At 42.1% G+C, this 144,179-nt stretch overlaps 4 protein-coding genes across 11 annotated transcripts; 2 read left to right on the top strand and 2 right to left on the bottom strand.

The window, feature by feature from the left end:
- Positions 1–10,978: 10,978 nt before the first annotated feature.
- ubald1a (UBA-like domain containing 1a) lies at positions 10,979–36,212 on the bottom strand. Of its 2 annotated transcripts, XM_047377342.1 has the most exons (4): positions 36,124–36,212; positions 35,714–36,017; positions 29,157–29,216; positions 10,979–12,979 (listed from the first exon to the last, which is right to left on the bottom strand). In XM_047377342.1, the coding sequence occupies exons 2-4, from the start codon at positions 35,735–35,737 to the stop codon at positions 12,659–12,661; spliced, it is 405 nt and encodes a 134-aa protein (XP_047233298.1). In that variant the 5' UTR covers positions 35,738–36,017; positions 36,124–36,212; the 3' UTR covers positions 10,979–12,658. The 2 variants fall into 2 exon arrangements, with proteins under 2 accessions (XP_047233298.1, XP_047233297.1); XM_047377341.1 differs by lacking the exons at positions 35,714–36,017; positions 36,124–36,212 and adding an exon at positions 29,735–30,025.
- Positions 36,213–42,281: 6,069 nt separating this feature from the next.
- On the top strand, positions 42,282–47,657 carry foxj1b (forkhead box J1b). Its single transcript, XM_047377464.1, has 2 exons — positions 42,282–43,075; positions 44,354–47,657. Exons 1-2 carry the CDS (start codon positions 42,437–42,439, stop codon positions 45,215–45,217), a joined length of 1,503 nt encoding a protein of 500 aa, XP_047233420.1. The 5' UTR covers positions 42,282–42,436; the 3' UTR covers positions 45,218–47,657.
- A 33,194-nt stretch (positions 47,658–80,851) lies between these two features.
- On the bottom strand, positions 80,852–129,148 carry rhbdf1b (rhomboid 5 homolog 1b (Drosophila)). Of its 7 annotated transcripts, none has more exons than XM_047377587.1 (20): positions 128,770–129,148; positions 102,909–103,050; positions 102,680–102,810; positions 102,283–102,429; positions 93,112–93,343; positions 91,471–91,677; positions 89,257–89,379; positions 88,868–89,010; positions 88,497–88,751; positions 88,299–88,410; positions 88,134–88,208; positions 86,423–86,584; positions 86,189–86,289; positions 83,999–84,062; positions 83,769–83,863; positions 83,554–83,629; positions 83,261–83,361; positions 82,965–83,168; positions 81,855–82,078; positions 80,852–81,765 (listed from the first exon to the last, which is right to left on the bottom strand). In XM_047377587.1, exons 2-20 carry the CDS (start codon positions 103,035–103,037, stop codon positions 81,656–81,658), a joined length of 2,691 nt encoding a protein of 896 aa, XP_047233543.1. In that variant the 5' UTR covers positions 103,038–103,050; positions 128,770–129,148; the 3' UTR covers positions 80,852–81,655. The 7 variants fall into 7 exon arrangements, with proteins under 7 accessions (XP_047233543.1, XP_047233541.1, XP_047233544.1 ...); XM_047377585.1 differs by having other exon boundaries at positions 83,015–83,168; positions 128,770–129,146; XM_047377588.1 differs by having other exon boundaries at positions 83,015–83,168; positions 93,235–93,343; positions 128,770–129,146.
- Positions 129,149–136,919: 7,771 nt separating this feature from the next.
- Positions 136,920–142,388, top strand: zgc:163057 (Hemoglobin subunit alpha-D-like). The gene is made up of 3 exons (XM_047376475.1): positions 136,920–137,216; positions 137,680–137,884; positions 142,156–142,388. Exons 1-3 carry the CDS (start codon positions 137,125–137,127, stop codon positions 142,282–142,284), a joined length of 426 nt encoding a protein of 141 aa, XP_047232431.1. The 5' UTR covers positions 136,920–137,124; the 3' UTR covers positions 142,285–142,388.
- Positions 142,389–144,179: the final 1,791 nt, after the last annotated feature.

The raw sequence follows: 144,179 nt of genomic DNA, 5'->3' as shown, positions 1-144,179 counted from the left end.
CTTAATATTTTGTTGCACAACCTTTTGAGGCAATCGCTGCAATCAGATGAATCCTATAAATGTCAATGAGACTTCTGCACCTCTCAGCAGGTATTCTGGCCCCGTCCTCATGAGCAAACTGCTCCAGTTGTCTCAGGTTTGAAGGGTGACTTTTCCAGACGGCATGTTTCAGCTCCTTCCAAAGATGCTCAATAGGATTTAGGTCAGGGGTCATAGAAGGTCACTTCAGAATAGTCCAATATTTTCCTCTTAGCCATTCTTGGTGTTTTTAGCTGTGTGTTTTGGGTCATTATCCTGTTCCTGCGACTGACACCAAGCTTTATGACACTAGGCAGCACATTTCTCTCTAGAATCCCTTGATAGTCTTGAGATTTCATTATATCTTCACAGATTCAAGACCCCCTGTACCAGATGCAGCAAAGCAGCCCCAGAACAAAACAGAACCTCCTCCATGTTTCACAGTAGGGACAGTATTCTTCTCTTCATATGCTTCATTTCTCTGTCTGTGAACATAGAGCTGATGTGCCTTGCTGAAAAGTTAAATTTTTGTCTCATCTGTCCATAGGACATTCTCCCAGAAGCTTTGTGGCTTGTCAACATGTAGTTTGGCAAATTCCAGTCTGGCTTTTTATGATTTGTTTTCAACAATGGTCTCCTTGGTCGTCTCCCATTAAGTCCACTTAAACGCCTCAAACAATGTCGGATGGTGCGATCTGACACCGATGTTCCTAGAACTTGAAGTTCACCTTTAACCTCTGTAGAAGTTTCTCTGGGCTCTTTTGTTACCGTTCGTTTTATCCGTCTCTTTGTTTTGTCGTCAATTTTCCTCCTGTAGCCACGTCCAGTGAGGTTGGCTACAGTCCCATGGATCTTAAATTTCAGAAAAATATGTGCAACTGTAGTCATAGGAACATGAAGCTGCTTGGAGATGATCTTATAACCTTTACCTTTAACATGCTTGTCTATAATTTTATTTCTAACCTCCTGAGGCTCTTTCCTTCTCTTCCTCTGGTCCATGTTGATTGTGGTACCATGTCACCAAACAGCACAGTAACTACCTGTAGCTCTATATACAGGTCCTTCTCAAAATATTAGCATATTGTGATAAAGTTCATTATTTTCCATAATGTCATGATGAAAATTTAACATTCATATATTTTAGATTCATTGCACACTAACTGAAATATTTCAGGTCTTTTATTGTCTTAATACGGATGATTTTGGCATACAGCTCATGAAAACCCAAAATTCCTATCTCACAAAATTAGCATATTTCATCCGACCAATAAAAGAAAAGTGTTTTTAATACAAAAAACGTCAACCTTCAAATAATCATGTACAGTTATGCACTCAATACTTGGTCGGGAATCCTTTTGCAGAAATGACTGCTTCAATGCGGCGTGGCATGGAGGCAATCAGCCTGTGGCACTGCTGAGGTCTTATGGAGGCCCAGGATGCTTCGATAGCGGCCTTTAGCTCATCCAGAGTGTTGGGTCTTGAGTCTCTCAACGTTCTCTTCACAATATCCCACAGATTCTCTATGGGGTTCAGGTCAGGAGAGTTGGCAGGCCAATTGAGCACAGTGATACCATGGTCAGTAAACCATTTACCAGTGGTTTTGGCACTGTGAGCAGGTGCCAGGTCGTGCTGAAAAAGGAAATCTTCATCTCCATAAAGCTTTTCAGCAGATGGAAGCATGAAGTGCTCCAAAATCTCCTGATAGCTAGCTGCATTGACCCTGCCCTTGATAAAACACAGTGGACCAACACCAGCAGCTGACACGGCACCCCAGACCATCACTGACTGTGGGTACTTGACACTGGACTTCTGGCATTTATGGCAATTCCTTCTCCCCAGTCTTCCTCCAGACTCTGGCACCTTGATTTCCGAATGACATGCAGAATTTGCTTTCATCCGAAAAAAGTACTTTGGACCACTGAGCAACAGTCCAGTGCTGCTTCTCTGTAGCCCAGGTCAGGTGCTTCTGCCGCTGTTTCTGGTTCAAAAGTGGCTTGACCTGGGGAATGCGGCACCTGTAGCCCATTTCCTGCACACGCCTGTGCACGGTGGCTCTGGATGTTTCTACTCCAGACTCAGTCCACTGCTTCCGCAGGTCCCCCAAGGTCTGGAATCGGCCCTTCTCCACAATCTTCCTCAGGGTCCGGTCACCTCTTCTCGTTGTGCAGCGTTTTCTGCCACACTTTTTCCTTCCCACAGACTTCCCACTGAGGTGCCTTGATACAGCACTCTGGGAACAGCCTATTCGTTCAGAAATGTCTTTCTGTGTCTTACCCTCTTGCTTGAGGGTGTCAATAGTGGCCTTCTGGACAGCAGTCAGGTCGGCAGTCTTACCCATGATTGGGGTTTTGAGTGATGAACCAGGCTGGGAGTTTTAAAGGCCTCAGGAATCTTTTGCAGGTGTTTATAGTTAACTCGTTGATTCAGATGATTAAGTTCATAGCTCGTTTAGAGACCCTTTTAATGATATGCTAATTTTGTGAGATAGGAATTTTGGGTTTTCATGAGCTGTATGCCAAAATCATCCGTATTAAGACAATAAAAGACCTGAAATATTTCAGTTAGTGTGCAATGAATCTAAAATATATGAATGTTACATTTTCATCATGACATTATGGAAAATAATGAACTTTATCACAATATGCTAATATTTTGAGAAGGACCTGTATAGGCCCACTGACTGATTACAAGAATGTAGACACCTGTGATGCTAATTAATGGACACACCTTGATTTAACATGTCCCTTTGGTCACATTATTTTCAGGGCTACCATCATTTTTGTCCAGGTCTGTTTCATGAATTCATTTTTTGAAATAATTCTGTTGAAGCATGTTTGAAAAGCAATGTCTGACTTTTATTTGTTCATTTTCATATAATTTTTATTTATTATTACCTTTGTCAGATTCAGGTTATTTCTGTGACCATTGTGGGTTTTTCTTTCATAAACTGAGGGGTACCAACAATTTTGTCCACGTGTGTATTTACTTTTCCTGGAAATATGCTGTTGTTGCATGTGAACACTAGATGTCACTAAAGGTCATGATTGAAGACGAAAAAGTCCCTAATTTATATGGTTGATGTAACTGCAATGGCAGTTCCCCATCCATCCATCCATCCATCCATCCATCTATCCATCCATCCATCCATCCATCCATCCATCCATCCATCCATCCATCCATCCCTCCCTCCCTCCCTCCCTCCCATCCATCCATCCATCCATCCATCCATCCATCCATCCATCCATCCATCCATCCATCCATCCATCCATCTATCGCTGTGTGTGTGTGTTTGTAATGAGTGTGTCTGAGAGAAGCACAAACAGATCAGGTAACAGTAGTGTGTGTCTACCACCTGCCCAGGTATTAGTCACCCAGGGAGATTAAACACAGTCAGTGATGGCCAATGAGATTCATTTACCAACAGACGGTTGTCATGTATCTTTAAACAATAGTGTTACTGTAAAACACGCAGAGACCTTCAACTACCAACAAGCCAAGACTCAGACGTCGGTGAAACTGTGGTTTTGAGGGAGCAAAATGTGAAAGCAAAGCTTCTCTGCAAGTTTCATTTTTTAATTTCTGTGGATGTTGGGCTGTATGGTAGCACTGTTGCCTTGCAGCAAGAAGGTCCTGGGTTCAACTCCTAGCCGTGGGTGTTTCTGCATGGAGTTTGTATGTTCTCCCTGTGCATGTGTGGGTTCTCACCAGGTACTCCAGCTTCCCACAGTCCAAACCATGACTGTTAGGTAAATTGGTCTCTCTCAGTGTCCTTAGGTGTGACTGAGTGTGTTGACTGTGTTGCCCTGTGATGGACTGGTGACTGTCCAGGGTGTACCCTGCCTCCTGCCTGTAGACTGCTGGAGAAAGACACCAACTTACCTGTGACCCACAATGGAAGAAGATGAATGGTTGTTTTTTGTTCCTTTGGATAAACATAAAGGTAAACGATTGAAAGTGTGATTCTATCCTTTTTCCTTCATCTTTGTTGTAATAAAGTTTGTTTAAAGGAAAAAAAATACTGGAACTGCTCTAATGAAAAAGCAACACAAAGTTTCCAATCAATGTTGAAATATTAATTAATACAGGACTAAATACATACTGATATAAAAAGCATCACAAGAAGGGAATTTTAACCACTAAAAAGCTCCACTAGGCCTTTAGCACCTAAAGTAAAAGCTAGCATTAGCACCACATAGCTGGTCAAGGAAAGGTTCTGAACCTTCCCAGGAGACACCGACCTACCACAATTAGGGTCAAAGTTCATGATTCAACAATAAGAAAGAGAGATTGGGCAATAATGGCCTTCATGGGAGAATTCCAAGGCCAGAACCGCTCCTGACCCAAAAGAACACAAAGACCGATCTTACATTTACCAAAAACTTCTTGATGATCCACAATACTTTTTGGGAAATATTCTGAGGCCTGAGGAGAGAAAAATGTATCTTTCTGGAAGCTGTGCATCACAATAAATCTGGAGTGATGGTCTGAGGCCAGTTTGCTGTTTCTGGACCTGGACAACTTACTGTAAATGATGGAACCATGAAAATCCTGCAGGAGAATATCCGACCATCAGTCTGTGACCTGAAGCTCAAGCTCTTCTGGGATATGCAGCCGAACAATGATCCAAAGAAGATCAAGAAGTCTTCACACGAATGGGTCAAAAACCAAACTGTTAAAGATGGCGTCCAGCTGGTCAGAGTTGCATCATGCCTGGATTAGTGTGTCTGTGTGTAAATACCAATGTATTTTTATACTTGTCAGGTCCAACCTAGATTCCACTTGTTAGTTGTTCTGAATCATATTGCATCACCATAGCAGTCATTTCTAAAACCACTTCCTGTGTTGCAGCTGGACTTTCATTCTGACTAATACTTTTCGGAGCAGGCAGCTCAAAGGTTCCTGGCTGGGTCCTGCACATGTTGGCTGCAGTGAAACAATAGAAAATGAGAGCAGATCAAGCTGTGCATCAGAGACACTAGATCACCACACTCCCTGCAGATGTTCACACACATATCGCTGCGGCTGTCAACAACAAGGTTAAGCAACAGTTTCAATCTCTTGAAACCATTGTTGAACAGAGAAGATCTCTGCAGCACCAGAATTTATCTTTATCAACAAGGGTAAATCCTGGTGAAACACAGCAGGAGTTTGCTGATTGCTGGGAGTCAACTCCTCCCAGGGTCCAGACCCCACCATCCCAGGCAGAATATCTGCAGCCCAAACGGTGTAAATCACCTGGATTAGTGTGAGAATTAGTGTGAGGTGACGGGTCAGACAAAGAGCGGTTCAAGAATCCCTCATGAGGACAAAAATATCGAGGCACGTGACGTCGCCCGGTACGGCAGAGCCGGGGTCCCACCCTGGAGCCAGGCCTGAGGTCGGGACTCGCTGGAGAGCGCCTGGTGGCCGGGTTGCTCCTTGCGGGACTCGGCCGGGCCAAGCGCGAACGAGAGACGCGAGGCCATCCCCCAGTGGGCCCACCACCTGCAGGGGGAACCGTGAGGGACCGGTGCAAAGAGGATTGGGTGGCGGACGAAGGTGGAGACCTCAGCGGAATGTCACCTCGCTGGGGGGGGAAAGAGCCTGAGTTTGTGCGGGAGGACGAGAGATATCGACTACAAATAGTCGGGCTCACCTCTACGCACAGCGTGGGCTCTGGAACCCATTTCCTTGAGACTCTCTTCTACTCTGGAGTGGCCCACGGGGAGAGGCGGCGGGCTGGTGTGGGTTTGCTTGTTGCCCCCCAGCTCAGCCGTCTCGTGTTGGGGTTTACCCCAGTGGATGAGAGGGTCGTATCCCTGCGCCTTCGGGTTGGGGAGAGGTCTCTGACTATCATTTCAGCCTACGGGCCGAGCCGTAGTGCGGAGTACCCGGCCTTCTTGGGGTCCCTGTTGGGGGTGCTGGATAGTGCCCCTCCCGGGGACTCCATTATTCTGCTGGGGGACTTCAACGCCCACATGGGAAACAACAGTGACACCTGGAGAGGCGTGATCGGGAGGAATGGCCTTCCCGATTTGAATCCGAGTGGTGTTTTGTTATTGGACTTCTGTGCTAGTCACGGATTGTCCATAATGAACACCATGTTCAAACATAAGGGTGTCCATCAGTGCACTTGGCACCAGGACACCCTAGGCAGGAGGTTAATGATGGACTTTGTTGTCGTATCATCAGACCTTCTGCTGCATGTTTTGGACACTCGGGTGAAGAGAGGGGCTGAGCTGTCCACTGATCACCACCTGGTGGTGAGTTGGATCCGCTGGAGGAGAAGAAAGCCGGACAGACTTGGCAGGCCCAAGCGTATAGTGAGGGTCTGCTGGGAACGCCTGGCGGAGCCCTTGGCCAGGGATGTATTCAACTCCCACCTCCGGGAGAGCTTTGACCAGATCCCGGGAGATGTTGGAGACATAGAGTCCGAGTGGACCATGTTCTCTGCATCTATTGTCGATGCCGCTGCACGTAGCTGCGGCCGTAAGGTCTGCGGTGCCTGTTGCGGCGGCAATCTCAGAACCCGGTGGTGGACACCGGCAGTAAGGGATGCTGTCAAGCTGAAGAAGGAGTCCTATTGGCTGTGGTTGGCTTGTGGGACTCCTGAGGTGGTTGACGGGTACTGTGAGGCCAAGCGTGCCGCGGCCCGGGCGGTGGCAGAGGCAAAAACTTGGGCCTGGGAGGAGTTTGGTGAGGCCATGGAGAAGGACTACTGGTTGGCCTCGAAGCGATTCTGGCTAAATGTCCGGCGCTTCAGGAGGGGGAAGCAGTGCTTCGCCAACACTGTTTACAGAGGGGGTGGGGAGCTGCTGATCTCGACTGGGGACATTATCGGGCGGTCGAAGGAGTACTTCGAGGATCTCCTCAATCCTGCCATCATGCATTCCCTGGTGGAAACAGAGGCTGGGGACTCGGGGTTGGACTCTTTCATCACCCAGGCTGAAGTCACCGAGGTGGTTAAAAAGCTCCGCGGTGGCAGGGCTTCAGGGGTGGATGAGATCCGCCCTGAGTACCTCGGGTCTCTGGATGTTGTGGGGCTGTCATGGTTGACGCGCCTCTTCAACATTGCGTGGCGGTCGGGGACAGTGCCTCTGGACTGGCAGACTGGGGTGGTGGTCCCCCTTCATAAGAAGGGGGACCGGAGGTTGTGTTCCAACTACAGGGGGGTCACACTCCTCAGCCTCCCTGGTAAGGCCTACGCCAGGGTATTGGAGAGGAGAGTCCGGCCGATAGTCAAACCTCGGCTTCAGGAGGAGCAGTGTGGTTTTCGTCCCGGCCGTGGAACACTGGACCAGCTCTATACCCTCTACAGGGTACTCGAGGGTTCATGGGAGTTTGCCCAACCGGTCCACATGTGTTTTGTGGACCTGGAGAAGGCATTCGACTGTGTCCTTCATGATGCCCTGTGGGGGGTGCTCCAGGAGTATGGAGTCAGGGGCCCTTTATTAGGGGCCATCCGGTCCCTGTACGAGCGGAGCAGGAGTTTGGTCCGCATTGCCGGCACTAAGTCGGACCTGTTCCCAGTGCATGTTGGACTCCGGCCGGGTCTGCCCTTTGTCACCGGTTCTGTTCATAACTTTTATGGAGAGGATTTCTAGACGCAGCCAAGGGCCGGAGGGGGTCTGGTTTGGGGACCAGTGGATTTCGTCTCTTCTTTTTGCAGATGACCTGGTCCTGCTGGCCCCCTCTAGCCAAGACCTACAGCATGCACTGTAGCGGTTCGCAGCCGAGTGTGAAGCGGCTGGGATGAGGATCAGCTCCTCCAAGTCCGAGGCCAGACAGGTCCTGTTTAGGTGATTTCTTGATGCTACAGGTCTGAAAGTTATCAGGCCTGGGTGTGGACGGTGAAAACAAACAAAAAAAATGTTAATTTATAATTTAACAGCAGTTGTTTTTCGGTTGATTTTATAAATAAAATCATTGTGAAAACAGATTTTTGAATTAACTCAGGTTATTTTGTTTGTATCTGTAACCTGTTGTCATGCCCCGTGTTGTTCATATGTTTAATAATGTCCTTTTAACCAAACTGAACCTGGATCAGATATAAAATGCTGGTGACATCAGCAGCTCTGTTGAACAGAAGGTTGTGGTGGACAGCAGACAGGAGGACAGTAAGGTCTCCAGTGTGGTCATGTGTTCGGAGATGGATCTGCTGGGCTTGAAGGGGTCGGAATGAAGGAAGTGAGGAGTGATTTGGTTTCTGATCCAGGATTAACGTAGGAACAGAAACGGTTCTCCACTGGCCACTTTATTAGGCACACCTTGATGCTGTCAGATTGTGGCTGAATATTTTAGATGATGGGTTGTGTGCTGGGAGGGGGAGGGGGTGTAATAATAAGGAAGTGAAAATAAAAACTAGAAATGGAGATTTTTATTGCATGGTGTGATTTGTGACATGAGAACACAAACAATGTGGTTCTGTCACACTTCCTTTAGTGATCACTGGTCTCTTTATTCACACATGTACAACTTCCCCTGCTTCCAGTCTGAGTGCTGTGTATTGTTTTAAAGCTTGTGTGTGTGTGTGTGTGTGTGTGCTAAGTCTGGTGCTAATCCATGCAGCCAGGCAGCATTGATACAACACGGAGACCCGGGATAAAGCCGGCTTTGTGTCCGACTCAGAATCTCGGGCACAGAGTGGCCAGAGTGGCACACTGCCATTGTCCCAGGTTCACTGCGGTCATTCACACGGAAACAAACACTGAGGAACAGACATGGGAACATCAGCGTCCAGTAGAACAAACAGCAGAATCATCCCCAAATGATGAGCAGGACCGTTTACACTCTGTGCTGCTGGAGCTGGATCAGAACACACTACGCCTACAAGGCTATTCTGATGAAGTTCTGTTTACACTGATGCATGTTTAGATGTAAGCTGAGGCAAAACAAACTCAAAACGGATTATTTATTGTTCAACTACTGACGTCCTGATTATTTGCGGTGGGCTTCTGTGGAGCGGTTATGAGGAGTCAGTGTCTTCCCTGCAAAAGATCGCTCTCTAAACTGAACCAGAAACATGTTGGACTACGGAGGTGAGCTGATGGCCTGGAGAAACTTGTGAAAGAAGACTTGACCCCACCTGCTCAGCCTCTGGTTCAGTTTCTTTGGTTTGTTTAGTTGTTTCTCACTTCTTCTTGGGTCTATGTCAGGAAACAAGTCACCGTATCAAGTTGGTAGCTATTTCAGGCTGAATGGAACAATATGCAGGACAGAAGAAAGCATACTTCATGTCTTTGCAGCCCAAACCTGATAAAGATGTAGAAAAAAGCCGAAAATGAATCGTTTTGATGGAGACTTGGAGGTCAACACATCTGATTGGATGTTCTCTTGACTTTCCCATTTTGAAGAGTGGCTAAGAGAAATGGGCCTTTGTGTCACATCATAAGTTTACCCCAGGAAACAGGAAGTCATAGATGACTAATTATGTTCCTTTAAACTGTGACAAACGTCTATGGAGGGAACTGAATAATCACTTAATATAAAGTAGTAGAAAAATAATTTAGCTGGAGGAGGAGAGGAGAAGGCTGTGATGGCAGCTGTCCACCAACAAACTCATAGTTAAATGCTGAGTCTATGATTATTATTAATACGATTAGGAGTCATTTACATCCATGTCTGCAGATAATTAAACAGGATTCATGCTGTTGTTCCTTGAATAAAACCAAGAAACAAATAAAACTCTGAGTTCTCTGGGTGGAAACTATCTGTTTACAGACGTTGTTAAATCTCACTTCAGTCAAAGATGATCTGGATCTGTGCTCCATGCTGTGTGTGTGTGTGTGTGTGTCCTGCTGGCTTCAGCCTATCACTCCAACCAGACTCTCCACCAGAACAAAGAACTATTGAAGGTGAGGTGCCATGTTACAAATGCACCCGGAGTCACTGTGTCCGCCCTGCTCCCCTCCACACAGAACCCACATTCCTCCATCTACAGAACAGTTCTGGACCAGGAGAACTCCTGCACATAACTAAAAGCAACATGTTTTATTAAAAAGTGTTTTTCTGTAAGATTATTACTATTGTTCTGGATAATCTGCAAACATTAAAGGGTGAACCTGAACCAACACTGGTCCTGGAGCGGGGGCCAGTCCAAACCTCACCAGAATAGACCAGTTCTCGTTGGGTTCCTTGTTTCAACATGTGGAGGTTGTCCATCATTCTACGACGCTGCAGGTCATCTCATACTCTTCTACACTTAGGATATTTCTGCTGAAGCTGGTTGAGAAGGTGGATCTTCTGTGGATCGCAGTACACTTCCTGCTAGACGATGATAAAAATTACACCTGCACCGGTTCTGGTAAAACCCAGTTGTATACGAGCTTAAACAAGTGTGACGTACATTAGTTCTGTAATATACAGGAAGAGCTGTGCACAGTAGTTCTCCAGTAGTTAGGATTCTCAGAGCAGAACCTGGAGCCCACTTACATTTAAAGCCGCTGAAAGACTGGAACGCACAACCAGGCGGGTCGGTCCACTTTACTTCCTGATGGGAGGAGTCAGGAGGCGAGATAAGGACATGGTAAACTCTGTGACCCCCCCACCACTGGCATGCGTGGGTGTGTGTGCACAGCTGGTATTCGTTCATATCCAAGACGCTGTGGCTGAGGGAGGTGAGGACCGCAGAGGCTGATGCTTCAGTTTCTTTCCATCTCCTGCCTTTTCTAGGTTCCTCTGCAACCGTGGTCACCAGACAGAAGAAGCAGCTGAAAGACGAGGCCTGGCAGAGAGGCTGTACCTGCTTCCTCTTTATTTAACACGACAGCGATGTTACTTTCATTCACAAAGTGTGTCTGCACATCATGAGTATGAACCAAGGCTTCTTTATCCATCCAACAAACAATTTTCTGGCACTTGGTTAAATAAAGCTTAAAATATTAATAGTAAGGAAATTCAATTTTCAAACAGGAAGTGGGGGTATTTTTTTGTCATCGGAAATGCAACTTTTGTTGGTCAAGCACAACATTCACACTCCAGAGGAGGTTGACATACAATATTTATTTAGGTTCACAAAAATGATAAGTTATTTATCAGGTAGTCCACAAATATTGTGGGAATGGTCTCATACAGTCATACGGGGGGGGGGGGACATACATGAGAAACCATTAGGAACAGGCCCCACACAAACTCTCTGATTTCACCAAATAAAGAACCAAGCTTTGGGAAAATGGGTGAACTCAAACTTCAGCCTAAATAAACAGGATGTTGGTTATTCCTCATCAATGGTCCAAAGAAATGAGCCGAAGTCTCTGGAGGAAAAATGAAGGGTCTCAAACCTGCTTTCAACATATTGTGATTTTACGAGGGTCTTCCCCAAACTGTCCTTCGAAGATATCTGCTCGTTTTTAAAAACCTCGTCCGCAGCTCGGTGTCTGCGGGGAGTCATCCTGTATGCTGGATCCCTGAAAGTCGTCTGTAGTGTCCCCGAACTCCCCCTGCTGGGTGTCCTCAGTCCGTCTTTATCCATAAAGTTCCATTTCTGTTCAATTTAAACTTTTTACAGCAAAAAAAATCTACTGCTGCTCTATTAAGGTAGGAAACAACACCCCCCCTCCTGAACCACGCCTCCACCTCACGTATGCTTGCTACAAAAGATGTTACACGTTGTGAACACGTCATGCAAAAGTGGCATTTCTGTTTAAAAAGATGGAGTAGTCTCATTTTTAATCTCTAGTCATTTTAGCTGCAACTGATTCACTTTTACAAAAAGAAAAGATCAAACCTCAAGCCCCGCCCACTTTCTAAGCCTCCTCCCTTCACCTTCAACAAATAAAAACAACATCAGAAACAATATCAGAGGAAACAATGATTTCTTTCTCCTCCTGAAGTCCAGGTTTGAAACGGTGTCAGAAGAGCCGCTGCAGTGAGGATCAGTTAGAATAAACCAAACACGGCCGTCGCCTTTAAGAAAAACACTAATGAAAACATATCGCCGCCGGCAACAGCTGGTTTCAGAAGAATCCCTGATTGGTTGAAAGAAGTCAGGTGACCACCAGGTGAGGTAAGAGAAGGTCCCATCTTCTTATGATGGGATGACAGTTATGTTTTCTGTTAAACCCTAAATGATGTGAGTGTTTACATTAATATATATAGTGGACATTTGCGTGTATACGTTTCTGATTACAAGCCGCCATCTCGCTCACATGCGTCCCAAACTCCACAAGGTGGCGCTGAAATCTGAATCAATCTTAAAGAAACAGAAATAATAAATCACTGTGTCCCCTTTACTTTTCCTCATGCAGCACAGACTGTCGCAGAAACACAGAACACCAGTGGGTAAAAAACACCGGCTGAAAAAAACTCATGTTTGCTGCCTTGAAAGTCCTTGAATGTCCTTGAAGATGGTAGAGAATCCTTGGGCATGACATTTTTTTTTATTTCCACTGTTTTACTTCAATGTTTCTTGTATCTAAGCGTTTACTTAGGAAAACTAACAAAGGTTTCGGCTGCTCTCTTATTACTAGGTGTTTGCATTGGTTTTCTTCTTCTTTTATTATCCAGAATCAGTTTTTCTTGGTTTGCGTAGATTTTTTCCCACATCTTCCAATCTAAACCCATTTCTACCCATTATTGCCTCCCACCCAGTCCCACTTTCTGTACCCCCCTCCCCCATGACGAAGGTGGGGGGGAGGGGGCTTTTTCAGTCCCGTGTGGCCCTTCATCTCTCTGCCTCCATCGCTACACTAGCCTTCTGCTCAGCGCCTGTGTGCGGGTTGACACCCATGGGCCAGGGTGGGCAGGGCTGCGTGGGGGGCTGCCCCTGAGTCCAGAGTCCCTGCTGAGGTTGCGGCACATTAGGTACATTTGGTGAGATCCCCCAGCCGCCGACCTGCGAGGGAGGCGGTGAGGTGGCCATGGAGGCGGTCATGGGGCTGCCGGCGCTGCTGTTGAAGCTCTCGGAGGCTTTCAGCCGGGAGAACATGGTCAACGCATCGGGAAAGTTGGGGGGCGTCGCTGGTGTGTTGGCTGGGGTGCACATCTGAGGAAGAGGAGAGAAAGACAGCGATTAGAGTTTCACAGATCTAACAAAAGACCACATGAGACACGGGTCGGTTCTGGGTTCCAGGAGACACCAGGGTCAAAAATTCTAAAAGGATCCTTCAAACCGTTCTTGCGGGTTTGAGATTGTTCCAGGAGCAAGTAACACAGCACCACCCCTCCCCAACCTGTTGCTATAACTGCTGGTCAGCAGGCTGAATGTAAAAGCAACTAGACATTTCCCACACTTACAAGTGAGATTTTTTCACAATATTTAGTTTAAATCCCGACACACACCGATTAAAACCAAACTGTAGAGGAGTTGAACGTGTCACACTGTGAAGGCTCGAATATTTACAGGAAGTCATAACACTTTAAAATAGAATGCAGTGTTAATAACTATAAATATCCTCCATCCAGTCATATTGTTGGAGATGGTTGTTGTTGAAGACAGCAGAGTGTTTTTAGGAGAACATTTAGATGTTCTGATCGGTGGAGATATACCCCCCTCCAGATGTTTTAGTGTTTCCTCTGTATAACATATGGCTCCCCCCGGATTTATTCTCGTTGAAAAGTTGAACCATTAAAATGATATTTAAGCACAGCTGAAGCCTGAGAAATGAATGAGCGCTGGTGGACTAAAGTAATGATTATATAAATAAAACGCAGTTTTCAGTATTTATAGACAGAACCTCCGTAAAAGGAGCCGTTCTGTTGGGAAGGGAAGTTTAGGGGAATCCCAGCCCCTCGCTGCTTGTTGCAGAGGGTCCTGGTGATGGCGTAACACTATTTAAATGCACTTCCTGTTTCACATGTAGAAAAAGCTTCAACCTGATTGAGCAGAGCGGTCAAAAACGTAACCTTAGTTTGTGAATAAGAAGAAAAGAAAAGTTGAAAGAACTTTCTGTTAAACCCGTTTGGAGCCATGCCGTCTCCCTTTAGGAGGAATGACTTCAACTGCCATCCACACAGGGCCCACCTGTGAGCTAAAAACAATACCAGGACCTATGACCTTACAGCCAGCAGGCTCTGTAAACATGTTTGGCTGCTCAGAAATAGTAAAATCATCATCATCATCATCCTCCTCCTCGTAACCGACACTGCTTCTGCTGCTCTGCTCCGTGACCCATTTCCTCCTTCCACGAGCCTGTCCAGGAAAACAACAAGCTACTATATCCCACAGGGAAGCAGAAACAACCACCTTGGTCTAAAATAAGATGCTGGGCAGAGAGGGCAGGGCAGGCAGTAATGTGACTAAATAACCAGAAATCATCAGGTCTGAACAATTAAAGAAAACAGCACATCTTCTACCATCAGGATTATGTCAGATGAATCAAACGTACATCTAACTGCAGCAACTGTTCATCTTATTGCTACTTTCATGCTACAGTCTGTTCATTTATCAATAATTAAAGCCATATTACGCCATTAAGCTGCGCTGTATCAAGTATGAATAGCACAGATGAGTCCCTGCTGAAGATGAGCTTTCCTGCAGCATGATGCTGCCACCACAATGTTTAACTACTGCGATAATGTATTCAGGGTGATGTGTAGTGTTGTACAACCTAACCCTGCTTTAAATGTCTCCACAACTTTCTCCCCGACATGTCTGCTGGGTTCCTTGGTCTTCATGATGCTGGTTGTTCTATAAAGAACCTCTGGGACCAGGAACAGAACAGCCCCAGTATCCACTACTTTGTGTTCAACTATCACATTATGTTCTGGTCGCAACAATAAAATGTGGAAAAAGTTCAAGGGTCATGAAAGCTTGAACCATGAAGATGAGAGGACAGGAATCTGGAAAACAACATTGCTTTTGCAGGGAGCCAGAACCGAAGCTGACCCGTGCCATCTAATCCCCTGTTGGCTCGTGACCCAGGATGCTGCAGGTTCTGATGGGCAGTCTAAGCACAGAAGCTGCCTTCAGGAAAAGAACAGTGACAGGAATACTATGCCTCAGACAGGAGGGGTTGTAATCAAACCACCTTACCCCCTAAAAGTGCTGCAGCGAACAGGTTATTCCTGCAGATACACAGCCTGGAGCCGGGTCAAACCGAGCCGCAGGTTCTGAAAGAGCCAGGCTGTTGTGAAATGTGAGTCCACTCGGACAGGAAAGGTTGGCTCATGTCTCTGGAGCCACTTCCTGCAGCATAGACACCCTGGAATGCAGAAATGACCTCTACCTTCCTTCCTGCTCTTCAGCGATGCAGATGCTGCTTGGTTTCCTTCACCACTGGGATGAGTTGATGGACTCTCCCTGAAGATTACACATGAACTTCTCGTCTTGTGACCACAAATAAATGAGGGCAGAACTGCTGACACGTGGCCTTTCAGCTCGTCTGCTGAGACCTTCAGATCTTACTTACTCATCCATAAAAACATACACAGATAAGCATGTATGGACAATACACCTGGAGTCAGCCAGGTCTAACATCTCACCTTCACCCAAACCTAACCATGAAACAGAGGCTGACGGTGGATAAAACCAGTTTTTATCCCTGCAGAGACAAAATAACACGTGACATGTTTATGTCTGAGTGTCTGAGCGCCGTCTGGGCAGAGGACCTTGAACAAAGTCAGAGTCACATGGTATCGATCCACAGGGATGAAGATCTGCTTCATAAACACACCAGCTGTCTCCACTTTTACAAGGATGTCTGAGTTTGGGTCGGACAGTTTATGCAACCTTCAGCAGGTCCGGGCGGGTCAGCACCAACACGTATAGCTACTGAACTTACGTTAAACATTTATAAAGTGGTCCTGGCTTCTGTTCTGATAGAAGCGGTACCACCAAGCCGACTCTGGTCTGGGTTTACTAAAATCAGACTCCATTCCAGCCTCATGTTGCCAGTGTGCCGGGGCTGAAAACCAGTAAAAATAACATTTCTGTTCGTTTCTGCTGGTGTGAACAAGATAACAATGTATTAAAATGTGAGTTTTAGTGACTTGCTCCTTAAATATGAGACGTTTAGATCCAAATCAGGATAGAAATCAGTTTAAGGTAGTTTATAACGGCTGAGTTTATCACACATAAAAAAAATCACTAAATATGATTTATGGTAAAACAGTGAGATCCTTAAACATAACTACAAGAAGAGAAAGAGCAGAGCAGCACAAAGGTCCAGTAAATGTGTTGAACACACAGATGGAGAGACAGGGGAACCAACAGAGAGCGAGGAGCAGTTTGTGATCAAAACACAGCCAACAGAGACCAGTTTCCATGGGGACGGTTGTTATGAGGAAGGAGAGCAGATCTCCTGTTGATGCGACGTGGCTGAGGCATGACTCAGTGCGGTCGTAAGTAGCGACCCGGTTCAGTCCACTTCTCCAAGTGTGAACATCTTCTTCAACATGGTTTGGTTTGTTGAGGCAGATCTTCTGGTGTCTGTTTGTCCATAAACACAGAAGATCTAAACTTATTCCCAGCATAACCAGTGATATTCCATGGAAACATGGAGGTATGCGTATGTGGCAGCCACACACACACACACACACACACACACACACACACACACACACACACACACACACACACACACACACACACAGTACCAGAAATCAGTTTTATTCACCAGGTTTGACACAAACAAGGACTTTGACTTCAGCTCCACTTTGGTCTCAATTCAGACAGTTTAAATATAAAAATATTAGAATGGAAATAAAATAAAAGCATAAACATTCATATATTTGATGTTTATCCGGACATGACGGAATTAGTGCAAAAGGTTCTGATGAAAATAGAGTTTTCCATCAGAACCTTTGAGTAAAATGAGTTCTGCTGGATTCCATCGCTGAAGCTGCAGGGACTAGGAGGACTTCCTCTGCTGTTAATCTAAGCACTGCTTCATGCATCCAACCAGATCTGAACAGCTAATAAATTCGCTGACAGAAACACTTAAGTATGAGAGCTATTGTGAAATCACCGTTCCAGCCAGTCTGAACATTTTTAAAAGAAATAATAACATTTAGAGGTTAACCAAACAATTTCTCTCCAGTTAAGCTCCATGAAATCCCACGACTGTTTTCTCCCCCTTCTCTTTCTCTCACTTCCCTCTTCCTGTCTGCCTCACCGCCTCCCATCTGTCTGCGACTTCTTCACATGCCGTATATCAGCTCCAGCAAGCAAACTGTGCTGAGAGCTCTGGTAGACGCGGCGCTGAAACGTGAGGGCTCGGGTCTCGATCTAACGAGGTTCTGTGAGGGAGCGGTGTTCGTTAGAGCGAGTCTTTACAGTAACTGAAATATGAAGCCCTACAGGTGACCTTTGACACAGAAACATCACTGCAGGCTCTTGACTTTAACGGCCTAATATTAGTCATTTTCATCAGGTCAGATCCTCTCATCTGTCATTTACAACATTTTCTTCCATCAACTATAACATAAAATAGACATAAATCAACTTTTAAATAACGAAAACATATACAGGAGCCTTGCATCAGACTGTCTGCCTTTTGTTAATGCAATCTGGTTACTTCTTCCTTTGGCTTATAGTGAACTATGTTGAAACTCAACAAGCCCCACCTTTGCGACAGTTTATTCAGTGTTTTTAGCTTCCCTCTGTGTTATCCAACAAAGTAATGAGAAGAAAAGACCCTTGAATATTCAAAATATTGAAGCTTTGGTGGGACACTGAGTAACATATGTGCTTCTAATGTAAGACCAGGTGAACTCCACTGATCAGACGAAGCCGGATCAACCCTTATGAACTAGATATTACCACAGATTCTCTGAGAACTAGGAACGTCAGAATCAGATCATTCATCGACAAACCAGTGTTAAGTGAAAACACACCAGTCTATTTTCATGTTCACCGCTTGCAAAACTGCAGAACAGCGCATCACAAATGTATCAAGTTATTAATATTGTAAAGGCAATAATATATTCAGCCTTACTCAGATTTAGTGTTTAGATGTTCACTCCTGACAGACACAATGAGGCCCAAGATGCTAAATATGACAGTGAGAGTTAAAAGCTTCATAACAACAGATGGGAAAGAAGAAGGTGGACATGAGGATTTTCTGCAAATATTGTCATCAAAAAAAAGCAACAAATATTGCATTCGCCCGATTTTGAAAGATTGTAGAGTCCCAACCTGCACATTATTTTATTAATCTCAGGATTCGTGGACAGGATTTCTAGGCACAGCCAAGGGCCAGAGGACGTATGGTTTGGAGACCAGTGGATTTTGTCTCTTCTTTTTGCAGATGATGTGGTCCTGCTGGCCCCCTCTAGCCAAGACCTACAGCATGCGCTGTGGCGGTTTGCAGCCAAGTCTGAAGCTGCTCGGATGAGGATCAGCTCCTCCAGGTCCGAGGCCATAGTACTTGACTGGAAAAGGGTGGCTTGCCCTCTTCAGGTTGGAGGGGAGCTCTTGCCTCAAGGAGGAGTTACAGGTCGGTCTACGTTCCTACCCTCACCTATGGCCATGAGCTTTGGGTCATGACTGGAAGAACGAGATTCCAGATACAAGCGGCTGGAATGAGCTTCCCCTGCAGGGTGGCCGGAGGAGCTCGGAGTAGAACCGCTGCTCCTCCACATCGAGAGGAGCCAGTTGAGGTGGCTCGGGCAGCTGTTGCATACACCTCTCCCGGGAGGTGTTCCAGGCACATCCCACTGGGAGGAGGCCCAAGGGACGGGCCAGGACACGCTGGAGCGCCCGGGAACACCTCGGGCTTCCCCTAAAGGAGCTGGAGGAGATGTCTGGGGAGAAGGAAGCCGGGGCGTCTCTGCTGAGACTGCTGCCACCACGACCCGGTCCGTGATAAGCAGAAGATGATGAGTACGGGTATTTTGGGTTTAAATGAGTCTCATTGTTTTCAGCCTTTATAGTGACGGTAAAAGAGAGACTGTGTTGGCTGCGGTTGCTCATCGTCTATCATGTGACAAGCTCAGTGAGCTTTCCAGCTGAGCTGCACAGAAAGCAGCTAAAACCCTGTAATTAATTAGTATGATTTTCAACACAAATCGTCAGGTTTAAGAATCAGGGGAGGTTTGCTCCACACATGCATAACTGAAACTGAGCCATTATCAACGAGTCATATCAAAACGTAGGGAAAACATGCTGGCGTTAGCCTAGCACTTCAGAAAAGTACTCCATGAAAACCACCAGCAGGAGCAAGACAATTTATTGATGACTGTAGTGGGATGTGTTCAGTTAAATGCATGTTTGGAAATAAATGATAAAGCTAGTTGTGTCTTAGGACACGCATCTTCACAGAGTTAGCCCAGCGAGGCTGACCTGTAGAGACAAAATATCTGGTGCTGTCAAGAACATCAGAAAGGACAAACTGCAGGGAAGCGAGGGAGACTGGGGAGTGAATGAAGTGGGACTTTTTAAAACTGTTTTAGGTTTTATACGCTTATAAATATCAGCTGAACCTTGAAGAAAATATTAACTTTTATTTAAATTTCCTTTATTTATCTAATATGTAAAATAATGTTGAAGGTTTATGGGACCGGACTTTAACAAGTAAGATGACCACAATAATTAATAGTTTATTAATGGACATAAGGAACAATGTAAATCAAGAGATTCCATGAATGTGAAAGGGAAAAATAATGGTACATTCAATAAATAGTAGAACATTTAATTTCAAGTTCTTGTTATTAGGACTAGACAGAAGCGTTGACTGCAGCTTCCAGTGTCTGTACCCTGAAAAGATAATAATTTACCAACACTGTGCTCAACAAATGATTGATTTATGACCTTTTCTCTTTTAATCTTGCAGTAAAAACATGAAAAACAGAGGCAAAAATTGCCTTTAATGAGTTAAACAAAAATGATGAGAAAAAAAAGTTTAACTGCAGAAGGAGATGATTTCTAAAACAGAAACTAAAGTGAAACACAAAGCAAACAGAAGCAGAAGAAAAAGGAAAAACCCAGAGGTGCTGAGTGTGACGGTTGGTGCACTAAGAGCACATGATTGTTCCTGTGTGTTAAATGTTTAAACAGGGAGTGTTCTCCTAGTGTGTCTGTGACCAAACTGCTTTCTGTGTGCAGATTCAACATTAACATTTTACCTGCAAAATGTCAAACTAAAACAATTAAATGAATACATTAAATTACTTTAAGTATTCAAACAACCTGATCATTTTAAATGATGTAAAACATATTAAACCTTTATACTAATTAAGGAATTATTTCAAAACAAATTGAGTAAAAATCCAAGAGTTTCAACAACAGATTTGGTCATTTGGAAGGAATACTTTTACATTTCTTGCTAACATAAATAAAGAGAGAAGCCCGTTGGTGAACATGTGGACACACTGATTCTCCCTCCACTAAAAGGTAGAAATACTTTTTAAAGAAACCCGGCTCTAAACCTTCGTTGCTGCACAGCGACGATCAGGTCTGAGACTCTGAAGAAGCTGCTCGTCACAATTAAACACAATAAGGAAGTAAACACGCCCTCCTCCTTTGACCCGAAGGTCAGCTTGAACGTAGCATTTACTGAACATGTAGAAGGAGCGTGCTCAGCAGTTGACAACTGCTGAGCACGCTGAGCCAACTGTGGCTTTGTTTTCAAGTGTGCTGTGACCCAAGACAGACTGTCAGGTTGCAACAGACTGGTACAGAAACATGTAGGTTAAAGGTCATTGTGAGATGACTGGACCAGGTTACGCTTGGCAACAGATATCTTTAAGGCTGTGTGTACACACATGCTGGAGGAAGCAAGAGGCATTTTTACTTTCACTTCTTCTACTCTGCTTCCAGTTTCACGGTAAACACCAGCAGCTCAAATCAGAGTCGTGTCTTCGGCTGCATATGCGGCGACAACTTACAAACAGAGACGCACGAGAAATCAGCTGTCAGGAACCTGATGAATTTCTGATTGATCAGACCTCACCAGAGATCAGATGGTAGAAACAATCGTGTTTTTCAGATTAGTGAATGCACCATTCCCATCTGCTACCAGGCTGAGGAAGATACAACACACTTCAGAGTGGGTGCTGTTACTGAGGGAAGTTTCGGCTATTAGGGGGTTAAAGCCCACCCATCTACCCCCATATATAACTGCATTGCAGACAGTTAATGCATGACAATTAAAACATATTGTCCAACCAAATACTGCGTCCAAGCAGTCCTTTGTGATTGCAGTATTATTACACACACCGATACTGTGATTCACTGGCTTATTCGCCCTAATTTAAAACATGGCATAAGGAAAATTATTGAGACCCATGTCGGTAGGAAATGCAAAAGGCTTTATTGGCATCCTATAATCGCTGGAAATTGTTTTGGTGGTGTCAACTGGTAGTTTTGACCTTTCATATTTTAAAATGAACCCCAAGCCTTTGAGCTTGGAAGGCCTCCTTGCCATCACTCTAATCTTTAGCTCCCTTTACAGAGTCAGGACTCTGGTTGGAGCGCTCCAAAACAGTATATCCAGTCAGAAGAAACATGTTGGTCAAATTAAAAGTTTATTTTAACCCTAAATCTGCCAGGGGTGTGAATAATTTGAACCTAAATGATGTTTCTCTAGAATATACCGTGGAGACTTATGTTTACAATTAGCCGTGCTGATATGAAATGTCCATAATGATCTAGTCTTTGTTAGAAAACATCAGTAAACAGCTGTATGAGGAAAAGTCAGAGTTGGGTAAAAGTTTGTGTCAGCAGGTTAACCCTTTATTAAAACCAAGAGCCTGAATATCATCTCTGCTCTGTGCTTCAATAAAAAAAATAAAAAATATATATATGTGCGCAGAGAATATTTGATATTTGACAACAATATTAAATGTATAAAACAAAACCAAATCTGTTATTTATATTTCTTTCAAACTAAGAAGGCGATGGACCTGTCAGTGAGTGTTTGGTGAGAGGTGGAGGAGCAGCAGGACTCTGTATGAATGGGACAGAATACAGAAGAAGCTGACCTGTGAGAACCAGCCGAGATGTCTTCATACAACACACAAGTGCTGCTTGTGTGTGTGTTCTGTGACCCGAGGAATCAGCGTGAAACCCAATCTGACTCCTTCACTCAAACACATCTGGTCTGTGCAGTCATCCCACATGGAGGCTTGTTCCCTGAAACAATTCAGCCAAAGTTTCTCTAGCTGCCTGCGCGCGCGCGTGTGTGTGTGTGTGTGTGTGTGTGTGTGTGTGTGTGTGTGTGTGTGTGTGTGTGTGTGTTTGCGCACTCCCCTTGGTGTGTGGTTAGGGTTCTGGGAAGCCGTGCTCCTGGAAACATGCAGAGCAACATGCTGGAACATGCAGGGAGTGCAGGCCAAGCCTCTTCAGATGTGGTTGAATGCTTGGCATGGCTGAATGACACACACACACACACACACACACACACACAGAGCAGCTGCATGCTCATCCATTTACAACATCAACAGATCCAGACATGATTTAGTCAGAAATCTGTGACATTTATGGACACAAACAGCAGAGACAAATAAGAACGTCTGTAGATCACATCTGAGCTGAAATGATCTTATTTCTACCATAGCTGAGGAACATAAAACCTGTGTTCTCACACATTACTGTGTCTTCTGGTTGAATATGCAACATAAAGGAATAAAAGATGCACAGACAATTGTCTGTCATACCATTGGGATTCATGAAGGTAATTACAGCCCTGCTCTGCTGCTTGAACACACCACACATTTCTCAGCAAGATGAGAAAAGTCTGGATTTCTAGAAATCCTTTTCAGAAGCCACGCCTGGACACCCAGACCCAGAGTTTGCAGTTACCAAAAACACCCCGTCAAACAGAAACAAACAGACTGAACCTTTCTCCTCCTCGTTCTTCTTCTTCTTCTCTCCTCCTGTGTGTCAACAGTGCCAGGAAACGGCTTCACACCTACTGTTATCCCCACCCAACAGCAGCGCTGCCTCATGCTTTGTTTCTACCAAACTTTGCCCCGGCAGTCGGAGCTGAATATTGGCCTTGCTTTAGGTTTCATTACCCACGTGTGTAATGCTTGTGACAAAAGGCTACTGCAGCACAAATAGGTGATTACTTCAACTTTCAAGGCTTTTTCTTTGCCTTCATAGTTTGTGTTGTAACATATGGATCATTGTTAAAAGGAAGCAGGAGTAATAAACTTTACCAACATTTATCCCTAATAGATGCAAATGTTTAGAGATTTTGACAGAGAGCAGACCACAGCTACAGAGTATCAAGTCAAAACAAAGTTATGTTGGTATAACACTTCAAATGATAATGTCACTGGCACAGATGTAAAGTATAGCAAATAAAAGCAGCTGGGGTAAAACAGTACTGAGGTATATGGGGGGATCAGAAAATAACAAATATAGGTTTTTAAATCATTCAAAAATGCTGATGTCCTGAGGAACTTAAACAGGATGTATGTATGAATAAACTAGCTGTGAATACTCTTCTTCTGCTTCTTCCTGTGTTGGTATTAGTTTTTAAACTGAAACAGTTTAGGAGGAGTACTGCAGGTGTCAGGGGTCACTCTGTCATGTTCAGGCCACAGCCTCGCTTGCTCCGTCACTAAAACATCATCATATTCTGGTATTAAGCTGTGAAGCTCTGAACCGTTTAGTTGGAGCCCTTATTGACAGAGACAAACACACATGGTGTGACGTCGCCTCTGCTAACCGCTAATATAAATAACTGCTTATGGCAGGAAGGCTAAAAAACTAAATTTTCTCAAGTGATTTCATTGGGATGAAAAGTTGTGAAACTTTAAAAATAGGCTAAAATCAGAGTAGAAAGCCTTTCTATGCAGATGATCGTACTGTATATCACAGTATCTTCTAAGACAGTTTTAACTGTATTAGACATGGATATCACTCAACCCTACGTCACAATATTTCACAGATAAACTTTAGTGTTTGCTAAATTAGTGACTAATCTAGGAAGCCAGATAAGCTAAAGGAAGAGAGTCGTGGTTGCAGAGGCCTTCCTTAGCTGTGCAGGAGTGTATTTTGGACGGGAGCGAGCGTCGCATCCTGAAGGAATGTGTTGCGGCTGCAGTGTTGGTATGGGCAGTGTGTGTGTGTGTGTGTGTGTGTGGGTGTGTGTGTGTGTGTGTGGGTGTGTGTGTAGGAAAATAACCTGGGAGTTGACAGGGTGGGCCTACAGAAAACAGAGAAGGTTGGGCGTCTATCATGGGACTAAAACACAAAGATAACCAAACATTCTGCTGGACACGGTTTAGACGTTTATCTCCACTGTCCACATGTGGCGTTCAGACCAACTGAAACACACGCCGTGTCCATGTTGGCAACAACAAACAGAAATGTCAGCAGAGAAACTGCAGCAAAAACACAGGCACTCCCTTCAGTCTGAGACAGTTGGTGACAGGAAATTATATAATTATTGAGCTAAATCCTTCAGTATTATACAAGCCTGTACTGGTGAGCAATGTCACCGACTCTAATATGTCATAATAGAAACAAATAATGAAGATTATTTGTCCTCCGTGACAAATATAAGGTCTAGATTCTGTTAACATAATCGATATGCATTTAAACACTGATTCTGTTCAGATAGAAGAGAAAAAACACCACAGCGCTTCTGATGCCAAATATAGACAAAAAAAAACCACTCAGGCTCTCAGAGGATCTTTGGTCTCCCAAAAACAAAAGGATAAAGCGTCTCTCTGAACAGCAACTACAAACTAACTGACCTACATGACATCGAAACCTGACGCGCTGCCAAAAACTGCCGGGGCCACCGGGTTTGGATCCGAGGCTTCCAGCCAAAACACCAGATCTCAAGGATGGGTTTGGTTTGTTGTGACACTAAACACTGATGCAACAGTCATTTACAACAGAAATATTGCTTCATGTTTAGACTGAGGAGAGGATGGCTTGGGGGAAGGGAGAGATAGAGAGGGATGGAGGGAGGGGTGAAAGCAAGTAGATTAGGTTCGTATACTGAAGCATAGCGAGGTCCGTTAAGCTGCAGGAGGGCTGGTAAACGCGGCCCTGCTGCAGAACCACTAGTACTCATTGGACATTATGCATATGCATGTGCTGGTGAACTAATACACAAACATTCAGAGTAACAAGAGGAATGTGATTGTAGTTATGCAAGATGATATCAATAACAACACGCAGATGTTCTGCTTTGTGACTCATTATTGGAGCTCTGGAGATAACTCAGCCCTATCTGGTGGACAGAGCCAGGGAGCTCTTAGCAAGCTGTTTATGCTCCAAATAAAAGCGAGACGTATCAGGAGCTGAATGGAAGCCCAGCGATCTCATTCACCGATGAGACGGTAAAGAAGGACCGACAGAAACGCTTCAGGCCAGCAGGACCATCTCTGCTGTACCAGAACTACAAACCCTATAATTACAGATGCATCAATAAAATTAACCAGACTGGAATCGGCCATTTTTCCAGTGATCTGCAGATCAGAAACTGAAAACTCTCCCAGTGTTTTTGGCCAATAAACACATCACCAACTGCAATCACACCGATTCGCCTTGTTTGAGTTTAGTAAAGATCAGATAAAGGTTGGGGACATATGCTTTCATGCGTAAATGGGAGATAATATTATAAATCATTTTTAGGAATGCACTGATGTGAACATTTTGGCCAATAATGAGACTGGATATCAATATTGCTGTAACCAATGTTAACAGATATTACATATATTTTGCTTCCCTTTTGACAATGAAAAAAATGACCACACCGCTGACATTGTTTCTCTGTTTCAGTTAAACTACCCACAATCCTGTGCTGCATCACTGTCACATGACCAAACAGATACCACATGGCCAAGCCCCTCCCCTTCCCTGCAGAAACACAAACACAACAAGATGGAAACAAATACTGGTTGCTAATATCGGCCCAGTTTAACTTTTTGGACCGATACCGATATGCTAAACAACGACTAATATTGGGCCGATACCGATGTTAATTCAGACGCTATATCGTGCAGCCTTATTTATTTTCTATTGGATTTAAAACCCTGAACTCTATCAACAAACCTACATTTTCTTTTTATGATTTATTAAAGAATATAAACAAATAAAAATTGGAAAATGACAAATCGGTTTACCTCAGACATTCAGTCCAACCTGCAGACATGGAAACGAACTGTTTACACCATAACCAGATCCTTCAACTAGATCATTCAGAAGAGTGTGAATAGTTCTCAACATGCTATTTTTGATGGCTTGATAATTTGGTGGCCGAGACACTAAAATCCACACGGTGATGGCAAAAAGAGGCTTAATCACAATCTATGTCTTCATTGCGATTTTCCACATTAATTTTTTCACTGTGCTTTTTCCTCATTTGGAGTTGCTCTATTTGTCTGAGCTGCCACAACAGAGAACGTCCAGAAATAAACGATTAAACAAATAAAGAAGATTCTCCTCGATAGATGTCATGACTGTTCTTTTAAGGCAGCTGGAGCCAGATGTTTCAATGCATGCTGCAGATAGAAGCTGCTGTTAGAAGATCGAATGATGCTGGTGTTTCATAATGTTCGTAACCCAGAAACTTTCACCCTCAATCTCTCTCACTCCTAATTTTCCCCAAATGTAATCAGAAGGATATTCTTTAGAAATTACTCATTTCATTTGTAATAAAATGCCAGCACAATGTTTTAGAAATTAATTTGTATGTAAATAAGTTTCCGAACTGTTAAACTTGTCTACATGTTTTCTCCATGTTTTTAAAGGTCCGACTGTTCCTTTAACATTCGTAGGATTGTTCTTTTATTGCCTTCTTTTTATTTGCCTCTTTTAACCGTCAGCATGGACCGTGTTGTTAACGGCTGGTTTACCTGAAGTAGCCTGAAAAATTCATACTTATCAAAATATCTTCAACAACCAACACAAATACATATCCATTAGTTATTCCTCGTGCTTTTTCTCATTCTGTTTGGATTTTTAGCTGCAGAACTCTAATAATTTACATATTTCACTCACTAACAACTCTAAATTTCAAGGTAACATGAAATAGTTTAACCTACGACACCTTTGCTTGTTCCCAGCATGTTTTTGTGTTTTCTGCCTGTTTTATTGTGCTCTATTTGTGACGTTTTGCGCCTTGGAGAATGAAAGTCAGGGGCCCCAGGAAATAACACAATGTACTATGTAGAAACAAGTTGGCTGCTATTTCTAATGTGAGAACCCGCTAACTGGAGGAACACAGAAAAATACACAAAAGGCCTTAAATAGCAGAAAACAGACAAATCTTCTGAATCTTAGTCAAGTTCCTCAGATGATCGACACATTAAAGCTCTCCAGCGACGTCTGAAGGAACAGTTCACCTTGACAACAGCTTCATGTAAGGATGGGTGATCATCAGCGCTCGGTCCACCGAAGTAAGTAGGCCAACAAATGTTGTAATTTAACATTCAGCTTTCAGTCTAGTTTTAAAAACAGAATAATTGTTGTTATTTATTTAACCGTGAAGTTACTGGAGAATAAATATGTCTTTTTTTCAAGAGCACCAAGCAGACCCAAAGTACATAAAACACTAAAACAACTCTGAGTTGACATAATACAGTTATAGGATAGACTCTTCTGGACTCTTCAGAACCAGAGGGTTCAAAGAGCTTGAACCTGTCCTAGAGAGCCAAAAGCATCAGGTTTTACTGTTGAGACCAAAGTCCAAAACAAGAGTTCTGCACTGTTCTACAAAAAATCTGGCAGGTCCATCCACTGAGAAGCCAACTTAAGGACTGCAAATCCTATCCGGTGTTTGAAGGTGTTAAGGATGTCGCCAACTAAATGAGGAGTTTAACCTACATAGCTTTACACATAAAAACATAGAATTTTAGCAGGAGGAGCCTATAACTTCCCTCATGTAGGAAACGCAGACAGAAAGGTGGAATTCGACGGTTAGGATCCAGTTACATAGTTTGTAGGCATTTAGACTCGTTTAGCTGAAAAACATGAAATTCAGAAAAACAAATGGGTGAAAAATAGAACTTGAGATCAAATAAAACTGTATTTAAAAATAATGAAACCTGCACTGGTGCCGTTGTCCCTTTACGCTTGAAAAGGACCAAGACACCACATTAAAAACTACAAAATGATGCTTTCTATACAATGAATGTGTCATAAAACTTAAAAAGCAGCTCTGGACCTGGTATTAAAACGTTCCTGGAAGCTCCTACAGAACAACTTGTATTTCACACACTTTACAAACATAACCCAAGAGTTGAGCTGGTGATCAGAGACAGCTTGATCGGCCGCTAAGAAAATTAAAAATACAATATTTTCAGCAACAACCAAATGCACCATAATAAGCACTACCAGGTGGAGCAAATCATAGCACTCGTTGGTGTTGCTGAGTCTCACAGTTAGCCAATTTCAGTATGAAAAAGATGTTGAAAACAAAATGAGAAGATTATTTTCTACATGTGGAGACAACAGTTAACAGTTTATTCAGCCAGAGAGAAAGAATAGGACTTTCAGTAGATAACAGGAAGGCTGAATGAAATAAAGCAAAGACGCTATGTTTTATCTTTTCTAACTTTCCACCACTCTTTGTCGTGAAACATCCTAGATCTGGAACTCCTGGGAGCTTTCAGTAGCCTGAGTTAAAGGTAGCAGTCTATATTGTACATTAATAGACTATTTTCTTTTACAGCTAGTGATGCTAATAGAACTGATGCCAAATATAAGGCTTAAAATATTAGTCCGTAATCATTTTGTCTTTGTTTTTACAGAGAATGTTCCCACACACAGGGCTTGATGTGGTCTGTTCCAAATATAAAAAATGAATTAATGTTTAGGGCAGAAAAGCTGAATAAAAATATTTTCTTGTATTTTGTTACTTAACAGTATTTAAAGAGAAATTACAGTCAGCTGAAAGCAGCATCAGCAGCTCAAAGATGGAACATCAACCACAAACTTGTGATTGGTGAATCTCAACCAATCATTTAATCTTTATTTCCATACAATTAAAAACAGTTCCAGTAACCTCTGTTCATCTAAGAACAGATTTTATGTAAGTATTGCCTTCTGCCTATTTTCCTTGTAGTAACTGTTGGTGTAAAATAATCTGTCAGTCTTGACACCTGAATGCACACAGTGTCTCTCTCTCTGTGCAGTGGAGCTGCTGCTGGAGCTGCATGCCTGCTGTGTTTATTTCTGGAAGCTCACAACATGGCCGACATGTGCTTTGTTATTGTTAGTACAATATCTTCTCCCTCTTCCTCCACGGCTGGGTTACAAGACACCTTATCTCGGTAAAACAAATAGGTTTGATACGATTAGACGAATCATCACTCACCATTTGATGATGATGGCCATATGGAATATTTGTTTCTTGAAAGAAGGCACTGAGGGCAGTCTAAAAAAAGGAAACAGAAAATACACAACGTTAAATCTGGATTTATTCATTTAACATACAGTGTAAGTAAATTAATAATCCCGAGGCGATGAAATGATAGAAAATGATATCTTAAAATGCATCAGTGTTCATTTGTAGGGCAGTGTGTACAACACGACGGTCATCTTTATTGCGTAATAGTGCTGCGGCCTCGCCTGTGCGCTGCTGTCATGTGTCGGATTATAGTAATTAATCCCGAACTAAGTCTAATTGGATGTGTTTTATATTATTGTACTCCACGCAGATTTATTCTGCCTTAACGAAGCAATGATGACGGCGGCAGAAGTTCTGAATGCGGCTGAAGGAACAAACAGTGAAGAGTCGCTTTGTGTTGAAGTACAAAATGTTTTAAGAAATTGTCGCCAGAGGAAAGCAGGACAGAGTCGTTAGGAAACTAGCAGAAACATTAGCTCAGTGGCTAATGCTAACCCAGCCGCTCGAAGCCGCGTCGCTTCCCGTCTTTTTTCACCCCCTTTTACCTCAAACTGCCAGTGTGCCGCTTGCAGGAGCTGCTTGGCTTGGTCTGCCGCACAACCCGCCGTCAGGACGAACTGGTTGATCATGACTTGATGTTTGAGTTCATCCATTTTTCGTTTCCTCCTAAAACTCGCGGCTACTGGGCTCTGAGGCAGACTTTCCAACCCTCTGTGTTTATATCCTGTCTTTCTTCGCTTTTCTTGTATTCCGGCTCACTCTGCCTCACTCGTCCACCATTACAGCCGGTTGAGCAAACACAAATATTTACTGTAGGAGCGGTAGAGGAAGGAACGGTGTCTGAGTGACAGGATGCCGCAGCCAATCGAGTGAGAGTATCCGCCAGTGGGAGTTGTATGCCGTAATCCATCGGCCTCTATTCAGCGGTGTGTTGTGAGATATAATTCTGTGCTTAAACATACATTAAACCAAACTAAGTCATAAAACTAAAGTATTTTTAAAACATCATATTTATGTGGGTCCGAAATCACCGCGAAAGTAACACACTCCGGGTGGATCGGCGTTTGTTTTGGACTACAACTCCCATGAGCGTGCGCTTTGTTTGTAAAAGCTCCAGAAGGTTGACTTTTATGAATGACGGTCTCGCTCCTCCAATTCCTACGCGCACTGGTTCACTCGCTTGCCAAATATGGTAAAAAAAAAAGTCCACCATCACCAATTACATGGGCCGGAGTTAAATTAGGGAACAGCCACAGCAGTGAGCGTGTCGTGTCTGCTCCTCTACTCCCCCGGAGCAGCGTGGATCCACTGAATGCTGCAGAGGTTCTGATGCACACATCAGTGTGGACCGCATTTTGTTGTAAATCCGCCGGTCTAAAATGGTCTGACAGGGGGTTAAACATCATTATAAACACCTCTTGTTGATTGTCCAAATGCTCATTAAAGGTTTTTTTTTATTTATTAACAACAATGCAGTAGATGGTATAATAATAATAATTTGTTACTCTGAAAAAGACTTTTGATATATGGTTCAGAATATTTGTGTTGTGTTTCTTCTTATATATTAGTTGTAAAACAATAAATGAAGCACTGTTACAGAAGTGAGGTTATATAATTCTTAGAGTACTATGATGTAACGTCCATTAACGTGGTTTAACTTTAATATCTTAGATTTTTACCAACACTGATGTTGACAGTTTGGAGACAGCAAACACTTCCGCTTCTGTAGCGGTATTTTCTTGTGCGGGCTGTTTATCACACTGTGAAGAAAGGGAAAAAGTGAGCCGCTCAGAATTGTGGGTAAGTGTAAATTGTAAACATTGTGGTTTCTAGCAGCTTGGAGACCAAGGGTGGGATCGAGGAGGGAAGCAGAGACATCTGCTGGCGGTAAGAAGAATAGCACGAAGACATAAAATAATAGGTGAAGCTCATCGAACTTCTGCAGTTTTGGTCGTTTCGTACTCTACTTTCTTGGTACGAAAGGGAGGAACGATTCGTATCACTTTATGCTGAGAATTTAAGGATTTTTTTATAAACTAGTTCGTCGTAACAAAACGTTAACGTAAACCAGGTTTAACCAGGGTTTAATTTAATAGAAAAATGTTTTACACAAACATGTAAGACTACATTTTTCCTGCTTTATAACAATGAGGATCACACTTTGTACATACACCACAATTAGTTTGCCTTTAAACGATATGTGAAAGCCCAAAGAAATGAAGTGGTGGCTTTCTAAGCTTCAGGTTAATTCCTAGCATTTGAGTTAAATGGAAGCTAAATTGTTGATGTATATTAAGGTAGCGCCTCAAACACATCGCTTCCTTGTGTGACATAATGGAAAAATCAAATGAAATCAAGCTAAAACTTGATTGTATGGCCAAAATGATCAGCTGAGGAGAAAAGGGGGCACTTGCCAATGTGACATCTCCACATCCCTCCTCAATGCTGAAAAGAGAAAGCCCTTCTTGGTGTCTGGACTCAAAAATTATAATGTCCCTGCACATTTTCCTGCATCCTGTCGCTCTCATGCATTATGGTCCAACATCTGCTTAAATAATCATGTTTCTCTCATAGCACAGCATGGCTTCCATAGAGCAATCCATCTCCTGCCTGGAACACTTCCTGAGAGAGGCGTCCAGGGGGGATCTGAAACAGATGCCTGAGCCTCTTTAGCCGACTGAGCTCCTCTCTGATGGTTGAGCTCCTTACCCTGTGGAAGAAGCTCATTTCAGCCACAAATCACTCTCTCCTTCCCAAAAATGCTGAAAGTGCAGAATCTGAGACCAAAGACACCCATGGTATGCATGAAAGAAAATACATTACTAGAACTGGTGATTGTAAAAGCTTCTCTATTCAAAAAAATAAAATAAATCTACAGAGTCCCAAATACATTTGGATATGTTGACTTCTTGAAGGATCTGACTGTCAGTGACAACCAGACCATATAAATAAACTGGGAGAGGAGAAAACTTCCCATAGCTCCTTTTAACAAGACCGTTTTTGAAGGTGCTTGTATTAAGTATTGCATTTAAATATTTGATAGCTTTAAAAACATAAGCCATTCAATGATGTACATATGAAAACTGATTGATGTGGGCTAAAATGAGCTTAGAAAAGGAAAACAAATTCCCTAAATGACATCTAAAGTCATTAAAATACATTTTTATTTCAGTGTTCAGTTACTGAGTTGATATAACCATCATATTATCTCTTTGTAAAAGAGTTTTAACTTGTCATGATGCAATGTCCTGTATAGTTTCAGTGTCACATAACACTGTTCATACATCCTTTCAATCTGAGAGCCTAACATTTAGCCATTTTAAAAGCAAACGTCTGAGAAAGCAATTAGAATTTTTATGGAAACTAAAGCATTGTGCAAAATTTTCCAGCCTCTCAAATATAAATATATTAGCCATTTTCTTTTGTTTAAGAAGTTTTACACCAGTTTGAAATCCAAATAATTGCAAATATGACAAAATTAAAAGTCTTAACTGATTTAAAATACAACCCTCAAAAATCTGCCGTCCCACAGTCAGTAATAGTGTTCGATCGATTAAAGTATCAGTTGCAATCAGTCTTAGTCATTGACTGCAACTATACCCCATATGGACATCTAGAGGGAACCATGGTGGGAGCAAAAAAAGGGAAAACACAGAAACTATTAAAATTGTGTAAAGGTACCAAAATTTAAAGAAAAAAAAAGTTATAGCCTGTTTAACAGGAAGAGTTTAGTGTACAATTTGCATTGTTGATCTGAGACAGAGTCCCTCCAGCGTGTCCTGGGCCTCCTTCCGGTGGGACGTGCCTGGAACACCTCCCGAGGAAGGCGTCCAGGAGGCATCCGGTATAGATGCCCGAGCCACCTCAACTGGCTCCTCTCGATGTGGAGGAGCAGCAGCTCTACTCCGAGCCCCTCCCGGATGGCCGAGCTCCTCACCCTATCTCTAAGGGAGTGCCCGGCCACCCTACGGAGGAAGCTCATTTCAGCCGCTTGTATCCGGGATCTCGTTCTTTCGGTCATGACCCAAAGTTCATGGCCATAGGTGAGGGTAGGAACGTAGACCGACCTGTAACTCCTGCTCGAGGCAGGAGCTCCCCTCCAACCTGAAGAGGACAAGCCACCCTTTTCCGGTCGAGTGCTATGGCCTCGGACTTGGAGGAGCTGATCCTCATCCCAGCCGTTTCACACTCGGCTGCGAACCGCCCCAGTGCATGCAGTAGGTCTTGGCTAGAGGGGGCCAGCAGGACCACGTCATCCGCAAAAAGAAGAAATCCTCTGGTCCCCAAACCAGACCCCCTCCAGCCCTTGGCTGCGCCTAGAAATCCTGTCCATAAAAGTTATGAACAGGACCGGTGACAAAGGGCAGCCCCGCTGGAGTCCAACATGCACCGGGAACAGGTCTGACTTAGTGCCGGCAATGCGGACCAAACTCCTGCTCCGCTCGTACAGAAACCGGATGGCCCCTAGTAAAAGGCCCCGATTCCATACTCCTGGAGCACCCCCCACAGGGCATCACGAGGGACACAGTTGAATGCCTTCTCCAGGTCCACAAAACACATGTGGACCGGTTGGGCAAACTCCCATGAACCCTCGAGTACCCTGTAGAGGGTATAGAGCTGGTCCAGTGTTCCACGGCCGGGACGAAAACCACACTGCTCCTCCTGAAGCCGAGGTTCGACTATCGGTCGGACTCTCCTCTCCAATACCCTGGCGTAGGCCTTACCAGGGAGGCTGAGGAGTGTGATCCCCCTGTAGTTGGAACACACCCTCCAGTCACCCTTCTTATGAAGGGGGACCACCACCCCAGTCTGCCAGTCCAGAGGCACTGTCCCCGACCGCCACGCAATGTTGAAGAGGCGTGTCAACCATGGCAGCCCCACAACATCCAGAGACTTGAGGTACTCAGGGCGGATCTCATCCACCCCCGAAGCCTTGCCACCGCGGAGCTTTTTAACCACCTCAGTGACTTCAGCCTGGGTGATGAAAGAGTCCAACCCCGAGTCCCCAGCCTCTGTTTCCACCACGGAATGCGTGATGGCAGGATTGAGGAGATCCTCGAAGTACTCCTTCCACCGCCCAATAATGTCCCCAGTCAAGGTCAGCAGCCTCCCACCCCGACTGCTTCCCCCTCCTGAGGCGCCGGACGGTTTGCCAGAATCGCTTCGAGGCCAACCGGTAGTCCTTCTCCATGGCCTCACCAAACTCCTCCCAGGTCCAAGGTTTTGCCTCTGCCACCGCCCGGGCCGCAGCACGCTTGGCCTCACAGTACCCGTCAGCCACCTCAGGAGTCCCACAAGCCAACCACAGCCGATAGGACTCCTTCTTTAGCTTGACAGCATCCCTTACTGCCGGTGTCCACCACCGGGTTCGGGGATTGCCGCATCGACAATAGATGCGGAGAACATGGTCCACTCTGACTCTATGTCTCCAACATCCCCCGGAATCTGGTCAAAGCTCTCCCGGAGGTGGGAGTTGAATACATCCCTGGCCAAGGGCTCCGCCAGGCGTTCCCAGCAGACCCTCACTATACGCTTGGGCCTGCCAAGTCTGTCAGGCTTTCTTCTCCTCCAGCGGATCCAACTCACCACCAGGTGGTGATCAGTGGACAGCTCAGCCACTCTCGTCACCCGAGTGTCCAAAACATGCAGCAGAAGGTCTGATGATACGACAACAAAGTCCATCATTAACCTCCTGCCTAGGGTGTCCTGGTGCCAAGTGCACTGATGGACACCCTTATGTTTGAACATGGTGTTCATTATGGACAATCCGTGACTAGCACAGAAGTCCAATAACAAAACACCACTCGGATTCAGATCAGGGAGGCCATTCCTCCCGATCACGCCTCTCCAGGTGTCACTGTTGTTTCCCACGTGGGCGTTGAAGTCCCCCAGCAGAATAATGGAGTCCCCGGGGGGGCACTATCCAGCACCCCCAACAGGGACGCCAAGAAGGCCGGGTACTCCGCACTACGACTCGGCCCGTAGGCCTAAACGACAGTCAGAGACCTCTCCCCAACCCGAAGGCACAAGGATGCAACCCTCTTATCCACTGGGGTAAACCCCAACACGAGACGGCTGAGCTGGGGGGCAACAAGCAAACCCACACCAGCCCGCCGCCTCTCCCCGTGGGCCACTCCAGAGTAGAAGAGAGTCCAGCCCCTCTCGAGGAGATGGGTTCCAGAGCCCACGCTGTGCGTGGAGGCGAGCCCGACTATTTCTAGTCGATATCTCTCGACCTCCCGCACAAGCTCAGGCTCCTTCCCCCCCAGCAAGGTGACATTCCACGTCCCTAGAGCCAGCCTAAGCATCCGGGGATCGGGCCGCCAAGGTCTCCACCTTCGTCGGCTGGAGCAACCCAGCCACCAGGCGCTCTCCGACGAGTCCCTACCCCAGACCTGGCTCCGGAGTGGGACCCCGGCTCTGCCGTACCGGGCGACGTCACTTTCCTCGATTTAGTAGTTGTCATGAGGGGTTCTTGGAAAAAAAAAAATAAAGACATTTAAAATATAGATTCACCACTTTACTTGTCTTATGTTTATCCAGGACATGGGGGCAGCAGACTGAGCAGAGATGCCAGACTTCCCACTTTTCAAACACTTCCAGTTCCAGGGTGATGGGGTGTCCAGGCCAGCCAAGACACAGTCCTCACAGCAAGTCCTCAGCCGTCCAGCGGGACTCCTTCTGATGGGAGGTGCCTGGTACACCTCCTGAAGGAGGCATCCAGGGGGCGTCCGAAACAGATGGCTGAGATGAGCCACAAGTCACTGACTCGCCTTCCCAGACATACTGAAAGTGGAGAATCTGAGACCAAAATCAACCATAATCTGCCTGAAAAAAAATACATTACTAGAACTGGTCATTGTAACAATTTGTCCTCAAATAAGCCAGTGTATCATTCACATAGTTGTAAATACATTTGGAAATGTTGACTTACTTCTTGAAGGATCTGACTCCTCTTTTGGTCAGTGACCAGCAGACCATTACAGATACACTGGGAGGAGTGGAGAAAAGTAGGAAAAACAGGTGGGAGTAATCAGGGGCAGATGAGACACAGCTGAGACAAATGAAGGGGGGAGAGAACATGGGCAGGAGCAGACAGAAAGAAACACTGGAAGGAATCGAAAGATGCAGGAAGACAAGAAGAAGTGGAGAACATCAACAGATCAAACAAGAAACTCCAACACACAATACTACTAGACACATGGAAATACCTGAAGAAAACAACATCTAAGAACCTAAAGCTAGGTTTATACTTGACGCACTGAACTTGGGGCCATGGTGCGCGCGCTAACAGTGACGTAATCACGCCATCCCCGCCCCTGCGCGCAGGTTAGTTGACCTCCCACCCCATAGATGCCCACATGAAACCTTCAGGCAGAAGGGCGGAGCGGTTGGTGCTCTGTCTGTGCTGCTATAGTTTCTGACACATTATTAGTTCTAATCTGGCCAGTGACATTATTAGTTATTATAAAATAGGCGGCTGTGGCTCAGTGAGAACACGTTGGACTGGAAAAAGTAGCTTTGGGCTGGTTGCCAAAATTTGGCTGTATGTGGCGCTGTTTGTAAAGTTACACAGTTAAAAAATGACAGCAATATCTTGCTTCTTGGACGCTAAAGGGCTGGTAGGCATTAAAAATGAATTAGCAAAATATCAGAATCACATCAGGTGGCTGAATCAGTTGTGCTTACACTTATAGCTTCTGCAAGACTTCTCACTGGTGTTTGGAGATGTTCCAAGAAGGTTTTTGCAAAAATGGAACAACGTTTTTAGAGTCATCAAGGAGGAGATAAACCTAAATGATTTCTAGTATTTTGATTCCCAAATGTGTGGTTCTCAACTTTATGTTGTGATATCTGATGTTTCTCAATGGGATTTCACTGAATCGTTTGCAGTATGTTATTGACTTTGACAGAATAAGGTGCTCCAATATGTTGAAGGTTTAAAAGTAAATGATTCATTCCAGATAAAGATGATGTTAACTAAACACTGTGCAGCAGTGACTTTTATTTCTTCACATTAAATGCATGAATAACATAGAACTGTTCTAAGAGTTAAGATTAGTTAGCAATAACTGATGTGAAAAATTAAAATATTATATTCCAGATGGTATGTAATATATTTAGTATGGTACCTAACTGCAGCAGTTAGGGAAAACATTTTGTCTTTAGAGATGTAAAGCAGCTGATTAACAGAAATGTGACTGACGACCAGAGGACTGCTGAGCTGGACCTGAGAGCAGCTGTGAGGAGGATCAACAGTGCTGTTGGGTGCAGATTAAACAGCTTTACAATTAAAGAGACAAAACCATTATTTTTTTAACCAGATGTTAAATGCATGAAAGCAACAGGATGTGGGAAAATGTCATTTACATTTAGTTTAGTTATGCAGTGTCTATTCTAGACCTCTAGAAATAGTCACCAGATATTGAATATTGAGGCTGACCAAGGAGACACTCCCACAAAATAAAGATAACACAAAAGCACTGGTCCAGGGGTACTTTCTATGTTAAAAACATGACATAGTCAGACTTCATGACAGCAGCACTTATTGTAGGGACATCTGCTATGAGAGAAACACAGCTAACCTGACAATTTTAAAGCCATCAGTACACTCCAAGTAGTGGAGAGAGAGTATACTTTGTTGCAGCAGCATTTTGCCATGTCCTTGTAAAGGATAGAGACATGGTTGAACACAGCAATAGAGAGCAAAGTGTTAAAAAAAACGAATTTATTACCATAAAGTAACGCAGTCGCTCATTGACGGATCCTTTCAGGAAGGGCACATGTTCTGACATTATACACGAGGACAGGTGTTACTTCTATGGAGACAAAACCTATAAAGTGAAGGACACAATTACCACAGAAAGTAGCAGTTGGTCCTCCAGCAGACTAAGCCTATAGCAGCATAACTACAGAGATAGTTCAGGATAAACTAAGCCACTCTAACTATAAGCTTTATCAAAAAGGAAAGTTTTAAGCCTAGCCTTAAAAGTAGACAGGGTGTCTGCCTCACGGACTAAAACTGGGAGCTGGTTCCACAGGAGAGGAGCCTGATAACTAAAGGATCTGCCTCCCATTCTACTTCTAGAGACTCTAGGAACCACCAGTAAACCTGCAGTCTGAGAACAAAGTGCTCTGTTAGGAACATATGGACCAATCAGATCTCTGATGTATGATGGAGCTAGATCATTAAGGCCTAAATGTTTTTTTTACACTCTGAAATTATAATGTCCCCATTAGGTGGAGCAATAAATTCAACCTGAAAAACACAGAGATGGGAGTTGGAGGAGTTTATTAGCTAATGTTTGTTTTGTTTTGGCACTCGGACCCTGGTGGAAAACATGGATGCTGATAATAACATGAGCTTCAATTAACATCTTAGGGTTAGAGTTAAAGAAGTCTTCCCTCCGGGATCCTGATACTGGTGGTGGAGTGGAGGCCTGAGGAGATAAGGGAGTCGGAAGGAGCTTGAAGCCTGATGGTGGAGATGGGTTGGAGGAGGGACGAAGCTCAGCAGCAGATTCTGCATATGAAGGTCTTTTAAAGCGAAGCCTTGAGGGATGATTGGCTGAAGAGGAATGCGGACCAGAAGCTGATTGGTTGGAGCAGAGAATGTAGAGAAATAGTTAGACAGAGCCAGAAGTAGAGGTGAGTCTTCCAAGTTGATTTCGTCTAAACTCCATAACTGTTAAATGGGGGGAAGGTGACTAACATTGGATAAACTATTACACAGTTTAAAAGTTTAGTTAAGCTCTAAAAACGAGGTGAACTTCTGCTGACTACTTATTATTAGTGTCATAGTTGTGTTTTAAATCATTGTTTCTCTGGTAATTCTAGACTGAGATCATCAGATCAATGACAGAGGAGGGCAATGCATAGTGAAACTTACCATACAGGAACTTTTGCACACTTTTGATCGACTATTGGAAACAGAAAAACTGCATCCATTATGAATCTCCATCCATCTGTGGAGATGATGGTGGACCTTCGGAGAACACCACTCCCACATACCCCCCTCACTATTCTCAATACTGTGTCTGCTGTGGACCACTTCTGGTTCTTAGGAACCACCATTCCTTGAAACCTGAGCTGGTCCTCACATAGAGACACTGTTCAAAAGAAGGTCCAGCAGAGACTGTACTTCCTGAAGTAACTCAAGAAGTCCAACCTTCCCCAGGAGCTGCTGGTCATCTTCTACACTGTCATCATTCAGTCTGTCCTGTCTTCATCCATCTCAGTGTGGTTTGGATCATCCAAAGAACAAGACAGGTCCAGACTGCAACGAATAATCAGGAATGCAGAGAGAATAATCAGAGCTGACCTTCCCTCCATCCAGGACTTATACAGGTCAAGGGTCAGGAAAAGAGCTGCAAAAATCTCTGCAGACCCCACACACCCTGCACATAAACTGTTTAGGCTTTGACCTTCAGGTGGCGCTACAGAGCACTGTTTACTAAAACCAGCCACAGAGAAACAGTTTCTTGCCCCAGGCTGATTCTCTGATGAACTGCACACACTTCTAAATTTAGCTCTGGTTTGCCTGCAGTGCAGAACTGATCCACATGATGGCAGTGTTCACATGTTTTAAAGTGGCTCTGCTGCCACAAAGATCAGTACCAGTTTTTATAAATGAGACTGTGTTTTAGAACACTTAGTAAATCAATATGATAATTAATACACTCCCTTCATCATTATTCTCATTATTATTATTATTATTATTATTATGATCAGTTGTACAATTAAAACAAATTATCAAGGTACGAGGTGAAACAAGAAGACTTGCTGCTTGACGCTTTGAGAAACAGTTTGTGTCAGGTATGAACTGCCAGATAATTGACAGGTAGACTTCACTAAGGTGTCACATTTGCTGTTTTATCATCAGTTTTCTTGCACTTAACATTATAGTATGTCTGTTTACTGTTGATTTTATTTGATTGAATGATTTTATTTAACTCACCTAAACTGATGTGCATCTACTGCACCATTAGATCACAAATGCTTTAAAAGCCAAACAATATTCAAAAAAACACATTTATTTGATCAAAATACACCATTTTGAGAAAAAAAACAACCAAAACATTATGAACTATAAAGTGAAATATTTAAAAAAGGTAAAAAACTAAGAATAGCTTCATTAAAAAATAATAAAATCACAGTGAAATAAAAAAAAAAGTTGTTTTGTTTTTGTCATGCATTTTTTATTAATAGGCTGACCTGCATTATGATAAAGTCATTGGCTGGAATATCAATAACACAAACTGCTGCCACCTGAGTCTCAGAGTTTTGCTTTACCAATCTATCACTTCACAAAATAATAGATATTTGATGCATGATATTAAATAGAACAGGTTGGTTACAATGTGACCTAAATGTATTCACACACTTAAAGCTTTTGCACATTTTATTAAGTTACAAGCTAAAGATTTAGGGTGATATATGAATATTTTATGTAACAGACAAACACCTTAAACATTTCCCAGAGCTCTGTTCAATCCATCATCTGAATATCGAGAGAGGATGGAGCAACTGCAGACCTACCAAGACATGGAGGTCAACCTCAGCTGACAGGTTGGGAAAGGAGAGCATTTATCAGAGAAGCAGCCAAGTGACCAATGGTAGCTCTGGAGGAGCTTCAGAGATCCACAGGTGTGAGAGACAATTCACAGAACACTATTAGTTATAGATCCACAAATCTGACCTTAATGGAAGAATGGGAAGAAGAAAGCTGTAAGAAGTGCTGTTTATTGTCGACCACAACCAATGTACAAGACACAGCAAATATATGGAAGATACTCTGGATAGACCAAAATTCAACGTTTTTGCCTACATGCAAAACATTATATGTAGCAGATGACGTACCCTGCATATTAGCCTTCAAACATTTCATCCCAATGGTGAAACATGGTGGTGGCAGAATCATGAAGTGGGGATGTCTGTCTTCAGCAAGGACAGGGAATCTAATGGATGGAGCTAAATCCAGGACAATCCTGGAAGAAACCCTGTTAGAGGCTGCAGAAGATCTGAGACTGAGGTGAAGGTTCACCTTCCATCAGGAGAACCAGCCTGAACATCCAGCCAGAGATACAATGGATGGTTCAGATCAAACCAGATTTAAGAACAATGCCTCACATTTCTGTTACAAATCAAGAGTGTAACTCTGTTTCTTTTTCATCTTCTTATAATCAACCACAGGGAAGGGACAGAAAAAGTGCGCTGTTTTCGTTACATGCGCAGAGCGGGACCTATGGCGCGCCTTTTTAGCGCCATTCCGGGAGCCATGACGCGCGTAGCAGAGGTCACATTTCAACTTGTTTCAGGCAAGGACCTCGTACTTCTCATGACTGCGCTCCTGTGTTTCCTCAGGCCTACAAGACAGAGGTGGAAGAGGATACAAGGCTAGAATATCTGAGCAGCCAATCAGGAACCCCCCTCTGATATTTAAAGAGGCAGTGTACAGTCTCTCGGGCATTAAGAGAAATTTTATTCTTTTCAACCTTTTCACATCTTCTGCTCTTCTGCATCCAGCCCAGAAGAGCTGCGCGTCTGGATGACTGCAACCCCGCACTGGTTCTCCACATGTGCGGGGTGTTCGTCGCCCTCCCCCCCCACCGCACTTGTTGCAAACAGACCAGATGCGTCGCTGAGACCTCAGAGAGAGAGAGAGAGAGAGAGAGAGAGAGAGAGAGAGAAAGAGAGAGAGAGAGAGAGAGAGAGAGAAAGAGAGAGAGAGAGAGAGAGACAGAGAGAGAGAGAGAGAGAGAGAGAGAGAGAGAGAGAGAGAGAGAGAGAGAAAGAGAGAGAGAGAGAGAGAGAAAGAGAGAGAGAGAGAGAGAGAGAGAGAGAGAGAGAGAGAGAAAGAGAGAGAGAGAGAGAGAGAAAGAGAGAGAGAGAGAGAAAGAGAGAGAGAGAGAGAGAGAGAAAGAGAGAGAGAGAGAGAGAGAAAGAGAGAGAGAGAGAGAAAGAGAGAGAGAGAGAGAGAGAGAGAGAGAGAGAGAAAGAGAGAGAGAGAGAGAGAGAGAGAGAGAGAGAGAGAGGCAGGAGGCAGGGAGGCTCTGCAACAGGTGCACTCAGAGCAGCTTCCCTGCAGAGCACCGGGGTACAGGATTTACGCGTCCTGGTTTATAACTGGATATATTCCAGTCAAAGGCGTGTTTGTTTGCTGAACTATTTCACAATTTGGTTTGATTTATTTTTTTCTGCTATTTCTCTTTTGTTTTTGCTACTGAAACAGAAAAGCCGAACTTTGAATGCGGAAAGAAGACCGTCTAACCGTCCTCAGACCCGCATATAGACCCAGAATGCCCGTTTTATCGAGCCCCGACATGGCCAACAAGTTTAAGGAGAAATGGCTGGCTGCGTTCCCGGAGGATCAGGCCACCGGGTCCGACTCTGCCCCCCTGGATGACAGTCTGACCAGCCTCCACTGGCTGCAGAATTTCTCCATCCTCAACGCGGACCCGGAGCGACTGGTCGGTCCCGTCCCGGAGTGCCCGTCCTCCCAGCACCACTTCCTCAAACGCCTCGGCTTCCCTAGAGCCGGGACAGACTCACCATCCAGCCCACCGGCCGGGGATACAGCCGCCGCCGGGATGCCGCTGTACCCCGGCAGCCCCGTTACATCTGGCAGTGAAACCACCGCTGCACCGCCGCGGTTCTCCATCTGCGCGCACCCCGTACCGGGCTACCCGCAGATCCCGGTTCACGCGAACCCGCCGGTGGAGGTGGACTACAAAACAAACCCTAAGGTCAAACCTCCCTATTCCTACGCGTCTCTCATCTGCATGGCCATGCAGGCCAGCAAACAGCCCAAAGTGACTCTGTCCACCATTTATAACTGGATAACGGAGAATTTCTGCTACTACAGACACGCAGAGCCCAGCTGGCAGGTAACCGAGCCCGGATAGCAGTCCGTTTATAATTTATGAGTCTGACAATGCTGAGGTGAGGTGGGCAGCCCGAGCAATTGACTCCAGTGTCACATCACACACAGTAAAAGGAGAGCAGGACAATAAACTGAGCTTTTCTTTATTTAAATAACAAAACTACTAAGGGTTATATATTTTATTGGGATTTTAGGTTGTCAGGTTGAGGGAAAAGTGTTATGTGGTTTTTAAAGTTCTCGGCAAATAGCCGAGCAATTAATCAGAGAAGCAGCACAGATGTCCATGGTAACTTTGGAGGAGCTGTAAAGATCCACAGCTCAGATGAGGCAATCTGTTGACAGAATAATTATTAGTTTTCCAATCTGGCCTTTTTGTGAGAGTTGTCTGGTCAGATGAAACCAAAATCAAACCCTTTGGCCTAAATGCAAAATACAAATTTCTGTCAGAAGTCCAACCTGTTAGAGGGTGCAGAAGCCCTGAGACTGGGGTGGAGGTTCACCTTCCAGCAGAACAACTGCCCTGAACATCCAGCAAGAAATACAATGGTTTAGATCAAAGCAGATTTATGGATTAGAATGGCCTAGTCAAAGTCCAGGCCTAAATCCAAAAGAGAATATACAGCAAGATTTGAAGACTCATTTTCCGAGACAAAAATATCCATCTTTACATTTGCAAACCTGGTAGAGACAGACCCAAAATACTTTCAACTGTAACTGCAGCAAAAGGTTCCACATCGACTCAGAGGGGCTGAATACAAATGCACGACCCATTTAGCTTTTCATTGGTAATAATAAAAAATTAACCATGTATCATTTTCCTTTAACTGCTTAATCCTGCACTGCTTTGTTTTTCTCAGTCACATAAAATACTTTGAAGTTCATTGTTATAATTTGAGGAAATGTGGAACACTTTTAGAGTCATGAATACTATTTCATAGATCTGTCATTTCCATCTTTTAGTTTTCATACGTGTTTTTTGTCTTAAGGGAATGTTGAAAGCGTTTGCATGTGTGGGTGTGTTTGTGTGTGTACATGTGTGTTAATGAGGGCTCCTGAGAGAGCTGGCAGCTAAGCACAGCTCATCATGTTTGAAATGCTCGGAGCTGCCTGTTACTAGAAAGCCTCATTAGGTACATTTGCTTCTCTATACAAACAACAACAATACCCCCAACGCCCACTCTGCTGCCTGCTGACAAATTGGCATTTTTGTTTCTCGCATGGCTGACTTTTACTTGTGACTGTGTCCATGTTAAATGTGTTTATCCTTGTTTTTATGGTGCAGAATTCGATTCGTCACAACCTGTCCCTCAACAAGTGTTTCAAGAAGGTCCCCAGAAAGAAAGACGAGCCTGGGAAGGGAGGCTTCTGGCAGATTGATCCTCAGTACGCGGACATGTTCGTCAACGGCATCTTTAAGCGCAGGAGGATGTCCGCCAACCACTACAGCAGCAGCAGTGCCACACAAAGACAGAATAAGCTGCTTCAGGGTTTTCACAGCACCCAGAACACCTGTCCCTATCAGATGGTGGGCGGTAAACGGAAGCACCTGCCCTCTAAAGAACACAGCAAGGTGATGAGGTCTACAGAGTCCCCTCTTTTAGCCATGGAAGCTAACAAAGCAGACATCCTGAAGGGGGACTTTGACCTGGCATCCGTGTTTGATGATGTTCTCGGTGGCAGCTGTAGCACATTTGAGGATTTAGATATCAACTCGGCGCTGAGCTCCCTGGGCTGTGAGATGGAGGTCTCCATGCACGGGAGGCAGCACTCGACAGGCATGGGGAGGTGGTGTGGGTCCGGAGACATGAACCACTATCAGTCCTACAGTTACCTGGACCTGAGCGGTGCTTCCACGGAGAGCTCCATGAACATGGGAGAACTCAGTGTGCCTCACATTCAGCAGCCGCTGCAGAGGCAGCAGCAGCTGGAGCAAGATCAGCTGCTGCTGGGACATCATCATCTGCAACATTTTGACGAACCTGCAACGCTTTTCGCCGAGCAGCCAGGAGAGGCTGTGCTGCAGCCGTGGGAGGAGATTAAAGAGGAGCCGCAGGTCATTCCCTTGAGTCTGGATCAGGGTTTTGGTCTTTATGAGGGCTTCTTCACAGAGATGCAGCAATGGGAGCGAGTGGAGAGCTATCTGTGAATTCAGACGCATATGGACTACATTCATCATGATAGAATCATCTAGATGAGCCTACCTGCTGGTTGGCTGAATATAATGAACTGAAATGTAACCGAGCTGCAGGTCTAATCTCCTCTAATCCTTTCTAGCATTCATTGCATTATTTATTTACACTGATGAGTCATAACATTATGAATACCAACGTAATTGAGAGGGTCCTCATTTTACTAGCTCTGAATGGTCTTAGGTCTTAGAAAAACATAAAACATATGTGCTTAGATTGTGGCATCTGTCAGTCTTTGACCCTTCTTCACTGTAGGCACAGTTTGTCTGGGTTGGGTGCCAGATCCCATCAGATTGGGTTTTAAGGAATAAACTCATCAAGCTTCTTCTTCTAGCATCTGTAGTTGATGGTCTGCGACCCAATTGAGTTCCTTTTGGTCATTTATCCACTAGTAGCTCCATTTCGTGCCTCTCCACTTTCGACATTTTTTGGTGCAACCCTCTTCTGGGTTGTTCTTTATCAACCGTGTCGGTTAGTGTCCACCAGGGGGCGTTTGGGACTAGCTTTGGAAACCAACATTTTAAAGTAATTTTCTATAATCTGCTTATAGTATACTGTAAAGACATGTGGTTATATGACTCCACGGAAAAATTTTAACCAGTAGTGGGCCACTTAGAAGGATGCTGTTTGCATCTGGGATCATACATTTGTGCTCTGTCATACGTCAAAAATAAACTCAATTTGTATCTCCACTCTCTATCATGCCGCAGCGCCATGGAGCCATTGGCTAGAATAGCTTCTATTTGCAACGAAGAGCTAAATGGACGGTTAGAGTGGCATTGGGTCTTAAAGTGGTGCTGAGAGTTTGATCCTTTATACTGTTGTACAAAACCTCGTCGGGTGGTAGGAACTGAACAGTGGTTGGTATGAAATGTTCAGTGGCAATCAGCCACTATTCGATAATACTACTTGATAAAGTTGGGAATCAAAGGGCCAAAGCTAGAAAATAGCCCGACTTAAGCCCTGGTACTGTAGGAGAGGGTTGGTGTCATATGGGACAGCTGGTTGGTCTGCAAAAGCATTGAGGAAAATGAGGTGTTAAAGTAACATCCCCATGAATGAGGCATAAGGTTCTCTTGGAAGGAGATGATCAGTGTTCCTCATTCTATTTCTGCTGTTGGACCATAATATCATGGCTGATCTGTTCATTTTTTTATACAAATATGACGGAGTGTAATGTGACTTTTGGAGCAAAATGTGATTCTTTCTCATTGGTTTAAGGTAGCTGGACAGAAAACATATCAGTCAGTGAAATGATGATCCGAAAGATCTTAACCTAAACCCGTTTTGTTCTGGAGAATCCATCGAGGAGTAAAAATGGAAATGAAGTGGCTGTGTACACAAACTGTGATGAATACCACCTCTTTGGAGGTGGAAGATCTGAAGCAGAAATATGAAGGACCTAATTGTTCTGAGGATCCTTGCTGCTCTGGAGTCTTTGGTCATCACACCTACAGGACTGAAGCACAACGATCCTCTATCACAGGACTCTCCAGAGAGGGGTTCTGTCTCTGAAAAACTGACAAGGCATACAGGATGTTATTGTGCTACATTAGCATGAACCTTTTTTACTAACGTGCAGAGAAACTGTCCTGTTTATGTTTGATGTTTCATGATGAAAGATGAAGCTAAATGGAGATGTATAAACTTTACATGTAATAAGAATTTAGAAATCAGTCATCAGTCACACTATGATAATATGCCTGATTTAATATATATTCACTAAAGTATATAACATGAAGCTAGGCAGGATGATTCACTATCTGTCCTCTGATATGTATTGCAAACCAGAAGAAAGTCATGAAATCCAAAATATGCACTTTTAATAGACAGTTTGAGAAGATCTAGGCTGGTTTTTATCAGGATGTTTTAAATTTAGTATGTTTTTGTGTTAAATTTGTTTTAGTGACTCTTATAAAAAGGAAGCAGGTCATGTTGTAGCGACTATGTTCTCTTCTAGGACACTGATCACACTGCAATAACTCAAACTAGCTAGTTCTAGTATGCTCACATCTAAGCTGTGTTTTTTTTTATAAATATTTGTAAAAGTGGGTATTTGTTGTTGATTTTACGCCAAATCTGTTGATGAAGAATATGCAGTTTGCTTTTTCTTTACTAATTAATCAGAAAAGGATTTGCTTTTATAATTGGCTGGCAGATCTTTTTCATCATTGCTGATTATTTTTGTGTGTAACTAGTTTTATTTCTATTATTTGTTCTCACAAATCTGATCAGAAACTAGGCTAATGGTTTAGGGAATGAGTTTGCTATTAACAAGCCAGACTTTGTCATCATAATAAGATTAATTATTGTTGGTCGACTCTGTGTTCATTTGTACTTTTTTAAGCAGTTTGGGAATCCAATCATGCCTTAATGCAATAAATGGTGTCAATTCAACATCTTTTAACTTCACAGCTACACTCAGCAGCATAGTTTGGTGGCTGTCAGATGATGTTTCATTTCATTTTATTTTCATATTTGTAAATAAAACCCTGAAAATCTCTTTTACAAAAGGTTAGCTAATGGCCAAGAATGCAACAAAAAAACGTTTTTTGACACAATATGAAACATAAAAGCAATTTTAAGAACTACTACAACAATATGTACTTATTTATGTGCTTTAAATACTCTTCATACGTGTTTAACAAGTTTAAATGTATAAAATGCAGATAAATACATCAGTTAAGGCTTGTATAACTGACAGTAATAAGATGCACTGGGCTTAAAAAGGAAACACTAGCCCATAGAAAGGATTGCAACACTTTAACTTAGCATGCAGGCATGCTAACAATCATGCTACCTTTCAATCTGCTGTGCAAAACCTAAAAATAATGAGAACATTAATAATAAAAAATAGGTTTTTTCTCACTATTAAGCTACGCTATTAGCATAATGTAGAAACCTGTGGAAATTGTTAGCTCAGTGACTAGCATAACAACGGTTTTTACTTTCAAAAACTGCAGCACTCATTAAGAGGGATGAATTGTAACGTATATAAAGTAACTAAAGTGAAAAAAACTGATCATAAATATTTGTTACTCTTGCCACTGTATGCTAGACAGCCATTTACATGTTTTTGAGGTTAGGGTCAGTAAGAAAACTTTCACTTTCCCGACTGGAAATCCAACTTCAGGAGACTTTTCTCAAATTTAAAATTTCAACATTTCAGCTTCTGATTAAAAATGGATTAAACCGAATCTTTCAGTTAATCATGCAGTTCCTTTCTAACACTTTATTTTTTTTATTTTAATGATGCAACAAGCTAAAAACATCTAAATAGTGTTGCACTACTGTTCTAAAATGTGTCAGTATAGTGGTACTTAGAAACCTTAGGATTTACTGTGATGGTGCTTGTTATAAAACCACTGATCTAAACCATCCATTGTATCTCTGGCTGTATTTTCAGGGTGGTTCTCCTGCTGGAAGGTGAACCTCCACCCCAGTCTCAGGTCTTCAAGAGCCTCTAACAGGTTTTAGTCCAGGATTGTCCTGGATTTAGCTCCATCCATCTTCTCATCAGCTTCCCCGCCTCTGCTGCCACCATCGTGTTTCAAAATGGAAATGGTGTGTTCAGAATGATGTGCACAGTTAGGTCTCCATCACACAGCATTTTGCATACAGACCAAAAAGTGAGATTCTGGTATTCATAGCGGTACACCTCCAGCCACATATTTGCTGTGTCTCCAACATGGTTCATTGCAAAATGCAAATTTCTTAAGGATTTCTTTCAACAATGCCTTTCTTCTTGCCATTTTTTCACTATAAGTCATATTTGTGGAGTGCATGACTAAAGGTTGTCCTGTTAACAGATTACCCCACCTGAGGTGTGGTGCTCCACAGCTCCTCCAGAGTTGCCTCTTGTCTGCTTCTTTGATTAATGCTCTCCTTGCTCAGCCTGTCAGTTCAGGTGGATCTCCATGTACTGGTGCTCAACCCTCTCTCCATGTTCAGATGATGGATTGAACGGAGCTCTGAGAGACCGTCAAAGCTTGGGATATTGATCATATATTTACATATTAGGCGACTTCTGAAGGCAATTTGGGCAGGATTTTATTTGGAGGTTCTAGAGTAAAGAAGGCTGAAGCCAAATGCAGGCCACACTTTCAGAATTTTGTAATGTTAAAAGGTTAGAAAATCATGTGTCATTTTCCTTCTGCTTCACAATCAGACACTATTTTGTGTTGGTCTATCAAATAAAATCACCATAAAATACAGTAAGGTTTATGATTGTTGCATGAATAGAGTGTAAAGTTGATCTGATGACCTGAAACTGTGAAAAAATCAAATGTGCAAATCAAGGTATCCACCTGCCCAGACAGGTATGTCATCTCTGTTTTTACACACTCACATTTTTCCCAAAAGAAGATACATCAGCGGTCAGAAAATGGAACCAGCAGTCACCACCACTTGTCATCTCAACCCTTTCCAAGACTTTGCTTCTTTGCCTTGTATGAAAAAATGTGCGTTTCCATCCCAAATCTCCTTTTAATTAAACTTCTTGACGAGAACACGGCATAAATGCGGCTTATGCCCGTTCCCCTGGCTCGTGGCTCCCAGCGGCGACAGGTCACCTGTGGAGTTCTCCAGGAACGGGTGGAATAACTCAGATTCCTTAAACCAGCAGGGGCTGTGGTCAGATTTTGAAGCCGAGGTGTGTGACCACTATGCATCTAAAAGTTCACTTGAACTGATGACAGTGAACCGCGATAATATGCTACATGCTTTCCTGTGTTTGGGTTTGAACTTCCACATCAACCTCTGATTGTCTGCAACTCTGTGCACATCTACTCTGGAGGTGGTTACATTACACACCAGTAATGTTTGTGTTGATCCACAGGTTTCTTTGTCTGAGCTGACTCTGATGTGTGTGCCGCCTGCAGAGAGCGTGTGTACACGGCTGTGATGGGAGCCCCCGTGGCGGTCCAGATAACACTATCTCTGTGGAACCAGAGCCCTGCGGTTCTATTCAGCATTGGTGAACAGCAGGCTGGGACTGCCCAGCATGCGGACCTCCTGAAAGAAGGAGGAGCAGCCTGGCTGTCACTGTAGGGTTAACCTGGATTATTATGGTTTATTACCTCCTCTTTGGTCGTCCCTCTGGGAGGATCTGGATCACGCTGACAGTGACAAGAAGAGGGTGTATGCTGATGTTTTGTTGCCATCACACTCTGGACTGCTTCTGATTAGAGTCAAGAATAAACAAGGTCAGCCAGCTCTGCTGAAGACAACCCCTGGGCCCCACCACCCACCTACCCCCAATCCCCCTGTGTGACATAGGCTGTGGGTTCAACTCCTCATTTGATGGGTAAAGATACAGAGCTTTTCTTTTTGGGGTGCAGCAGAAAGAGGACACTTGATGAAGTCTCCCACAAATCAGATCCTTTTATTCTGGCACAAAGGAGACCCCCCCCCCCCAGCCCATTTTATAACCTTTGAGCGTGAGCGAGTACATGCAGAGATAAGGATTGGCTAACAGTGATAAAAGAAATGTCCACAGTGGTGAATCAGAGTGAACAGTTAGTAGGAGCTTCCCTTGCCTCCTCGAGCTGGCAGGAAATTGTCATCCCTCTCTGGTTTCCAAAGCCTCATCACATATTGATAAGAGAGGACAGACTGGGAGGATATTTAGAGGTCTGACCATCCATTAATGCCTCTGGTTTAACAGGAGGGGCTTAGGTAGGAAATACATCTAAACAGGCTTTCCAAAGGGTTGCTGATTATGTATGAAATGCTAATGGAGGTTCAGCTAGATTGCCTGTTCCAGTTTGAAAGGAAATGTGGATGGTGAATTAGAATAAAAGGGGCTGAGGTGCACCGAGACAAGTAGCGGGGGCGGGCGGGGGTGGGGGTGCTTTTATTAAAGGGATGATCAAGGTTTCACCTATTTGCATATCGGATTGGTCCACATGGTTTAAGAGCAGGAGCCTTACTTTCACTCAAAGCTTTATTGGTGGAGACTGGTCCAGACAGTCTAAAAGGACTGACTCTTCAATTCCCATCAGTCCACACAAAAAGAAAAAATCTTCTAGATTTCATGTCACTTTTGATGTGCTAATTGGATTTATTGGGATTATCTGCTGAAGACAAATGCAGGTGTGGAAATGAGGGCTAACACAACTGTGACACACACATGGCAGTTAGGAAAATATCCAAAGAGACTCCTTGTCACTCCTGCAGGAGTTTCTTGAGGTTTATTCATCAATTTAATGTGACGGTTGCTTCAGACATGTTCATAAAACTTACAAATCTTACAGTGGTTTGAATAATCATTAACCCCTAACCCTTTTGGCATTGGTTGTTACATTACAACCAAAAACCTTAATGATTTTTATTGAGATTTCATGTGATAGAGCAACACAAAGACGCATGTTTCAGGAATAAGGACTTAAAAATTCTTGAGCCGTGGATCTCTCCAGCTCCTCCAAGGTTTCTCTGCTCCTCCTAGCTGCTTCTTTAATTAATACTTTCAATGCCTGTTTAGGTGTACCTCCATGTCTTGGTAGGTCTGCAGGTGGTCCATCCTCTCTCCATGTTCAGATGATGAGTTGAACAGAGCTCTGGGAGATGTTCAAAGCTCAGGATGTTGTTGTTGAACCTGACCCTGCTTTAAACCTCTCCACAACTTTCTCCCATTAAAATTTGTGAATGTTAAGTGATAACTTTAATGGATTTGAATATTTTTCCAAGCGCTGGACACCTTCACCACAGTGTAAACAGAAACAACACCTCCCATTGCATTTTTCTTTCCTTTTCTTTAAACCATATAAATAAAACTTCTTCTGTCTGCAGTAAAGCCACTTTGTGTCAAATGTCAACTTGACCCGAGGAAGAGTTTATTGAAATAGGAATATGATTGTGATGAATCTTTTCATCTAAGGCTCAGCATGAAGGAATATCAGAGCCACTGATCTACAGAAAAACTTTCCAAGGAGGATTTCAGGATTATAACAGATGTTGTCAAAAAATCATCAAGAAAACTTGTTTTATTTATACTGAAATGTTCTGACTGTGTGTGTGTTTGTGTGTGTGTGTGTGTGTGTGTGTGTGTGTGTTTGTATGTGTGTGTGTGTGTGTGTGTGTGTGTCTTGGCATCCAGGATCCGGTCAGTAAAAGACATTCTTAGTCTGTACATTCGGTCTCTGTGGTGGCGGGGAGAGGTTGATTGTCTCACAGCCAGACAGGAGGAGGGCATACAGCGGCCCCCAGACAAACAAACACACACACAGACTTGGTGGGCTTTCCATAAGGCAGCGTGTCTGGAGGTTGGAACGAGGCTTACAGATGGAGTTGAGCTAAGGCCACTTGCATGGCCTCCATCTTCGCGCCAGGCAGAGAACCTGACAACGAGTCTGGTCTGACCCAAAGGTGGCACGCCTTCCACTCGGTCTGGTTTCCAGGTTTTGCTGAGCCCTTATTTGAAAAAAAGTTTTAAAGTTGAAATCAGTGGTTGTCTGATCAATATAAATGTTCTATGCTTGGTGCCTTGTAAAAGTATTTACACCCCTCTAACATTACAGCCACAAATGTAAATGTATATAATGGGATTTTAATGTGGTCAGGGAGGAAGTTCTAGATACGTTTAAAGCAGGGTTAGGTTTTAAAACAATATGGTGAAACGTGGTGGTGGCAGCATCATGCTGTGCAGATGCTTTTCTTCAGCAGGGACAGGGAAGCTGGTCAGAGTTGAAGATGGATGGAGCTAAATTCAGGACAATCCTGGAAGAAAACTTGTGAGAGGCTGGAGAAGACCAAAGCCTGGGGTGGCGGTTCACCTTCCAGCAGGAGAACCACCCTGAACCTACACTCAGAGATACAGTGGATGGTTTAGATCGAAGCAGACTCGTGTCTTAGAATGGCCTAGTCAAAGTCCAGACCCAAATACAACTGAGAATCTGCATCCAGATTTAAAAACTGATGTTCACAGATGTCCTCCATCCAATCTGACTGAGATTGAGGTGTTTTACAGAGAAAAAGTACGCAAAGATTTGCTTCTACGCTTCAAATTTGACATTTTACAAACTGGTAAAATCCAGAAATGTCCAGCTCTCAGTTAAAACTCAAATAAAGTGAAAAATGCTTTACTAATTTATCAAAACTCACATTTTTATTCCCTCTGGTTACTTATGTGGTAGCGAAGTCCAAGGAGTGAGAGTGCAAAGCAAATAAAAGCTCACAGAAGTCAGACAAAAGATAATGGAGATATGCTTCATTTATCTGTTCTATCAAAGAAAATCAGTCAATGTTCATGTGGAGGTGTGTGTGTCCTTCAACCTTTCAATCCCGATCTCTCTAGAAGCCACTACACTGCCTCCTTCACCCTTACAGGCTCAGCCTCCATTTGTCATCCTGCGTCTGTGAGCTGCTGAGGGCTCTTATTTGATTAGGTGAGATTTGCTTTGTGAAGCAGAGGAGCTTTTGACTGGAGGGGGAGCTGGACACAGCAGATAAACACGTGTGCACACGTAAATATAAACACAGGATGTATGCACACAAGTAGCTACATTTGGTTTTCCCTTCCCATGTGAAGCTGAAAAAGGTAGGAGGTAAGCCTGGCATTATGGGTACCAAAGCTGTGCTGTTTAACATACAGTGCTGTAAAAAGTATTTCCCCCCTTTTATTCTTCTGATTATCTGTCTTTCGTCGTGGTTAAATGTTTCAGATCAAACAATAGTAAGATCAGACAAAGAAGAGTAAAGTTGTTTTCAAATGATGGTTTCATTTATTAGGAAAAAACTATCCAAACCATTATTCAGCAGCAGCACCCAGGCCTGATGAGCACCGGACCTGTAGAATCAAGAAATCACCTAAACAGGACCTTTCTGACAACACGAAGTAGGCTGAAATATCTCAAACAGCAACACATCAGGCCCCGACTTAAAGAAACCCAAGAACAGATTTGAAACAATGTAGATATCAGTCTGGAAAGGGTTAAAAGCCATTTTTATGGCTTTGGGACTCCAGAGAACCACAGTGGGAACCATCACCCACATGGAGAAAACATGGAAGAGTGGAGAACCTTCCCCGGAGAGGCCGGCCTACCAAGATTTTTCCAAGAGCTCATCAATGAACCATCCAGGAGGCCCCAGAAGAACCCAGAACTACATCTAAAGCTCTGCATGCCTCACTGCCTCAGTTAAGGTCTGAGGTTAGCTGGTGCATAAATGGCCTCCATGGAAGAGTTCCCATGGCAGAACCACTGCTGACCCAAAGATTTAGCACGGTTACATCAGGTGTAAAACTAACACAGCATTTCAGCAACAGAACATCATACCTATGTTCCAACATGGTGGTGGTAGTGTGATGCTCAGGGCCTGCTGCTTTAATCCCTTCAGGAAAATGTCCAACCATCAGTTGGTGACCTTCAGCTGAAGCTCAGTTAGGTTCTGCAGCAGTTCAGTGACCTGAAGCATCCCAGGAAGTCCATATCTGAATGGCTGGAACAAAAATGCCAGGATGAAGGTTTTTGGAGTGGCGTAGTCAAAGTCTAGACTCTGCTGTCGGCTGACCTTATTGATATAAATTACTTTTCCACACGGGTTGGTTTAGATTTTTTTCCCTTTTAATAAATAAAATCAGTATCTGAAAACTGCTTTTTGTTTTTACTCAGATAATTTTTCTCTGACATTAAAACTTGTTGATGATCAGAAACACTTAAGTGGGACAAAAATGCTAAATCAGAAAAAATTGGTAAGGGGGAGACATTACAACGTAGTTCCTCTGTCTGAGGGTGAAGAAGATAACTTCTTCTCCAGCGACTCACCTGTCTCCTCTTTAACAGCAATGAGCTCATCCTGGGCTGTCCATGAGAGAACCTCTGACTACGTCAGGATGATTGAGGACTGACACCTAATCTGCGGTGCAGTAGCACCACCAACAATCAGTCCTTCAATAATGGATGCAGGATCAAAGTTAGTGACGATGCGTGTCATTGAGCGGCACAACAAGGGCTTTGTGTCAACGTCAAACTCCATACATCATTTCTTCTCTCCATTCATATAAGAGCCTGAAAACAGGCAGGTCAACAGAAAGGGTTTTAGAGAGTCACCACCAGGAGCTGATGGAGCCGTTTAGACGACCCTGGAAACAGGTTCAAAGACACAGATTAACTAGAAACACATGGATGTGGAGAGAACATGTGGAAGGGAGAAGGTCCTAGTTGGGTTTATTGGCTGAATCAATTTGCATACATATAGAAAGACTAAAGAAAGAAATGGTGGATCTAATGATCCCATTTCTGAGAATGTATGAAGAATCAAGCTCCAGCTGCTGTTAAAGATCGTTAAAATACTTGGTGAAGCTGTTCTTGTATCTAACTGATACTTCTGGAGAACCTTCTAGATTGTAGACACGAAGAAGGCAACGTCTGATGTCAACACTTAAACGAAGTCCTGAAAGATCAACATTAACCTGGTGAGAAGACGTTGAAGTTTGGACATTTAACTATCTCCAGTATGTTGGAGACATTAATGGAATAAAAACCTGAGACATTCAGAGCAATAAAAAGTCAATGAAAACATGAAGCGTAAATACCTTATGACGCTATCCAGCTCGCTAACATCACAGCATCATCTATTCATTTCTCTGTCATCGTGTATTTCTGAAAAAACAACGACTGAAGAAACAACTGTTTGCTTTATCCAAAACTGATCTGATCAATGAAACACATCATCAACCCTCCATTAATGATGTGCAAGAAGCCATAAGACAAAGATATTTAAAAATATTATGTATCAACACATTTTTGTATTTTTTCATGAATGCTTTCTTTCCCATATCTCCAAATCAGTAGATTTACAGTTTGGGAAAAATGTCTTCAACTAGTAGAAAACAATAAAAAAGACTGAAGGGATTTCAACACAAGGGAATAAAACAATAAATAAAAACAGAATCAAACTGCAGTAGTACTGTGGTCAAAAATACATTTTGCACCAAAAAATGTACAAGTGACAACAATAGCCTTGTTTAGTTTAAAAAGCTTCAAACATTGAAAAAAAGATTTTCTTGGCATTTCACTAAACATGTGAAACAAGGAGGGTTTGTTCATAGTGCATCACAATACCTTGGTGCCTTTAAATAGTTGCATGGAAACTTCCTGTTTTCACGGGTTTACACAGAGACCCATTTATCTTAGCTACTCTTTAAAATGGTCATATTTTGTTAGTTAGGAGCTGGACCAATGGGCAGACATGAACATGAAAACAGTTTGGTGAGATGAAGGATTTAATAATATCAAAAAACAAAAACTTACAGCATGACACAAGAACAGGACATGGAGCATGGGCAGAGGAACATGCACCAGGATCTAGCAATGAACAATGAGAGCCAGTAGCTCATATTCTAAGGAAGAGTGGAGAATGACATTGAATACAGGTGAGAAGAAAAGCAGGGAGACTAATTAACACAAAGGGGGCTGAACTAGGACAGGAAAGACTTCTAACCAAGGGTAAAAGACACCAAACTGAGAGAAATGAAAACTAAGAAACTAAACACAAAGGATTAAACTAAAAAGGCAACACTTAGAGAACATAAACAGCAGGAAAATGATGAAAACAAAGAGGCAAAATAATCCAAAAACCCAAACACCTAAGGACTATAAAAAAATGGATAAAACAAGAAACTGTCCCATTCATGGAAAGCAGATGTGTCAATAGTTGAAAAGAGCTCTGTATAAAATAGATGAGGTGGACATTTTCACCTGTTTTACTCCAAGTCTGTTCCAATAACGATTCTTTCTCCTCTTTTGGTCTTGTACCCATCTCTCCATCACCCATCCTCCACCTACCCAAAACCACCAGGGGTTAATTAAAACTGATTGGGTCCTCAGAGACCACGCCGGCCTCTGACAGGTAAGGTATCAGGCTCATATGAGCTGTGTGTACTTGTGCATATGTGTGACTGTGTGTGTGGTTGTGCTTAGCATGTCAAGCTGTTAGAACATTGTGTACTCTGATGCTCATCCCCTTGGAGCACCTCAGGGCGTGTGTGTTTGTGTGTTAGTTTATGCATATGCATTGGAGTGTGGCCTTCTGTATTTAACTCAGAATTTGCATTTTGTGTTAATTCATTTCATTTGTGTGTGTGTGGTCTGTCTTTTCAGAGCCTCTTAAGGATCTCGGGCTTGATTAGATTCTGCTGACTGGAACCAATCGCTGCTTTGCTTTACCTTCACACCTGCCTGTCTGCTCAGAGCCACAGGAAGAGGAGACAAATCCTCAACCTAAACCTCATATGATCATTTCCACCATTTCACTGATTACAAAAACACTATGAAGTGTCATTTGTTCAAGTATTCTTCAGATTCTTCTGAACGCTGATGGATCAAACCTTATCAACAGTGCAATGCATGAAAGAAACAGTGATAAAAGCTGCCAGTTTCTATATGCATGTATGCATTTGTGTATGTCTGCTGGCAACTGAGGTGTTTGTGTGCACAGGTAAGAACTAGTGTTGTATAACAGGAGGCTGGCAGGGGAGAAGTGTATTACTCACACATACAAGAGAGCTCCCACTGCTAAGTTGGCAAGTAGAACAGTCAAATTAGCCACTGGAGGACAAAGCCATCCAGGATCTCCACCGGGAAAAGGTAAAGATGGAAAAATAGGAGACGGAGAAAGTCATGCAGTGAACGGAGGAGGGAATAAGATGTTTAGAGAGAGAATGGTATGACAGAGGAAGATGAGAGACAGCACCGTGAGGTCTAGACATGACCGAGAGTCGCAAAGGAGCCCAAGATAATAAGAGGAATGTAAGTGGAGAAAAAAGAAAGAAGAGAAATGCTGAAGAGATGGATGCTGGAATGAAAACAAGAGAAATAGAAGATGAATACTTCTGTTCATGTACATCTGCAACAAGAGGCATAAATGAACTGGGACTAGTAAATTAACCCAGATCACCACAAACAGGCTGCAACCATCTTTTAAAAGCAAAGAAATCTGAAAAACAACATGTCTGCTATGAATGTTTTCCCAGCTCTGGACATCAGGGTTTAAGAAACCAGCAAAAACAGCTCGACTGTTTGTGGAAAAACGTTCTTAGAAAACAGAACCAGGTTTTAAAATAAAAACCATCAATTCTCAGTGACACCTTAGATATTAGATTACTTGTTATAGTCTGGTTTCTGATATCAAATTATGAAACAGGAGATGTTACTTTCAGTGAAAAATAGAAATTCTTGGGTTTCCAGCTTTTGTTAATATCTTGTTTTTTTGGGATGTGCATTGATTTGTCCTTTCAGTTCATCTCTGTCTGATAAAATTGACATAAAGGAATCTGTGACTGATGTTTCGTTTAATACATGTTTATAGCTTTGGTTGACAGGACAAACACTGCATGTATCCCTTCAGAACCTGGTAAATAACAGCTTATGTTTTTCAGATCATCCCCTTTTGATGATGTGTATGTATGTTATTACTTGGCACCTTCGGGCTCTGAGGACTTTTGGGAGTTTTGGTTTTGTGTTCTTCTGTATATCACATTGTCTGGGTTTTAAAATAAATGTTTTGCAGCGATGAAACTAGAGAAACATTCAGAGTACCACATTTTATTGCTGGCACTAGTTTAAAAAAACAAAATTTGTTCTCCATTTTGATAAAAATAATTTTAGCAAACTTTCAGCACATCTCACCTAAACTGGTCGCTGGTGACCACAATTGGGAATGTCTGAAAATGTGAGAGCAGTAGATTGACTTTCCTGTCTCATATCAGCCATCTTATGAGATTCTAAAACAACCTCATCTTTTTATTCAATAACTATTTCTTATTTTATTAGCGTAACATAGAGGATAAACTAGATGACATAATGGAAGAACCAATGAAGGCGCTTGGCAGGAGGATCATGATCAACAGATGTGTTTGTTGCAACTGCAGCAATAAAACCTGTTTGCAGCAAACCTTAAACAAGCTTTAACATGCTTTTTCTTCAGTAGTGGAGTCTTGTGCAGTGAATGTGCAAAGAGGTAATTGCAGTTGAGTTTTGATTGGAAAAGCTTCACTTTCTATTTCGACATTATTTTGAAGCTCTCTGCGAGTGCTCATTTGGTTTTAATCAAACGCTCTGCTGCTCATAACCTTCAATCACAAGTCCAGAATCTCCTGGTTATTTCTGGTGCAAAGCTAAAAACCAAGGTGGACCGGGCCTTTCAGTCTGTGGCTCCTAAACCATGGAACAGTTAGTTCCTGCAGCTTCGTTTTACTGACTCTGTGGTCTTATACAAACTAACTGAGAACCAACTGAATTTGTTCCACCAGGTTTTTATGTCATGATTTTAGTGTTTTTTTTATACTTATTTTTATTTTATGTAAACCTAAATGTGATTTAGGTTGTAAAGCGCTTTGAGACTTTGTGTTTGTGAAAGGTACATTATTAATAAACTTTATTTAATTTACTGTTGGACACATCTTCTGTGACTCTTTTTGGTGAAGTGATGTTTTTTCCACTTTCAGATTATGGCTCCAATGACACTTTTTGGAACTTTTAGAGATTTAGAAATGCCGCCTTAAACATTGTCACCAGTATGTCTGTAGCAGTAGCTTTTACCAACAGTAGCCCTCTGTTCAATACTTTGCTGAACCTGTTTTTGGGCCAGTAGTTGATATTGATTTGCACATCCTTTCTAAATACACACGTTTCAGCTGGTTTCTTGGGTTTCAATGACTTTTTGCACATCATTTTATACATGTGTTCAACACTGTGTTCAATAACAAGTTTTTTTTCCAATTTGTTACCCATAACTTTGTTCATGGACTAATTTGCTTTGATCTCTTTGTGTGTCTGGATTATTTGGGTTGTCGCTGACATCTGGTATGAATTTTATGTCAATTTCCCTTCTATATAAAAAATAGTATGACGTCTCCGAGTCACGTGCATGCATCACAATTTCCAAAGACAGTAAAGCAGATTGATAAACTAAAAATGACATTTTGTTTTATAGTGGCGAGATTAACTGATTTTCAATCTTTGACCAGTTTGTTTCTTGAATTTAATTTATTTTGTTTAAGATCAGCATTTCAAAAATCAAATTGGATCATTTCTATTCAAATAATCTACCAAAATAAAAAAGCTAATTGTTGCACTTATTTTCTTTTGTCATGTATATCTGGAGTTTTTGTCCTTTAATAAAGCTGTCTGTCCTTCTCAGCCCTATGATGACCAAAGACTTGTCCCTCTGGACAAACATCAGGTTCAGCCACGGTTCTGTCTCTTTATCATTTGAAACCACAGAACCACCATGTGAAGCCTGGGAGATGAAAGAAAAGCAGCAATGGAGAAAAAGACGGCAGAACAGACAGGCATTTACTCTGTGAAGAGGGAGACTGAACCTGAGCCAGATCTGGACCAGAACTGCTGCAGCTGCATCCAACTAATTATTCAAGGTTACAGACAGCTCAGTCAGACTGAGGGTTGAAAAAGGGGAAGAAGACAGACAAACAGGGAGACGACCGAAACGGAGTAGGTGACACGTTTTCTGCAGAAAGGAGGAATTGTGGGGGAGAGACGAAGATGGCAGTCAAGAGGAGAGGGGGTGAGACAAGGACAAACAGAGGATGAGCCACAGCAGAGAGGTTTGTCCTCTGCTTGTCTGCTGCTGCAAAGAGCTCTCAGCCTGTTTGCTCTTTAATGAAGGAGACAGCTGGGACACCTCCAACACTGAGGTGGCAAAGGATAAAACTGCTAAATATTTTGGTATTCCTTCATTCTCTCAGAGTCAGTTGGTAAAAGGCAGGAAGTGAAATGCCAGATGATTTGCTTCTGGCTGGTTTCATATGAGCAGATGTACAGTTTGCATCTCCTCTTTGCAACATTTCTCTATAGTCCTATGAACCTCAGTATAAGGACATGAAGTAAGACTATTTTCTGCACTCGGGTCTAATTGGTTTAATCGGTGTGTTGGCAGAATATCAAATACATGTGACTGTTTAAGATTGTGAAAGTATCTGTTTCCATCTGAGTTGCCAGTGGACCAAGCTGCTGCTCCTGTTGTATCCAGCGGAGCTACTGTAAAGATGTTTCATTGGAAGCTTTTCACATTTAGCCAACATTTATTAAGCAAATCAGGTAAATAAAAGTACTTTCTATGCTTTATTAGGGGAAATTCAAAAAAGAAGAAAATGTTGAGGAAAAGGGAAGAAGAGTCACAAAAATAGTTGCAGCATCTCCTGCACAGCAATAATGATGGGGAGGACCATTCTGGAGAGCTTCAGAACAGACATCAAATCCAGGGCCGTTGACCACCTACCCAGCACCTCTAACAGATCACAGCAGCAGGAGGCGCTGTCCCTTTAAGAGCAGCAGAGGATGCTGGAAAGTACCATGTATGTTCACAGGTAGGAGCAGAGCGGCATAAAAGACGCTAAAGTTAGCAATGGATGCTGACTTTGACTGGGAATGGGCTAATTGTAAGTTGCAGGAACTGATGCTGTGACTCCTCCTCTGTGACTCCTCAGAGCTGATCCCTGTGTCCATTTCCCTCAGCTGGACACAGTTATGAGAGTTAATCTAGAGGCAAACAGTAGCTTTGAAGCATAAAGGAAGCATGTCTGCTCCTGTTGAACATAATGGGGGGTTTTCACTGATGTCACTTAAGTTGCAGCCTCACTTCCGGTCGGCCACCTTGGGTGTCTCCATGTCGCTTCACACTTTTCACAACATTGCAGCACTGCATACTTTTTTTGACCATGGATCAGCATCTAGAGTCGTTACAGGCTTTTGATAATACCATGTACCTCAAGAAAATTGCGGTCATCAACAAGGTGGATCCATATGTTGGTTTGTTTCGCACAAATACGGACGATTGGCTGCACATCATTTATAGACAAATAAGTATGCAACTATTTGTTTACAGCCACAACCTAGGCAACAATCCATGGTAAGATCAATATTGCCTTTCATAGGACAATTACATAAAAGGTATATTACTAGATAATACATTTACAGCATAACAGTAAAGGTAAAATGCGGCCTACATCTAGATGGTCAAGGCGTGAGAGCAGCTTACTAAAGTAGGTCACAGCGCTGATCAGCTCACGATCTTGGCTGACTACTTTCCCTAATATTATTACAATAAAATTATTTATTTATCTCTCACAAAATGTGCACTGCACACTCGTGCGTGAGTGAGCTTGAAGCTGTCTAAATCCACCCTGGATATTTGATTCAGCCACAGTAGTTGACGTTGTGTACTTTGTTTTCTCACACTGATTTTCTATCAGGCTGGCAGACGATAGACTGAACGTTGTTCTTGACCACCACCCGGCAGCACAACCCACAACTAAGCAAGTTTCCCCCATAGTTAAATGAATGGTCCGGGGTTTTGCTTCACTCACAGTAAAACGAAAACAGGCTGCAGCTGCCACCCAAGATGGCGATCCTGAGGTGCGGTCACGTGATCGATCGCGACATCATGTGAAAACCCCCAATTTAGTCAGAAAGTCAGTAAATATAAGGAGGAGAACGGAGAAGTTTAAAAAAAGAAAGTAAAAAAGTAAAATCACTCAGAGCCATTCTGCTGCTGTGTAGCTGCCAGGACGACCAGTGATATAGTCTTAGAATAAGACTCCCAGGTGGAAGTTTACCTTGAGAGCATCTTCAGCCAGCAGAGGACATTTTAACTTGAACTACAGTTAGTTACAGGTAAGAGTCCAGGTAGTGACAGAAACCTGAAAGATCCCTTTCTCTCAGCTTCTAGCTGGATTTGCATGATGATGATTATTTATTGGAATGGATGAACCTGACTTGAAATCTAGAAGATTGGATTGAATTGAGTTTGTAAAGTGCCTTCAGACGACATGGGTTGTGAATTGGGGCTATATAAATAAAACTGAATTTAATTGATTCATTCTCTTTCGTGTTTCTGTGGTGAGCTACAGAGGAACTAGTACAAAACATACAGGTTGTTTAACAGCACTGCATTATAAAGAAAGAGGTATTTTGTATTCAGCAGCTTTGTCTGCACCTTTGGTAAATGATATCATATATTTCTCTCCATATCCTGTCAGGGGACAAAAGGGAAACATCTTTTGTTGCAGCTCCAGTTTCTCCGTGACACCCTTACTGTGCTTCCCTGTGATTAAGTTCAGAGCACATCACATGGGGGTGAGGGGCGTGAAACAATTTGTGGTTATAATTACAGCCTCCCCTCTCCAGAGTAATAATGAGCTATTAAAAGCCACCCTTAACTTAGCACCCCCAACAATACCAGTGAACATCCATGTTCCCCTGGGGGCTGTGGGGACTAGGTTATCTACCTGCACATGGCTTCATCCCCACAGCTTTGGATACGTCTAAGAAGAAACAGGTATTCAAAACATTCAAGAAGGTAAATCTGCAACCTAAAAGCATAAGCTCAACTTTGGTTCAAACTCTAAATTTATTCAATTCAAATCAGTTTATTTATATGGTGCCAATTCACAACACAAATCGCCTCAAGGCACTTTACGAAAAACATATTTCAGTCTAATCATACGCCCAAATTAAAAGTAATTTCCATCCATTTCAATTGATCCTAGTTATCAAACAATGCAATTCAAATTCAGTTAATTATTCAAATTGATGAAAAAGCTTTCTATCTAGAAAACAGAGCAGACACAAAAGAACACTGAACCACGAGTACTTTCTATGTTGAAGAAAGGTAAAACACTAAAGTAGTAGCTCTTTTAGTGGCTTTATCTAGGAGAGAAACACAGCTAAGCAGATGAAATCTGAGCCAGTTTTTCTTGACTGAGATCTTCAACAAATCACTGGAGAAATGTGAGGTCCCCTCCTGCCTCAAACAATCCACCATCATCCCGGTTCCCAAGAAACCCACCATCCTAGGATTAAATGACTACAGGCCTGTAGCCCTGACGTCTGTGGTCATGAAATCCTTTGAGCGGCTGGTGTTGAAGCACCTGAAGGACATCACAGGCCTCCTGCTGGACCTCCTGCAGTTGCCTACCAGGCAGACAGGTCGGCAGATGATGTAGTAAACTTGGGACTAAACTTCATCCTGCAACACCTCGACCACCCAGGGATGTACAGGGATGGTCCTCACACATAGACAATGTTCAGAAGAAGGTCGAACAGAGACTTTACTTCCTGCAGCAACTTCCTCCTTCCCCAGGAGCTGCTGGTCATCTTCTACACTGCCATCATTCAGTCTGTCATATCTTCATCCATCTCAGTGTGGTTTGGTTCATCCACTAAACAGGACAGGTCCAGACTGCAATGAATAATCAGGACTGCAGAGAGAATAATCAGAGCTGACCTTCTCTCCATCCAGGACTTATACAGGTCAAGGGTCAAGAAAAGAGCTGCTAAAATCTCTGCAGACCCCACACACCCTGCTCACAAACTGTTCAGGCTTTTACCTTCAGGTGGCGCTACAGAGCACTGTCTGCTAAAACCAGCCGCCACAGAGACAGTTTCTTCCTCCAGGCTGTTTCTCTGATGAACTCTTGACAGTCAGAACTCCAGAACAACACCATCCATACTTGGACTGATCTCACATTATATTCTATTGTAAAGTCAGTTGTGTTTATATGTACATTTAAAATATATTCTTTGTTATTGAGAGCAAAATGCACTGGAGTGAAATTCCTTGTTTGTCTGAACAAACTTGGCAATAAAGCTAGTTCTGATTCTGATCTCTGTGTTTCCTCTGATTTCAGTTCTGAACGCTTCGCTGAGCCTGAAAATACCTACATGACACCTGGTACCACTTAACCATGGTGGGTTTACCAACTGGGTTTCTTCTCCAGTCACCAATCAGACCCAGGCGAGTTAAAAATGGTCTGATTTGTGTCACCAGATGAATTTTCTTTTTTCACATCTTATTTTCTGACTGTTTAGGCCAGGGGTCTGCAACCTGTGGCTCTGGAGCCACACATGGCTCATTGGGCCCCTCAGAATGGCTCTGAGCAGAACTGAGCAGCGGGTTTCAATGTTTTATTTTATGCAATATCTGCACAGACACTCTACAAAAGAATGGCACTACTGGTAGAAGGAAATCTAGTTTTGTTTGGTCATTTTCTACAAATATGAGACGTTTTCTCTGGGTCAATTATTCCCTTTTCTCTGCCGTGTAACAGCAGAGAACACCCTGCAGCATCATCTGAGAGGTTCTTCAACATGAAGATTTGGTTTCAGCACAAAGTTGAAAAACTATTTGTTAAAATCCCTTTTTTACTCCATATTTTAGCATCATTTAAACAGCAGTGTCAGTGCTAAAGCTGCATAGTAATGAAGGATAATAAATGTGTGTTTGCTGTATTGAAAAGGACCTTAGAAAGTTTGTGTCGCTGTAAATGACAGCAGGAAGTTGGAGAAAGGAGACAGAAAAATGAGCTGAAAAAATAGAAAAGGAAGAGTTTGAGGAGGAGGAGGAAGGTTGATTCCCTTTTTCCCTCCTCTGCTCTGTCCTTTCCCTCCTTTTTCATCCGTGTGTGTGTGTGTGTGTGTGTGGTACACTTGAATCTTTTACTGATTACCTCGCACACATCTTGTCTTTTAAGAGGGCTTTTAAATGTGGATGATGATCAGTTTTCTTTCCCTGTTTCCACCAAGCAGCTGATAAGAAACTATTTCATCTGAATCAATATGAAACTTTTACTCTCATAGCAAACAAACACACAGTCTGCACTGGATGCAGATGGAAATGATCTGCTGTATTTCAAAAAAAGCTTTTAATTTTGTTTTCATGTTTACAGTAAAGCCGATAATTATTCACACCCTGGGAGATTTATATATATGACTTTCATTCAAGAACTTTATAATACAACAGTGTAAATGGAGGATCCATTTAGAATATTTTTATGTTTTCATTTACATTTCATTAAAAATGACCTTCCCAATAATCAAGGATCAATCTTTATTAGCACCACAGCATTCAACCCCTTCTTCAAATCACTGAGCAGCTTTCTACATGTTTCCTCTGGTATTTAGATGATTTATCTTTGGAGATGAGGACCAAGGCTTTGAGGTGTGATGGCCTCCTTACCATCACCCTCATCTTTAGCTCTACCCTTCCAGAACATTTGTTTTCTGTTCTCCACCTTCCTCCTGGTGGTGGTACAGCTGTAATCAAGCAGGTAGTCCATGCATCTCGCATACATCACTGCCTGTTGCACCTGCTGCACCTTTGAGTTTACCTGATTGATTTACAGATTTATGTGGGTTTTCAGAGCATTTTTATCAAAACTCGTGTTTCAGTAATCTCACCCTGTTTTATTTGGACACAAAATGAGTCAAACTTAGTTTTATCATGATGTGAACTGATGTATCTCCACATGTGGACATTCTCTGAGGTGGTCAGGGTATTTGTCCAGCCTCCCTCCCCGTCCTCCTCTATTTTATGTGTGTGTGTGTCCTGCCCATCCTCTCCCATTCAAGCCCCCATTTACCATGACAATAGCTGCCTGCTGAGAACCTCTCCTGTGTATGACTCGACCACTGCTGGCTACTGGCAGGGGCCTATTCACTGCTGCAACCCCCCCAGCCAATAAAGAGGCTGGCAGGAGCGACGAGGCCCCCCTGTAAACTCCTTCACCTGTTGTGTCTGCCTGTCGTACCACCGGGGCGCTGGAGTTGTTGGGTTTATGTACTGGGTTTTGTCAGCAGATGAAATGGGAGGAGTTTGAATTTAGGCACCTAGCGGTGCATGGTGACAGTCTGGATTGGCAGGAAAACTGCTGAGGACAAACTGTTCAAAGTAGGAGGAGGAACATGGAGAACAGAGAATAACAAGTTTGCTTTTGAATCGGATCTTAGAACCCTGAGGAACCTCATTACATTTATTTCTGTTATGCTTACTGAACATAAGCGTAAATGAAGGCATTAAAAGAATCAGAAACGATGGATAATACAGAAAAACCAGACACACCACAGCACAAAAGGAACCAATGACTCGGTGGGTTCAAGACCTAAGTTCTTGTGAGGACTGGTACCATTAGAGTGGCGACAGAAAACCTTTTCCACAAGCAGATCTGAGCTTCTTTCAGGGCAGTGAACCCAAAACATGTCGCACCAGCACAGGGGATTTGTAGGTTGAGAGAACCCAATACCAAAATTGTGGAAAGTTTCAACCTGATCCCAACCCAGAACTACTGCAGGAGATTCTTGAATCTCAAACATTCATTCTACAGGTTCTTCTCAAAATATTAGCATATTGTGATAAAGTTCATTATTTTCCATAAAGTAATGATGAAAATTTAACATTCATATATTTTAGATTCATTGCACACTAACTGAAATATTTCAGGTCTTTTATTGTCTTAATACGGATGATTTTGGCATACAGCTCATGAAAACCCAAAATTCATATCTCACAAAATTAGCATATTTCATCCGACCAATAAAAGAAAAGTGTTTTTAATACAAAAAACGTTAACCTTCAAATAATCATGTACAGTTATGCACTCAATACTTGGTCGGGAATCCTTTTGCAGAAATGACTGCTTCAATGCGGCGTGGCATGGAGGCAATCAGCCTGTGGCACTGCTGAGGTCTTATGGAGGCCCAGGATGCTTCGATAGCGGCCTTTAGCTCATCCAGAGTGTTGGGTCTTGAGTCTCTCAACGTTCTCTTCACAATATCCCACAGATTCTCTATGGGGTTCAGGTCAGGAGAGTTGGCAGGCCAATTGAGCACAGTGATACCATGGTCAGTAAACCATTTACCAGTGGTTTTGGCACTGTGAGCAGGTGCCAGGTCGTGCTGAAAAATGAAATCTTCATCTCCATAAAGCTTTTCAGCAGATGGAAGCATGAAGTGCTCCAAAATCTCCTGATAGCTAGCTGCATTGACCCTGCCCTTGATAAAACACAGTGGACCAACACCAGCAGCTGACACGGCACCCCAGACCATCACTGACTGTGGGTACTTGACACTGGACTTCTGGCATTTTGGCATTTCCTTCTCCCCAGTCTTCCTCCAGACTCTGGCACCTTGATTTCCGAATGACATGCAGAATTTGCTTTCATCCGAAAAAAGTACTTTGGACCACTGAGCAACAGTCCAGTGCTGCTTCTCTGTAGCCCAGGTCAGGCGCTTCTGCCGCTGTTTCTGGTTCAAAAGTGGCTTGACCTGGGGAATGCGGCACCTGTAGCCCATTTCCTGCACACGCCTGTGCACGGTGGCTCTGGATGTTTCTACTCCAGACTCAGTCCACTGCTTCCGCAGGTCCCCCAAGGTCTGGAATCGGCCCTTCTCCACAATCTTCTTGAGGGTCCGGTCACCTCTTCTCGTTGTGCAGCGTTTTCTGCCACACTTTTTCCTTCCCACAGACTTCCCACTGAGGTGCCTTGATACATCACTCTGGGAACAGCCTATTCGTTCAGAAATGTCTTTCTGTGTCTTACCCTCTTGCTTGAGGGTGTCAATAGTGGCCTTCTGGACAGCAGTCAGGTCGGCAGTCTTACCCATGATTGGGGTTTTGAGTGATGAACCAGGCTGGGAGTTTTAAAGGCCTCAGGAATCTTTTGCAGGTGTTTAGAGTTAACTCGTTGATTCAGATGATTAGGTTCATAGCTCGTTTAGAGACCCTTTTAATGATATGCTAATTTTGTGAGATAGGAATTTTGGGTTTTCATGAGCTGTATGCCAAAATCATCCGTATTAAGACAATAAAAGACCTGAAATATTTCAGTTAGTGTGCAATGAATCTAAAATATATGAATGTTAAATTTTCATCATGACATTATGGAAAATAATGAACTTTATCACAATATGCTAATATTTTGAGAAGGACCAGTAGATCACTTTATTTCTTTGACATCTCTACCAATACCTCTATGACATCCCATTGTATCTCTGTGGTAGTTGTCCTGCTTGAAGGTGAACCTTCACCCCAGAGTCCTGAATCACAATGATCCACCTCCAGGTCAGAAAACAGTCAGTTTGTTTGACTGGAACTATTACTGTTAGTAATTGAAGCGTAAGGTTTTCTGCAGCTGTCTGTTTTCACCACGAAGCAAACAAATGAACAGGGCAGAATAAAATGAACATATATCTAACATGTTGATGAGTTTTTGATGAAATTTGGTAAAAAATACTTTAACGGAAGTTTTGTGCCGGATAGTGAAAACACTCCGACTCACTATAAATGGAAAAGGACGTTGAAGGAGGATAAAACCTACGTTGCTAGCATTTGTTCGGCTTGCTTTTGTTTGTTAAGAAATGCTAAAACTTTGCACTGACGAGTTTTTGTGTGACAATTAAAGAATATTGTGAGCATATACAGGAACCGATCAGTTTGTGTCACATCTCCTGATGTGGAAGCAGAACCTCTCTGCTTACGGTGTCCAGCCTTAGCTCAGAGATCCATAAATCCATGTTACAAAGATAAACATGTGATGAATGATCGGTCCTGTTATCCTCGAAAGTTAAGCAGAAACTGATGAGTAATATGGAGCCGCATTGGCAGGAAAAGGAGGGTTGTGCTCCTAACTGGCAGAAAGAAGACAAAATTTCACAAACCTTTATTATGTTTGAACAGAATGTTCTGAGAAGCTATATTTTAAGCAGGTGGGAGATAGTTTAGCTGTGTACACATGTATCCTGGCATATGTCCTGTGAAACCTTTGGTAACTTCCTTCATTTATTCTTTCATTTTACATTGCTTTGATTTAAAACATCTGTTTTAAAGCTTCACAGTAAATGTTGAGCTTCTGCACCAAGGTGCTTTAAAGAGATATTTCTAAAATCTGCTTGCAAAATTAAAATACGATGACCATATTGTCGTGTGTGTTTGCCTCAGACCTTGTGAGGCCCGGCTGTGCAAGCCCAAACTTGCCCCGGCAGTAGTACAAAACCTGCCAGAGATGACAGGTGATGGCAACCGGAGAGGCTGATGAGGATATTTAGCAGTAGCTCTTATGAGAACAATTACACACAACAAATACACTCCCCACCGTCACACAAAGGCTCCAATATACAATACTAGGATGTTTATTGGCATTTGCTCCGTTACCAAATCTGTGCTTTGTCACTGCAGTCCACATAGAGGGAACCACAGAGGGAGGACGCTTATCTAAAGGAAGAGCAGCATCCAGCCATTATTGACTCTGGTGACCTGCAGTAAGCAGATTGTAGAGTCACAGATTAAACTGCTAACGAGTCCTAGTCATGTATGTCGTGAACAGTGTGTTTATTCCACCTCAAACAGGCAGATCTTCACTAAAACATGAACAAACCAACACAGAGTTTACAAATGTCTACAGATAAGGAATGAGAGGAAGTGACCCTCTGTTGATTTAGCCTTAATCCATTTAAACGTATTGACTGAGGTTCATGCAGAGCTGGTGACCTATTGGGGTCATTGTGGAATTTTCCACTGTTTTCTCCTACAAACTTTTCCTCTCAGGTCTGTTTGGGAGGTCTGCCCTCACCAGAATTAGCTGATCACACAAATTCAAAATAAGTTAAAAACTCTTTATGAAAAGGCATTTTCACTTAGGAGAAAAGCAGTCGTTTCAAACCCAACAACAGAACGTTTTCTGGTATTTTTGAGATAAGAGGTGGGAAAGACAGTTCCACCTAATGCAAGTATTGGAATATTAAAACTCCTTCCCAAAAATGTTTATTGATTTCCGTTTCAGTATGTGTTTCAGCCCATATTTCCTGCTATGGAGGCAGTGGCAATTTGTTATCTGATATGGGCGATGTGGGGTTCTGCCCAGGGCGGCATGGTTTGGTCAGTGCAACGATGCAAAGAAGAAAGAGTTCTATTGCCTATTTAAATGTATACAGACATATTCAAATAATGATATATTAATAAATGGACTGACATACTGTTTGTGAATGAAGGAAAATATTTGCTCAGAAAAATCTGCTTTTGTATTAAGTGAAGTTAAAGCCTAAATGTAACCCATGAAGGTTTCTCCTTCAACTGATAATTAGAATACATTTGACTGTTTCTGCAGCTTAAATGACCACTGAGCTTTCTGTTGAGTAATCAGTATTATAGTATTGAATTTCTTGGGTCACCTCTTTTATATATAAATTGGTTTTCTCCAGGTGAGACTGGACCTCACAACCTCAGCATTGCTCTGCAGGTCACTGTCATAAAAGTACCACGCTCTGGCTGTTTGTGCCACTGGAGCCTGTGGATTTGCTGTGAAGCCGCGGGATCAGACCAGGAAGTCATGATTGTACTGTGAATGAGCTGCTATGTCAGCCAACTTTAAGATTTCTGATTAATCTTAAAAATGAAGCACTGCATCTGCTGCAACACTAACCAGTCCACTGGTAGTTTTATGGTGAGAAGTTCTATGTTTGCTGACTGAACTTCAGCTGAGATCCAAGATCGCTGCTTGGTTCTGTGCCTACCCTTAACGACTACTTTTCAGCCAATGCCGACTTCTAGACTGGCAAAGGGTTAGGGTCAGCTGTGGTGACTGTTCTCAGACAGCTGTACTTTCTTGGTAACACCCGTCTCTTTCTTACATGACATAAAACAAAGATGGATGCTCATTACGTTTGCAGGCATCTAATGATAAGAATAATGTCTGGGGCACGGCGCTGGTGATACAGGGCTTAAGTGTGTGACCATGTGCAGAGACTATAGTTCTGGATGTGGCTGTCCTGGGTTTGAGTCCTAGACCCAGCGACCCTTGCCGAATGTCTCCCCCTCTTTGCCCTTTTTCCCGTCTACCTACTGTTGGAAAAATGAAAACATAAAGGCCTCTAGTGCTGCAAAAACAATATTTAAAAAGAATAATGTCTGGAGATTTTGACCCAGCGGTGGCACTGAAGAAAAAGGCCAACACAAATGACAAGTTTCTGATTTTTATAGAACTTTTGTCCTCTTCATCACATGTTTCACAGTGTAGCAAATGGTCTGAGAACTGAAGCATGTTATTTATGAGTTGGCCAACATACTGTACTGTCACATGTTTTCCTACATGTTCTCCAGAAGCTCTCTCTCTGTCTATCTATCTATCTAGAGAGAGAGAGAGAGAGAGAACCTAAGTTTGAGTTTCCTCTTTTTCTGTAAGCCACTTCCTGAAATACCGGCCAGTTTTTTTTTTTTGAGGGTTGGTGCTTTTCTTGACATTAGCACAACATTTGCAGTGAACACGTCTCATAGTATAAATCAGGATCAGGCTGGTGGTGAAACATTTTTATTATCCCATGTTAAAAGTTAAGTGCTCCCAGTGAGACTTGAACCCACAACCCTCAGCATTGCTCTGTCCCAGTCAGTCAGATAGGCTGGACAGAGGAAGCTGTAGCCCAAAGCTGTTTTATACTGTCCAAACCTCCTCATTGCTTTCTATAAGTCTTAAAAGGTCTACACACTAGAGCCTGCATGCTCATATGTGAGGTTTATTGGATGGAAGTAATTACTCTTCTTAACCTTTTTTTAAAAATGAAATTATTAAAACACAAAACTCACAATGTCTCTATTAATCACCTGCTATGGCTAGTTAAGTTAAACCATCTGGGAAATCTTTTGTAAAGTTTTAGTACAAAACTCCTCATCTGCTGCTCTGTTTCTTGTGTACATTTCAGGAAAAAATATTTCTATGCCGTTTTCAGTGGTGTATGGTACATTTATAAAGAGACAGACCTTGAAAATGTCATTTAGGTTTGAACATCAGCATAGGTCTGCAGGGCACAGTCTTATAAACACTGTGAGATTGTGGTTGTTTCTTGCACCTCTTCTTTAACCCCAGGGTAAAATATGTTGCTCCAGGTGAGGTTTGAACTCACAACCTCAGCATTGCTCTGCAGATCACTGTCTTATAAGCACCACTGATGATTGTTTAATAAATCTGCATCATGCAAACAATTTTCAGAAACTTTCCATCATTCCTCATGCTGGTGTGAGTATCTCCCCCTAATTGAAAAGGGTCACAAAAAAAACCCCTCAATATCTAAACAGATTCTGTAAATGAAGTAGTAATCAGGAACAAACGCTGTTGGTATAAACCATATTAAAACCAATGTTTCACAAGGGAACCCATCAGCTGCCACAAGTTTCCTTGTTGCAGCAAACACTCCCAGACACTTCCTGTCCAGCCACAAGTAGTTCTGGTGCTTTGTGGAATAATTAATGCAACTAGATAAGAGCACTATGCAACCTACTAACATGTCATAAATGGGAGGCCAGACACAGTTGCATTGTGGGCCAGATGAGGCCCACGGGCCTTGAGCTTGACATGTCTGATCCAATTAAACTGTCTGTATTTTCATCATGAGAACTAAGGCTTGGATGCCTGAAATTCAAATAATTAGAACAAAGTGATAGTTGGGGCTGTGCTTAGCATTATTGGTTTTCTACCAGCATTAACTTCCCAGTCCACACACTGCTTTTCTGTTAATCAGATTTAGCCAATAGGAGACATAGTCTGTAACCCACAAAAGATGAGTGATGGATTCGATGTTTGGATTGATGAAAAATGTAACATGCTGATTGATTAAAGTTGGGAGAATGTCTCCTTTGAGCCACAGCTTACCAATCATTGTCATTTACAGGTGTTGTACAATAAAAGTGAAACACCTGGTTTTAGACCACAATAATTTATTAGTATGGTGTAGGGCCTCCTTTTGTGGCCAATACAGCATCAATTCATCTTGGGAATGACATATACAAGTCCTGCACAGTGGTCAGAGGGATTTTAAGCCATTCTTCTTGCAGGATAGTGGCCAGGTCACTACGTGATACTGGTGGAGGAAAACGTTTCCTGACTCGCTCCTCCAAAACACCCCAAAGTGGCTCAATAATATTTAGATCTGGTGACTGTGCAGGCCATAGGAGATGTTCAACTTCACTTTCATGTTCATCAAACCAATCTTTCACCAGTCTTGCTGTGTGTATTGGTGCATTGTCATCCTGATACACGGCACCACCTTCAGGATACAATGTTTGAACCATTGGATGCACATGGTCCTCAAGAATGGTTCGGTAGTCCTTGGCAGTGACGCGTCCATCTAGCACAAGTATTGGGCCAAGGGAATGCCATGATATGGCAGCCCAAACCATCACTGATCCACCCCCATGCTTCACTCTGGGCATGCAACAGTCTGGGTGGTACGCTTCTTTGGGGCTTCTCCACACCGTAACTCTCCTGGATGTGGGGAAAACAGTAAAGGTGGACTCATCAGAGAACAATACATGTTTCACATTGTCCACAGCCCAAGATTTGCGCTCCTTGCACCATTGAAACCGACGTTTGGCATTGGCATGAGTGACCAAAGGTTTGGCTATAGCAGCCCGGCCGTGTATATTGACCCTGTGGAGCTCCTGACGGACAGTTCTGGTGGAAACAGGAGAGTTGAGGAGCACATTTAATTCTGCCGTGATTTGGGCAGCCGTGGTTTTATGTTTTTTGGATACAATCCGGGTTAGCACCCGAACATCCCTTTCAGACAGCTTCCTCTTGCGTCCACAGTTAATCCTGTTGGATGTGGTTCGTCCTTCTTGGTGGTATGCTGACATTACCCTGGATACCGTGGCTCTTGATACATCACAAAGACTTGCTGTCTTGGTCACAGATGCGCCAGCAAGACGTGCACCAACAATTTGTCCTCTTTTGAACTCTGGTATGTCACCCATAATGTTGTGTGCATTTCAATATTTTGACCAAAACTGTGCTCTTACCCTGCTAATTGAACCTTCACACTCTGCTCTTACTGGTGCAATGTGCAATCAATGAAGACTGGCTACCAGGCTGGCCCAATTTAGCCATGAAACCTCCCACACTAAAATGACAGGTGTTTCACTTTCATTGTCCAACCTCTGTATTTATAGATCTGTACTGAAAATACAGAACTCCTCAACTTTAAAATTCTGGACAATTCTATATTTGAAGGAGTTGGTAACCCTACTCTCTACCTCTGTCCCCAACCATCGGCTTTTGTTCAAGCTCAAGTGACCACACCATTAAACTCAGGTCTTCCTTATTAACTACAGATAACACATTAGCTGACGAGGAAACCTTCGATGAATCTTCAATGAAAAGCACTACGTCTGGAGCACTGCTCGATATGAATCAGCCTTGTGTCATGTTTCAAGTTTCTTTGTTCCTCCCCAACAAATAAAACATTTTTGCTCCAGATGAGGCTCAAACTCACAACCACAGCATTGCTCTGCAGGTCACTGTCTTATAAGTACCACTCCCTGACCACTAGAGCCCGCTAGGTCCAATGTCCATACGTCAGTTACATGATGAAGGTTCTGACGCCTTCAGACATCAGTCCTGGGCCGTAGCTCAGAGTCAAGTGATCACAGCATTGAACACAAGCCAGTGCAGTCAATCATCTGCTTCTGCTAAAGCTTAAACCAACTGTAAAATCTTTGACCATTGTTCAATACAAAGAATCACCTCTGCTGCTGCACCATCTAAGCTGCAATCTCTATGTTTTTGATGAGCAGTTATGTGTGTGGTGCCTGAAATTCAGCTAACCTGACTTTAGAAGTTATTGAACAGTCACCATAGGAACCAAGGTCCAGCATTTACACCAGAGCTGGTGATGGCTACTCGCATCAATAGTAGTAAAACTTTCTCACTGTGACGGTTTGTAGCAGTTCTTTACTATTTATACAACATTTAGTCAGTTTTACACATTCTACTTTCAGTGTTTATAAGAAAAGATGTTTTTATATGCACGAAATATCGCATAGAACAGTGTTATTGTTGTAAGACGGTTTCCACAGGTGTTAGCAATACGAACAAAAAAAGGCAGGGAACTGGAACGCTGCAACTTGGAGATGACATAAACTCCAACTTCCCAGTTCCAGCTTTGGAGGTTAATGGAACGCAGCATAATGTTGGGACAGGATCATGCTGGTTCCTGGCTCTGACGTATAATGTAACCAGTCAGTATGTCCAGCATAAATAAATAGACCACTGTGTTTATTTCAGAAGAACAAACGCTCCAGGTAACAATCTGTGTTTGTGCTCCACCTGTAAGTTTTGAGATTAAGCAAAGAAATATTGTAAATCTTTTTCTGGACCAGAAACAACTACCTGCTCATAAACTGATATTTCTCCATGTCTAATGCCGAGTAACAATGACCCATCACTACGTCCCAACTGAATGGAAACTTCCATCAGCCGCTTCCCGGTTCAGTCAAGTCCAGACATGCCTTGTTCAATGATTAGTCCTTTTTGTCTTACAGCAAACACAATACCCCCCCCCTCAGCTTTGCATCCCTGTTGACCCATCACTAACTGACAGAACAAAGTGAAACAAGGAGGGGGAACCGGACCATTTCATTAAGAACAATAAAAAGACATGCGATGTGGGAGAGCCACATTCCTCAGATCATAATTAGTCTGTGTAATACTGGAAATATGAAGGACTACCTGTGATTATATAGCTTAAATATATTACATTACAACATCTAAATGCTATACAATTTATTTTTGTTGTGCCCAAGTGAAAAGTGGAAAATTGGGGATGTTTTTAGACTACAATAAACTTTTATTTTTCACCAATTGTACTTACCAGCAACTTCAAGATTTCATTACAATTCTAAAAGAGCCATAAAAGGCTAATTTTTTAAAATATGACATGACATAAACCAAAAGACCAAATGCACATTACCATGTAATTGAAATTACAGCTAACCAAACAGAGCACCTAGAAGTACACTACTTTAACATAAAAAAAAAACATTAGTCTGAAAGCTTTGAGAACTCTATGTTCCTGGTTAGCTGTTTGACTCAATGATCATCACTATTCTTGTCTTTGGTTCCTAGTGAGCATTGTGTGATAATCATGAAGCGACTACATGAAAACTATTCTTGTGAGATCCAACCAAACAGGCTGCATGTATGCATGGAGAAGGGAGAGAGAATTACCATCAGAGAGGTTTTAGGAGGGCATCCAGGGAAAAGCTATTGTTGAAGTGATTGTGTGTGTGTGTGTGTGTGTGTGTGTGTGAGGGTGGGGGGGGGCTATAGCCTCTTCAGAGAAATGCTGTATGTCACAAAAATAACAACAACCTGAACATCAACCCCAACATTTGCTTCAAATTCCTTGTTCTCCTTGTTCCTTGTTTGCTTTTTAGATGGACCCAAATGCAGGCAAAAGTGGATTCAGGAAGTTGAAATATGCAGTCTTTAAAATAGAGAAAATGAAAACTTACTTGTTTGACACAAAGGGAAAAAGGACATCGGACCAGCATGGAAAAATGAGCAGCATAACAGGAGAACAGGAAGAATCCAGCAGAGAACTGCTGATCTAATACTGAGGCAGGAGGGAGAAAAGCTAATCAGAGGAAATGGGCTGCAGCTGAGATAGAGAAAAAGGTAGAGCAGCTGAAAGAGGGAGGCTAATTTACCAGGATACAGAGCTGAACAGAAACTTAAGAATCTAGTAGGAATCTAACAGGAATAACTGGATGTAAAAGAGCACTAGAATAAAACAAAGGAATGAACCAATGAGGACATAATCTGAAGAACATAATAAATGATCAACATGCACAAACCCCAAACTCCTCAGGATTGTGCAGGTCAAAGGTCAAAGGGAAAAACTGACACAAAGTCAGACTGATAATGTTGAGATGTTTCATAACCAGCATGTCTTCCTGCAGTGAAGTGCCCTGCAAACATATTAGTAAATCTAGATGTTTTGTCACGATACAACCACAAATGCCTGCTGATACCAACGGTGTTTAAACTGACCCGAGTCTAACTGCAGCTGTTCTGGTTCTGGTCTCACAGGTTCTTTAGAGAATATTGGAGAACAATCAGCATTATGAAGACCAAGGAACACAGCAGACAGATCAGGGAGGAGGTTGTGGTAAAGGAGAGCATTATTAGTATTAGTGTTATTAGTATTGATGAGGAGGATTAAATGCACACCAAACTTTTCAGATTGTTATTTGGAAGGATGTTGGATGTTGAATCCTCTCCTTTTTACTTTATCACATAAACTCCCAATAAAATATGTTGAAGTTTGAGGTGTAAAGCTCCATAAGCAGGAAAAAGACACAAGATGAAGGCTTCCAATGTGGACCTAAACAAACCTGCAGACAGACAGAGAGACAAGGGAGGTCTGGCAATGTCAGCCCAGCTGGTGTATAGGAGCACATTGGTAGGGTGGGGGTTGCTATAACATTACTCTGTCATGGAGGGGATCATCAGGCAGGTGTACACTAGGGCTCCCTCTGTCACACACACGCACACACGCACACACACGCACGCACGCACGCACACACGCACGCACACACACACACGCACGCACGCACGCACACACGCACGCACGCACACACACACACACACGCACACACACGCACGCACGCACACACACACACACACACACGCACGCACACACACACACACGCACGCACGCACACACACACACACGCACACACACACACACACACGCACGCACGCACACACACACGCACGCACGCACGCACACACACACACGTACATAAATGCATTACCCGCCACCATTCTCCTGGTCAGTCTGCTTCACCTGACAGTGGGTTGCTGAGGAGTGTGTCTGTGTGTGTCCATGCATGCAGGTCTGTATGTGTGTGTTGGTCGTTCCAGGCACACTGAATAGAGAGGGTCTGTCAGTGGCCACCTGTTGGCCAGCTGTCAGGGTCCCATTTCAGGGTTGACTTTCCAGGTAAACACAACTCCTCCATGTCTATCATCTCTTCTAACTCATCTGTTCATCCTATCATTGAGCCTCACTGCCTCAGTTAAGGTCATGATTCAACATGGAGGCAAAAATGGTCTCCATGGGATAGTTCCAAGACCAGAACCACTGCTGATCAACAAGAACACAAAGGCCCATCTCACAATTACAAAAAACTTAAAGACTTCTGGTAAAATATTCTGTGGACTGATGTAACAAAAGTTGAAAAGGTAAGTGGGCGTAACATCATTCCCAGATTAACATGTAATGGGTTCGGATCAGAACAACCAGGGGAACAGCTGCGGCTTAGTTTAGCCTGATAAGCAATACTAGAATGAGGCTAAAGCTCAGTAAACATTGGCTAACTAAGCTAATTAAGCTAGCATTTAGCCTAACTATCTGTTGTTTTCATGCATGTGGCCTACATAAAGTAATCTCAACACATGACTGATTGATATCAGCTCCTATCCTCGCTGTTCTGGTTCTGTCAGAGTTTTGTAGCTCATTAAGGTGCAGAATGTTTTCTGCTGGCCTCATGCAGCAGGATCAGTGAAATGTTCAACTGTGTAACATTCACCTATATTGATTTTCCTTGTCACATGTGTCCACTACTCTCTCCTTCTCTTATTTGCATTTTTATAAACAGAATGGAAATTTGATCATAATCCCAAACATTTAATCAACATTCCTGCTGCAGATATCTTGAAATCTGTGATTACTTAGTAAGCACTAATTCTGGCAATAATCACCTCTATGCTAAATCATTTTAATGCATCTGTATCTAAATGGACCTGTGCAGTGCTCTCCATGCAGATTAGCATCATCAGGGTTTTTGCTGTTTTGCCTCTTAGGTTCTCCATAACACCAGTAATCTCTGTTGCTATCTAGACAAGCCTCAATGAATGTCACATCATCGCTGTGTGTGTGTGCATGTTTATGAACGTGTGTATGTTGGTGCATGCTTAAAGGGAACTGCAGGCAGGTGACACAGGGGGGTACCAGTAAGGGTTCTGCACACTAACAACACTGGTTGGATGTATTAGAAAACCCAAAGAACATCACAATATTGTAATATTACTTTGAGCAGCAGACAAGTTTCAGCTTTTTACCAGTTTCAATAAATAGTCTATTGGTGCCACCTTGAGGTAATAAAAGGAAAAGGCATTTATTTTATATATTGCATCAAGGAGTCATCAAATTTGCCAGGTTTTAGGAAACCGATGATTTATGTGAAGTACTGCATATACCAATAATAAAACTGCTTCCAAATTCAATAATTTCACTGGAAAATGACTAGTTCACTGTTGGAGGCTACCATGGCAACAGTAGCTTCCTTCACCAGGAAAGTTCATTCTGCACCAACACAAAACAAAAGGAGCACAACAAGCTGCAGCTTTCCATCTTTCTGGATTCCAACTCCAAGCATATGGATAATAGGCCACTGTAAAACCGGTCTTAAACCCAAACACTTACAGTTCTAAGCTCCCGGCTTTGTGATCTAGGGGTTAAACTGGACTCCATGCAGTCCTTACGGCCGACTGTCTTTTGGACCAATGCTGAGATTGTGAGATCAAGTTGCACTTGGAGCATATCTTGTGCCAAAAGCTATTTCTGAGTCTCAAAGTCTACAGAGCAATCAACGTTTTCTATCAATAACTCTTCATGGTCAAAGTTGTCATTATGAGGTATTCCGTGAGGCCATTAAATACTGCTAAATCTAGTTATCTGATACAGGAAGTATCCCACAGCATGATGCTGCCACTTCTGTTCACAGTGGGTGATGTCTGCTGTGGTCCTTGGTCTCCATGATGCTGGTTGTTCTCTAAAGAACCTCTGAGGCCAGAAACAGAACAGCTGCAGTTTCAATTAAATATCAGTTGACTGTCTGCAAAGGCATTAATGAGACTAATATCTGCACAGTGGAGATAAAAGGTGGAGAGTTCAGCTCTCACCTGAACGTTCTCATTATGTTGCCTCTAGATGTCACCTGTTGCTAGGGAACAAACAGGTTGACTCTAATTCAGTTGTAAAGTAGCTAAAACGCTACAATGTTTAATACACATCACACAGAAAAAAAATCACAATTTCAACAGATTTTCACAATTATTCAGCTTTAAGTGCTTCATTCACAGGATGAATATTTACCACAGGAGGGATATGAATATTTTCCATGTATAAACTGTATAAAAAGGTGAAACAACATAACTGAATCACAGTTCAGCCCCTAAATACTGCAGTAAAAACATATTTTACATGATTTCCACACATGGTGGAGAGAATCTGTGGAGAAGGGGACCGTTTGAGTCAAATTAAGGCACCTTTAACTCTTTCAGCATTATGTCTATAAGTGAGATTAAATCAGAGGAAATCCAGTTTAAAGACAAAGTGGTTTGAAATTCAGGAGAAAGTAGAAAAGGTTTCTTCTCCTGGCATCTGGGACTGCATGAAACGTTCTCTCTGGCCACTAGGGGGCGATGTGAAGTCAAATGTACAACATATCAAACATTTCTCCTCCAGAGCGGCTCCAGTCAGCCCTCGTTAGTGAGTTTTATTTGGATCTTTGTGTTCAGGTGTGAATTCATGTTCTTCTGATGCATCCTGAACCCACTGATCAAGCTGATATGAGGCATTTATTCTAGAAGAAGTCCTCTTGCACTTCTCCATGTTTATTGTCTTATTTTCAGCTCCATCATTTCACCTTCATCACAAAGCAGTTCTGATGTACCTAGTTTGATGTTCGGAGGAGGTGTGCGTTTAAGTCGTACTTCTCACAGAACTTGTCTGTGACCGGGACACAGGTGAGGTACTCGCACCAGTCACATTTTACTGGGTACACATAGAAGAGAACGGCCAGGGTGGAGAGCAGGCCCAGGAAGACCAGCAGGAATCCGCAGATCTGGACTCTCTTTCGGTACATGTCGGAGCGCCCGAAGCTGGATGTTTATAAAAAAAAAGGATAAATTATGTAAACAGAAATAATCTCCCTCTCCACTTTCCTTAGATGTTTGTTAGGTTCACCTACCTGATGTACGGCAGGAAGGCAAAGGACAGGAAGAATCCTGACACAAAGCCGCAGATGTGGGCAAAGTTGTCGATCCAAGGAAGCAGGCCGAAGGAAAAGAAGAAGACAGAAATTGCAAACAGTTTAACAAACGCCCGCCACGGGCGCTCCAGGATCTGCCAACTCTGAAAGAGCTCCACGAATAGACAGGCCAGGATGCCAAACTGGCTGCCTGCAGGACCCACCTGGAGGAAAACAGGAAGCCGACTCTGTTTGAGGTCATAGAGATTCAACCAATAAATCAGGTCTCATTAAAATTAGACACTGGAGCTTCAAGAGACACAAGTATTTATATTCTTGGAACTTTTCTACAATTTTTCACATTACAACAAACCTCAGTGACCAAAACAAAGTAGCTCAAAATTATGAAGAAGAAACAAAATGATGCATGGCTTAGAAAAACCTGTTCAAACGTCTTTATTCTGATGCCCCTAAATAAAATCCACAGGCACTTCAGATATCATCTAATTAGCAAACAGAGTCCAACGGTGTCCAATTTAATCAGTCTAACTGCAGATGTTCTGTTTCTGGCCTCAGAGGTTCTTCAGAGAACAACCAGCATCATGAAGACGAAGAAACACAGCAGACAGGTCAGGGAGAAGGTTCTGGAGATGTTTAAAGCAGGGTCAAGTTCTACAACAAGCTTTGAACATCTCCCAGAGCTCTGTTCAACGCATCATCTGAACATGGAAAGAGGATGGACGACCTGCAGACCTACTAAGACTCGGACACCCACCTAAACTGACACCTAAAATGAGCAGAGAGAGAAGAAGAAGGGAGATGTGCAGCAAAGGTGTCAAGGTCTGGAATCTGTGGCAGGACTGATGCTCATAGATGTTCTCCATTCAATCTGACTGAGCTTGCGCTTTACTGCCAAGAAGAGCTGACAGATATGTCAGTCTGTAGATGCTCAAAGTTGCTGGAGACAAACCCCAACTTGACCTAAGCTGGCTCTACAAAGTATTCACTCAAAAAATCTTCTGGGTGTTGGTCTGTGGCATGAAACCCAAACAGAAACAAGGGTTTGTGGTCGCAAGGTGAGAAAAATGTAGACCAAGTTTAAGGGTGAACCTGTTTGTAAGGCACTGCAGATCCAGTGGGTTGTTAACACACTGTTGTACCTCAGCTCTGTAGGGAAGGAATATGGCAGAGGCTAAGTTGCCTGTGATGCCGCTTAACATGTAGATGATGGAGATCCTGAGCCAGCCAGCCAGCTTCTCCAGGTCCCTCAGCACGGTCATCTGGAATAACACAGACACCAGGCAATGCAGGATGCTGCAGACACACACAGGACACATTATACCGTTACACATAATGTAGCTAGCGTTGCTGAAGATACTGAGGCCATAGGAGAAACGTTCAGTGACCCAGCATGAAGAAAGAGAGACAGCCACAGCCGGGAGAACTGATCTGGGATCTCTGGGTTGAGGAAGGGGAGCAAGCCACACACATCATCCATACAGGCCACCTGGAAGACAGAATCACAGTCATGAGAAGGAACACCAGCACGTCCCACAGACATCCTGCAGCATATAGAGGCCGTTATAAGACCTGCAGAACAAAGCTGAGGTTGTGAGTTGAAGCCCCATGAGGACCAGTTTTTTCCTTTTAAATACCTGCAGATTTAAAGGGAAACAGGCAGAGGGTGACTTTATCCTACCTGTGAGCAGAGTGTAGCTTCCTCATGGAAATATCCATGCATGAAGTCACAGTACTCTCTGGAAGTGATTTCACATCTGCAAAACACAATTCATGTTTCACCCTACAGTCAACACAACAAATACATCCTCATTATCCTCAAAATCCTACAGCAACAGAGCCAACACAAACAGCTGGGTCAGTCCCAGCCCGTTCCTGGCTTCCTCTGATTCTTACCGTCCTTTGGTCCCGATGCAGCAGGGCCGGCCTGTGATGCTGCAGTCTATGTGGGGGAGGTTGGTGTGGTTCCCAGAGTTGTACTTAGTGCAGATCTGCAGATACGATCAGAACAAGGTCCAATGTTTTACATCTTAACAGCGAAGCTGAAGATCCACCGACTGAAGTCATTTTTATAATAATAATAATAATAAATCATTTAGCGATGGCGTGTTGGTTTTTGGTCTTACCGGCCACTGGGTGATATCATCTGACCAATCATGAGGTGAAACTGAGGCCGATTCCTGACAAATTCTGCAGAAACAGTAAAAATTACAGTAATTCTTGCCCCCGCACTCAACATGATGGAACAGAATTACACCTTCATTACAGATCTAACAACAATGGATCTACAGTCATAGTAAAAAGAAAGTACACCCTTTACATATTAGGATAAACTAATACTATCTGCTCTTTAGGAGGCCTTTTAAATCCATCCTCATTCTCAACAGATATGACATCATTAGCAAATAAACAGGGTCTGGGCCGTGATGTAACATCTTTCTATGACTATCAGTTTCTCACGTGGTTCTGGAGGAATTCTGACCCGGTTTTGGCCTAGAGAACATAGCTCTACTTCATTGAAGTTTCCAGATATTAATTTCTGCACTTCTCTCTTGTAGTCCTATCACAGCATCAAACAGGTCTGGACTTTGACTAGGCCACAACAATTTGATTCTTTCTTATTTAGACATTTGGTTGTAGATTAGCTACCGTGTTTGTGATTCTGTTGATGACCCAGTTTGGACCAAGCTTCACCTGTTGGGCAGAAGATGCTTCTAATTTAGCATACAAAGAAATTCAAGGTACACTCAATGCCTGGAAGGTGTCTGGTAACAAAATCGGCGCCCATATCAACATCCCTCCTCCACCATGCTGGGATCAGATGATTGTACCGATACGATGTTTGGATTTTCCCAAACATTTCTACTTTGTTCTCATTCGTCCAAAGACCATGGCTCCAGATGCAACCTTGCAAACCGAAGTCAGGCTGCCCTATTTTGATTTAACAGAGCAACCCTTCCAAACAAGCCATGGAAATCCTTCTCAGAATGTGCAGCTAGCACAGCTACCTTGGTCAGACACTGACCATCTGTAGTACTTGGTTCCTCCACCAGAGGGCATAAAACAGGCATAGAATTTGACTTAAGTCTTTAAACAAAGGACCAACTGCAGGATTTACCAACTATTGGTCCACTTGTTCTTGAACTGGTAAATCAGTTTGTTGTCAGGTGTGGACCCTAGAGATTTCAATCCTGCAGTAGTAAAACCTGTAGTTAATTAACAAATTATTCTTAATAATAACCTAATCCTTCAGAGATTTTCCAGTCTGGTTTTATATCTTTTATACAGCACTGAATCAGGACTTTTAAAAAGGTTTTAATGACATATTTTTAACTACTGACTGTGTCGACTCTGTTGTTCTTGTGCGTTTAAATTTAACAGCTGCGTTCGATACAGTGGATCAGGTCATTTCACTCTCTTGTTGGAGCAGTGGGGGGTTTTAAGGTCATAGCATTGAAGTGGTTCAGATCCGCCCAAGCGGAATGAACTTTGGGATTAGTCTCTGTGACCACATGTCCTCGTCTGCTCCTGTGTTGTGTGGAGTCCCACAGGGCTCAGTTCTAGGCCACCTCCAATTTTCCATGTATTTTCCCCACTTGGTTTTATACTTGGAAAACATGGCATTGCATTTCATTTTTACGCCGATGACTGTCGGATCTATGTCCCTCTAAGGAAAAACGGTACATACTCAGTGCTGACACATCATCCATACAGGCCACCTGGAAGACAGGTAACAATAAAGTCTGGATGGCCCTTAACGTTTTAAAATTCAATAAGAAAAAGACCAAATTGCTGGTGTTTGGTGCCCCAGTGAGACCTCTAATCTGTTTTTAGATTCCTTGGCAGGGTATAAAAAGCCATCGTTGGGCGCAGCGCTGGTTGTTCAGGTGTTAAGCGCGCGACAATATAGAAAGGCCATTGTCCTCAATCCAGCACCCTTTGCCGATTGTCTTCCCCTTTTCTCAGCCTCTCTTTCGTGTCTGCCTACTGTTGAAAAATAAAGGCCTCTAGTGCTGAAAAAAAGCTTTTTGCCACAAATCTGGGGGTCAAAGTGGACCCTGACCTTAAATGCTATGGCAGCTGTTAAATAACCCTTTTCATAGTTGAGGCAGCTAATTCTCTCCAGGCGCCACTTTGAGGCAGTAATCCGTGCATGTGTTCCCACTCAGTTGGATTAATGCAACACATCTGTAATGTAGAGGTCAGTGGTTCGTCCATCAAATGATAACCTTGTTAAATTTAGAGAAGGTGTAGTTTTTTTTCTATGACTGTTACCAGCCAGTGTTTGAGTGAAGCAGACAGTGGCTGCACATTACCTGGGGTCCTGATGGCAGACTGATCCATACCGCCATAGTTTATCATTTAAATATGGAGCACTAGGGTGTTGAGGCCACTTTACCCACACTGCCAGGGTACTCTGCAGACAAAGGTACCTTAAGATCACTGACAAGCAGCTTCTACCTGATTTAAAATCCTCAAAAGTGGATGACTGCAGACAAAGTAAAACATCAACACGGTGGCTGGAATGATCTGAAGCTGGTTTCACTGACCGAACACTCCTCCTGTAATGTCTGCAAGCAACCAGAACGGTCGTTTCGAACACAGCAGCCAGATTCTCTCTCTCTTGTTTTCGTCTCCTGAATTAGATTTTGGATCTCTTCATCTTGACGCATGCAAGGGGAAAACTTTGCACCTAGGTGGATCAGCGCCTCCTGCAGGACAGTGGCAGTAATATCACAATTTGGTATAAAGACAAAAAGGAAAGAAAGCTAAAAAGACGATAAACTCTGCAAGAAGAATTAAATAAAAATCTAAATGCTTTAAAATACTTTTAGTGATGTTTACTAAGTATTTATATTTTAAAAAGAATTAAAATCACCAGTAAAAACAAAGAATTACAAAATGCAAGCGGAACTACAAAGGTAAAGGAGTGAAAAGCTCTTTAACCTTAAAGAACAAATATGTCAGGAAACATAAAAACTGGTCTCTGAAAGTTGACCAGAAGTCAGTTATACTTTTAATTTAATATTTATAAAACAATATGATATAAAGGAAATAAGTATCTACTTCTGTCCCACCAAATAAACAGTGCACTCAGGGGATTGCCATACAGACTAGGTACTGTGGAGGGCCACTAGAGGGCAATGCTCAGCAGTTTAAGTGGGGAATATCAGAAACATGATTAAGTGGTCAACAAGGAAAAAATATTATGCGTTAAAAGCTTCATGAATGCATGCATTGACTGGCAAGACAGTAACGCCTAGTGAGCACTTTTAATTTACAAGTTACTCAAGAAAATAGGGTAAGTTTGGTGGTGAAGAAGCATGAAGAAGAAATCACGTTTACTTTCTCTGTCAGTGCTTGATGTTTACTGGCATTCTCACATGAATAAATAAACCTTCCATAGTTTTACCATAATTAGATTAGCACAGACTCATCTTTTCTCAGTGTCTGAGCTAAATGAATGATGGTGTTTGACTGTGGCTGCGTAATAATGGGGACCTTACCTCCACCACATGGGTACCGTGAGCTTGTTTTCCACATATATTACAGAGCTCGCTAATCTAAAGTATTTTTGTGGTACAGATGTATGGAGAGATGGGAGAGCCGACTTAAGACACCGGACATTAGAGTAACAGTGCCGGTCCAAAAAGAAGCAGAAATGACATCTACCTGAAATCAGGCAGACTGGACTCACTACAGAGCGCTTTTAAATTCCGGCGTAGGGTGCTGGTCTACAGGTTCTCCAAACTAGTGGATCTCCAACAACTATTCTCCTGACTTTCTCCTCACTGGACAAACTACCATCTAAATCGTCAGATTATGAGCTCACATTTCAGCAGTTGACTGCTTTCCTCCTGAGCGGTCAAGCTGTTCTGCACCGATACCCGACTTCTGGGTCACAGCAACTTTTGGCACCAAGCTCTGATGTCCTCATCCACTGGTTTTAGGATTATTTTCTCCTCGACTTTCACCTTTCTCAGAATAAAATCAGCTCCAACATTTGTTCGACAATTAACTTTAACCTTTCACTATGAATCTGTTACTTTTAACTTTCATATCTTCTCACCTCTTTATCCAACATTTTATATGGTATGTATATATAAATACACATTTTTCTAATTAGAATGTTTCTCTTTAAATGTTTTAAAGTATTTATTGAAATAACTTACTATTTACACCCTATTTTGAGGGTTTTTTGAGGGCATCAGTTTCATTCAATTGTTTCATTAAAAGAAAGGAAAGGTTTTGAACACTTACAGAGCTCGGACCCACCCAGAAGTTCTGTTGCTGCACAAACTTGACGTTTTCATAAACTCCCTTATTTCTCAGCACCTCAAAGACAGAAAGACAAAAGTATAATGTTTATAAAAAATAATCTATGCATAACAAATGATAATTTTACAGGTTGTGCACCACACTCACTGAGTCCACAGTCTCGTGTTGTGTGAAGCCTATAGGAGCAATGCCATAAATAGAGACAGCCAGGATGGTAATGAGCAGATGGACAAATGTGATCCAGTAGGTAAAAAAAGGCCTGAAGAGGACATTATGAGTCACTCAGTATGACACTAAAGCAATGCATCAGCCTTTAAAAAAGCAAAACTAAACCAGAGGTCCTGCCTGTGATCGTCCATGTCTTCAATCTGCCTCTTCACGAAGCTGTCAATGCGCTTGCGGTAAGTCCGGTTTGTGAGCCGACCCACCATCCCCAGCCCATACGGTCTCTTGTCCCGGGCAAACAGCTTCTTCACAGGAACTGCAATCCTCTGTCCTCGCTGCCTGTGGCTGTTTGCACTCACCACCTCCTGTTTCAGTCGCACTTTAGGCTGGACAAGAGAGCCATCCTTCGCCTTCCTCCACCCTCTCTCTAAAGGCCTGGATTGAGACGGAGGAGGGAAGAGCAGAAGAGTCATGGAAACACTCATTATAGTTGAAGTTATTATTTTCAGTGATTTATACAGATTAATAAAGGTTTAAAAACAACTGCCCACAGCATGAGATGTGTCCTCTCCAGTTTGTTCTTATCCAGAGCGCTTCCTGTGAGCACGCTCTCATCCAGCTGTTTGAGGTCGGCCTCTGAAGGCGTCTCAAACACGTCGTCTGCAAAACTAGACAACTCTTCATGGAAACCATCCTGGAAGTTGAAAATTACATCATGCTTCAATAAGACATACTCTCAGCCTGCGCTGCGGTAAAGGAAGGGTTCTGAAGTCAGCTTTGCACATTTTCAAAAATAATAATTATTATTAATATACATATTTTTGGGATGGTCTCATTTTATAAAATCTCGTTTTACAGTGATGCGTTTCTGATTTCTCTGATTGTTTTGTAACAGAAAGAAGAATGTTCTGGTGATGTTGTGGACGCGTCTGCTGCTCACTCTGGTGAAGAACGAAGTATCCAGCTCATCAGGAAAATCTGCTGTGTCTTCGTCAAAGAAACTGGAAGGTATGAAGCTCCGTCTGCGGCACCTTCCTGCAGCGTTGCCACCTAACGTCCGACCCTGAAAATTACAACCGTACATAAAGACACTTCATGTCATCTGCTTGTAGGACCTACATGATGTCTAGGTTTGGATCAAACAGAAATCAAGCAAAAAATGAGTCGGAAATCTTAATTATTTAGTGTTTGTGTTTAATAGAAGAGTGTTCTGGATAAGCAGCTAATTTCTAGGAGAAATTAGAACAAATGTTGAAAAATAAGATACTGATTTAAACAAGAACCGTTCTGTTTTAATACAGAACAAGAACGTCCTCCAACATAATTAGCAAAGCATGCTGGTGCTGGTATCATTACAGCTTCTGGACAAGGAAATATTTTAGAGAATTTTAAATTCTGCTGATCAGTTTATTTTCACATTCATTTCAGATCAGAAAAGAAAGTTGGTCATGAAGCAACAACAATGGCTACATCATTTATTATCAGTGAAATAAAAGGTGAAGCAGATCACCTTCAAACAGGATCCAGCTCTTTGTGAACTTGGAAAACGTTGACTAAATACTCAGGTTTCTGTCCTCATGGCTTCTCAGGATCAGGATTAAATATGTAAAAGCAGTTGTGTCACCTCAGCCCTTCATCAATAGTTGATTCATGAACCACTTCATGTTTGAAGTCCTCAGTGCAACATCTCCTTTGATTAGCAGGCTCTGAGGAAGCTTCATTGCTCCCCACCATCCATCAACTGCTCCACCACACTTTTCCATCTAAATCGAGTTCCTCTAAGCTTTTATTGTGTGAATAATGTCTAATTCAGAACGTAGCATCTGTTGGTCCCACTGTAAAGACTGATCATCTCTGCAGGAAATTATGTTCTAATCCAAACTGTGCTGGATTCATAAAATAAAGTGGAGCTATAATTATTTTCTGTAAAACATTCCACAAACACTCTTGGAAAATACATTTATATGTGTAAATATGTGCCTTTAAATAGATATATCCTTTATTTATCCAGCTAAAACATGCCTTATCTAGATTACACACTAAAAAATTTACTTTTCTTTCAGCAAAAAAAGAAAAAGCTGAATAATTATGTAATGTGTTTTTCTTCATATGTGCAGCATGAAAGCCTTCAGCTCTTTAGCGCCCCTCCTGGAGGGTGGGGGAGTTGTAGGAAGAATAAACTTTTAATAAACATTTGAAAAAATAATAACACAGAGAGCAAGAAACCAGAGTCTCTATAGAAGGAAAGTTATCAGATCACATCATAAAGAGCTTACTTAAGAGTTGTTGTCTTCATTGTAACAGTAAATTATCTGTATTTAGCTTTTATGGCTTATTTGAAGACATATTCTGGCAGGAACCAGTACATGTAGCATTATTATAGGTGGCTCTCAGAACAGCCTCTGATTCTGGTTCTGGTCTCAAAGTCAGAGGCTGCCCAGCACATCTGGCACATCTGTCAATAGTGAGGTTTGCAGATCAGCAGCACAGCAGCGGCAGCAGCCTCGGTGCATGAGTGGATTAGCTCTGATTTACTCGTATATTCTGACCTCAATCCAGCACATAGCTGAGCATTCGCTGTGTATTATCACAGACCATCTGCTAGGAGGACCCCCACCTTCAGGCCCCCACCTTACATCCCAGCACCTTCACATACAGCGTGTGCATCTGCAGCAGGCACGGAGGGGTCATCTGTACTCTACTGTAACATATTTTATCAGAGTTTAATCCCCAGAACACAGAAACAGGCTGATCTGATGTTTTATATAACATGCCCGTTAAAATAGGAATACAAACACTTTAATGGAGATTAATATATGTATGTGTGTGTGTAGGTCGATTTCCAGGAATAAATTACAAATGGCTTTAATACAGTTAAAGAGGAGCAGTTATGACCAAAAACATTGTGCTTTATTTAAAAAAAAAAATTTGAAAAGCATCATTTTTACCTTATAGTTATGGACTTGGTTTTGGTCTATCACAAAAACCCAAAGAAAGTACACTGAAGGGTACTTTCTTTGGGTTTTTCTGAGGGTTTAACTTGACAAAATGGGTATGAATACTTTTTTACTCTGAAAATCTAAAGAGACAGTGGCCCAGAAATTGTTTTGTTAAATTTAGGCTTTTTTAAACACAAAAACACAGAAACAAGCACCTTCATTAGTGCCGCTGCAGCCTTGATGCTCATGACAGCAACAGACTCCTGCTTCCGTCGCCGTGGCAGCCTGTTGAGGGCGGAGCGGGAGCTGGAAAACGAGCAGAGGGATGCGGTACCTGGTGTGAGGGGAGTCTGCGGGGCACTGAGCCCATCCACCTCTTCCACCACACGGAAGGCCCGACCTCGAGCCAGGGGGTCCACGATCTGCTCTCACACACACACACACACACACAGAGGTCATCTATAATCAAACATCGCTGCGTTTTCTTATGCGACATACGACAGTAAGCAGCAGTGAAAAGCTCCAACACACGTCTGATGGGTGGATTAATGCTGTGGGAATCTTAAAGTTTTTTAATTAGCTAGTTTGGAAACTTGGAACATTTAAATGTAATATGGCATTTCCTACTCCTATATGCTCACAACAAATATGTGTCCACTGTGGGGGTATAACCAAGTGAATTAAGTGGAAACTACAGATTAAATGTATTAAATGTTTTCTTCATACCATGAAACAAACCCTCGCTCTTATCTCCGTCTCAGTTATTATTAAAAGTAATAAATCATGATTTGACCTCAGAAAGCTGCCGGTTTGCCTTAAACAGAGATGAACCAGATGTGACCATCTGTGGGGTTTGTGGTTCTCACTTGTTTTTTGTGTTTGGATTAATTTGGGTTATTATTGTCATTAAGGTCTTTCCGTATAGATCATTCCTTATTGTTGAGTTTCTAGGTTCCTTGCAATCAACTCTTTGTGTTTTATGTTTTATACGGATATGTTAAGGTTCAGTTTCATGAGTGATCTGTCCTCCTCAGCCTGGTCTCCATGTCACTGATCACCACCTCCACAGTATTTAGGCTCCCTGGTTTCTTTGTTACCTGCTGGATTCTTCTGTGGCTCTCACCCTAACCTCCATGTCCTGATTTCCTCCTGTCGTCTCTGTCAGGAATTATATACAAAACTCATCAAACCAGGCAGTAAACATGCTAGCAATAGCCATAGCATTACAGCTAGTAGCACCAGATGATAATTTTCATCAGCACCAGCGAGGTGAGATTAGTGAAGACTGCAGCTTTACGTCAGATGCATCTTTATAAACAAACGATGAAGGTCGGAGTGTTTTAGGTGACGTGTTGGGAGAACATTACTGTAGCTGTCCTACCAGGTTGACCCAGGTTGAAATACAAGATGTTTAAAGGCATGCTGATCTTGGTATATGTAAACGTCTGACTGAAGAAAATATTAGCAAATTTTCTCTCTTAAAATTATTTTATTTGGCAAATAGAAATAATTTCAGTAATTCTAACAGGAGTCTTATTCTGATCTATAGATGTCTGGTTTTAACTGCATCTGTTATAATCAAAACCAGCAGACACAGAACGTTAAGGTTTCTAAGCATGTATTGTTTCATTTTAATTATTATAACAAACTATTAAACTGGGACTCAGGTCAGTATAGAGGACAAACAGTCCTGCTAAAGACTTCCAGAATGATTTTTAACACGGATTTTTACAGCTTTCACTTAAAGACAGAGTGTACTAAAACTATGATGAGGCATTAAGAAATGAAGGAAAAGTGAATATTTTTCCAGTTTCCTCTAGTTCCCTCTAATGTGGTCCCCTGAGGCACTACCCTACCCTCTGCATCCCATAGTGATGTTGGTGGTTGGGGTTGTGAGGTGGGAGGTAGAGGGGAGGTGGGGTCTCGGTGCTGGCCAGGGACAGATTGTCCTGGCTGTGCAGCTCCATGTCCTTCATCACCTGGGCCTTCAGCCCCCCATACAGCTGGCTGCAGTGCTGCAGGCTCCTTCTCCGCCATCTCTGGGTGCTGTCACTGTCCTTGCTCACCCCGAACCAGTCAGCTGTTCCCCTGCAGCGAGGACAGACGTCCATCAGTGAAACCTCATAGAGTGAGGTCAGACGTTCATTTCTAACAGAATACAATCTGGCACCTTGCTGCAGAAACAAACTCTGATGTCTGCTAATTAAGGAACAAATTAATTCATATTCAGTGCAGATATTAAATATTAATACTTTTAACATAAGCAGCTGATTCAATGATCACTTTGTCACATTAGGCTGAACTGAAGCTAAATAAGATCATTCCAACACTAACAAACATCAGTGCAAAATTCATTTATTATATTGTTTCCAGTTAACTTAGTTATCTGGAAAAAGTCTTCACACCCTTTAACTTTTCAGATTTTGTCTTTAACGCATTATATTTTGATTTTACAACATAAAGTGAAGCATAACTGTGAAGTAGAAGGAAACTGATTTATAATTTCACATCTTTTTACAACCCAACACTAACAAGTGTGGCGTGTTCAACCCCCTTTACTCTGATACCCCAAATACTGAAAATCCAGTGCAGCAAATTTCAGAACAATCCAGAAAGAAAACTTGTTAGAGGCTGCAGAAGACCTGAGACTGGGTGGGGGTTAACCTTCCAGCCTCCAGATGAGCAAAACTAGTAAAAAAAAACTTTCTCCTGTTTCACTTTCACTTTTGCACCACTTGCGTTGGTTGATTACTCGTACTCGTCATCTTCCGCTTATCCGGGACCGGGTCGCGGGGGCAGCAGACTCAGCAGAGACACCCAGACGTCCCTCTCTCCAGACACCTCCTCCAGTTCCTCCAGGGGGAGCCCAAGGCGTTCCCAGGCCAGCCGAGAGACATAGTCCCTCCAGGGTGTCCTGGGTCGTCCCCTGGACCTCCTCCCGGTGGAACATGCCTGGAACACCTCCCAAGGAAGGCGTCCAGGAGGCATCCGGTATAGATGCCCGAGCCACCTCAACTGGCTCCTCTCGATGTGGAGGAGCAGCGGCTCTACTCCGAGCCCCTCACCCTATCTCTAAGGGAGTGCCCGGCCACCCTACGGAGGAAGCTCATTTCAGCCGCTTGTATCCAGGATCTCGTTCTTTCGGTCATGACCCAAAGTTCATGGCCATAGGTGAGGGTAGGAACGTAGACCGACCGGTAAATTGAGAGCTTTGCTTTTCGGTTCAGCTCTCTCTTCACCACAACGGACCGGCACAGCGCCCCCATTACTGCGGCAGCCGCACCGATCCGTCTGTCGATCTCCCGCTCCATTCTTCCCTCACTCGTCAACAAGACCCCGAGATACTTAAACTCCTCCACTTGAGGCAGGAACTCCCCTCCAACCTAAAGAGGACAAGCCACCCTTTTCCGGTCGAGAACCATGGCCTCGGACTTGGAGGAGCTGATCCTCATCCCAGCCGCTTCACACTCGGCTGCGAACCGCCCCAGCGCATGCTGTAGGTCTTGGCTAGAGGGGGCCAGCAGGACCACGTCATCTGCAAAAAGAAGAGACGAAATCCACTGGTCCCCAAACCAGACCCCCTCCGGCCCTTGGCTGCGTCTAGAAATCCTGTCCATAAAAGTTATGAAGTTATGAGTTATGGTTGATTACATAATCACAAATCCCAATAAAATCTGTTGATGTTTGTGGCTGTAACATGACGTAAAAAACTTGGTAAAAGGGGTGTGAATACTTTGGCAAGGCCCCTTAAGCTAACCTAGATATACCAATCATATCTTGTCTCAACACAGGCTACAGACCATTTAAATACAAAGAAAAAGAAAGACAAGGTCAACTAAACCTGCAGATGAGTGGTTCTGGGGCAGCAACGAGGAAGCATGAGGTAGAAACACGTCTCACAGCAGAAACACATGCAGGAAAAAACACTATTCAGAAGGAAAGACGGGCAGAAAACACTCCACACCATCATGGCCTGTCTGATGAAAGCTGCAAGTAACGTCTCCTGTTTTCTTTTAGTCCTATATAATTTGGCCAAATGTTCAATGTTCACAATGTTAGGAAGCATCTGGGACCTCAAGGTACTCTGGCCACACCTACGTCCTCCCACAGTTTTGACCAAAAAACTGTCAGTCAGGAAACTGAAGCTTCATCACTAGAAGCTACACGTTTAAGCAGAGCAGTGAGTGAATCTGCATTTCTGGATGAAGATCCAGTGGTTTGATAGTAAAGAACCATGTTTAGATGAAGGTCATGAACTGATTAGCTACGGGCTAGGAGATAAGACACAGGTCTGTCATGCAACATGGAGGAGTCCTCTCTTATATTTCTCTCGGCTCCTAATAAATGTGGTGTTTGCACTGTGGATTGAAAGAACAGTGAAAAACCCTGAGTGTGGATAGAGGAAAACACTGCCCTGCCGCTCCTCTAGATCACCTCACATCACAGTTATTTATATTTCTTATAGTATTAAATACTTTCTGTCTAATAGTGACTGCACAAAAGGCTGACTGTTGAATCCGGAGGAGGAGGAGGCCACACATGGGCAGTCTGTTTAGAGAGCAGAACGTTCTGCATAAACACTCAGACATCATGATGGAGAACAACGTCAGCTGAAGAAGCCTTTTAAGGCTGAACATGAGGCAAGATGAGGGTGGAGTAGTGCTGGGCGCTCCTCCTCCAAAGAGGAATGTTTCTAAAAGGGCCACAGGTCTGGGAACACCAAAAACAGAGTAACTACCAAGTGCTAGAAAGATGGAAACAGGCAGAGCAGGAGCTCCAGTTTCTAGTTAGGAAATCTCTGCTTCCTCATACAAGATAATAGATCTAGATTGGACATGTGTTTGCACTCGTGCTCTGGCAAGCATGTTTAACCTAGTCTCCAACAAACCACAGTAAACAGCTCTAAGCAGCACTGAGCCACATTAATTAGACTCCACATCCTGCAGGTAAAACAGCCCCACATATTTCTATTTGGCTGTAATTATCTGCCTGCAAAGAGGAAAAAACTTCACACAATCTAAGCAAAAGCAACAAATGAACAAACGGGAAGAAAAACAAACTGAGAGGATAAATAGCAGCACCATCCTGACAAGTGTTCATTACATCATCTGCTGAGCTTCAATGCTAATAGTTTAGCTTCATTTGGTGTCAGCTAAGACAGCATTTCTGGTCCGAAGCTGAAGTAGCAGCCGTCCAAACTGTGATCCAATATTTTACTGTGGTCCCTCCAAATGGTTTGAATAATAACACTTCACACTTACTAGTACTCCTACTCTTACAGCTAACAGCCTAGAGTCAGAGCCCTAACTAAAAGGTTTAAACCTCAACCTGTGGCAACGGGTCTAGAAGAGGTTCATCTAGCCTCCAATCACAGTGAGGAGCACCAGAAGGGAGGAGAAAACGCCGCTTAGGGTCACCAAGTCGCCATGACAACAATTACATCCTCACGCCAACCAGTTTGGTACGACTGTCGAACTTTTACAAACATAAACCTGTGGATTCTGTTCAACTTTTAGATTTTTATTTAGAACTGAGGTCATACCAGCAATGTTTCAATTTTCCGTTTTAGAGCTGAACTGGGACCAGCTCAATATGCCTGGGGACCCGTAAGTTGAAGGAACTCAGTTATGAACAGATGATATGCTTTAATAAATCCATAGGCAAGCACCTTCATGTCTACTATGTTAATAGTTTAAAATGTGAAACTTATGTTTATTTGGACTTTATGCTCATTATTCACATTCATATCAATTTATTAAATTTTATTTCCAAATTCAGTGGGATGTGCTGCTTTCCTAAAACTGTTATTGTGTTTAAAAGTATTTTCTTCCTGATAAAAAGTACATAGATATAGATTATTGTAACGATGAACTCATTAATTCAACATATCAATAATTAAGCTCCACATGAAGAGTTAAAAGTATAGGTGCAGAGGGAAATCGGCCAGTGACCAGCAGGTTGGAAACTGAAAACTCTGATCCTATTCCAGTCATTGAACACACCATACTAAGCACTATAACAACACTGTTTAGTGTGGAAGTTGATACTGAGATTAGGACTCAAAGTTGCCGATTTTTAGTATCAGGTATTTAAAAATAAAGTTGGAGGAACCATATAAGGTGTAAGAAGCTCTTTCAAAGGAAGCTCTATTTTCTATGAGATGAGGCATGTCTGTGGGAGAGAACTGATAACAGGAAGGCTCAACATCATTGCCTCTTAGAAATGAGTGAAAACCCACTTTTACAGTGACTACTCTGTCTCCTCTGCTACTAATATAAATAATGACTATTGACGGCTGGAAGGCTAAAGAAACATATTTCTGGTGCTGTTCTGATATTGTCTGATATTATAGTTCCAGACAAATTGGTATCCAGAAATAAAAAGCTTCAGGAAACCTGGAGATCGGAAATTGGTCATAAAATTCGGATCGATGAGTTTCTAGAACTGTAAAGAGGTCAAAAAGCTGAGCTGAATTCAACATTTGTCAGTAATCTTTGACAAATAAACTAAATAACATTTAATTTTGCAGCCACAAGTACTTCAGTCTGACTCATTTCATTTTGAACCTTTGTTCTGCTTACACTCACCTGTCCTGAAGTCTCCAGGACAGGTTCAGGGTCTGCGTCATACCTGACAGGGGCTGTCACTGTGGAGGTGAGTTGACCCCATCGACAGCATCACCAACACATTAATCCCATTTAAACACCCACGGTTCCATAAGGGGATGTCCTGATATCCGGACCAGAAAGATCAACACATATCCAGACTGATAACAGTCCCGCTGTCCTTAGAGAGGTCCTCCTGGTTAATCAGAGCCTGAGAGCTGATGGTGATCCTCCTGGTCCAGTGGGCCTATGTCTTCTAAGGCGAACGATATGAAGTTAAATCAGATCTGCAGGGAACTTCCAGTATTCTTCCAGCTGGACCGGATCACTGAAAGCGCAGTGAGCGGGAGGATCTGAACGGAGATCTTCCATACGGCTGAACGTTTCTGGGAGAGGGTGCGTGGATGTGTCAGCAGTTGGCGGACCTCCCAGTGTCTCCTCAAAATCTCAAGCAAAAAGGATCTGACCTCAGGAGTGAAGATGACAGACGGTCTGGTTCTTGTCAGACTGAATACCCCCCACAGCCCAGAACCCCAAAGATCACTATCAGTGAGGTACCTTCTTAGGTCTCCTTATTTAGCAGAATCATGTGTAAACACCTATTGTTCTCCTCTAAGACATTAGCATGCCACAGGAAACAGAGCCTTAGAAGGATCATTGTAAACATTAGGAATGGCACAGATCTGGAGGAGGACACTCAGACATGCCTGAACCTGCTCACACACACAGAGGTACTGAAGCATCAGAGACACGAAACTCATCTGCTCCTTCAACTCCTCCTTCTTTTATGTGTCAAACATTTGTGTTAGTTTCTATAAGTTGTCACACAGGGCCTTTAAACACCAAACAGCTATAATTAGAAGTATCAGTGTGACTAAATGATAAATGATCAAACATTGTGCTGTGATCTGTCTAAAAGCACGGCTCCTTTACACGAGAAATGACTCATGAAACATCTCAACTCCTGCTCTAAACAAACATCAGGATTTTCTCCCAGACACCCTGCAAAGCAAACACAGCAATACATGCTCTGTTTAAATAGTTCACATTTATCCTAAATATGTGACCTTTGTCAAAGAGGAGGCATCTAAACAAGCCTTCATAAAACCCATCATAGCTCGGTTCTGTTAATTCTGCTGGAAAAACACTGGATTCCCATTAGCCCTCAGCGTGTGGGTCAAAGCACAACTATGTTTTTTTCGGGGGATTTAGACTCTGACCTGCCTAATGAATGCACCATACCAGCAAGCAGGCTGTGATAACAACACTCTTTGGTGCTGATGTTTTTACAGCATGAGGAAGGCTCAAAGTTCTCTATTTACAGTACCAGTGAGGTTCTGAAAATGAAGACAGATGTAAGAAGCTACTTAAAGCAGGTTTTGTTTGGTCCACTGTGTGTTTGGATTGCCCTGAATATCTACTCCAGATTCACATTTATGCTCAATAGGACTGTGGATGTGGTAGAGTTTGACAATCTAAATGCAAATTACTTAACTACCAAGATTATGGAATAACCATTTGTAAGACATGGACGTCTGTGTAAGCAATGGGTATTTTATTGTACGTGTCCATAAAACCCATCTGAGGAAAACAAAAACAAAAAAAAGGAAGATGGAGAAATGTCATTTAGGCTGCGAGAAAGTGAGAGAGAGCCATACTTGCAAGCAGAAAAAACTCTTCGGTCTGTAAAGGAATGTAATGATTTGGGAATGTTGACCTTTAGGAATCTCAGAGTTGAGGTAGGGATTGAAATTCTGCAGGGATTAAACACGGAGACTGCCGTCTGACTCATGCTAACCTTGCTAATCAGTAATATACGACGTTTGTTATCTTTAAAGAGAAATCACAGTTGGTTCAAATCCTGCAGATCAAATCTTTAAAAATCACAAAGATCAGAAATTCCCCTCGGATGTTCATGTTCATTTTGAAGTAGCGATGTGTGATTTACTTCAATGATCTTATTTACCAGAAGTCCTTATTTATTTTAAGAGTTCAGATAAAAAAAGATTTGTCATCTTTATTTTTCTGCAAAAAATCATGGCACCTCTTCTAAAGCTGTTTAAAATGTCCTGAAAATGCTGGAAAACCACCAGTAAGAAGAATAACAGCAGTAAACAGCATCAGTTTTAATGCTCATAGTCCATTTTCCAGGTGCAACTTGGCACTCAGATATCCACTGACACAGTAGCAACAAAGATGTCTGCATCACAGTGGATGTAATTTATCCCAGTCTATACTGTACTACTCTGCTGCCTGAATCCTTGAAAACAGGAACAATGGCAACAAAAGATGTTCCACTGGACGTTTAGGACTCAGGAGGTCAGGTGCTCCATCCAAACATCTAATACTCCCATGACCTGTCATCATCTGGAAAAAGATCAACTCTTCCATGACAAATTGGCACTAATGTCACTATTAGGGCTGCATGATATATCGCAAATTTATTGTTATCGCAAAATCCCTGTACAGTATGGATATCGTGAAGAACTGCCGGGAGCTGCAATAAGCATTGACGTTTTCTACGCCTGTAATATATTTGGTGGCACTTGTTCAATGCAGCATAAAAAGTTTTAAAAGATAAAGAAGTCATTAAGCAACTACAACTAAGTTGCTAAAACTTCAGATATTGACCCAACTTTTCAATAAAATATGGAAATATTTAATAAAGTTTTTCCATCAACTGGAAAAGCGACATATGTTTGGCTCTTTGTTTGCTATGAACCCAAAGCATAAAGACGTTAACATTTTAAATATGTTGGGGCCATCCATTTTGGTCGCACATTTTGACGCACGCAGCTCAACAGACGTCGCAGCTCTGACGTCACTGGAAGTATAAACCGGCTGAGATGCAGAGTTTCGAGGCCATTTCCCGCCTGTCGCAGGACAGCAAATAGAAGGCGCATTTCTGGAGAGACAAGAGCTCGCAGGCGAACTTTTGCTCCACAAGGCCATTCCTGGAAGAGCTTGAAAGCTGGAAATCTGTCTGATACGAGAAGATCATGAGATTTATTTGCCGATCGAAGACCACGTCACAACCGGCGCAGGTGAAGATCTACAGAGGTTCTATGTCCAAGGAGAAGAGTTTCCTCCTTGTGTAATGCAGTCGACTAAACGGTTCTGCATAATCTTCCCCTCCTGGACGGATGAGAAGTTACCGTTTTTTTCTTCCTTAATTTGATCACGGACGCGTGATCCCCCTCTCTCCTCCTTTTCTTCAGACCTGATCCATCCTCAAACGGTGGAGAGCAGAAATCAACTTCAAAGTAATTTCGTTCTTTTCATATTAAACCGGATAGGTGCATTTAAAGGTCTGGTCAGGATGAGGCCTCGTTAAGGTGATGTAGGATCACCTGTAGTTAATCTCAGGTATTAACTTGTTGCAATACTGATGGAAGTATTTTATGCTGAGCGGTGTTTTGATTTGCTGCTGCGTGGTTCACGTTTGTCCGGCTGATCTCAAATCGGCCAGAAGTTAGAAGTTGGACTTTTAAAAGTTTTCATTCCCAGCAACTGCGGTCTGGGCCTCGTCCGACCACTCTTTGTTCCAGTTTTATTGCTGGAGATTTTCCACTGGGTTCCCGCCTCAGAGTTTATGACACTTTGTCAAGATTTGGGGCAATAGGGCTGGTAGTGGCTAAAGGGGCGTGGCCCCACCATTTCATCAGCTGATTGCTGCGATCGAGACATCAACACGACAGGAGGATTTCTTCCCATTTAACCCAAATTACACATTTTGTCCATAAACTGCTGGTTTGATCTTTATAGACACTAAATGCATATATATATTTTTCTTTTATTATTATTGTTAGGTAGTCATTTTTATTCCCTTTGTGTAGAACGGTACTTGTTAGTTAGGTGAAGGTTTTGGACCAGAATAATGGTATATCAGGATTATTTGGCTTCAATAAATCTTCATATATATAATTAAGAGAACCGTTTATGTTTATTTCGTGCAAAAATGATTTATCTGTCAAAACAAGGTCAAAGTTCCCCCACCTTCGGTGAAGTGGTTGAATAAACAGTGACAGTTGGTGGTTTTGGTTAATAATTTGTAATTATTGAAGAGCTTTGAGCCCATAAACACAACACCAGAGGACATCTCTGATTTCTATTCGTAAGTAATGATTTTTGGTTAAGAAATTAATATTTTTCAAACTATTATTTTAAATTATGATTCTTGATAAATATTAATTAATCAATAATCATAATCCTTACAAATATTTTGTTTATTTATTGCCAGTAATATTGCTGTAGCAATGGTCGCCACATCACACGTTTTCCTATTATCGTGCAGCCCTATTTTCTGTCTCTGACTTTCTCAAACAGGTTTCACCTGAGCACCACCTTCATCCATCAGCAGATGAAAGCCTCCAGGTTAAAGACAAAGTGTTGGAAACATGTTTTTCCATGCATCTCTTATACCTGATGATCTGTTTTGGTATAGAAGAGCGGCGTCTGGCCAGTATTTTAGGCACACAGGACCGTCTTCGGACGGTTGACACCCTCCTGGCACATCTCTGGCCTTTTGGAGGGACTGTGTTGAGGCGGTCAAAGTGCACCCTTTTCTCACTTCACACAGCGGGAGATAGGTTGGCAAGAAGGCAGGGTGGAAAAGAAGCGGTCAAATAAAAGAAAGGGGAATAAAAGAGAAAAAACTGCAAGATTATTTGGATTCAATAGAAAAGGAAACTAAAGCTGGTAAATTTATCAGTTAGTAAATAAACATGCAGAAATCAAGAGAAATTAGCAGCAGGAGTAACTAAGCGTGCATAAAGCTGATAACCTTTCATAAAGATGTGTCAGTTTGTTTGTGTCGAACCTCTTGATGGATTGCATGAAGGGCATTCTCTCCACAGGAGGTTTGAGGTAGTTGTTGGAAGCTTCCAAGGCAGCAATATGGGTATGTGGACTTTCTCCCGGCATGCTCACACTGCGCCCTCGCTTCACTGGCTACAAAAACCAACCAGGATGAAAGAAATAATCACATGGATCAAGGTTAAATCTTTCTCTGTCTGATTTTTTACCTTTACTTTAGTGCTGTGTCTGACCTGAGCGATCTGTGGCGTGTCGTCCGGCGTCAGCTTGATAGTCGGGATGTCCAGTTTGAGCCATGGAGGCTTCTTCCTCTGGAAGCTGTTGGTCCTGCTTCCTGTCTCATCCATGTTCTCTATCTCCATGTAGGACTGCCAGCTGGACAACAAGCACAGAAAATGTGACATTATTTAGACAGACGAGAAGATTATGAGCCGCATGAAAACAAAGATGTTAGCAATGCCTATAAAATATACAGTACTTGGAGCTGTGAGCTTTGGTCCGATGGGACCAAGACTGAACGTTTCAGTATCAGTTTTAAGGTGAAAGATGAATATGTGGAAAAGCATCTCTCACCTGCTTTAAAGTACAGTGGAGGATCTATCATGCCGTGGGCCTGTTTTACTTCCAAAAGCCCTGGGAACCTCAACAGACTACATGATGGGGGGCTTGATTCTGTTCTAACTTCCCCTCTGGTGAGCAGGATCTTCACCTATTCCATATTAATTACCTAATGTTATTTTCACATAAATCTAAATAACTTTACCACAACATTCTACCAAAAAGATTATTTTGGAAAAAAGCATTAGTTAAATCCATCTTTAAGTCCAAGAATACCACAGATGTCAGTAACTATCGACCAATAAGTCTAGTTCCAGTGATATCAAAAATGTTAGAAAGAATAGTTTCAGAATAACTTAACTCAATATTTAGAAACACACCAATATATACACCCTGAACAGTATGGTTTTAGACAAAACCATTCTACTGAATTGGCTATCTGCACATTATTGGCAAGCAATGTGCAGTCGCTTGACAAAGGAAACATTGTGGGTGCAGTATTCCTGGACTTAAAGAAGGCATTTGATACCGTACACCACAGTCGTCTTATTTCAAAATTGTCATCTTTTAATATGTCACATCAGGTACTATCATGGTTTAAGTCATATCTGCAGGGCCGAGAACAATGTGTAGTTATTGATCATGTAAAATCTGCTCCATGTGAAATTAAAACCGGAATTCCTCAGGGAACCATACTGGGGCCAATTCTCTTCAGCCTGTATGTGAATGACTTGCTTGAAGTGTGTCCTGAATGTAGCCTTCAGATGTACGCTGATGACACTGTTGTTTATGTGCCTGGTAAAAACCCTTCAGCTGTCACCAGCACATTGACCAAAAGTATAGAGAAAGTATCCTATTGGTTAAACAAATCCCATTTGACATTAAACTTGAAGGAAACCAAATCTATGTGTTTCTCTATACAAAGAACTTGGACAACAAACGATGTAAACATCAAAATAAATAGAGAACTAATTGAACAGGTAGAACGAGAAAAATATTCAGATGTAATATTAGATCCTCAGTTAAATTTTAAAGGTCTCATTAAAAGCATTGTAAGAACAATGAAGGCGAGTATGAACTGTTTCAGAATGATAGGAGCTGTCTGACATGTGAATGTGTTCATGTCTTTTTGAATACAGTGATCCTGTCACATCTTAAGTAAATATAAATTCTTAAATTTTGTGAATTTTGTTAATCTTAGCTATATAAAGTTGATTTTTAAATGTTTGATTGGACTTGCACCTGAGCCACTTTGTAAATTTGTTAACAGACTGGACACCTCCAGGTCAACAAGAGCTGCTACATGTGGAAACTGTAAAGTTCTATTTTCTAAAACATCGTTTGCAAAAAATGTCTTTTCTGTAAAAGGAACAAACCTGTGGAATGGTCTTCCTGTTAATATTAAGACTTTGACTAGACTGTCCACTTTCAAAAAACAAGCAAAATCCTGGCTCACACAGCAGAAGCTGTGTGGCTAGGGTTAGGATTAGGGTTCATATGAAATCCATAACTGTATATATGTGGCATTTGATCTTGAGTAGATGTGTTAATTTTATTAGTGATTTTATTAGTACTAACTGGTTTCTGCACATTTCTGATTGCATTTATTGTAATTGTTTTATTTTTTATTTATTTTAACTGTCAAAAGCCCTTCAAGGGACAGGTGCTGCGAATTAGCTATGGTTATAAACACTATGATACAGGCATCAGATTATTTTGCATATAATGATCTATGTTTATTGTATCTGTCCCTACCAAATAAATAAAAAAAATAATAAATAAATATATATTGAGCTCAATTTCTACTTGAACTATGAACCCCATGAATTAAATGGCAACCTGAAGCCTGTATTATAAACAGCCAGCCTCCTCCAGCAGGTATGTACAGCATGTGGATGACACAGAAGAAAGCCTAGATGGTGCTTTAAAAGCTGAATTTCTGGAATTAACTTCCTTGATTTGCACTTAAACACTGACATCAGTTACATTTGTGAGAGGATTCAATAATGCAGCTCATAGCAGCTTATTCAAGGCTCAGAAACCCCACTGTTTGTTCTTCCTTACATAAAAACATGTCGCTCTCAAAGAAAAATCTGGAAGCTCAGGTGGAAACTGCTGCGAACAAACCTCTGCTGCAGGTGAGGCTTGAACTCACAACCTCAGCTTCTCCCACCATGTACTGGGCTGGAAGTACAGCACGCTGACCGATTGCACCACTGGAGCCTGCACAAGGCAGGGTGCCCTGCAGCAACATTCAGATGTCCATCTTCAAACTGTCCATAATGGTGGTAGATAGGAACATAACAGCATCTCATGGCACTGGATCTTCTTTCAGGTCAAAGACCAGGTCATAAACTGTCTAAAGCAAAGGTTCCCTGTTTAAAACAAAGCTGCAACCATTAGCTGTCAGGTTATATCTGGTATGTGGGTGTCACGATTAGAAGGTGTTTTATTTGTTTTGGGTCTTGTTTCTGATCATTGCTTTGTTTCCAGGTGGTGCTTTATTCATCCATCATATGTTCTGTTCATTATGTCTCACTGCTTTCACTGCCATGGTCTATATATACTCCTCAGGTTCAGTCCTGTTTGTTCTTTGCTGGTTTAAACTTCTGTTCCTGCCACATCTACCCAACTCCATGCCTATAAGTTATTGCTTTCCAGTTATTAAATCTTTTGATTCTCCACCCCATCTGCTCCTGCCAATCTGCACTTATTCCTATTCCAAAAGCCACCCATTCTGTGTGGGTTTATTTTCAGTCAGTCAGTCAGTACCGCTTCTTCCATAGTGGGTCGTGGGGAAGCTGGTGCATATCTCCAGCAGTCTATGGGCGGGAGGCGGGGTCACCCTGGACAGGTCAGCAGTCCATCGCAGGGGTTTATTTTCAATTGATTCAATTTCTGTTTATTTTTAGTGTGTTTAATACTGTAAATATACTGCACTAATTGTTTTGTCAAGTTTAATGTGGTTTTAGTTTCTTGTTCATAATATTAATCAGCCGATTATGAAAAAGTCATAAACTTCTACTCTATTCTACTGTCATTGCTTTGATGTTAGAACTGAGTCAGAATTAGGCGACTAAATGCTACGTCCGGCCTGGTCAAACCTGGACTCAGTTATTCTGCAGTGACTGCAGGTTCTTGTAGACAAAAGACAATTGGATTTTTGTTTTTTTTCTAAAACTGTTATAATCCCGTCTCTAGTGGTTAGGGGTTAGGGGTGAGTTGGATGGTTAATTATTTTGTTTGTAATAAAGAGATATGATGGTTGGTTGGACTCAGAACATCATAGTTCTGATTGGCTGCATAAGAACCTTGTTTGCTGTTACAGTCAAAGGAAATTTACTCTCATTTTAAAATATTTGCAAATTATTTTCAGTCTTGGTTGTAAAAATGTATTAAAAAGTTTATTTGAAAAGCAGCATGTCCTCAGAAACCTCTGGACCTTTTAATAATGAAACTAATTACTAATTGTTAACAAATACATTTTAAAGCTGCATATCGCTTTATAAGTGCTGCACAGCGACCAACTGAACCACCGGAGGTTCTGTAAATCTGGCATCATTTGGGAGGTTCGATCAGATATTTCTTTAGCAGGGTCATAGCTTGGACCAAGCAGTGATAATGGTGCATGAGTGAGAGACTACGTCTAGATAAAAGACACTTGGGTGGCCATCTGGTGAGAAGGAACGAAGAACTCCTGCACATGTCAGCTGGAAATCATTCAGTGACTTCTGGCTGTGAGGCCAATTACTGTCTCTCTTCTCTTGCCAGCAATGCATTAGCAAAACACCAATCTGCTCCATCGTAGACGCTGCTGGAGCCAATATTCAGACTGTTCTGGTTCTGGTCCAAATCTAACAAGCTGAAAAAGGATCAGCACCAACAGCTGCAGACTAGACTGTGAGTGCCTCCAGTGTCCTACACACTTCCTGGGATCCCTGGGAGGGATGATTGTCCTAAAATGCCTAAAATAAATTCTTTAATTTCTATTACTGCTGCATAAATGAAAATCCAACCTCTTCAAAATGAGAAAGACAAGATAACATCCTATCAGAATAAGGCAGATGTGTCTTGCTCTTCATGACTCAGGACATGGTTACAAGGAAGCAGCTTCTAGCCTGAAAAGTTGCCCATATCTACAGTCAGAACAATAACAACTGGACCTGCAGCAAACGAGGTTATAAAACAATCTCTGAAGCTCTGTCTTACAGAACTACTGTAGAAGACAGGAATTCATCACCGCCAGCATCCATAACGACTAATAAACATTATCTACATGGCATGCAATGAAAAAAATGTCTGGAGTTCGCTGAACATTTCAGTGAATTTAACTGACATGATGTGTTTTTCAGATCTATAAGTTGTGAGCCTGAGGTAAAGCAAAGGATGAATACGTGGAAAAGGATGTTGTGCCTACTGTATGGTATGGTGAAGGATGGGTGATACTGTGGGCCTGTTTTTCTTCCAAAAGGTCCTTACATTGTTCTTGGAGAACATGTCATCACAGAAGACTTTCACAAAAGAGCCTTTTAGTCTGCTTTAAATGGACCAGGGTCTGCTTACAGCGAAAAAGCAAACTGACTATCAAGCAAATTAAACACAGGAAGTGATGTCTCTTATACTGAGCAAATGACTTACTACTGCTGGGCCCAGCCATAGAGGGAACAACGACTCAACTACACACAGAACAAAAGTGCATGGTAAAAACTCTGAATCCCAGAATGCAAAGCATTAATCCAGGAAAGAGCTAGAATCCCACTGACATGACAGAGCTACAAAACTCTGCTCTCTGCAGCATTTCCTTTTCTTTACTTGCAACCTCCAGAGGCTGCACTGAGGAGGACGTGTTTGTGAACATCTTGACCTCGATGGCCGAGGAAAAGACTCCGTCTTTTCATAAAAACCAATGGCTCTGATGTCTATATCTGGTGACTGTACCCCGGCCAAAAATATGACTAGCAGCCTGAACCTGGCTGCCAGAGCTCCTGCAGAAAGAATCCAAGCCAACGATTCTCCAAGAAGAGACGAAGCAGTTTTCCTTTTACTGCCCTGAAGAAGACAGTATCTGAAACCACAGCTCCGCCCGACGCCTGCTCGGACTGGAGCAGGCGTCGGGTTCGCCCTAGCTGCTGGACCGAGAGCCACCGCCACGTGTCCTCTGTTCATTGGACCTGCCGAACTCAACGTGTTCACCTGTTCATCAGAACAGGTCACCGTAAGAGGTCAGGCAGAAAAAAAATAGTTAAGGATAAAACAATAAAAAAAATTATTTCATTGTGTTTTAAAGTTGTGACAAACTTCATTTGTATGAGTGGTCTAAACAGTGATGGTTGAGTAACATGAGCCTGCTCACTATCTATATCTATATCTATATATATGTATATATATAGATATAGATATATATATATAGATATATCTATATATATAGATATAGATATATATATAGATATATCTATATATATATATCTCCAAGATATCCAATATCCAATTTGAATAAATAACTGAATCTGACTGTACAGTTCAATAGTTAGGATTAACTGGAATGTATAAACCTGACTTAAAATCTATATGATTTGATTGAATTAGCCCATTTTAAAGTTACCCACCTTTCACACAATGCAACAGGATACAATACTCTCCAATTATGTTTACATCTGCCTTCCTCCCTGTTGGTTGGAGTAAGTGGGAGTCAGGTTTAGCTTAAACCGGCTCAGTTATGGTTGAGGTCCAAACACACCCTCCATTTCTGCTACCTGTATGACCCCTTCTCTTTTCCAATGGTTATAATCAGTCTGACAGAGAAAGGTATCACAATCCTTGTTGTTTTTAGTATAACAATGACCATCAGTGGGCTCTAGATGGACAAACTTTATCAGTTTATTATTTTACTCAGTACCCCTACACAAAGCCCATTCTAAAATGTCCAAACTCTTAACACTCAGTAGTTTCATCTAACCTCCCCAACAACCCGCACCATTCCTAACACCTTGAGATGACATGTGTTGGGAATTGGTACTATATAGAACAGTCAGTCATTTTCTACCGCTTATTCCATAGTGGGTTGCGGGGGAGCTGGTGCCTATCTCCAGCAGTCTATGGGCGAGAGGCAGGGTACACCCTGGACAAGTCGCCAGTCCATCGCAGGGCAACACACATACAACCAAGCACACACACTCATTCACACACCTAAGGGCAATTTAGAGACCAATTAACCTAACAGGCATGTCTTTGGACTGTGGGAGGAAGCCGGAGTACCTGGTGAGAACCCACGCATGCACGGGGAGAACATGCAAACTCCATGCAGAAAGACCCCCGGTCGGGAATTGAACCCAGGACCTTCTTGCTGCAAGGCAACAGTGCTACCAACTGCGCCACCGTGCAGCCAAGACTATATAGAACAATAATAGAATAATATTTATTAATAATAATTAATAAATAGTACTGAATTGAACTGAATGTATATACACCAGAGCATGAATTCACTCCTTCATCTATTGATCTATAATAGCACACCTCACCAGCAGGTATTCATGGAATAAAAACTCGACAGAGACTGAGAGCTGATGATCAGGTGGTACCCCAACTTGATCATTTTTAATAAAATGACTAACTCTGTTGATAATTGCCTTTGGCACGCATTAATAGTTATTCATAGCCTAACCACACCTATTGTTGCTCAACACTAACATCTATGTGGGGCGAAGACATTTAAATCCATGCTCTGTGACGGTGTAACCCCAGCGATACCCTGCGGTCTCTTCACCTCCATCTTTATTTCCTGCCTCATTTCTCTCATGTACACAGAGAAACATGCTGATAACTGCTGGATCTATGGCCAACCAATTTAGCATTTAATAGACAGGGACGACCTCCGGACCACTTATCCATAAATTCATTGTTCCTTGTAAAAAGGTACATTTCAGATATCCAGAAAGGCTTTCTTCTTATCCACAACAAACATTTCAGCATGTTTTGCTCTTGTTTACTGGGTTTGCAGTTACAACGATCCATAATAAATTATTTCAGTCTAGAGAGAACCCTGTGGAAAACTAACTGAATTCTGACCAGGAGAAACTCTGATTACAGATTTAATTTAAATAGGAATTGCAGATAGGTCCGTATTTTTTAAAAGTAAATGTTAAACGGCTTGCCATACTTGTTCATACTTTGCCCTTTTTTGTGATGATGCCACTAACGAGCAGCTGCAAGACGTTGTTGTCCGGGTGGGTTGGTACAAGTTAGACATATGAAGAGAAAGTGAACCAAACCGGGTCAAGGTGTGACATTTTTCTGCATTTCCAGCCCATCAAACTGGGTCAACTGGTCAACTAAGAAACCCATAAACTCATTTTAAATACATATCTGGTGGGTCTCTACCATTGAAATAGAAATGGCTCATCATTGAGACTTTTAGTAGAATAATCATCAACATCTGACCAAAGCAACACCGAAATGGTTCTCCAGACTCAAACTTCTTCCAAGACCATCCTAGCCCCCAGACCCGAATCCTGTAGAACACCTGGGAGGTGAGCTGAAGAGCAGACGTGGGATTCTGGATGATTTAGTAAAATTGTTCAATAATAATAATAACAGTAGTAATCTTTATGCAGTTGTGTTGTCTGACCCTTATCAAATGTTCTGAAGAAATGCTGATAGGTCCGTAAATTACTATGTCTAAATACTGGAACATCTTCACTCCTCTTCAGAAGGGAAGGGAGTTAGGAGAAGGTGATTATGTTCTGACGTCAGAGACTGATTGGTGAGTTGGTTCTGGAGCAACAGAACAACATGATGATCATGACAGATGTCATGCATGCTCGTCTTGTGTTAACATGTACAAAACATGCTGAGGTTGAAGACTACTAGTCTTTAAATACTCAACAATTAATTAAAATTAAATTATATAAATCATTTACAAGTTAAAAAAAGCCTAAATAAAGAATTTTACTCCTTTATTTGATGCATAAAGACACAACAAACAACCCTGTTTTTAAGGGAGAGAAAGTTCAAACTAATGCTGCTTTTTGCTTTATCTGCACATCTCTCCAGTCACCGTTAGGACCTCCAAGGTCTGGATAAACACAGCACTCCGAACAGAACCCTTCAGGATCAATCTACAAGCACATCCTCTGCTGATCCAGGCTGTGCCTTGCCTCTACACATTAAAGCCTGAATCCACACCTCAAACATACTCACCAGCTGCTGCTTCAGCCCCTCCTCTACAAAAATCAGTTACCATCCAGTGTCCGCCATCCACCATCCGTTCCTCCTCTATCCTGGTCTATTTTTTCCTCTTCTTGGGTTTTCATGACAGGCGGATTTAGATCTGTAATCCCTACCCTGTACGCCACATGACCCAGCCCTGCTGGTCGGACCGCGAGGCTCAGATCGAGCCCTGATCGGACCTGAACCGCTATAGAGTCATCAATAGAGAAGGAAGTGATGAAAGCGATATCAGGGCAATCATTCCCAAATCAGAAAACAAACTATTTGCCGTTATAGAGACAGCAGCTGAGATTAGAAACTGAGGAAACCTGCATGCATCTGTGTGTAAAAACAAACTGGTATTATTTGATTAAAATCACAATATTCTGACAATATTTTTACCACAAAATGCCAATTTTAGTTAAAGAAATCTTGTGCAAATCCTATAAATGTTTTATTAGGACTTTTAGATTACAGTTTTAAGCACATAAAGACTGATGACAGTCTAATGTATCAGAAAAGCAAAATATTCAACTAAACACAACCAAATAATTAAATTAATAAGGGAGGCCAAACCTCAACACTGAATTTCAAAAAATAAAAAATAAAATCATTTTTAAAACACCTGCTATTAACCTTTAACCTCTCAATACCTGAAGTAAATACAAGCGTCTCCTCAGGGTTTCAGTAACCAAAATTCGCATTTTAGGACCTCTTTAAGACCATTATCTACATTTAAGCCCCTCCAAAATTACAAAAATGATCAGTTTAAGTAACTAATTTAACCTCATGAAATATTCATCCTCCTGTGACAGAGCTGCAAGTAGAAAATGTGAAAAACATTCATTTTTATTCCTAAACCAACAATAAAAAGGGACAAACATTTAGACGTCACTAACATAAAATAAAATACAGACCTAGAAGAGAAAATTCTAATTTATGTTTGACTTTTTAAATCCTAAAAATGAGATTGCAGAAACCCTGGTTCTGCTTGTTCTATTTGGGGCCCTGGTCGCTGTCTTTGGGTTCTTTGATATGTTCTTTGGGTGTTTCCTGAGCAGCTGTTGGGGTGGAAAGCATTGTTCAGCTGAGGGAGCTTGTTGCCACAGTTCAGGAGGCTCCATCGTCACCGCAGGTTAGAAGTGGTTGACAAGGTTTTTGGATCAGTGACCAGAACCAGACAACTGTCCTTAAACTCTTAATCTCTGACTGAGAAATGTTTTCTTCATTTCAGATTAAAATAATGTCGACTGTGTTTTGATGGTGGTTTGGTGGGTCAAAGGTCAAACCAAGATGGAGTCAGACAGAAAAAAGATTCCCTTAGATTTCCCCAATTTTGATATTTTAAAAATAAAACTATTCAGATTAATCCTCTGACTCTCCATGTGGGTCTGAATCGTATTATTAAAGAACTGCTCTGTTCTACTGGGTTCTACAGCTGGTTGGATGGTCTGTTCAGGATGCTGCTTCTGGAAGTTGTGGTCGCCGCAGGTCGCAAAAAGCAAAACTCCAAGATGTTGGAAAGTTTAATCCACAGCTGGAGTCCTAAGACTTCCTGACAGCAAAACCAATTAGCACCTGTGCTTGCACCATAAAGGTGACCAACATCTAATACCAAATACAACAAATATAGATAGATGTTGAGATTATGTACAATCCAAGAATTTTATGGAAGCAGATATGGAAATAAATAAGGTAATCCGTTATGTTTCCATCTGGAAACTGTACATCTGCAGTCCTTTCTTATGTAACAAGCAGGACTAGGTCACATAGATTAAAAGTGAAATATACTATTGCCCCTCCATGCTCCCATCTCTACCAGATGTTAGAGTCAAAACACAGCAGGTCATTTCCTGTGTGTGGGTGCTGCTACTTCTACTAACAAACACTAACAAATGATTAAACTCGCTGTTCATACTGAGGAATCAGAAAACAGCTGATTTCATATCTTTCACTTCAAACTAATAATACATCCTCTGTGTTGAATTGGGTATGTTTCTCCAGTAGCCACTAACTGGGAGTCTGAACGAGTCCCAACACTGACTGTGTCTCCGTCTCATCCCGTTGACACAGATCTCACCCCACTGAGCCTCCATTAGTCAGCCAGGCAGCTCAGGGGCGCTGACACGTGTCCGACCCACAAACAAAACCACACGACAACATCGAACACGCATGAGACGCTGCTGCTGAGTTCAAACTTTACACACCTCAATGTGTCACTGCTGTCATGTTGGAAAGGGAAAAGCAAGACTTTGACATTTCATTTCAGTCATCATTCATTCTTCATGTTTCTTCAAACAGGGACAACCATATGAAGTTCAGCAGCATTTGGAATAGAAACCAAATAGAAGTATAGGAACATAAAAGATACGCTCTCTAAAACATGTTCAGCTTGGAGGTAACTTATCTTGTTTCATTGAGAAAGCTCCTGCATAAATGTCATGTTTTCTACATGTTACCACATTGCCATGGTCTGGATGCTGCCACCACTGTTAAGCACAGCGGTGGCAGCATCATGCTGAGGGGCTGTTTCGACAGCAGTGGCGGGGTTGTCAAAACAACTGATATTTTGATGTAATCTATAGGAAGAAATTATTTTTGTAAATGTTATGCCAAGATAATATATTTTTAACGATTTTTCCATCGATTATTAATAAATGTACAAACTATTTCCGACCTGACATTTTTAACTGAACTCAAATATAAACAGATAAATATTTTCTTTGCAAATTTAAAACTAGTTTTACATAATTTTATTACTCTTTTCCTCTCAGAAACAAACTGATGCTCAGAGCTGCACAATATATCACCATATCAATATCTACAAAGGATTGCTTAGATGCAATATCTGGTTGAATATTAAATTTCAGGGGCCACTAACCCTCTACATGCCAATGATATGGTTGGATTGTCATCAGTACTCAGCATATGTGTAGTTTTAGGGGCTGAGATGCTCACTGGAAAAAAAAAGCTGAAAATGTAATGATGGGAAAGAGGGAAATGTGGATTCTGATGGACATCTGATGATGTTGGCTTTCAACTGCTGCAGATTAGAAAAATCACTTTTTACTATTTGCTCCTGTTCTATATTCTAACCAATCAAGAAATTGTTAGCTGTAGCTTTGAAAATAGATATTTTTAAATGCATGTGAAAAAGATCAAGAGCTTAAAGGAAAGGGTTTTGTTCTTTATTCTGGTAAAAGTCCTTTTGGCCGTAATAAATAAGAGAACTAGATAAAAAAGCTGCTTAACTTTAAAAAGAGGTTGAAACAATCAGAGCAGGAGAGAGGTCAGGCCTGCATGGCCTCTGTTCCTCTACACTCAATCATCTCTTTGAGAAACTCAGTCATCTGTACAGGAAAGATTTAACTTTCAATATGAATCCAGAGCAGAAGCATCATTTATTATATTACAAAGGTTTCAGATCTTTGTTACAGCACAAAAAATATCATAAATGTTCTTAGGAGACTGAAGAACATGGTTGGGGTGCAGCTACTGAGTGTTTCCTACTGTAGATGAACATGGTGGCCCAATGAGAAGAAAGGTTTGAGTCTTCAAATTAAGAAGTAGCTTATTTCAAAACCCAGACCGACTGCACTCCACCTGACGCACCATTTCTGACAAAGAGGTCTGCACAGGAAGACAAGTGACACAAAAAGGTTCTGTGATCTTTGCAGAGCAAGCTTCTGGAGGAAACCTCAAGCTTCAGGAAACTGAAGCTCATTGTTCAAACTTCTTATCGTGATCCACTATGAAGAAACAGAAAGAAACTGAACTCTTTTAAAGGCTGTCTGCTGGAATTAGGACAGAGATGAAGGTAAAACAGACAAAATGAAACATTACTCTTCATCATATTAGTAGGAGATGAAGAGTAAAGGTAAAAAAGGAGGAAACATGCACTATGTCTGAGATAATGGGAAAAAAATCTAAACCAAATAAACACAATGATTCTGAATTTATCTCTGAATCAGAACCAGGCCACTTCATGCATTCCCTCAGCAACATGTGGCAACCATTCCCTGCTGTCCTGCCCGGTGAAGACTGAGAGCACATAAAGGTGCATATTTATGTCTTTTTATGTATGTGGGGAGGACCTTTGTACACGAATGTCTCCGACTGAGAAGCCAAACATCTGCATCTGTTTAACTGTTTTGGATCATGACATTTTCCAATGAAAACTGTTGGGCTAAAAAAACTAAAAGTCAAGAAATCAGTCATGGTAAATGTGGCAGAAACCACAGAATATTTACTCACATAACAGGCAGAAACCAGCAGTACTGTCCTAATTAACTAAATCCTGGTCAATAATGTACGATGGGTGCATCATGTGACTCAGTGGACAAATTAAGACAGCAGCAATGAACTGAAATCTGCCCTCAGAGATGAATAAACGTGAAAATAAAAGGTATTTTTTGGTATGTTTACAACAGTTCCCTCACATGTCAAAGAGTAGCTGTTGTTTTTCATTACAAACCCCAGTTCCAATGAAGTTGGAATGATCTGTAAAACCCAAAAGAATACAATTATCTATAAATTCTGTTTAAATCCACTACAAAGACAACATTATTTAATGTTCAAACTGATAAACTTTGTTTTTTACAAATATCGACAGATTTTCAGAACTGCTCCATATCAAACTATAGAAAAAAGCCTTTAGGCCCCGCCCCTTACAAGCAGCAAATATGGACACGTCATCGCATGGTTTTGACCCGGCTTGGCAGCAAGGAGCATTACTCCCCTGGCTGTACAAGACTGATCTTGGTTGAGTACGTATGTCAGTCCTAATTAAAACCAAGAGTATGAATTGTTTCTGCCCCTAAATAACTCTTCACTGGCTGTAAAAGGATAGATGTTAAAATCTTATCAGCAGTTTATAAATCACTCAATGATCTCTGGGCTAAATACATTTCCAAGTTGCTCATCAGAGCATCTAAGACCTGTTTGCTTTGTGTTCTCAGTAATAGAACCAAACAAGGGGGCAGCATTTAGGTTCTATGTCTCTCAGCTCCAGAACCAACTCCTTGAAAACCTGAGTCAGCAGAAACTGTTGGCCCCTTTAAATGTTAAAGCAGGTTTCCAGTAATGGAACATTCTCAGTTTACTTTATATAATCTGCTGTGGGCTATTATTTTGCTTTCAATATGAATTTCAGAGTAAAGTTATTTCCTGGGAAGAATCAAAAGCACAATATGGGATGGCTGACAGAAATAAAGACAAAGGGCTGATTGATAGGACAGAAGATACCCGATGCAGCTGTTTTGTGTCGGGTGCCTGGTGATAGGAAGTTCTCCTTCACAAAAGGAGTCCAGTCAAGTACCCCCCCCCCCCCCCCCCCCCACTCCTAGGAAACATCAATAGGCCTCCTCAGCAGCCATCTAGCCCTCCTTCCTGCCACCAACAGATCCATGCTAGGAGCGCCACTACTGCAGCTTCCCCTGTTGGCGGCCTTGTATGAAAACCTAATGGTAATTGCCCACAGATGCCAAATTAGGATAAGAGAGCGGGAGACAAGAGGATTTGCAATGAAAAAAATATTTAGAATGAAAACTGAAAGTCATAATTGTGGTTGCAGAAAGAGATGATAGAGGAGTTGTTGAGGATCTCCATAGAGAAGTCTGGTGGTGGTGGGGGACAAGAAGCTGGACTTCCTTTATTAACAAGAGCTCTATCCATCCTTTATTACTCATTTTCTCATCAAAGTAATTCTTTTTGGGGGATTTATCAGGATAATTTAAAATAAATGTGACAAACATTTTTCTTTAACTCGTCTCGGGTTCTTCACCTCTCACTACCTTATCTTTAAGATCTTTCCACACTGGCCTGAATGCGTTTAAGCTTCAGTGATGGCTGCGGTTACCGGCAGCACATTTTAAAATGATGAGAGCTGTCAGGGTGCAGGAGGATCTCCCTGGATGTAGGAGACAAACTCAGGGCAGGGAGAAGGTTTTCCTCCATCTATTCAACTAACATGGGCAAAGGGAACACTATTGCTAAACTCCAAAATTAAAGAGTCATTTCACAGAAATAGATCCATTGCTCCAACCATCCATAGTCTTCTTATTATCTTAGATTGGGTCATGGAGCCAATAGGTCCGTTAGGAAGGTCCAGACATGCCCCTCCCTAGTAACTCTCTTGCTCATTATGGGCCATTGCAAAGCATCCTAATCCCACAAGGGTTAACCCACCAACCAGTTCTGGTCTGTGGGATGGAGCTGGAAAACATCCTGATCAGATGCTCAAACCCTCTTCTTTCGATGTGGAGGAGCAGCAGCTCTACTCCAAGCTGTCCGGAGCGGTTCTCCCAACGATCCGGTTTCTCTAGGCATGATCCCCAGCTCATAATTGCAGGTGAAGGTTGGAAAAGATGGAGAGATTCACTCCTCATCTCAACCCACCAGAATATTCCGAAGTCCCAGATCATCTATCTATCTGACTGACCACAACCTGGAGGGAGCGGTCCACCTATTTCTGCTACAGAACCACAGCCTCAGACTTAGAGTAGCTGACTCCTATCCAGAGAGCTTCACACTCAGCTGTGAACCAGTCAGGTCTAAGGTGATATGGAGACACCAAAAGGAGCTCTCCCAGCTGAGTGTGCCCGACTCCACCTGCAGGTGGATCACTGACTTCCTGTCTGACAGGAAGCAGCGCATGAGGCTGGGGAAGCATGTCTCTGACTCCCTGACCATCAGCACCGGTTCCCCCCAAGGCTGTGTTCTCTCTCCTCTGCTCTTCTCCCTGTACACCAACAGCTGCACCTCCAGTCACCAGTCTGTCAAGCTTCTGAAGTTTGCGGACGACACCACCCTGATCGGACTCATCTCTGATGGTGACGAGTCCGCGTACAGATGGGAGGTGGACCATCTGTTGGACTGGTGCAGCCAGAACAGCCTTGAGCTCAACGCTCTAAAGACAGTGGAGATGGTTGTGGACTTCAGGCAGAACCCAGCCCCACCTGCCCCCATCACCCTCTGTGACTCCACAATTGACACTGTGGAATCTTTCCGCTTCCTGGGAACCATCATCTCCCAGGATCTCAAGTGGGAGCCAAACATCAGCTCCCTCATCAAGAAAGCCCAGCAGAGGATGTTCTTCCTGCGGCAGCTGAAGAAATTCAACCTGCCAAAGACTATGATGGTGCACTTCTACACAGCCATCATTGAGTCCATCCTCACCTCCTCCATCACCATCTGGTACGCCGCTGCTACAGCCAAGGATAAGGGCAGGCTGCAGCGTGTCATTCGGTCTGCTGAGAAGGTGATTGGCTGCAGTCTACTGTCGCTCCAGGAACTGTACACCTCCAGGACCCTGAAGCGGGCAGGGAAGATTCTGGCTGATCCCTCCCACCCTGGTCACAGACTCTTTGAGACTCTCCCCTCTGGCAGGAGGCTGCGGTCCATCCGGACCAAAACCTCACGCCACAAGAACAGTTTTTTCCCATCTGCCACCAGCCTTGTTAACAAAGCCCAGAAACCACCCTGACACTCTCCCTTTCCCCCACACCCCCCCCTTTTTTTGCTGACAGGACACCTGTAACCTGTGACTCTATGAGTTACATTAACGCTCAGCTTGGACTCCTGCTTTACTTGCACAATGATCACCTGCACTGTTGTACTGCTCTTGCATCTTATACTGCTCTATATTTACTCTCACTCACTTAAAACTGTGCACTTATATTTATATTATATTGTAGATATGTTTGTACTGTTTAACTTGTACTGTATTGCACCGACTACGCCAAAACAAATTCCTTGTATGTCCAAAAACGTACTTGGCAATAAAGCTTTTCTGATTCTGATTCTGATTCTGATCTTGACCTGCTTTAAACCTACTTGAAGATTCTTCTCTGTGAGTCTCGGCAGCTAATGGTTAACAGCTGCAGGTCAGTTGTAACCGCTTATTCCACTGAAATTGGACTTAAATAGGAGTTTAACTCATAAATTGTCTGATCCAGTCTGAAAACTAAGGACTTGAGTCGGTAAAAAAGGAGGAACTATTCTGCCTGGAAGCTTCTACATCTTGTCCGACCAGAGGGAGAACTCTTCATGCAGCTTCAGTCCAGCTCAGAGAGGAACCTTTTGACTCTTATTACAGCAATCCCCTGCTGAACTTTCTATGGCCCATCTGTCCTTGCTTTAACTGACCACTGACGATCCTTGATACACTGTTCCACCTCATCAATCTGTCTGATTTAGTTCTAAGTTCATTTACTTCAAATCTCAGCAGCTGTCTAAGAACATCTGTTTTTACAGGCTGGAAACCCAGAATTAAATCATCATATACTGACAGTAGTTCATAGAGAAAACACTAGACCCAGACTAGGAGATGGCAAGATAATCAGGACTAAAAATGTCTGCTTATTTGTTGATTAATCATACCTATAAAGTAAATGTCACCATGTGCAATCTTGCTTCATATGTCAAATTTCCGTATAATAATTTGCACATATTCCTCTTCATGTGTTTCAATAAATTCATCCAGACAGGAGAGAGAAGCTCACACAGTCTGGGACACAGGATTAAAGAAATCCCCATGTAGATTTCCAAAGGATCAACTCAAATCTTGATCATTTGGTCTTTGAGCGGATGACATCACATAAAAACTAGCTGCAGGGCAGCCTCAGTTACTGCAAGCGTTACAAATCAATGGGTTCTGCCAGACTTGGGCCAAACTGTCCTGATGCTGCCGTTCATTTATGTTTCAAGTGAAGGTAGGTGTAGTATTTTCTACATATCTTCCACCTGTATTTGCACTAATGTCCTGCTAGCTCCAGTAAAAGACACAAAGGCCCATTTCTCTTAGCCACTCTTCAAGATCAGAGCTAGAGGAGAATAAGAGATGACCCTGCAGCCTGAGCAACAATTAAAACAACTGGAAATGTCGCAAGCAAGGCTGTAAGAGGACACATTTTCATCTAACCCCCACACACAGTGAGCAGGTGGAACTCACTATTACATAAGTGCAGAGAGAGGTGGCACCTTGGGCTCACCAAGTCTCTATAAACAGCTGGTAGATGTTACCTACAGACCAATCGGTGGTTTGGTCAAGAAATGCCCCTTTCTTTCCTACTGTCACAAACATAAACATGTGGAGTTTCCTAAACTGCACTGTGATTTTACTGGAAATGTGTGCTTTGGTCAGAAGAGACTAGAACTGAGCTTTTCAGTTCAACACTCCAGGCAGTGTTGGTGTGAAACAAAGGATGGATGTCTGGAAAGCTCCTGACACCCACTCTTAATTATGGTGGTGGATTTGTGATGCTGTGGGCCTGCTTCTATTCCAAGAGCCTGGGAACCTTGTTAGAGTGAACGGCCTTTTGAACCTTTTGAAATACCAGATCATTTTAAATAAAATCTGGTGGGTTCCGCCAGAAAACTGAAAATGGGTCATCCCCTGGTTTTCCAGCAGGATAATGATGAACAGAGAATGAGAAGATCCAGGACAGGGCAGGAAAATACATCATTAACTTGTCATGATCACAATATGAGCGTATGCAGTACAGGGCTGCACGATATTAGAAAACATTACAAGGATGATATCAGGTGCAACATCTGCCTCTCCTCCCCCCTCACCTGTGATTCCATCATGCTGTGACCTCTAGCATTCTGGGTAATATCATTAGTGTCTTGTGTGAACATCTGCTGCCCTGAGACTCTGTCCAACTGGCTAAATATGAATTAACATGAAAAATGCCAGTTCATAACACCTGAAACATTTTAGTCAGCAGCTATTGCACTCCAACAGTCCTTTGTGATATGAATATTACACTGATGATGATATATTGTGCTGCCTTAATGCAATATGCAAATCCCAAGGAACTGTCTGAACTGCACTGAATGTCAGCTAACTGTTTAAATATCATACATTCAGGCTCTCTATGCCTGCTGACAGTTTTACAAGTTAAAGAGGTGGGAAGAAACTACAACTAAGTTGTTTTGTTGCCAGAACATCAGACTCAGCCAGAAGCAACTCTTTTATTAAAACCTTGAGGATGAAATAGAAAAGATGATTATTTTTCCCCCAGTAGCTGAATAGACTGAATCCTTTGGGATCCATGTTTGCTCATATCATTGTTGCAACTTTCACCAATGTGTTTGTATGTTTTCCTAATACCATGCAGCCCTGGTCTAGAGGGATTGTGCAAATATAAAGTTCTCTTCATGCTTCATCCTTCAGAAATATCATACAAGACTAAATGTTGTCCCACTGGATAAAATGTGGTTCTACATACAATACAGACCAAAAGTTTGGACACACCTTCTCATTCAGAGTTGCCTTTATTTTCACGACTATGAATATTGTAGCTTCACACTGAAGGCATCAAAACTATGAATGAACACATGTGGAATTATATAATGAACAAAAAAGTGTGAAACAACTGAAAATATGTCTTATATTCTAGGTTCTTCAAAGTAGCCACCTTTTGCTTTGATTACTGCTCCTCACACTCTTGGCATTCTGTTGATGAACTTCAAGAGGTACTCGTACTCGTCGTCTTCCGCTTATCCGGGACCGGGTCGCGGGGGCAGCAGACTCAGCAGAGACGCCCAGACGTCCCTCTCCCCAGACACCACCTCCAGCTCCTCCGGGGGAGCCCAAGGCATTCCCAGGCCAGCCGAGAGACATAGTCCCTCCAGCGTGTCCTGGGCCGTCCCCTGGGCCTCCTCCCGGTGGGACGTGCCTGGAACACCTCCCGAGGAAGGCGTCCAGGAGGCATCCGGTATAGATGCCCGAGCCACCTCAACTGGCTCCTCTCGATGTGGAGAAGCAGTGGCTCTACTCTGAGCCCCTCCCGGATGGCCGGATCGGTGGGGCTGCCACAGTAATGGGGCGCTGTGCCGGTCCATTGTGGTGAAGAGAGAGCTGAGCCGAAAAGCGAAGCTCTCGATTTACCGGTCTGTCTTCGTTCCTACTCTCACCTATGGCCATGAACTTTGGGTCATGACCGAAAGAACGAGATCCCGGATACAAGCGGCTGAAATGAGCTTCCTCCGTAGGGTGGCCTGGCACTCCCTTAGAACTTCAAGAGGTAGTCACCTGAAATGGTTTTCACTTCACAGGTGTGCCCTGTCAGGTTTAATAAGTGGGATTTCAAGCCTTATAAATGGTGTTGGGACCATCAGTTGTGTTGTGCAGGAGGTGGATACAGTACACAGCTGATAGTCCTACTGAATAGACTGTTAGAATTTGTATTAAGGCAAGAAAAAAGCAGCTAAGTAAAGAAAAAAAGAGTGGCCATCATTACTTTAAGAAATGAAGGTCAGTCAGTCCGAACAATTGGGAAAACTTTGAAAGTGTCCCCAAGTGCAGTCGCAAAAACCATCAAGCGCTACAAAGAAACTGGCTCACATGACGACCGCCTCAGGAAAGGAAGACCAAGAGTCACCTCTGCTGCGGACGATAAGTTCATCCGAGTCACCAGCCTCAGAAATCGCAGGTTAACAGCAGCTCAGATTAGAGAACAGGTCAATGCCACACAGAGTTCTAGCAGCAGACACATCTCTAGAACAACTGTTAAGAGGAGACTGTGTGAATCAGGCCTTCATGGTAAAATAGCTGCTAGGAAACCACTGCTGAGGACAGGCAACAAGCAGAAGAGACTTGTTTGGGCTAAAGAACACAAGGAATGGACATTAGACCAGTGGAAATCTGTGCTTTGGTCTGATGAGTCCAAGTTTGAGATCTTTGGTTCCAACCACCGTGTCTTTGTGCGGCGCAGAAGAGGTGAACGGATGGACTCTACATGCCTGGTTCCCACAGTGAAGCATGGAGGAGGAGGTGTGATGGTATGGGGGTGCTTTGCTGGTGACACTGTTGGGGATTTATTCAAAATTGAAGGCATACTGAACCAGCATGGCTACCACAGCATCTTGCAGTGGCATGCTATTCCATCCGGTTTGCATTTAGTTGGACCATCATTTATTTTTCAACAGGACAATGACCCCGAACACACCTCCAGGCTGTGTAAGGTCTATTTGACCAAGAAGGAGAGTGATGGGGTGCTGCGCCAGATGACCTGGCCTCCACAGTCACTGGACCTGAACCCAATCGAGATGGTTTGGGGTGAGCTGGACCGCAGAGTGAAGGTAAAAGGGCCAACAAGAGCTAAGCATCTCTGGGAACTCCTTCAAGACTGTTGGAAAACCATTTCAGGTGACGACCTCTTGAAGCTCATCAACAGAATACCAAGAGTGTGTGGAGCAGTAATCAAAGCAAAAGGTGGATACTTTGAAGAACCTAGAATATAATACATATTTTCAGTTGTTTCACACTTTTTTGTTCAGTATATAATTCCACGTGTTAATTCATAGTTTTGATGCCTTCAGTGTGAAGCTACAATATTCATAGTCATGAAAATAAAGAAAACTCTTTGAATGAGAAGGTGCGTCCAAACTTTTGGTCTGTACTGTATGCTGCTGACAGTTGTCTCCATGTAAAAACTCACATTTCACAACGTTGGAGTTTTTTCTCCAATCATTAAATGTGCTCGCGTTAAAAGGTGGACATTTCTACATATTTCAGAGAGAGATACTGCAGTAAAAGATGGATTTATTTGAAGGTTTTCATACATCTTAACCAGGGGTGCCAATAAGTGTGGAGCAAGCTACATGTACCTTAGGTTTTGGTTTATTTGTTCTCGACACGTTCAACAGCAGGGATGTCCAAAGTGCTGCCCAGGGGCCATTTGTGGCCCTCTGATTGATTTTCTGCAGCTGCTGACCACGATTTTAGAATGAAGATAATCTGGCTGGTAAGCAGATGTGATGCAGAAACATTATGACTGTCTTAAAATAATGCAATAACCCTTTTTATGTTTTGTATCTACTATGATTTACAGATCGTTCTTGGAGTTAAAGTAGGACAAAAGCTCAAACAGAATCACCTTAACTAAGGCTCCTTATTAACAGCCACAACAAAATTCACCTGCAGTTGCTTCACACATCTTCAATTATCTGGAAAAATGCATAAACTGGTGAGTACTGTTTTTTATTTTCTGCCTAAGGGAAGCGGAGCTGAGTCACTGCCAGACAAAAGTCATCTGAAACATGCACAGTGAAAAAAGCTAGAGGGCACCTGTAAAACCAAACCAGTTTTCCAGTCTGATGTGTTTGGCAGAGGACTTGTGAGTTCAGCGAGGCAGAGAAGAGCCTGCTTTTGTCCCCACCGCTGTTTCTCTCTCGGCCTGCTCGAACATGCTGTGGGGTTCAGTGGGCCAGGCAAAAGGAGATGCAAAAACCATCTGCAGAAATGCCACAGCGCCTGCAGACCCCAACCATTTCCACACTTAGTTTTACAAGAGACAAGTCAAACAAAATGAAACGTCGCCCAGGATGCAGGCAGCTTTCTGCTGCTGTTGATTAGTCTTTATGAAAGCCTCACAAAGGCTTCAACACACTTTAAACACGCCTCTGTAAGACTGCATGATGGTTCCTTTTACACAGTTTTTACTACATGGTTAATTATCTCGTGCAGATCTGAAAATTGGCAGATTTTGTTGTTTATTTGTGTTTTAAGCAGAACAGCTTTAGGTTTTAAAACTTGAAGGAGAAACTCATCTGGCATTAGAACAAGCTGTAAAGGTTTAGTGAGATTAAATTACCTTTAGCTTTTACCGCAGTAATAGAACAATCCAGTGAGTAAAATTATTTAGTTGAATCTCCTGCTGAGTGATAACTATTTATATAGGATTTAGATCTGAAGACATGGAAGAAGGTTCATTTTGTGTCTGTTGAACCATTTCTGTAAATCCTAAATGCTCTAGTATTTCAAAGAACTGAACAGGGTTTCCAGCACACTGGGAGAGCACACTTTAAATAACTTTTAACATGATGCAGAAATTCACAGATTTGAATTTCTACTTACAGGTCCTTCTCAAAATATTAGCATATTGTGATAAAGTTCATTATTTTCCATAATGTAATGATGAAAATTTAACATTCATATATTTGAGATTCATTGCACACTAACTGAAATATTTCAGGTCTTTTATTGTCTTAATACGGATGATTTTGGCATACAGCTCATGAAAACCCAAAATTCCTATCTCACAAAATTAGCATATCATTAAAAGGGTCTCTAAACGAGCTATGAACCTAATCATCTGAATCAACGAGTTAACTCTAAACACCTGCAAAAGATTCCTGAGGCCTTTAAAACTCCCAGCCTGGTTCATCACTCAAAACCCCAATCATGGGTAAGACTGCCGACCTGACTGCTGTCCAGAAGGCCACTATTGACACCCTCAAGAAAGAGGGTAAGACACAGAAAGACATTTCTGAACGAATAGGCTGTTCCCAGAGTGCTGTATCAAGGCACCTCAGTGGGAAGTCTGTGGGAAGGAAAAAGTGTGGCAGAAAACGCTGCACAACGAGAAGAGGTGACCGGACCCTGAGGAAGATTGTGGAGAAGGGCCGATTCCAGACCTTGGGGGACCTGTGGAAGCAGTGGACTGAGTCTGGAGTAGAAACATCCAGAGCCACCGTGCACAGGCGTGTGCAGGAAATGGGCTACAGGTGCCGCATTCCCCAGGTCAAGCCACTTTTGAACCAGAAACAGCGGCAGAAGCGCCTGACCTGGGCTACAGAGAAGCAGCACTGGACTGTTGCTCAGTGGTCCAAAGTACTTTTTTCGGATGAAAGCAAATTCTGCATGTCATTCGGAAATCAAGGTGCCAGAGTCTGGAGGAAGACTGGGGAGAAGGAAATGCCAAAATGCCAGAAGTCCAGTGTCAAGTATCCACAGTCAGTGATGGTCTGGGGTGCCGTGTCAGCTGCTGGTGTTGGTCCACTGTGTTTTATCAAGGGCAGGGTCAATGCAGCTAGCTATCAGGAGATTTTGGAGCACTTCATGCTTCCATCTGCTGAAAAGCTTTATGGAGATGAAGATTTCATTTTTCAGCACGACCTGGCACCTGCTCACAGTGCCAAAACCACTGGTAAATGGTTTACTGACCATGGTCTCACTGTGCTCAATTGGCCTGCCAACTCTCCTGACCTGAACCCCTTAGAGAATCTGTGGGATATTGTGAAGAGAACGTTGAGAGACTCAAGACCCAACACTCTGGATGAGCTAAAGGCCGCTATCGAAGCATCCTGGGCCTCCATAAGACCTCAGCAGTGCCACAGGCTGATTGCCTCCATGCCGCGCCGCATTGAAGCAGTCATTTCTGCAAAAGGATTCCCGACCAAGTATTGAGTGCATAACTGTACATGATTATTTGAAGGTTGACGTTTTTTGTATTAAAAACACTTTTCTTTTATTGGTCGGATGAAATATGCTAATTTTGTGAGATAGGAATTTTGGGTTTTCATGAGCTGTATGCCACAATCATCCGTATTAAGACAATAAAAGACCTGAAATATTTCAGTTAGTGTGCAATGAATCTAAAATATATGAATGTTAAATTCTCATCATGACATTATGGAAAATAATGAACTTTATCACAATATGCAAATTTTTTGAGAAGGACCTGTATTGTTACACTACGAGTTAGTCCAGCTGTTGCAGGTGTTTATGGGTCTGTATTTGCCTGCCATCTTACCCATCTCCTGCTTCCTCTCATCTTCCCAAACAGGAAGTCAAAAACAAATCTGTGAGCAAACAGGTCAAAAGTTTAATGGCCTCTGTGGGATTCTGCACAGCCAGCGGTGGAGCCTGCAGCATGTAGAAAAAACCTCAGCGTGTGTCTTTCACTCAGACCAGCACTGGTGGAGAGTCAACCATCAGTGAGGATGGAGATTCATGGAGATGTTGGTGACGGCACAGCTGATTGTAAGTTACAGATAATCACTGATTCACCCAGCAAGACATGAGGTGGAGGTTCACTCTAATGAGCATCTTCAGGGTCATGATGAGGAACTTTCACCTGAGCTACAGGTGAAGTTAAATGATCTGTGATAGAAAACAGCAGCAACCTTCTCTGTGAGCTTCTAGCTGGATTTACATCATAATGTGAAAATATCTGGTCCTTTACTTCAGTCACAATAAAATCATTTAATCCTAACGTAGCTGAACACATTTAAAGGTCCTTCAGATCATCACATTGATCTCATGGCTGCAGCCGGTCTTATAGTCCAGTTCTACATGTAGACAGAACCAGGTGTTGCTCAATAAACCAGGAAAATATCTCCTGGTTCCAGTAAGACGTAGTAGAAAGTAAACCTCCATCTTCTCTTTCATATCTTCTGCTGATTCTAAACATGCAGCTCTGGGTTTAAAGATGCAGAATAATTAAGAAATAAATCATAGTTCATCACAGGTGGACCATTAATTAGTTAACTATTTTATTTTTCTGAATTACACATGAAATATTATATAAACTAATTAAACAAGGATAGAGTTTTACTGAAGGTGAGACATACATACCATATGTATCCTGTTATTAATAACTGTAATATTAGTCCTGATAAGGTCCAGGATGAGGCTCTATGCTATATTTTAAACACCACAACTTAACATCCTTTCCTCTCAAAGTGTTTAATAGTAAGAACTGAAAAATGTTTCTTTTATTATTTTTGGCAGGACAAATTTCTTCAGAAGTGGAATAAAGTGCTGAAAAGATGGCGATAAAAGAGAACAGGTTCATAAAAGAAGGAACAATTTTAATAAAATGTTTCAAAAGCTCTTGGCATAATAAAATAAATAAATGTGTTTTAGGATTTTACCATTTGACTAAATCAACTTTATACCACTTTCCTTTTTTGTAATATAAGAATAAAGACAATGGAGCCTCAGGAGTGAAACACTTTGATGAGAATAAAGTTTAAAAAGATCATTTATGTAGATGAGAAAAGAAGCACATTTATCTGGTCCATAGTAAACATCTCTGAGTTTATGAAAACTTTTGTCAGCAAAAATTCAGATTAAGATCTTTTCTAAATACCTCAAAATGTGTCATTATTTGCTTCAGTAAAATGGTTTTTCATGAGTCCTAAACTCTGTTTCTCCTTGTCCTTCATTCAGCTTCTAACAAAAATAAAAAGTAAAATTATTGCAAACTTTTTTTGTTTGATTCACAATAATTTACATTCAGTCTAAAACCAGCCGAGACAGAGAACTGGTACAATATGTCTTATATTATTTTAACTTTAAATTACCTATAAATTGTTTTATTGAAATTTAAATATTTCAGGTTTGGGCTAAAGCCCCCAATGTTTTGAGACCCTACAAACGCCCCTGTCTTACAGAACATGGCACTGTTTTTCTTTTTAAGGTCCAGATGTGGAAAACTCCCACACCAAGCCTGGATTTAACCCGTCACCCGTGGGGATGTCAGTGAGCTGTGGGAGACGACCCACCCAGAGATGCTGGCAGCCTTTCCCTGCACTTACCTTAGAGCTAAGCCCGGTTCCAGCCGCACCGTCCGGCACCGCAGGGCTTCACCGGGGAAGCGCTAACACCGGGCGGTCACTTCAGATGTTCCTCCAGCCTTCATCACGCATGCTCCAGAAGCACGAGGACGGCTGTCGCTTCCAAGCGCGAGCGCAAAACGTCGCTAAGGTTGGTGCTCACGCGCCATAAAAGCTGAAAATGACAACAATAAAAATGTGAGCTGAACTTCTGATGTCCTCGGAGCTCCTCGGCTCTCTGAGCGCCTCGGAGTTTCGGTCTGACTGCGGTCCTCCCACGCTGCCGCTGCAGCAGCTTCCCGCCGCTGGAGGAGAGTAGTCCGCTTCCTCAGCGACACCCAGCGGTCAAACAAGGTACCTGCGGGTAAAATGGACGAGTGACGTTGAAAACTGACGAGCTACATACAGACCTGTAGAAACAGGGCAGCCAGAGAGTTTAACGTTCAGTCTTATTCCAGCATAGATTCAATATAGTGTTTCTACATAGGATATCTCAAAGTGAATAAAATGTGATGTTTATGCAAAAATACAAATAGCCAATTCACAGCTTAGGCAATGATAAACAAAGGTGAGCTCAGGTGTAACCTGTATCCACCTGTCTCAGATGTTTCTACAAGGTGATTTTAGCACCCTGTGGTAAATTCAGTTTATTGAACATTATTTGTAATGGTTTACACATGTCTATATAAGGTATCACAGAGCATATCAGAGCAAACCCAGGTTGTGTCAAAGCACAAATATGACATTATGGCAAAGATGAATGTTTTGAAAAGCACTGTAGTCTTCCTTGTTTGAAAATGTAAGAAGCTTAGAGCCACCTGGACCCTCCCTAGATCTGGCTTCCCACCAAACTGAGTCATCAGGCAGGAAGGGCCTTGGTAGAGAGGTGACCAAGTGCCCTATGACCTTTATGGTAGGGTAGTAGGCAGATATGGCAGCCTGGCTGAATTTTGCATTAATGCACCTCAGATAGTATCAGACTAGGAGCAATTAAATGATATGGTATGACAGTACCAGAAGAGATTTATTTGGCCTGAACTCAAAGCATGATGTCTGGAGAAAAATGAGTACACCTCATCACCTGACCAGCACCATCCTAACTGTGAAGCACGGTGGTGCCAGCACTATGCGATGGGGCTGTGTTTCTACTGCTGGAACTGAACAACTACTCTGCAGAGACGAGGAGTCTCCAACTCCAATCCTCGGGAGCCACCGTCCTGCAACCTTTAGAGGTATCCCTGTTCCAGCAGACCTGAATCAAATAACAGGCCTCTGAAGAACATGTTGGCATGAGGAGGTGATTCAGATATAAATAAAATAAATAATTTTATCTGTCTCAAATATTTCAATTTCTATCTGTCTAAAGTTTCTGAGGGGTACATTTTTCTTTGCCTAAATTTCATAAAAGGAATGAGAAGAATATAAGATAAATATACATTTATTCTTACAATCACAATGTTAACAGTTGAATAGTAAACTGAATATTTAGATTTTGTCTAGTCACCAAAGAATGAATAACTTAACGTTTGGTAATCACACTAATATGATAATTAATTAACTAACAAACGAAAGTGAAATACTGAAAGTGAACTCTGGAGAAAAACTCATCTGAAGTCAGAGGAAAAGTTTGGAACAATTCATGAGAGGCATCCTAACAGAGGAAGGCCTGGAGGTCTGGTACCAGAAAACAACCTTATATAGGACAGGACAGGGAATACCTCTGTTCTGCATAAGATACAGTTTACTGTCTCAGAACCAGCTTGGACTTCTGCTCCAGGTTCTGTCAGGCCTCTCGGCCGTGTCTCTCTCAGGTTGGCAGCAGTGGCTCATACAGGTGCTGTCGGCCCAGAAGGTTTACTCTGAAACTGGAAGGCTGTTGGATGACTTGTTTGTTGACTTGATTGGACTCGGTTCCTGGTTAGTCTGTCTCAGCAGCTCAGAGGTGCGTGATGGTGTCTGTTTCCTTTCTCTTCCCATATCTCTATGAATGAAGTTGGTATAGTGTGGTATTTCTCTGCCTCGCTCTTCATCACTGCGTTGCACACTACTGACTCAGCCTTCAGATGCACACCAGTGTTTTTCCCACATCTACATTAGATAGAAAAATAGAGTATTAAAAATCATCTCCAAAATGTTCTGATAAGAAAGTCAACATATGGATCGATGTATTTCTTCAAGGTCTTTTTAAACTAAAAGGCAAAACTCCTAAGTTTAAAATGGTACCATTTACCATTAACATACGTTTAAGCATTAATTTTAGAGATAATTAATTCAGCTGTCTTCACAAAATGCTCTAAACATTGAATGAAAATGTTTTACAATTGTATTTTCAACTTTGAAAATAGCAAAGAAACAAAAACTCAAACTAGAATTAAAATGTATAAAAATATACTTTGGCTTATGTTGTAACACCAGTTTAATAGCTGGAGTCTCTCCCAGTATAATGATGGGATTTTAGGCAGGGCCTGGGGGATTAGGGTTAGGGCCCAGGTGGTACTAGTGTTAGTTTAGGGATTGGGGTTAGAAGAAAGCTGGACTAGTTAAGAGTTATTTAGGCATCTCAAATCATCCTTTATGGTTTGACATGTGCTGCAAGGGAATTTAAGGTGAAACATTTTTTCCACTCTTATAGATTTCTTCTGTTTTTGCTTCTTTGTCCCATTTGAATGTTTCAGATCATCAAACTTATTTTAATGAAACACAAACATAACCTGAGTAAATACAAAATGCTGTTTTTCAATCAAGATTGCATTAAATTAGGGGCAAGAGCCACCCTAACCGACCCAAAAGCAATCACCGGCTCAGGTTCTTAACAAGAACTTCATTTTTTCCAATAATACTTAAAGTTCTATTCAATTCAGTTCATTTCTATAGCACCAATTCACAACATGTCATCTCAAGGCACATTACAAAGTCAGTTCAGTCCAATCATACAGATTCCAAGTCAGGTTCATACATTCCAGTTAATCGTAACCATTGAACAGTTCAGTCAGAATCAGTTATTTATTCAAATTGGATAAAAAGTTTTTCTATCTAAGGAAACCCAGTAGATTGCATCCAGTCAGTGACTTGCAGCATTCACTCCTCCTGGATGAGCATGTAGAGACAGTGGACAGTCACTGGTGTTGACTTTGCAGCAATCCCTCATACTGAGCATGCATGTAGAGACAGTGGAGAGGAAAAACTCCCTTTTAACAGGAAGAAACCTCCAGCAGAACCAGAACCAGCCAGAATGGTTTGGAACCAGTTGTATTTTAACAACCCACTGTAATATTTTAAAAATATATTGTTTATTATTTTGGCAATAAACCAACAACTAACAATATTCAGAGCAATATTTTGGTTTAACCAAGCAGAACATTATTTAACATCAGCAGAGGCTGACAGACTCAGCTGGCTTCTTTTATCAGACTTTAACTAGGACTCTACAGTGAAATAGACCAAATGCAACACCAGGCTGAACTATGGAGTTCAGTAGTTCATAACATTATATTTTATTTTTCCTGAAAAGGAAAGAACCCAGTGAATCTACATTACCACCATGTACAGCGCTGTGGTCAAGTTTTCAGCCCCTTACAGATTTCGTCTGTTTTTACTTTTTTATCTGACTTAAACGTTCCAGATCATCAGACAAATATAACCTAATTAAACACAAAAAGCTGTTTTCGAATCATAATTTCATTTATTAAGGAAACAAATCTACCCAAACTTGGTCCTGTGTCAAAAGTATTTCCCCCCTAAACCTGATAACAGCAACGGCTGCCGTAAAGTGTTTGTTACAACTGGAACTGAGTGTTTAACATCACTGTGGAGGAGTTTAGTTTTACGCTAGATTTGACGGGACAGAACCTTCCACAGAATTTCCCAGAAGTTTTGGGGATCATCAGGATGGTTTCTGGTAAATGTGAGGCGGGCCTTTGTGTTCTTTTGGGTCAGCAGTGGTTCTTGGCCTCTCCTATGGAGGCCATTTTTGCCCAGTCTCCCTTTCTTATTGTTGAGTCATGACCTCTGACCTTAACTGAAGCAGTCGGGCCTGCAGGGCTTTAGATGATATTTCAGGTTCTTCTGGGACCTCCTGGATGTGTCGTTGATGAGGTCTTCCAGTAATTCTGATGGGTCAGCCTCTCCTGGGGAGGTTCTCCACAGTTCCATGTTTTCTCCATGTGTGGATAAAGGTTCTCACTGTGGTTCTCTGGAGACCTGAAGCTTTAGAAATGGACCTGTAACACTTTCCATAATGATGTCAGACTTGGTTTCTCATCTGTTCCTGAATTTCTTTACATCAGGGCATCATAAGTTGCTTTTTTTTTTATATATTTTTTCGGCCTAGTGGCCTGTATTTTTTTTTTCTTTTTGTGTAGAGCAGAGATCAACGACCTTTATAATCCAGTTAACTAATATTAATTACCATTTCTCCAGAGCCACGAAACCACTTTTGTAAAGATATTCTGTATACATTTTTATTTTTACATTTTAGAGCATAGAAGTAGAAGCAGGATTAGATGACATGCATGTGTGAGCCGTGGAGTCCTTTTTATATTAATGGTGGATTTCTGTCATTTCCAGCTCAATGGCATCTAATACACTCAACAGAACTTTAATGAATAAATAAAGCATGCCTATCCCTCTCATTCTGCTCTAGATGTTTCATAAAAATGTGTTTAGATGGAAGACTTTTAGAAAACTAGTCCTTCTAGTTGCCTTTATGAATAATATCATTTCATGTTAAATGTGCAGGTTGCAGACCTCTGCAACCACTGCAGCAAATATGATCATACAGTTTTATTTAGTTATTATTATTATTTAGTTCAGTTGAAACATGCAATGCAGTTTATTCCTTGACGGCTCCATCCTGTCGGTGTTGATGTGAATGACGTGAATAAAAAGATCCAGAGTGGTTGAATGAAAGCCTCTGAGAGCGTGTCACATGTTAGGGTGGAGAGGGTTCAGGCGAGGTCACCATGTCAGACTGCTGGGAGATAATCCCACTGTCTTCCACATTCAGCTTTTACTGGTGACCCTCAGCAACCAGTACACCCAGCAACAAGACTGAGAATCAACAAAGTGGAACAGAAACAACACATTTCACCTAATACTGGATTTAGAGCACAAACAAGACATCATATCAGACAAAATGAGCAGAAACACAACTCTGATGTTTTCACAGGGAACTTCATTATCAGATAATAGAACAAAGATCCATGTAACTAAAACAACAGAATTTTTCACATTTGATGCATTTACTGAAATGTTACTAATGTTCTGCACACTTTGACTAGCTCACCCGTCCACACTGTAAAACCTGCTTTGGGACAGCAATTTTAATTCAACATTGGGTCAGAATAATAATAACCCAGTTTGTTGGGTCAGAGAAGAAACCAAAGACCTCGATTTTAAACCATCCAACCACCTGTGAAATTCACTGAGTCTCTTCCTCAGGATCAAATAGGCAAAATGCTAAAATTTTAAATGTATGCTGTATAAAATAGAGCTGGTGCATCATGTTTCTGACCGTTAATGGTTCACAAGTTACTGTTGTGTGTTCTTATCCAATGAGCAAATCTTCTTAATATATTCTGTTGAGTTCTGGAGATGGATAACATGGCCATGATAACTTCATGGGTGTCTACAGGTAGTAAAATTTACTTTAATATCAGAGAAATTGTGACTGAACTCCCAAAACCTCCTGGGTAAAAACAAGCCAGGTTGGCTTTTACTGCTAACATAGTCCCTGGTCAAACATGGACCGATCCAGCCCGGGTTGATAGGGTTGGGTTATGGGTTTGACCCAGATTACTGGTGTTGTGATTATGAATATGAAAATATTTAATATTAGTACTTTAATATTTTATCAAATAATATTTGGGTCTGTTAAGGGTTGTCCTGTGAATACCAGCCCAGTAAGGCGATGGTATTAGGACAAAATAGAAAGGTGTGAGACGAGCTCTGACATTATTGAACAGCATAAACTCTGCACATATATGGAATAAATTCACACAATTTCTTAAAATACAAGAATTTATTAACAAAAATAAGTCAACTCAAAGTCAAACATATTTCAATCAACAAACTCTTTACTTTGCTAAAACAATCCAACTAAACTACCAAGCAGAATTAAAGAATAATGAAGACTAATGGGCTATGTACAATATAAACAAGTTGATTAAAGATGATTAGAAATCATGACCAAAAAGAGTGATGCAACATTACCATGCAATGTTTATGTTTGAGAACCAAGGATTATCTTGAAGAATCTGGAAATGAAGTTAAGTTAGTCTTGGAACCAACTTAGAAAATAATCAGCAACCTTTAGACAACCATTCACAATGAAAGATCAGATAAAATATTATTTTAATAAAATAATATTTTAAATAATGATCTGCTGAACAAAACCAACCTTCTGGATGACTAATTCTCAACGGTGTCTCATTAGCTGCCTTTATTTATTAAAATAATATTTAAAGAAATATTATTTTGAATAAGAACCAAATCTTTCTGGAGAAATGGGCTTAATTGTGTTACTTAGATATCAAGTGTAGTAAAATAATATTTAGGGAAATATTATTTTACTAGATTGAAAACTAACAACCTTTTTGGGTAAATGATCTTTAGCAGCTAGCACGTGTTCTTAGCTGTTAGCGGTTAAAGCTAAAAAAAAGAAGCTAATAGCTTAGCATCAGAATCAAAGACAGACCTTTAAAATACCGTTAATAAAAGGGTTAAAATGCATAAGCATGGATGGCACGTTATGATCAATCTTAACTTTAAAAAAAAACAAACACAGAACACAAATTGAGCACATGTGCTGAACAGATAATCTGCTAGCACTAAGATAGCTGAGTTTCAGCACAAACAAAACCAAATGTCATAAAACAAAAAATGTTTAGATTATTTCATTCTAAACTACTTCTCTCTGCCCAAAACACTCTTACGTGAATCGTGCTGATGAAAAGTTGTCCGGGTGACGAAGTTTGAAGAAAGCTTCCACAGTGAACAAAGGGTTAGCTTCAGCTAACCTCCGTAGTTGTGGGGAAGAGCGCTCGTTCTGTCGGGCTGGTTGAACTGTACGTTACTGCTGTAACCATGGTGATGTGGTCCCGTTGTCCTTCCTTCAGACCAGGAAAACTGTTCCACTCGGCGTCGTAGAGACAGAGTTTCTGCTGGGAACTCTCTGGAACACAGTTTGCTTCTGCAGACCTCAGAGAGACAGTCAAGCAATGCCTGTACCTTAATTACCCTGTTCATGAATGAATACCGGATACACAAACAGGAATTCATTCGTACTTAACTTAGTGCATATGATCGTGTGATCGTATGACACTCTTGGATCCAGTTTGAAGAGTTATGTCTGTTTGCCAACAAAGAGACATTATCGCGCTGTGTCTCTCTGTCCAGTTCCGCTGGGGACCTGTGTGGAAAAGGTCAGTTTTTTGCAAAGCGGGGTTTTTATTCGGACAGTAACGTCACGGGAAGTCTGCTGTTATTCCCTGTTTCTGGCTGTGCTGGAAGTAGGTTAATGCGATTTTCCAGAAAAGTTCTTACTGGCCTTTCATTTTGTACCCATAGCTGGATCCCAACACTGGGTTAGGTTTTCAACCCAGAACAACCTAAGTGAGGGTTGAAGACATTCAGTGAGTAGTTGCAGAGCCATCTTGGTCGTACAGAGCGAGGAGCCAAACAATGTTATCAGATGCTTCACACCCTCCATACCCTGAGGAGCAGCTTGACGAGCTGCTGATAGCAGACTTTATCTCCACAGAACTTCAACATGTTGCACAATATTCCATTTTGTGTCTCTAACTGAAGTTTAATATCTTCCTTTTTATTCCTTTCAAAGTTCTTAGAAGATCATTTAAAACACAAACATTTCTGCCTTTTTAGCAACTTCTGTTGTTTACAAAATGAAAGTAGTTCTTTAGGTGATATAATGTAATTAATGGTGAATAATTTTTTTCTATGAATAATAAATTATCCTGGATCGGTTCAACTTTGGTTCTCTTGTGTCAGACGAAGAATGAAGACATTAAGAGGTAATCCCCAGGAAGGCCCCACAGGTCAGCCCAGTTAATGACATGGTAAATATGCACCATGACACACAGAAGGAGGTTGATAGCATGATGCTGTGGAGCCCCCACCCTGCCCTGGCTGCTGTCTGATAACACACAGAGACAGAGGAACATCACGTCCCATTTGTCCTCCAACTGCAGGAATTATTCACCTTCGTCTGTTTCTTCTTTTCATTTCAGCACTTTAGTTAATGCAGCGATAAAATGGTCGATTAAGGCACAACACGTCTGCTGGGACCTCTCAAGTGTTGGATTTCTGTCTGTTGTCACAATGCTGTCCAAGAAGGAAAAAAAGCTGATTAAAGAGATTTGGGAAAGACTGACTCCAGTGGCAGAAGACATCGGCTCTGATGCACTTCTTAGGTAGGCTGACTCTGGTGAGATTCTCTATTTGGAGCAAAGATTACCTGCTCAAATGTCTTGGGTGAGATGAAATGATTTTCCAGGAGTGTTAAGGCTCCTACTCAGCAACAAATTTGTCAAAACATGAACATCAATGATGAGTTTTTAGGAATAAATGAATTTTATTTGATAACTCTCTTTAATCAGCTTCATGTTGTGATTTTAATCTAAAGACCTAATGTGTTTAAAGCTTAAGTGACAGATTTCCTTAATTTCATCATAGAAAATATTTAATGGGAGGTTTCAGGAAGACTGAGACACATGCAGTCCTTATATTTACTGGTGGATCAGACCTCAGGTTGCTCGGTGGTGAGAGCATGAGGGCTCAAGCTGCAGAAGATGAGCAACCGACGCAGCCAGACTTTAACAGCTACTTTTCAAACATCTCACTGAACACATGGCTGTTTTTTTTTTTCTCCTGCAGGATGTTCGCTTCTTATCCCGGCACAAAGACATACTTTTCCCATCTAGACATCAGTCCTGGCTCCGCCCACCTATACTCTCATGGGAAGAAGATCGTCCTGGCCATCGCAGAGGGGGCCAAAGACATCAGCCAGCTCACCGTCACCCTGGCTCCTCTGCAGACACTGCACGCCTACCAGCTTCGGATAGATCCCACCAACTTTAAGGTGCCTGTCTCCAAAGTCTCTGAAGTTAGGAGGTGTACTGTCTAAACAGGGAAGTCTCAAGCCTCTTTAGCCTGTTAGGGTGAGAGCTAAACAGGGCAATGGCTCAGTTGTTAGGTGTTTCATACCAGAAACATCAAACCTTACCTGCTACAGACAGGTGACATCCAGGATATTTACAGATTCACATCTTCAGTCAAACCCAAACTTCCTTTCATCCACTTTGATCATTTTATAAAGAATCATTCTGCTTTTTCTCTGAGAACACAGCTCTGTTCTCTCAGACCCATCCTGCTTCACTGCTACATCACTAATATTATAGCTTATTAGATAAATACTCACCACAGTATAAGAGAGTGAAGGACAATGATTATAAAATCATTTAAGGAAGGATAAAATTAACAAACACTATTAATCTAGCGAAATGTTACACAAACAACCATCTTCAAAGTTTTTCTGAATTTATTTATTTATTTTTCAGTGGATTAGATGGTGGAAGAAGAAAGGAGCACATTCCTGTATACTTCTCAGGATTTAAAGTTTATTCAGAATCAAATAAATAAGTATGAAATACTTAAATTAAAATATAAATTGACATAAGCTCATTGCTGCAATAAAGACCAGATTTATTATAAATCGGATAAAATCCATCTTTTCAAAAGACACAAACATAAAATGACTTTCAGCTGAACACTAATTCATCTAAACACTGATTATAAAACAGAGGAAAGTTATGATCAGGAAATAAATGTTGAAAATAATAGAGAGAACCATCAGGAGCTGAAAGGGTTCTAAACAAGGATTTATGCTTCGGTTCTGATTCTATTGTCTAACTTTACAAGTACCAGAACAGCTTCTACAGAACCAACAGAACCCTTTGGTGTTAGATGGATTCATCACTGCTTTGTAGAACCCAGTTGGTCTTTATGTGGTTCTGACAACTGGATCTTAGCTGAGGCTGAGTCTTGGCCAAAGCTGCTCCATCCCAACACTGGGTGATCTCACTTTAGGCGCCAGTGTCGGTCAGCAGACTGGTCCCGATATTCGGATCGCTCTGGGATTATTGATATGCTAAGGAGGAAACTTCCCTAAATAACTGGCTTAAGCTTAAGCTGAGTTTCCACAGTGGAACCGAAGGAAAACTGCAGGCACTTTTCACTAAATAAACCAAGTTATTTAGATGACAAACAGAATTTTCCAACTATTGTAGAACCTGAACTGGAAACTCCCTCCAACTGGGTTAGGATAGCAGACTTAAGGTCAACTCTCCTATGGGGTGACCCAGTCAGGTGGGAATGTTTGACCAATCAGACGCAGAAATGAAGCACACTTGAGTTTTAACTTCTGGTTGACTTTGTTTACACCACTTATTTATTTGAAACTCGTACTCGTCGTCTTCCGCTTATCCGGGACCGGGTCGCGGGGGCAGCAGACTCAGCAGAGACGCCCAGACGTCCCTCTCTCCAGACACCTCCTTCAGCTCCTCTGGGGGGAGCCCAAGGCGTTCCCAGACCAGCCGAGAGACATAGTCCCTCCAGTATGTCCTGGGTCGTCCCCTGGACCTCCTCCCGATGGGACGTGCCTGGAACACCTCCCGAGGAAGGCGTTCAGGAGGCATCCGGTATAGATGCCCGAGCCACCTCAACTGGCTCCTCTCGATGTGGAGGAGCAGCGGCTCTACTCCGAGCTCCTCACCCTATCTCTAAGGGAGTGCCCGGCCACCCTACGGAGGAAGCTCATTTCAGCCGCTTGTATCCGTGATCTTGTTCTTTCGGTCATGACCCAAAGTTCATGGCCATAGGTGAGGGTAGGAACGTAGACCGACCAGTAAATTGAGAGCTTTGCTTTTCGGCTCAGCTCTCTCTTCACCACAACGGACCGGCACAGCGCCCCCATTACTGTGGCAACCGCACCGATCCGTCTGTCGATCTCCTGCTCCATTCTTCCCTCACTCCTGAACAAGACCCCGAGATACTTAAACTCCTTCACTTGAGGCAGGAACTCCCCTCCAACCTGAAGAGGACAAGTCACCCTTTTCCGGTCGAGAACCATGGCCTCGGACTTGGAGAAGCTGATCCTCATCCCAGCCTCTTCACACTCGGCAGCGAACCGCCCCAATGCATGCTGTAGGTCTTGGCTTTTAAACATCAGAAAATTCACAAATCATGAAAAACCCCTTAAAACCTAACATTGTTCTCATGATGTCTCCATATTAACTCTGATCTCAAGTTTAAAATCTCATCACTGAATGAAGACACCACCCAGAGTTTCACAAAATCATGAAATAATATTTAAAGTGACGACTAATAATACATTATTTAAAGCCAGTCTGCTGGATGTTCCTGGATTTAATTGTTTCAGAAGAGACAGGAGAACAGGGGAAAGCAGGGAAATGGTCCTTCATGCACATTTAACACTAATAAATGTATATAGTTAACCTCCGATTGTAATGTACGAATAAAATATCTTTGTGTTGATGTCTTCCTGTCACCTCGAATACACTTCATGATGTTATATAACCCACCCTCCACTCAAGATTAAATGTTTTGTGATGAATTAGAGAAACTGTGAAAAGTAATCTCACATAACTCTGAACTAATTATATTAGGAGAGCTTAACATAGACCGGTTCAACAAAAACAAGAGGAAAAAATTTAAAATGTTAATGACAAAATTAGATTTCTCTTAGATCATTAAAAGGGTTACATTAATCACAAATCCTAGACTCAAATAGATTTTTCCAACAGAGAACAACAAATATTGAAGTCATATAATGTTTTGACCGGATTTTCTGATCATAATATGATTTTAGTAGCGGGAAATTAAAAATCTTAAAAACAGTTAATAATCTTAATAAGCCAAAATATAATACATTAAGTATTTCAAAACATGATAATGAATTAAATAAATTGATAGGTGCAACATCATTGAAAAGAAGAGTGTGCATAACCATTGCAGTAAAATTAAGGATTATTTCCAAGTTTTTTATAAAACAGAAAAACTGCAAACAAAAATCTTTTCCATGGATTAATGAGCCCATGAAAAAAGCTTTAAAGCAATCAATCAAAAGCAAGTTGACCACTGACATAACTATATACAAAGGTCTAAGACGTTAAGATGCTTTTCAATGTAAAAATGACATAAACAACCTAAAAACAATATTATGGAACTCATTGTTTAGGGGTATCAGAGTAGTAGGGGCCTAAATATAAACACAAGCTATGCTTTGCAGGATTTTATTTATAAAAAAATGTAAACTCTTTTGTGCTTTTCTTCCAACATCACAGTTCTGTGCTAGTTTTAGTTGGTCTGATACACAAATTAAAATATACTATTAAAATACATCACCGTTTGTTGTTGAAAAACTACAGAACATAAAAAAGGTCAAAGGGTACGAATACTTTTGCAAGGACCTGCAAAATTGGAACATTTATTAAGATGTCACTTATAAATATTTCTGTTGATCTATTCAAATAAACAAAAATAAACTGTGCCATCCAGTAAATACCAATAACACATTATTAGTTTTCGGGGTTTCAGAGTAAAGAGGATGGATTACAAACACATGCCAAACTTTTCAGATTTTATCAGCAAAAATTTGAAAACATTCCTTTCCACTTTCACTTCACAACTAAGATCTAACTTGTGTTGGTCTATCACATAAAATCCAATCCATTTAACTTATGTATTGAAAAAGGCAACACATCAATACATCAAGTTGGAATTGGTATCAATTTGGTAAAAAAAAATAAAACAGATTTATTTCTTCACAGCAGGAAGCAGATAATATGTACACATTTGTATTTAAAAATCATTTTGTTTGCACATAGAGGTATGGGTTCCAGTATTTCCTCTTACAACATATGGCAAAGGTCTACTCGACTCCTCCTTGTGGCTAGAAGGGCTAACACATGCATGAGAAGAACAAATGTAGCTTTGGACAGATTATTGGTAAATTTCTGTCTCTCGCATTCAAGGCTGAAAAAAACGAATCATATAAACATTCTGCTTTAAAAGGTTTTAATTTTTGGCTGCTAATAAATCGGAAAGAATGGATCAGATAACTATGATAACTATGCTTCTTGTCCTCTCAGACCATATGTTACACAAGCTGGATGCTGTAAATTAGTCAGCAGCTTTTTTAATGTATCTTCCTCTGACAACATCTGAATTAAACAGACTAAAGCAGAAGCAACAGAGAACTGAGGCCTGATCGATGTTTTAACTCCTTGTAATTCCTTCGTCTTTAACCACTGTTGTCTCTCTTGCCTGCAGCTGCTTTCACACTGTATGCTTGTCACGCTGGCATGTTACCTGGGCGAAGAGTTCACTCCGGTTGCACACGCAGCAATTGACAAGTACTTGTCAGCCTTCGCAGCCGTGCTCTCTGAGAAATACAGATGAAATTCAACCGCAATTTTGGCTCATATTTATGATGTATAAAATAATGTATTGGTGTTATTGTTTTCAGAGGATTTTGTTATAATAAAGAACTGCAGTAAACATGTCATTTTTTCTTATTATTATTGCATAAACATTTAAGAAACCAGTCATTTGGCTTTGTGTGTGTCACCTGAGTGAAATGTAGGTGCTGATGATGCTTTTTAAATCATATGTTGACACATTTAATTACAGTTTTAAATATGAAGACATAAATATGTCGTATTACAAGGATCGTATGACCGAAATATTCTTTAAAAGTCATTCATTCAAAATCTGTGATTTATCAGACTTCATTGATGCACTGATAATGTACAACAATTCCCATTCAAACTTTGTTCAGAGGTTATTTTAAATTAAAGAACTAAAATATGAATTAAAAAAGATAAAGTATGTTTAAAAAGGTAAAGGTCAGCAGATATTAAAAATGTACACATGTTGATTTGGAAAACGTGGCATAATTGTGAAGAGGAATTAAGGCAGTTTTAACAAGGAAGTCTTGATTATATTGTAGATTTTAAATTTTTACCTAAACCTGGTAGGAAAAATGAAGGTTTTATTCTCATTAGCTGTAATTATTGTTGTAATATATTATATCACATTACATCACATCTATGGTAAACAAGTTCTCACTATTTAGTTTAGACTAGAATCTATTTGCCAAGTATGGATAATCATATAAGTAAATAAATAATAGCACCACCACGTGGTAAGACCCCAGACATACAGCTAGAGCTAAAATTAAATTGTTTTGATCAGTGTTTTCGAATGTGACAATGTCCTAGTCAAAGTTCAGACCTAAACCTAATTGAGAATCTACGGTCTTAGATATAAATAGATATGGTCTACGCTAAGTGTTTAGAACTGATGTTCACAGAATAATTTCTGAGTTTGAAGAATAATATGCAAAGAAGAATGGATGAACAAAGCTACAAGAGACAAACCTCAACAGACTTGCAGGCGCGGTACATGACAAAGTATGATTTTTGTATTTTGAAAATAATAATATAACGTTAAAAATAAACAGAAGATAAAAATGTTTTTTTATGTTTATGTGTTTTTATGTTTTGTTTTTAAAAATCAACATGACTTGTTTTTGAGAATCTCAAATATATTTACACCAATTAGTCAAATAAATACATAACGAACATTCTTCACTCTGAGACCTTATGGAAAATTATTCATGAGATGACATTAATGGGTATTTCATAGGTTCTGGATGCAAAAACAATTCAATTCAGTTTATTTATATAGCACCAATTCACAACACATGTCGTCTCAAGGTTCTTCACAACAGTCAGGTTCATACATTCCTATTAATCGTAACCATTGAACAGTGCAGTCAGATTCAGTTATTTATTCAAATTGGATAAAAGGTTTTTCTATCTAAGGAAACCCAGCAGATTGCATCCAGTCAGTGACTTGCAGCATTCACTCCTCCTGGATGAGCATGTAGAGACAGTGGACAGTCACTGGTGTTGACTTTGCAGCAATCCCTCATACTGAGCATGCATGTAGCGACAGTGGAGAGGAAAAACTCCCTTTTAACAGGAAGAAACCTCCAGCAGAACCAGAACCAGGCTCAGTGTGAGCGGCCATCTGCCACGACCGACTGGAGGTTTGAGAGAACAGAGCAGAGACACAAAGAGAACAAAGAAGCACTGATCCAGGAGTACTTTCTATGGGAAGGAAAAGTAAATGTTAATGGATGTAGCTCCTTTAGTCGTTTCATCTAGAAAGAAAGAACAGATAAACTCTGAGCCAGTTTTCAAGGTTAGAGTCTGAAAGAGAGAACATAGAGTTAGTTACAGTAGAAGCTCAGTCAGTAGCCATGTCTAGGAGAGAGAAAGGGTTAAATA

The sequence above is a fragment of the Girardinichthys multiradiatus genome, chromosome 10, assembly GCF_021462225.1.
Source record: "Girardinichthys multiradiatus isolate DD_20200921_A chromosome 10, DD_fGirMul_XY1, whole genome shotgun sequence".
In the NCBI taxonomy this organism is placed as follows: Eukaryota; Metazoa; Chordata; class Actinopteri; order Cyprinodontiformes; family Goodeidae; genus Girardinichthys; species Girardinichthys multiradiatus.
The sequence above is the reverse complement of the archived record's forward strand: the minus strand, read 5'-3'. Positions and strand labels throughout refer to the sequence as shown.

Bases quoted from the DNA above. Each gene is read 5' to 3' on its own strand.
- ubald1a (XM_047377341.1), bottom strand. From the start codon at position 29,842: ATGGATGAACTCAAACATCAAGTCATGATCAACCAGTTCGTCCTGACG. The intron at 29,217-29,734 runs GTAAAAGGGGGT...TCCTTTTTTTAG, and splicing joins CGGCACACTGGCAGTTTGAG to ACTGCCCTCAGTGCCTTCTT. The intron at 12,980-29,156 runs GTGAGTGATGAT...CCTCTTCCTCAG, and splicing joins ATGGCCATCATCATCAAATG to ATGTGCACCCCAGCCAACAC.
- foxj1b (XM_047377464.1), top strand. From the start codon at position 42,437: ATGCGGAAAGAAGACCGTCTAACCGTCCTCAGACCCGCATATAGACCC. The intron at 43,076-44,353 runs GTAACCGAGCCC...TTTATGGTGCAG, and splicing joins ACGCAGAGCCCAGCTGGCAG to AATTCGATTCGTCACAACCT.
- rhbdf1b (XM_047377585.1), bottom strand. From the start codon at position 103,037: ATGGAGATAGAGAACATGGATGAGACAGGAAGCAGGACCAACAGCTTC. The intron at 102,811-102,908 runs GTCAGACACAGC...TGGTTTTTGTAG, and splicing joins ACACGCCACAGATCGCTCAG to CCAGTGAAGCGAGGGCGCAG. The intron at 102,430-102,679 runs GTTCGACACAAA...CGCTGTGTGAAG, and splicing joins TTCATGCAATCCATCAAGAG to TGAGAAAAGGGTGCACTTTG.
- zgc:163057 (XM_047376475.1), top strand. From the start codon at position 137,125: ATGCTGTCCAAGAAGGAAAAAAAGCTGATTAAAGAGATTTGGGAAAGA. The intron at 137,217-137,679 runs GTAGGCTGACTC...TTTCTCCTGCAG, and splicing joins GGCTCTGATGCACTTCTTAG to GATGTTCGCTTCTTATCCCG. The intron at 137,885-142,155 runs GTGCCTGTCTCC...TCTTGCCTGCAG, and splicing joins TAGATCCCACCAACTTTAAG to CTGCTTTCACACTGTATGCT.